Genomic DNA, 142,501 nt, shown 5'->3' on the forward strand with positions numbered 1-142,501 from the left:
GATGCATGTAGGGATGCAGGCAGGGATACAGATATGGATGCAAGCAGAGGCATAGGGATACAGAGAGGGATGCAGGGAGGGATGAAATTGGGACTGCAAGCATGGGCACGGGGATGGAGGTAGGAATGCAGGCAGGGGCACAGGGATGCAGACGGATGCAGACAGGGATGAAATTGGGGCTGCAGGCAGGGGCACAGGGAGGCAGGCAGGCAGGGAGGGAGGCAGGAGCGCAGGGATGCAGAGAGGGGTGCAGGAAGGGATGGCAGGGGCACAGGGATGCAGGCTGGCAGGGGCACAGGCAGCGGGCAGACGCGGGGCGGGCAGGCGCTTCGCTTCGCTTTCTTTGGGGAAAGAGCAGCGCACGGGCGGAGCGGAGCGGCGCGGCACGGTACGATGTGAGGCAGGGCGATGAGATGCTGTGCGGTGCGGGGTGATCCGGAGCGATTTGAGGCGGTCTGGGGCGATCCGGAGCGGGCTGAGGCCACCGGAGCCGAGCGAACCCCGCCGCCTTCCCCGCGCCCCCTGCCGGCGGCGCGCCCGGCCGGGGGGAGGCCGCGGGACTACATCTCCCATGCGCCGTTGCGGCGGCGCCGCGCGTGCGCGGTGCGGCCCCCCCCGCGCGCGCCGGAGGCCGGGGCGGCCGCCCCGGCCCATCATGTAGGTGCAGCCGCGCCGGCCCCGCGCCAGCCGCGCAGGGACCCCCGGCCCGGCCCGGCCCGGCCCGGCGCGGCCCCGCGCGCCCCCAGCCCCGCGCCGCCCAGGCGGGAGCGCGCGCGGGGAGCGCGCCTCGCATCTTTTGTGTGTTGGGCAACTCTCCCCGGAGGAGCCGCACGGGGAAGTCTCTTTGTGCGCGCGCCCTTCCCCCCACCCAGGCGGGGGACAATGTCTCAGCCCCGAGGTGAGACGGGCGTGCGCGCGTGCCGGCCGCGCGTGCACGCGCGTGTGCATGTGCAGGCGCAGCTGCGGGAGGGTGCATGTGCGCGTGCATCTGCGCGTGCATTTGCGCGTGCAACCGCGGGTGCAGCCGCGCGCGCGTGCAACGGCCGCGGGTGCAGCCGCGGGTGCGCGTGCATGTGCACGCGCGCGTGCACTCGCTTGTGCAACTTCGCGGGTGCGTGCGCGTTCGCTTGTGCAACTTGCGGGTGCAGCTTGCGGGTGCGTGTCCGCGTGCGGGTGCACGTGCAGCTGCGGGTGCAACTGCGGGTGCATGTGCGCGGGTGCAACTGCGGGTGCATGTGTGCGCGGGCAGCTGCGTGTGCAATTGCGCGTGCACGCGCGGGTGCATGTGCATGCACGGGCGTGGGTGCACGTGCTGCGCGTGCCCGCGCGTTTGCACGCCCGCGCGTCCTGGGGTCGCCGCTCCCGGTGCCGCTCCCGGTGCCGCTCCCGGTGCAGCTCCCGCCGCATTTCCTGCTCCCTGGCGCTGCAGCAGCCCCGCGCTGGCTCCCGCCGGGAGCCGCTCCCGGGATGACCGAGCCCCTCGCCTGCCTTTGGCACGGCCGGGAAAAGGGGGGTGTTGGAGGAGCAGCTGCAGCCGGGGCTTGGTGCGGGGTTAAAGCAAACTTTTAAACAAGTCCGCGAGGGAGATGAAAGGTGAAACTGGAGTGGAGTTACCAGGAATTAAATATATACCTATGTTTCCATGGGAAAGTATTGTTCTCGTGCCAGCGCTGAGATCATTTTCCACCCATTTCTCTCCCCCCCCCACCCCGTAATATTTGGTAACTTTTGGTCACAGGCAGCAGTGGGGTTTGTCACACCAGCACGCTCCGAGCGTGCAAAAAGGCAGGAACGGAGCGTTTGGGAAGTGCAGGGAGGCAGGAATTGGGTATTTGGAAGCTGCAGAAAGGCAGGAATGGAGCGTTTTGGAACTGCAGGAATGGGAGCATTTAGGAGCTGCAGGAATGGAGCATTTAGGGGCTGCAGAAGTTGAGAATTTAGGAGTTGCAAAAGGGCAGGAATTGGGCATTTTGGAGATGCAGGAATTGAGCATTTAGGAGCTGCAGAAAGGCAGGAATAGAGCGTTCAAGAGCTGCAGGACTTGAGCATTTAGGAGCTGCAGAAACTGAGAATTTGGGAGTTGCAAAAGGGCAAAAATTGAGCATTTAGGAAGGGCAGAAGTTGAGCATTTAGGACTTGCAAAAGGACAGGAATTGGGCATTTTGGAGCTGCAGAAGTTGAGAATTTAGGAGTTGCAAAAGGGCAAAAACTGAGCGTTGAGGAGCTGCGAAAGGGCAGGAGTTGAGCACTGAGGAGCGGCAGGGGGGGTTTGGGAAGGGGACAGCAGTGATTTATTTCTGCCAGCGCGGTGGCACAGAGCGCTCGCTCTTCGCTTTTTAACTCGCTGGTTATTCCGGAGAGGCTCTGCCTTGCGCCCTGCAAGGGCGGGGGGGGTGGGAGGAAGTGGAGAATTTAATATTGCAAAAATGCTGCGGGAATGCAACAGCCCCTGCAAGAGCAGGCGGAGGGAGCTTTAAGGAGGAGTTGCTGCGGCCATTCATTGTGGAAATAGATGGCCATATGTCAGCGAGCCGCCACACAGATGCAGCTTTTGGAGCTTTTGAAGTGCTTGGATTGGATATTGCAGCTTGGCTCTCCCTGCATCCTGCAGCCCTCGCACATACTTGGGATTGGGGGGGGGGGGGGGTGAGAGGTAGCATGTGGCCCGGTGGGAGCAGGTCCCAAACTGGGTTTGGAGCTGCCTCTTGTTGTGTTTATTTATTTATCTATTCAAACTAAGCCGTCTGTGAAGCCTTCCACAGTAATCCTTGCAAGAGAGGATGTTGGGAAGGAGGTGCCTGCACAGCTCTTGCCACACAGTTTTCCTTTGTAGAAGAAAAATGTAAAGTTGTTGTATAATTTATTCCTAATTTGGGTTTGCTGTAGTCATCCTTTCCAGCCGAGCAGGGAATTGTAAAAGTTTCCGATGCAAAGAGCCAAGGAAGTTTGATAATGCAGGATTGAACCCGGTGGGTACCCAGAGCACTCTGCCACTGGCAAGGAGGGTCCCTGGGAGACCCTTGAGGGGGCAGGGGCTGGCCAGGGGGTCCCCAAAAAGCCTGGGGGTGGCAAAGGTGGAGCGTGCAGAGGAGGTGACGGGCAGGGACCTGTGCTGGTGGCCCTGCAGGGGTGCTGAGCGTCCCCCACGCTCCCCAGCACCGGCCCTCTGTGTCCTCCCCGGTACCAGGAAAAAGGGAAGATGGAAGTAGCCAACCCACAAAACATGATCTCAATGAATGGCATCATTCTTGAGTCCCGTTCCCGTCCTCCTCGCGCTCCGCAGCACCAGTGCCTGAGCCCGCATTCCTCGCACGGATAACTTTTCCAAGTTCAGCTGTTCAGGCCGAGCTTTTGCTCGGGAAGGGGTTTCAGCTCCAAGGTTTGCACCAGAGGTGTCGTTCTTTGGGATGAATTAAGGGAGGCATAATCTGCATTTCGGGATCGGCTTTCATGTGTTGCACAGGAGGTTCCTCAGCAGCTCTTGAAAATACAGCCCAGAGCCCCAGCCAGCTGCTGAGCCCTCTCCCTGCTTTGAATCCTTTCCAGAGTTGTTCTGAGAATCTGCCAGAGATGAATTTTTTTGATGCAGCTTGTCAGGGGAATATGTGAGCAGCAGAGTTGTTCTTATTCCCTGCAAGGAATCCCACCTGGTTCAGGGGGATCCTACCTGTGCCACGTGAACAATGGGAGGGGCTTTGCCTCCTGCATAGTCTATAAAGGTTAAAACTCTCCCTGAAATCCAGAAATAACACTTTCCTTCTGGCCCTTTCCATAGCAGGAATGAGCAGATGCCTCCAGCGTTGTGCTCGTGGTTCTCAGCCACATTACCTGTCCTGATGGGCTCCCTGAGGGTCCATCCAAATACAAAATCCACCTGAAGTCAGTGACATCCCTGCATTTCACCCTGTGCTTGTTCCTACCTTCATTCCCTCTTTTAAACTGCAGACTGGTATTTTTTTGTTGGATGGACCAATCCATAGCCAGTGAGCTTTTCCTGGGCACAGCAGGTTCCTGCAGCCTGTTCCGTTCCTCACCTTCGGAGCTGAGCCTGCTCTGGCCCAGAGGGCCTTGATGTTGATGGGAGTTCAGAAGTTGAATTGTTGCCCAAATCCAACCCGTTTGGCTGTCATGACTAATAGGATATTATTTGGGAAGAGGAGGGGGGAGAAAAAGCAGAAGTCCATATTAATTTCAAGCCAAGTGCAGTTTGAGGCTGTAAATCTGAACTCTGGTGACAGCAGATACACAGAAGAGTCTCCCAAATTCCTTGCAATGGGGGAAATATTCTCTGGTAAAACCCACATGGGAGAAAACACCTGCAAATATGCAATTTTCTCCACTGAAATCAGAAAAGGGAAGGGGGAGCAGTACCCATTAGAGCACTGATTCATAAATACATGGAAATGATATTTAAACTAAGTATTGCTGCCTGTTGATCTCCCACCTAAACCTCAGACTTTGTTGTTTCAAATACAGTTCTCAGTGCTCCAGCTGCAAAGGGAGGCTGGGATTATGAGCAGCACGTCCCACGTGATGCTGGCTGAGCATGCACCCTATGGACTTTGACCCAAGGCCCTGCACCTATTCCAAACACAATTTTGTGTGAGACACTCTTGCTTTCCCCAGCTAGAAGTCTCAGTGGAGCAGCTGTAAAGCCAAAATGTGAGTTGTTGGTGTTTTTTTTGAAGCCCTAGGTAGGTGGCAGGTTGTTGCTGGTGTAAGATTAACCTGCAGGCAGCTCCTGTGGCTTGTGCAATGTGCATTTTGCCTTGTCAGCACCACCTCAGCTTCTCCCCACTTGCACACTCCCATGACACGGGAACTTGGCAAGGGCACGGGGAGCAAAGCCATGGCACGGTCAGGTGCAAGTCTAGCAAAGCCTGGACTAGCAGCAAATTTCAGCTCGAGTTGTTGATTTATTTTAAATTAATTTTTTTTTTAAGGGTGCCCTGTTGAATTAGTTTAGGTGCTGCCTGCTGTGCTGCAGTGCTGGAGGTGGCTGTGTGCCTGCTTTGGGTGAAGAGGGGGCAGATGTTTATAAAGAGGTTTAAAAACCTCGTGTAGTGCCAGGCTGGAGGAATTACCCAGCTCGGGAAGAAGGAAAACCTGGTTGGGGCAGAAAGTGTTTGGCTGGAGATGATGTCTGGCATGAACCAAAGCACTGCTGTGCCCAGGTGAGCCAGTGGGAGCTGGAACACCTGGGTGAGCCCCTGCCTTCACCCTGCACTGCTCTGAGGTGTTTGTAGGGTGCCCTGTCCCCGTGTCCCAACCCGTCCCAGCACTGCTCAAGGCAGCAGCTCCTGGGTGCCACCCAGGCTCCTGGCAGGGACAGGACATAAACAATTTAAAAGCTCAAACTAGAAGCAATTCTAGCAGTAAAAGTGCAAAGTTGCAGGAAAAAGGGAGCAGAGAGCTGAGTGCTCCTGCCAGGCTCCTCAGTGCCACGCCGAGCGTGGCTCCTTTTTGTTGTTTTAGTCACCAAAACCTCGGCGCTTCCTGGGGGTGAATTCCCTCCCATGACACATCCACAAGCTGCTAAGGTGAAGCAAATGACGCTCCTCAAAAACCACAGGAGCTGTTTGGAGAGATGAGACACCTCACTGCTCCCAGGGTATGGAGCCGTGCAACGTGGTTACAGCAGGTTTGCACACTCTGGCTCCTGTAGTTGCAAATACACAAGATGACTAAAAAGTTGCCTTTTCCCCCCAAACAGTGCCTGTGTTTGTTGTCACTTGGGCTTTTTTTGTTTCTGAATACAGCTCTGACAACACCTCTAGAAGTCTCTCCAAAAAGGATTGAAAATCAACACACCTGAAAAAAGCTCTGATCCTTTTTTTAAGCTGGAAAAAGAAGAATAGTGTGGGAGTTTTGTTGGCACACGAGTGGGGATGCTTTTCCAGCCCTCTGCAAACACACTTAGAGGCCCAGGGCTTGTTACCCTGGTCATTGTGATGATTCCCAACCCTTCCCCAAGGCATTCACCCCATGAACTTGCATTCCTGATGCTGCTGCAGCTCCAGAGGCAAAGCTGACACCTGACAGGGAGTGCAAGCACAGGGCAGGTCACAGCTGTGATGGCAGAGGGTGGCATAAGAGTTACTCACCAGGTATCCCTTCCTGCTGTCACTCACGTTCTGGGGGACCATTTTGGGGTGCATTTTACAAGTTGGCAGCATGACCACCAGCAGTATCATTAGCTGAAGTGTTGAGTCAGCCTCCAGTGGCCAGAGAAATTGCAGGAGTGTTCTTTCAGTTTGAGACATGGACAGAGCTGTAATTAAAAAAAATAAAAATCTGTTTCATTACCTGTGGAGTTACTTAGCTCCGTTCCTTAGGGCCTGTCTGGGAATAGTTGAAGGGATTAGCATTATCAGCTAGAGCAGTGTTAGCAGGGAAGCAGATCCAGGAGGCTGGAGCGGTGCCACGTCAGATATTATGGTCTGTGGTGGCCAAGTGATGAAGGCCATTCGGTGCAATTTCCATATCTGCTCATTGCGCAAAAAGTCAGGGATTTTTTTTGCTTTTGTCTTCCAAATCCACAATATTCTGCACTTGACAAGTGTGAATGGAAAATGACTCCTGCTCAGTGACCTTGGCACAGTGAAAGCAGTTTGGAGAGGGGAGGTCTGGGGCTGTTGCTTGTAGGGCTTTCTCTTGCCTCAAAGCCAGAATTAAACCCAGCCTTCAAACCTCCCCGTCCTTTTAAACTGGGAATTCCAAACACAGAGTGTTCATCCCACCGTGAAAGCCTCCAGGCATTTTTGAGTCCTCTTTACTTTGGAGATGGTGCTGAGAAATGCTGGACATCCTCAGTGGGATCTCCAAGAAGCTGCTCATGCATCCTGGTCTGCTGGTGCTGTCAGAGCTGTGGCAGTTCCCTTTGGATTTGCATCCCATCCTCAAGCAGGAGCCTGGATTTGTAGGGGCAGGGTCAGAGATGGCATCAGGGAATGCTCTGGGGTAGGAGCTACACTGGCTGCTCCCCCCAGTTGCTGTTGGAGCAGTGGCTGTGGCTTGTTGGGCTGCAAAACCTGAGTGCTGTGAAGCCCAATGCAAACAACCTCTGCAGCTGGGGTAGGGTTTCAGATTTGTAAGAAGAAAAAGCTTTTTTTTTTTCCCTTACTCGAGCAGGAAAACTTCACAGAGCAAAGCTGATCCAGTTTCTTGCTGGTGCTGTTTTGTTAGCCTACTTAGCCTGCAATTTTATAATCAAGGCTGGGTTTTCTTAGCCTGCACCCAGGCAGATCAAAAATCGTGAGAAGAACTGAAGCCCGAGCAGCAGCCACTTCTGCTGCATTCAGATGAAAACAGTGGGGGGACAAAAAAAGAAAGAAAAAACCCAGCAGAAGTTGCAGATGAGATGCCAAAGATAAGGCAGCAATAGAAAATCGGTGCAGGAGTCAACACTTCAGTGTCTGCAAGAAGAGGCCTTTAATGAAGGCTGAATCAGCACGGACTCGGGAGCTGCTTTTGAAGGAGAATCTTTTTCTAAACAAAAATATGTAATTGCACTCAATGAAAAATGCTTATCAGTGCCAAATGGCCTCAGAGCATCGTGTGGCTGCTCTGTGCAAGTCCCAGGCACCGTGCTTGTGTGCCTGTGTTCATCCTGCACTGGGTGCTGATCCCCGAGTTCCTCGCTCCTGCGTTTTCAGCAGGGCTCATTTCACACTCAAGCAACAAGTTATAAAAATTACAGCGTCACTCCATGGTATCATTCCTCTCGTGAATGTTTATTGCTTCTCCAGTAGTTCAAGGTCAGATATAGAAAATGACTCAAAAGTCTTTTGTTGTTCTGACAGCTCTGAAGTGATGGAAGGCCCAATCCAACAAAGACAAACCTTCCCAGAGAGCTGGCACCAAAAGGGAACGGAGGGAGAATATTTTAAAGGCAAACCCAGCATTGATTACTGACATTTAAAGTAGGTTCGGATCAGATATTAAGGAAAAATTTTTTCCTGTGGGGGTGGTGAGGCACAGGGTGCCCAGAGTAGCTGTGGCTGCCCCTGGATCCCTGGCAGTGTCCAAGGCCAGGTTGGGCAGGGTTTAGAGCACCCTGGGATAGTGGAAGGTGTCCCTGCCCGTGGAATGAGATAAGTTTTGAGGTCTTTTCCAACCCAAACCATTCCATGACTGGGTGACTGTTTCCCTGGATCTATTCCACTCTGTCTGCTCTCAGCACCTCCATGTGCAGCAGCCCCGTCAGAGCCCGCTGGAGTGCCAGGCTGCCTCATGTACCTGCACACAGGAGGGAAACAATCCCTGCCAGAGCAGGGCACATGAGCTCAGAAGGTGCCTCTGGCACCGGCTCTGCCTGCAGGGTTTGTGCAGCACCAAGCACAGCCCTGGGCTCAACTCCTTCTTGCAGGGCACCTCTCCAGCACTGGCAGCTGCCCCCAAGTTGGAGCCACACTTCCCAGCTTGGATTTCAACACAGCCTTTCTGCTAGGGCTGCTTTAATTGCCTGCAGTTAGGGTCTCCAGTGCTGCAAAAGGATGGAGAAACAAAACCCGGTCTGGCTTTGTAAGGGCTAGGATTGATTTCTTCTCTCAACCAGCTGATGCTGTGACCTTTCAGAAAGGAACTGCCAGCCTGTGACTATGGGGTTTGTGCATGTGACTGCCCAGGGTTAAAGCACAAATACGGGATATTTCTTGTAGTTTTATCCAAGGAGAGGAGCACCTGTAGGAGCTGAGAATAGCTGAAGGAAGAGACAGGGACTTTACGTGCTGTCATCAAAATGCCAAAACCCCTTTGGGCTAAGCTACATCTTAAGTAGATTTGTTTAAGCACTTGACAAAAACGCCTTGAGCACAAGTCCAAGGCACAGCATGGGGCTCTGGCAGCCCTGAGGGGCTCTGGGAGTGCAGGGGGTCACCCCAGCCCCTGCAGAAGGGGGTCAGGCTCTGGCCAGCTGGGACTCTGCTGGCTCTGAGCTGCAGACACAGCTCTGACCACGATGTCCTTGCAGGTCTGGCAGTAGCAATAGGACAGGGCAGCTGCTGCACCTAAATATGAGCAGCACTGAGGTTTGGGACGTGGAGATGTAGATAAATCCTGCAGTCAGTCCTCTCTTGCAGGTTGAAGAGGAAGATGCTGCTGGTTAATGCAGAAGTTCCCTCCCAAGCAGACCTTGGTGCTTAACCGTGTTAATTAAATGCTTTCAAAAACCACAAGATTGACCTTCACTGCATGCCCACAGATTTTTCTCTCATTTAACAAGCAGAGGGTTGTCAGAGTAGCCTATTAAAGGAGAAGAAAGGCAGTGCTCTAATACTGTTGGGTTTTGACCTGTTCCAAAGTGTTTTTCTGGTTTTTAACTCCTAAGAGATGAAAACCGCAATCCCCTAACAACCTACCAGGAGAAACCAGGCTGGGACAAGGAGTTCTTGCCTGAAACAAGACATAAAATCTGATAAAATAGTGAACATAATACTTACAATTGACGTTTTTTCAGATATCTATGCAATAAGATATCTGATAACCAAGACAACCATTGAATCTACAGGTCCTTGTGTAGCCAGAGAGCTGTTGCTGTGTGACATGGAATTATCCTTTGGGAGAGACCCTCTGGAAAAAAATAAAGGCAAATAACACAGACTCTGACTTCCTTACCTTTCCCAATGACACCAGCAGTTCGCTCATTACTAATAAAACTTTGGAACCTTTCTACAGAGAATTTGGATTCCTGCCAAGGAATCAGTTTTATAAATTAACCACAAGAGCAGATTGTGGATTGCGTGGAAGGACATCCCACGTCCCAAAGCAGCCCCCTGACAGCAGCATCGGAACTGGAGGGAGAGCCCAAAATAACCCCTGGCAGCTGGGGAGGGCGACACCGATGCTGCACTCAGAGATGATGAGAAACAAGTTGCTTTCTGGAGACAAGAAATGAAAAAATTCTTCACTGAAAGAATGATTGGGCACTGGAATTGTCTGCTCAGGGAGGTGTTGGAGTCACCATCCCTGGACATGTTTAAAAAAAGACTGGATGTGGCACTCAGTGCCATGGTTTAGTTGATGAGGAGGTGTTGGGTCATGGCTTGGACTTGATGATCTCAAAGGTCTTTTCCAGCCTGGTTCATTCCGTGATTCTGTGAAGTGAGACAAGGCTGAATTCGCAGGGTTTGGCAGAGAGAAGGACCCCAGGGCTTGCACCTCTGCAGGTCCCTGTGGGGTGCCAGCAAGGGAGTGTGCTCTGGGAATGTCCCTTCCTTGGAGCCACCTGAGCTGGGCAGCACCTTGGGCTTCCTCCTAGCATGACTTCAGCTCCATTCATGTCACCAGGCAGCTTCCTTTAAAGCCAGGCATGCCGTTTTTTCCCTTTCTTTTTTTTCCTTCCCCTCAAAAACATTTGGTACTTCCCCCGCAAGAAATCAGGAGCTTGCTGTCTGATAAGGGGCTGGAACAGCTTCCTGCAGTAGCAGAGAATTCCTCCTCTGGCTCTTCCTGCGCCGAGCCAGAACAATGCCAGTGCTTCCAGCGTCACTTTACCTCGGAGCACCCTCATTTAGGGTCCATCCTGTGCGAGCATCTCCTGCCAAGGGGGGCTGCTTTTCCACCAGTTTGCTTTAAAAAGGGTTTTTAAAAAGGCATCGCCACAGCAGAAAGGCAGGAGCAATCCTGAGGTTCACTCAGAGCTGATGCAGAGCAGGGCCCTGTTTGGAACAGTAGGGGCTGGAGAATTTTTTTTCTTTTCCCTTAAAGGAGAGGCTAAATAGGATTTTTTTCCTGTCCTCATGCTGAAAGTGCACACGCACGTGCTAAACTCAGAGCGTCCGAGTCCTTTTGCAGGACAGTGGGACCGAATGTGCTTGAGTGGGGTTGAGCACACACATAAGAATTTACAAGGTTGGGATATATTTTGTCATGGTTGCTAAGTGGGATGGACACTATGGATCTGTGTTGATGATTTATGTTACCCCGCTTCTCTTGGTTACTTTTTCCCCCCCATTTCTGCTTATCTGCTCATGCACATGGGAAGCAGTATCATTTTGGGGAGTTTGTGTGTATAAGTGAAACTACAGCCTCAAACCTCACATGGGGAGTTCTGTGGGGGCTTTGACAGAAAGGCTTATGAAGGGAGGTTTGTATTTTCAGCTCCTGCTTTAGAAGGCTGGGTGGAGAGGTGTGACCTGATGGGCTTTGATTCACGTGGACATATGTAGAGAGAAAAAAATCTGCCCACTTGTGTCACTTTATTGGGAGGACAAGACTTGCTGCTGCCACAAGTCTGTCACAGTGCTGTGCTGCCGTGGATTTCTTCAGTGTGTTCTCCAAACTGAGATAAAATTGCGTGATAAAAACTGGGGAAAGGCTTTTGATCTTTATATATGGCTCGTGTTTTTTATATTCCAGACAAGCAAATGTGTCCTCTTCAGCCTGGAGGAGGCTGAGGAGAGATCTCGGCAATCTGCAGCTTCCTCCCGAGGGGCAGCTCCAATCTCTGCTCACTGTGACAGGGACAGGAACCTGGGGATGGCTGGAGCTGTGTCAGGACAGGGTTAGGTTGGATTATCAGGGAAAGGTGTGGGCACTGCCCAGGCTCCCCAGGGAATGGGCACGGCCCCGAGGCTGCCAGAGCTCCAGGAGCGTTTGGACAGCGCTGCCAGGGATGCCCAGGGTGGGGTTGTTGGGGTGTCTGTGCTGGGCCAGGAGCTGGACTGGGTGATCCCTGTGGGTCCCTTCCAGCTCAGGATATTCTGGGATTCTTTGGAGGTGTCTGGAAGGTTGTGCTCTCTGACCTCTGGCTAAAATGGGTTTGAACTTGAAAGAGCTTCCCTGGGAGCTGCATCCACCTTGCCCTGCACAGCCTGGAGCTCCTGGAGCCTTCCTGCTGTGCCAGCCTGCTCTGCCGAGGTGTTTGCAGCACCCAGAGCTGGTGCCCGTGGTCGCACTGCTGCTGCCATGGTGGTGCTGGAGCAGCTCCAGTCCTCGCCTCTCTGTGCCCGTGGGCTCCTGGAGCAGCCCCTGTCGCTGCTGGCCGTGCAATAACAGGAGGGCAGTGCCCGGAGCTGCGGCGCTGGAGCCCTGGGTGGTGCCAGGGCTCAGAGGGGACGTGGGTTTGGGTTCCTGTGGCTTCTCCCTGGGAATGGTGTTCCTGGGTGTAGGACCTACCCTTTTGCTGGAGGCATTGCCAGCAGAGGGAGCAGGAGTTAGTTCCTCCCCTCTGCGCTGTCTGGGACTATAAAATGCCATCTTTAATAACTGAGATACAAAAATGAGCAAGCTCTTACATCATTAAAGAATAGTGGGAGAGCTCTGTGATGGTGTGGCACAAAGGCAGGTTGATCAAAGCCTTGACCATGTTGAAACTTAATCACAATATTTGGCTGGACCTTTGCAAAAATTCCCCGTGAGTATATGCAAGGAAGCAGATCCTCTCCTTCCGTGCCAGAGCTGCTGGTGTTGTGGTGTTCCTCTAATGCAGGAAAACTCACTGGGCAAAGTTGCCACCTGATTTGTGACCTGCACATGGATGAACACAGCCCTGCTGTTCATCAGGGCCTTCTGCAGAAGGCGAGGATGCTTGATAAAGAAATGGCTTGTGGCACATTCCTCTGTTTCCACCTGGCTCTAAAAGTCACTGATATTTTATATCTCATGGCATGACCAAATCAATGGGCAGTTTTCTTTCTGTGGAGCATAAATGGCCCATTTTTTCCCAAGGTATCTTTACTCAGGAGCAGAAAATTATAACTCCCAAGTTTTACATGCAGAGCATCAGCAGGAGATCAGCTGAAATGTCCAAATTTACAATATGCTGAACAAACCCAATCTGTGCTTGGTAAAATGAGACTCCTGTGGCTGCCTGGAGCCCCTGGTGACAGCAATAAAACTGTACCTCACATTGCCCTGATTGGATTTTATTGCAGCCTTTTGTGAGGGTGATGGCACCAGGACACGTATCCCACAGGGGAGGTGCTCATTGAGCAAAAACATCCCCGTGGGGGAATGGGGCTGCATTAAGGCGTGGGGAGCAGGAGCTGGAGGATGAAATTTCCATGCATTCTCTTCTGGGGACAGGGACACCCCAGAGGGGCTGTTGGCAGAGCTCCCCAGGTGAGCCCTTCCTGTCCCAATCACACCCTTTTGATATCCAGGCCCTGCTTTTCTCATGTTTAAACCTCCTGACTTCCTTAGGCTGGACAAGCCTCAGCACTTGCCCACAGGGCTTTGCCAGTGGGTGCTACAAGGCAGCATCAGGAAGCTGTCCGTGTGTGGGGTGTCAGGCTGGCCCTTTTGGGGCTGAAGGCTGGGCTGAAAGCTGTAGCCAGCTGCTACAGCTAAGCCAGGAGTCTGGCACAGCCTTTACATCCCTGACCCTGCTCAGCCTGGCGCTTAGGCCAGCCTTGATGGGAACATGAGCTCAGGCTGAGCACGTGCTTAAACCCGAGCAGCAGCAAGGCCCAGGAACGCTCCCAGCTGGAGCCGCGGTCGGGCTGTGCCCGCAGCAGCATCAGCAAGCGGGTGGCAATGTCACCTTCCTGTCCAAAGCCATTTGCCTTTCTCCGTGCTGGCAGCACAGCTGGCAGCTCCAGGAGGCCCTGGCTCGCCAAGTGGGTGCTGGCACTGCCAGGCTGGCAGCCCCTGCAGCCGGGGCAGAGGCAGGAGCTGGTCTGTGTTCTCAGGGGAGATGCAGCTCTGCTGCAGAGCTCCCACTCTGCTGCTTCAAAACTCCTTTGCAAGATCTGCTGAGAGAAAATCCCAGCTGCACTGAGCACATTAGAAACCTGAAAAACAATATTGGAGCTGGAGAGAGACCTTGAACAAAAATGTGTCTGTGGGGAAAGAAAATTGGGGTTGAGGCTCAGCAGAGCAGGGGGGAATAGAGTTGAACTCGATGATCCTTGTGTGTCCCTTCCAACTCAGGATATTCTGTAATTGTATGAGGTGGATGCTTTACTGTTGGGAGCAGTGGGTTTGGGAAGTACAGAAGTGTTTGTAGCTGGGCTGGGGCTCATGGATTTAAGGCAAATCCTGCTCCCCTCATGACTGAGGCAGATGGAGCACCTGCTTTTGTGTTAAATGTGGGACAGTGGCTGCTGCCCGCTTGGGATATGCGTGGGAAGTTGGTCAGAGCCCCGTGGTCACTCATGGTGGCGTTCTGAGGTGAAATCTTGGTGGATAAGGGGAAGTAAAAAAACACGAGTGGAGAACTGGAAGTGATGCCCAGCTCATGGGCAAACCCATAGCATCCCCTCAGCTCACCCACTGGCTGTGGGAGCTTCATCCCCTCATCCATGGGGCTGCATGGGGAGCACCCACTGGCATGGCAGAGTCCCTTGGAAGACTCCATAGGGTGCTGCTGCTGCCCTGAGGAGCAAAGCCCTCCCTGCCTTCTGTTGGAGGGGCAGAGCCAGGCACAAAGACTAGGATAAGACACGATGCAGCAATATTTGGGAAGCTCTTGGCCCTTCTGTGCTGCTTTTCTGCTGCTGGCAGGTGTGGGAGGTGTCTGTGCCCCTGCCCATGCGTCCCCTGTGCCTGGGCAGAGCCCACCCCCTCCTCTGCCCACCTCCTCCCCATCCCACCTCCTGCTCTGCCATGGGCAGGTGCTCTTTGGCATGGAGAAAACAGACACAGAGGTAGTGGCAGTGAAAGCAGCCTCGTCCTCCAAATCCTCCTGCACAAAAGCCCTTTTGTTCCCCGGGTGAATTCCAAGAGCTTTCCTCCAGTTTTGATTCCAGTAAACTCCCACTGCAAGCAGACAGGCGAGGGCTGAAAACAAAGCGGCAGCAAAATGAAAAGTCCCTTGTAAAAAACCCCAGCCAGGGCTGGAGGCTCTTGTCTAACAGCTTTCCTGGCCTGCAACTCCTGTGGATTTCCTGATTGGAGATAAGCAGCAAAGAAAACAAGCTCTAGGATGGGGAAGCAGCGAGGCCAGTGGACCTTGGCAGAGGGAAAATGGGGCTGTGATTTATGGTGTGCGGGGGACTGGGGGAGCGCCTGCCCCATCCGCTGTCTCCCCGGAGCTCCACTGCTGGGATTTCTCATGATATGGGGGAGGGGGAGAGGCCATGAGGCTCCAGTGGCCTGTGTTGCTCCGTGGGGTCTCCATCATCATCACATCTTTCCCAGAGCAGCCAGGAGGATGTGGCCATCTCACTGCTGGAAGCCACAAGGATTGCAACCAGCTCCAGTGACCACAAGGAGCACAAAGCCCAGTCCTTTAGGGCATCTCTTGGACCCCAGCAGGATTTCCCTGAACCTTGGCTGTGTGTTTCTTGCAGCTTCCCTGTCGTGCAGCTGTGAGTGATTTGTAGGATTTGAGGGCATTTGGGACTGTGTGATGGGAGGAGTGGAAGGGTTGCTTGGGCCACCTGTGAAATCAAGTTGCTGGGTGGAAAAACAGTTAAGCAAAAGAAGGTGAGAAGAAGGAAGAGGCTTTGGTCCCGAGGGGATGCCTGTCAGGCTGTTGGAGATGGGAGGGCGCATGGACAAAGCATGGAATTCTGCATTTGTGGGCTGCATCCTTTGGCAGCTGCTGACATCCTCATCCATGGAAGTCCCTTGCTTTGGGGGATGTGGCTCGGAGCCCGCAGCTGCAGAGGTGCTTCTGCCTGAATTCCTCACTGCACACACCGGGCAGAGGGGACACGCAGACAGGGCTTGTGCAACTTGGGGTGTTGGTGAGATCCTTGTGGGTCCCTTCTAGCAGGGGTGTTTGTGATTCTCCATCTCACCCATGGCCATGCATGGGGTTGTTAGGGGTGATATTTGAGTGTGCACATGCTGGTGCTCATCCCTTGCACACCACCGCCTCCTCCCCTCTTCAGCCCATGGATCCGAGGCACTGCCAGTTCCTCACAGAGCCTCTTGCAGCTGGGGTGAATCAGCAGAGAGCTGAACATTCCCACCTTGCACTCACCTGGGAGGAGAGTGATTGGGATCTCCGAGGGCTGGTGCAGGGGTCAGCTTGGGGCAGCCGAGCCCCGGGTGGGTGGAATTCCCTGGGATCAGGTGCCCGGCTCAGGTGTGTGTGGGGTGGTGATGCCACTGTCTGCACGGAGGTGCTGCCGTTTGGGAGGAGCTGTTCCTTTGCCCCAGGCCACCAGAGCAGCTGGATGCACATGCCAGATGAGTTCAGCCAGTGTTGTAACAGGGTTTTTAATATTCCAGTCTCCTGTGGCCTGTGCTGAAAGCTGTAGGCAGGCAGCGAGCTCCTATCTCCCATCTCCCATTAGCACCTAAGGGACCATGGATTTCAGGCTGCTTTGCATTGCAGCTGCTGTCTGACGGGAAGCTGGCTGATCCTGGCAGGGCAGGGTGTCAGGGGAGGGCTCTGTGTGGCCTTGTCACATCTGCAGATGCCAGCGTGGTGCTGGCACCAGCTCAGCAGGAACAGGACGGGTGGCCCCACGCTGTTCCTGTGATGGATTGGAAGTGATGCTGTGTCTGGGCTGGGAAGGGACATTGTCTGGCAAAGCTGTTTGTTGTCACCTCCCCATTAGCATCAGGAGAGAGCATGTGGCTGCTCTTTGCTGATCTGTGAGTGTGGAAATGGGCACTGAAGGCCTCATTCCCTCTCATGTTGGTTTTCCTGCAGGCCAGCACTGGAAGGGGGTGGAGGAAACACATTGGACCAGAGCCCAGTTGGGAAGAGAAATCCATGGTGCTGGAATGTCCAAGCCAGTGTGGCAGCCCATGAAACAGCTCAGTGAGGTGTCCGTGACTTCCACAGGACAAAAAGGATCCTGAACTCCCATACCTTTAGGATCATCTCCATTAGATGACCCTCCTTCATCTCCAGACTGGCCCTGGGTGCTGGTGTCCCACAATACCTGCTAGATGGTTGCTCCAGCATGTGATTATCCCAGTGCTCCCTGCAGGAGCTGCAGGGGGGCTCAGGTTTGTTTGGTGGGGGGCTCCAGGGGGTACAGAATTGCCCCAAAGCTGTATCAGCTCCCCGTCCCCTCCCCAGCATCCCTTCAGCCCCTCCTCAGAGCATGTGTTAGCACAGAATCTCATGTCTGATCTCTATCAAAGTGTCTCTTCCTCTTTGCACTCAGAAGGTCTGAACTCTTCTAGAATTTGGAAATGCACTCTTATCAGAGTGACAGACAGACTCTCGTAACCAAAATGTGCAGATAAACAAGAAGAAATTGCATCCCTCTGGTTTCAGTATTGACATGAGTAATCCAGCAGCCCGCAGCCCTTTTGCAGGGTGTGTTAAGAGGAAAATGGGCAGAGTAAGAGAGATTAGCCCAAAATTACCTTCAAAATTGAATTACTGAAATACAGAGCTTGAAAGGCGGACAAATAGGTCCTGATATTTGCAGAGTTTGGTGACATTTCTGTCTGTGTCTGCGCTGCAGGATCCACAGATTAAGCCTGCTGGAGTCCATGTTGCAGAGCTCTCTGCTCTGCCTTGTTCCAGTGTTTTCTTCTGGTGCTGTTCAGAGCTTCTCCTGCTGGAGGCCGGTCTGAGGCAGGCACGAAGCCCTGACCTTGTGATTTTACCTCGCAGCAAAGCTGAAGATCTTTGTCTCCGCGGTGTTTGTGCCTCAGCAGGGCTGACCTACGTCAGCCGCCGCCGGTCGGGAGCGCGGCTCCCGCGGCAGAGCCAGGCCCTGGGCCGCAAATAACCCTGGCATTGCTCAACCCCGCCACTGGTTCACCGGGTGCACCTCACCCGCTCCCTCACAGCCCTGCTATTTTGGTTTGGAGCCTCTCCTGCCAGGGGTTTATTACAGGTTGCAGGGTTGAGTCAGAGGAGCGAGTTCAGCCCTGTGACGGAGAAACCCCGGGGCAGCTGCTGGCATGGCTGGGTGCTGGGACATGGCTGGGTGCTGGGGCATGGCTGGGTGCTGGGACATGGCTGGGTGCTGGGGCATGGCTGGGTGCTGGGACATGGCTGGGTGATGGGACATGGCTGGGTGCTGGGGCATAGCTGGGTGCTGGGACATGGCTGGGTGCTGGGGCATGGCTGGGTGCTGGGGCATGGCTGGGTGCTGGGGCATGGCTGGGTGCTGGGACATGGCTGGGTGATGGGACATGGCTGGGTGCTGGGGCATAGCTGGGTGCTGGGACATGGCTGGGTGCTGGGGCATGGCTGGGTGCTGGGACATGGCTGGGTGATGGGACATGGCTGGGTGCTGGGGCATAGCTGGGTGCTGGGACGTAGCTGGGTGCTGGGACATGGCTGGGTGATGGGACATGGCTGGGTGCTGGGACATAGCTGGGTGCTGGGACATGGCTGGGTGATGGGACATAGCTGGGTGCTGGGACATGGCTGGGTGATGGGACATGGCTGGGTGCTGGGGCACAGACAGGTGCTGGGCATGGCCATCCTCGGGACAGGACAGTGACTTGCATTCCCACCATTACGATGTGGGAGCTGACGGTGCCAGTGGGTAGTTTGGGGTCAGCTGGGGTGTGGTCACTGGGGCAGCTGTGCCCAGGCCATGCTCTTCTCTTCAGGAGCCTCGGGAATTAAGATGGGATGCGAACACAGCATCGCCTGCTCCGGTGTTGTGCCAGTGTTTCAGGGTTTCCTGCTGTGCTGTCAGTCTGATACACATTGGAAAAATTCACCACAGCCATAAAAGTGCTCTTGCCTTTCCTGCTTCCTGACCCAAAATGTGGCTCCTGGGGGACAGAAAGGAAAATAAGTAATGCTTTAATTCAGACATAAAGGTGTGAGTCACAGTGTGGACACCATGGGGCCGTGGTGTGCTCAGACCTGGATGTGCCAGCGGCCACCAAATGTGCCAGCAGCTCCATGGCATCCAAACGAGAGGAGGAAAGCCTGGAGCTGGGAGCCACCTTGGCCCCACGACTGTGGTGGGCTCTGCTCCATTCCCCAGGCAGCCCAGAAGTGTTGTTAAGGAAACACATTCCAAGTTTGCCGTTTCCAAGGAGTTGTTGCAAACAGCCATGAGGGAAGACACAGATAAAGGACGTGTGGGAAATGTCCCTGTCCTGCACAGAGGACACACCATCATCCCTGGAGCATCTCCATTTGCTTCCAACAGATCCAGTTGCTCCTGGCAGTGATGGAAGAGCAGCCAGTGGCACTTGGCCACTTACTGGCAGGGCTAAGGAGAGAGCAGCTCCATCAGGTTTCAAGGAGAGAAATGAAGCACAAATCTATCTTATCCTGTCCCTTGGCCTTTGGTTGAAACTTCTACAGCTTTTAAACATCTCTTGCATATTAAATTCTTTTTTTGTGGCTTAATGCAGGATTGGAAACCAGATTTTCAGACCCACTTTTCCACATCATTGGTGCTTACGTGAACACCTGGTTTTTGGTTTTCTCCAGAAACAAGGGCTTGGCTGAAGCTCTGCATTTACAAACTGGATGATGGGCACAGCTCAGGTGCTCACCCACCCTGTCCCTGGGGCTCTGCACAGCAGGGATTTAGGCACCTTTACCAAAAGGTTACCAAGGCACACAACCCAGTTATGGGGGAGAAGTGGTGCGAGAACTTCCCTGGTGCCTCCCCACCACAGTCACCAACGTCACCAACACCACTGTCACCTGCGGGTCTGTCCCACGGGCATTTGAATCCAAGAGCCCTAGCCTGGTTCCACACTTGGGCTGCCCAAATAACAAATTTCAGAGGGATTCACCCATTTGGAGCCTGTGGGAGGAAGGGGGTGGTGCAGGAGTTGCTGTGGTCGTGGCTGTGGAGATGCCACATGGGAGGACATGTGCGCCTGCCTCGGGGAAGTGGCCACCAGGGTTTTGTGCTACAAAACCCACCAGGAGTGGCTACTTGAGGAATGTGCCTCCATTTGTGTTCTCTTTGAGGGCTTGATTTCCATTTCGTCTGGAATGGAGCCAGAAGGCGTCTGGGTATGGCTCCAGCAGCACAGCTTCTCCTCAGGCCCACTCACTGAGAATATACTTCGTTATCTCTGTGTGTTTTAATTTTCCAGCACAGCAGCTCGGCAGGGAGCCCCAGGCTCTGCTCGGTGGCCGTTGTTTAGTCTGGAGTGGGCAGTGTGTGGCTGTGGGGACACCAAGAATGCTCCCGGCTTTCCCGCTCCTCTCACACCGGGCTGGGATGTCCCCACGTGTGGGATTCCATGGGGGAGAGACCTGGGTGGGATTAAAGGCTTTTCACCTTGAGAACTGGGCAGTGGTGACGAGCTGGTGCTGGGGCAGGTGATGGGACTGAAGGAGATGGACAAGTCCATCCCCAGCCCTCAGACTGTGCCAAGACGGTTTGTATAACAACCTTAACAATTTGAAGTATAAATAATGAACCTGTGAGATGATCCTTAATGCTTGTTAAAAATGTTTCTTTCACTTCTTTGGTCATTTTTGGTCACTTTGTGAAAATACTTTTAAATACAAGGTTGTTAACACCTGCAGCAGCAGTTGGTGACCCTGCTCTGCCCTGGCTGCCATCAGCAGCTTTGAGGTATCTCAGTGTTTGTGTCCAGGAGGGCTAATGAGTGGATTTCTCAGACATTTGAGTATTTCCAGGTGTCCTGTAAGGCTTAAAGTTCTCTTTGACAGCATCAAGCCCACCATTGTTACTGCAGTGTGGGCTGGAACCACGCTGTGGATAAGGGATGCCCTTTGCACTTGCAGACCAAGGCTTTGCATGAAGAACTCTCCTGCTGGGCATCTCCAGGGTGGCTGGGACACAGAAAAAAATAATCTTAATTCCTTGGTTTTGCAAGAACCGTCTGGGCCTGGAGTTTTGCACCTAAGCCATCGCCAAGGGTCCTTTTGCTCTGCAAAGTGGCACTTCAGGATCAGGCCAGACATTGGTTGTGGAGCTTTGTGAGCTGCCCATGAGCTGCCAAAATTCACTCTCTTCTGTGGAAACCCACCAAACATTCCCATTTTGCCCTCATTTTAGGTGTGGGGGTTTGCTCACACAGAGAGTACAGCTGCTAGGGGAAAACCAGATCATTTAGCTTTCAAAACCTTCCAAGAAATCAGACAAAAAGTCCTTGGGAGAGACAAGAATCGTAAATGAGCCACTTTTATCTCCTAAAAAAATGGGAGAAAGAGGCATTTCCCACCTGTGCAATTTTACCAGCAAGTTATATGCTAAAGAGTGTTGTTTGAAAGGAAATGTTGCTACATGGCTATTGGAACACAGCTTTAATAATAAATTGTGGTGAAGACAGAACTAGTTAATATCCTTTGAAGGAAATAGGAGCTTTTTGTGGCAAGGAACCATTTATTTTGGATTATATCATAAAAAGTGTTTGACTGCAAGTGAAAAGTCTGGAGACTGGGGAATGGGATTTTCCTTCAGAAGTCAGAGTTTATTTTCTGTTACAGCCTATGTGGGCAGCGAATTCCTCTGTCTTCCCTTTCTTTGTTATTCTCTGTTCTTTTCGCTGTGGAACGTTGAAGTTTCCTTTTTCAATATTGATATTTAGCACTGCCCGAATTGAAGGGGGTTTACAACATCCATCCCTGAGCTTTGTCAGTGCTGGTGGGAAGAGGTTAACGAGCCCCTTGGAAATGTGTTTTTCTCCCCTCCCTCAGGAATTTGGTTTAAGACCTTCACAGGGAAGTATTTAATGTGTTTTCATTAAGTCAGGGTTTCTTTTTCCTATTGCAGTTTTGCTTTCAGACCTCGTTTGGTTCTTGGGGTTGGTTGGGCTGGTCCAGGCCCTGCAGGAGCAAATGGGGTCAGTGCCGGGGCACAGGAGGTTCAAGTGATGCTGCAGCCAACTGCTGGCATTAGAACCAGAAAATCAGGGAATCATTAAGGGTGGAAAAGCTCTCCAAGCTCATTGAATCCAAGCATTAACCCAGCACTTCCAAGCCCACCACTAAACCATGTCCCCAAGTGCCACACCCTCCTGTCTTTTCGGGGATGGTGATTCTGCCACTGCCCTGGGCAGCCTCTTTTAATGCCTGACCACCCTTTTGGTGAAGAAATTCCTCCTAATTTCTAATCTAAACCTCCCCTGGCATGACTTGAGGCTGTTTGCTCTCATCCTGAGATGGAACTGCTGCCTTGAGCAGTACACTTTCAAGAAAGGCTTTGTAAAGGTGTCCCCTTCTCCAGCACCAATCGGTTCAATATTTACTGTGGGTAATTTTTTTTTCCTAAAAGAAAGTAGATTTAAGTTTCTCCTTAATGTCACAGATACCCTGGAAGTTTTTCTGAATCAAAACTGGGTTCTGGAGATGTCTCTCAGCATCCACACTTCAGACTCCAAACCAGGCTCGATTTTTTCCCCCTCAATTATTCTTAAAGCTTTGCTTTTGAGTCAAGTGCTTGTGGATGTCTCCATGTGCCAAACTGCAGGGAGAGCTCTCAAATGAGCTTTAGCTTGAAGGCTCAGGGACCAGCAAGGCTCCAGGGCTTGTTTACACAGAAAATCCATGGTTTTTTGGGTACTGGGGAGCAGATGTACGATCCCATCTGCTGAGCCACCAGCAGAACCTTCTGCAGAGGGAGCCACATTTTGAGTTTGTGCTGTGTGTGGTGGTTCACTGGGGCTTTCCTTATTGCAGATTCCAAGGGATTGCAGTGAAAACCCTCTGCACTGGTGGTTTGTGCCTCAGGACTGAGCCCTGTGCTGTTACTTTGGTGTCTGAGGCACCCGTGGCCTGTGTGGACACTGGTCCCTGCCATGGGTGGCTTTTGTGCTTCAGTCCCTGAGCTGGGGACTCCTTTATTTAGTCACCTGCTTTTCTCAGATTTACAATCTCCAAAAGCTCAATTTCTCTGTCAGATGGGGCTGAAATGGGCCCGTGGCTTTTGCACTTGCCACGAGGGACACAGACCGGCAGATAAACACATGTGGTGATTTTTTCCAGGAAACAAAGCTAAAAATAGTAATGATTCATAAAAACACTGTGGAAAATACTGGTTTTCTGGTGGATGGAACAGGTACCATCCAATTTTGTGTGCTATTAAGCTGCCTCCACATTTGGAGCTCCTGTGCAGATGATTTTCTGTGCGGTTTAATACAGCATCATCTCCCCAAGCCGACGTCTGCTCTGGCAAACTGGGGGATTTTATTTTGACAGCGAGACACTTGCTTGGCAGTTCCTATTGAACAGAACTGATCTTGAGACTTCCAATTATTTTTTCCTTAAAAAAAAAAGAAGCCTTTTAACTATGTTTGTGTTTGAGGAGAAAGTCAAGCATGTGTGAGCTGGACTGTTGAATTTTGGAGCTGGGGATTGGGGTAAAGGGGGATCCTGGTTCCTGCATCCCACTGCAGCCTGCTGGGGTGGCTCTGCTTCGTATTTCTAGTTTGAAAGTAGTGCCAGGCTCAGGATTGCTGATGCTTCCTGCAAACCACTCACAGACATTGGCCCCAGAGGCTTGGAGAGATGAGTGCTTTGCATGTTGGAACAAAAGGAGCTCAGAAATTTGGCCTGATCCAGTTAAGCCATGAAATCGCCTGATTTCAGCCAGGATTCGTTAAATAACCATGGAGACAGCACATCCCCCCTCAGCACCTGTGGGTGCTGTGGGTGCAAGTCCTGGCCATGGCAATTCCCATTTCCCATCCCTCCTCCCGCTGCCATCGTTAAACCCGTGTCTTACCTGAGCTACTGTTGCTGCTTTCTCCTTTCTTGAAAAGAAAACCCCAAAGAGTGTTCAACTGTGCTTGTGCCTTGGCAGCTCGAATGCATGGACAGATTGTGCTTCAAAAAAATGGCAAAGTTTCAAAATATTGTGTTCTGTGAAGAAGAGACAAGGAAAATAAACTCCCCAAAGTGCAGATTTTATTTCACCAGGAGGCAGAAAAGCTTTTAATGTTTATTTGGGTTTGGCATTTTGCTCCCTGGTTCTGCTGACACCACTTGTGAACCACGACCAGATTCGAGGCTGCACAACCTGTTCTGAGTCCAGTTCAAATCAGCTTCATTTCCAGTAGGTTCATTTCCACCCTCCCAGAGCTGCCTGAGGAACCTTCCTGAGGCTTGGGGACAGCACAGGGGGTGGTGCAAGCAAAGCCATGAAGGAAAAAACACAAAAAAGGGAATAACAGAGCAAATCTGTGTCTGTTTCTCACTTGATTTTGGTGATGCCAGTGGGACTGCAACAGAGGGAAGGGCTGGTCCTTGGGGTTTGTCAGGGGGCAGCTGCTGCGTGTTCATAGGAACAGTTCAGCCTAAATAGAAGCAGTTCCTCCACGAGAAATTTAGTGGATTTTGAGTCTTGATTTCCACGTGCAAGATCAGTGTGAAGATGCTTTTCCTGTGCCTGTGGCTGTGTTGTTTCTTTGAAGATGCAGACAGCGAGCAGAGAGGTCTCTGGGATGACAGCTTGGAAAATGCCAGAGGAGCAGGGATTTTGTTTGCCTGCACTGCCAGACCTGTATTTTTGGGATTCCTTTTTTTGGCTAACATCCAGAACACCCCTCCCCGTTTAGCATCCCCGTGGATCCGAGGTGCACTTGGCACAGCTTGGGCAGGAAAGGGAATCTGGAGCATCCAGCACAGCAGGGCTTGCTCCTCACTTCTGCCTCCTGAATACAACTGAAAAACTGGAAGGAAAAGGGTCAAAGAGCAGCTCTGCTCACTGTAGGAGTTCCTCCACTGGATTTTAGAATCGTTTTTGCTTCCTTGCAGACCAGCTTTTACTTTTTGGGAACACTGAGAGCTGTTCTTTGTGCTTCTGCATGACCTTGCTGCTTTTATTTTGCTTTTCCTGCGTGAGATTGGGAGCTCTGAAGAGCAGAGATTTGGCTTTTTTTCTGTTTTTTTGTTTCCTATGTACATTCACAGCTCTGTTGATTTCTAATCCCAGTAGTGAGTGTGCACAGGAGCTTCCAATAAATGCTTTTCCCACGAGGTGTCAGCTGGGTTCTTGCAGCCTGCCCCATCCTGAAATGACTTTGTCAAAAGGAGTGAGCAAGATCCCATCTTTTGGAGCCAACAAGGAAAAAAATACTAAAAAAACCACCCAAAAAAGCACCAAAACCTAAAAAAGCCAAAACAACAACCAAAAAACCCCTTAAAAAACAAAACCAAAACCCCCCAACAATAACAACAACAAAAAAAACCAACCCAAAACCCTAAAAAAAAAATTGCTATTCTGAATTGATTAATTGATTCATGAAGGTCATTTTCCATTCTGGGTGCCTGCCCTTTGATCCAGCACCCCTCTGGCACTGGGATGCACAGGCATCTATTGATGTGTTGAAAGGAAAAACAAATTCAGACATGGATAGGTGAAGTTTGAGAGAGAGGTTTGGGAATAGGGAGTAAAACTCACTCTTTAATGGATATAAATTGTTAGGTTAAAAACGCTGTACACCTAAATTAGGTGCTTGTGCCTTTTCTGGGGGGATGGACCAGGGATTTTATTACCCAGCCAAGCAGCCAGATGTTTACCTTGGGGTTTGGTGACATGACTGATGCTTCCAGGTTATTTTCTCCATGAATTCAAGCCCCCGTGCTGAAATGTGGCTGAATCTGTGCAGTCATAAAAAGGTTCTTGTGTTTCTCTGCTCTGCCTGGCTCTCGTGGCTGGACCCCCTTTCCAGGAGAGCTGCAGCTGAGCTGCCTCAAAGCTTGAGCTGCATCCAGCTCAGAAAAGCTTGGCTGGTCAGTGTGAATAGAAACAAATGGCTTTGGAGCCTGCAAACTTGAATTCTGCTTTATTTTTGCTGGGTTTGCACAACTTTAATGACCAGGAGGTGAAACATGCAGTTAAACAGAATCAGAATGGGGACTTTCAGATGCAATTTTAAAAAGATGTTTCATCCTGCCAGGGTTTGAAGTTATGTATCTGGAATGGTTTTAAATCTAAGAAATGTTTGGAGGGATCCTCCGTGGGTAGGAGGAGAAATACCTTTCCCTTTGCATGTTCTTGTGGCCTGCCTTTGCCAGAGCTCTTGCCTGTTTTCTGTACCAAGCTGGCAGCCAGAGCTCGCAGGTTTAAATGAAACCTTGCTGAACAAAGGCACTTTATGTTTGAACTCTGTGCCCTGAGTCTGCCCCACCAGCCTGGCTGGGCATTTATGTGAAATAAGGTCAACAAATATAGACAAGCTGTGTTTTGCAAATTAACCCCAAACGAATCGTAACAACAACAAAAAAATGCCTTTCTTTAACTCTGCCTCTTTCTTGTTTCGCAGGCAAGAAGAGAAACCCTGGGCTGAAAATTCCTAAAGAAGCATTTGAGCAACCACAGACAAGCTCCACGTAAGTCTGCAAACACTGGGGCAGAATGAAAAGCAAACCACGAAGCCCAGCTGCCTTCCAGCCTTGGCTGGCGCCTGGCAGTGCCCAAGGCCAGGCTGGATGGAGCTTGGAGCCCCCTGGGACAAGGGAAGGTGTCCCTGCCCATGGCAGGGGGTGGAATGAGATGAGATTTAAGGTCCTTTCCAACCCAAACCATTCTGGGATTCTGTGATAATTTCACAACCCTTGTATTTTTCAGGGGGTCTCAGCCCATCACCCTCTGCCCATCTGTGAGTCTCATGTGCTTCTTACTGATGCAGAAAAAGAGAAAAACCAGAATGGCCCCCAAGTTTGACTGGTGTGGCACTTTGGCCACCAGTTTGAGTAACGTGCATTGGACCAAGGCATAAAAACTCATCCCCTTCCCTGCCTGCTGAGCCTTGCAGAAGGAATGCCTCTGTTTTTCAGGCACTTTGTGCAACTCCAGCCTGCTTGGCTTTCTTTGCTTCTTTGAGGATTGAGTGTTTTCAGCCTGTCAGCCTGTGCTGTGTGACTGAGGTGATGATTTATAGCAGGTTTAGATGTTCATGCCCATTTAATCCATTTTTCAGCAGGCTGGCTGAGGTTTGGTGCTTGCCACCTGCCTTGCCTGTCCCAGTGAATCCCTCTGGGTTGCTGCAGGGCAAGCTGGCTGTGAGAAATGCCAGTTCCAGTAGCTTTTATCCTGAGCCCTTTTTGGGGTGACTTTGTGGATCTTGGCTGTACCTGTTGATCCTGCAAGGCCAGGAGGCTGCTCAGGGCTGCAAGGGCTGCTGGCCTGAAGGTGTGAGGGGATGGCTTGGGGCTTGGAGTTACTCACTGAGGGAAAATTGATCTTCGTAGGGGATATTTCACATCTTTTCCCTTTTCTTCCGTGCAGGCCACCCAGAGATCTGGACTCCAAAGCCTGCATCTTTATTGGTGAGGAGGTAAGACTGAGAGACCTCTGGGATCGGATCAGATCAGCCATCCTGGGCTGGCTGCTTGTGGGACTGCTTCACTCCAGACCCCCCAAAAAGGGCAGATAATTAAATACCAGCTATTAAAAGCAATGCAGCCCATTTCACTTGAAAGGGAAGGCAGCTGCTGGATGGATAAAAGCTGAGAAGATCCAACCTGGGAGCTCGTGAGCTCTGGGGCTTGTGAGCCACGTCCAACCATAAAATATCTGAGTGGCACCTGGTGTTTGTGTGGGTGGGACCCCAGTGTGGCCCCGTGGCCAGCTGGACCTGCTGGTTGGCACTGCCCTGCTGAACATGCCCCCAGCCCTCACCCTGTGCCTCCCATGACACGTGGGCTCCCTTCATACTTTCCACCATGGAAATTCCTTCCTTGCTGCACTGAGGTGCAGCTAATCCCCTGGAAATAACCATTAGAGAGCAAGGGGTTGCTAACAGGGTGTTTTACTCTCCTCTGCAGTTCCTTTGCTGATTTAAAGCCTTCACCCAAAGGATTTCCCTTTGCTAGTATTGAGAGTCATCTCCTCAGGAGTCTTAACTTAGGGTAGATGTCCCTGCACTGGAAGCAAATCCTTCTGACAGCATGGAAACCAATCTACCTGGTCTAAAAAAATAGCAGGGGAAAAACAAACCCCAGGACAGTTGTTTTGATAGGAGAAAAAGGCAGAGCAGAATTCAAAAAAGCACTTTAAAGCTGGACAATGAATTTATGAGGTGCAAAAGATAGGCCTCAGTGTCAGTGAGGTAATTAGCGAAGTGAAATGCTAATCCAATAGTGGTTTAAAATGCCTATCTTTGGAGCCTTTCCTTTCATTTTGGATTTTGTGTTTTCCCTGGCTTGGAGCAGGGGCTGGGAGGTGGAAACAGTGTGAGATGCAAAATGGTACAGCACGGAGGCAGAGAAAATGCCTGCTCCAAGAAAATCACCTCTCCCTGCATTCCCAGGGATGAGGGAAGGCTCCAGTGCTCCGGAAAGGCTCCGTGCAGGAGGCAGGGAGGCCGTGGTGGCCGATGCAAAGGAGCCACGCTCACTGCCCCCAGAGCTCAGGCTGTTTTCCAGGCATGGCTCTGTGGCTGTCTCAGAGGGACTGGCACACCTTGGCTTCCATTTCCCATGGATCTGTGACCTGTTTATCCAGCCAGGTTCCTTTAGGATGGGCTCCCTCTTCCACCAGCATTCCCACACTCCCCCTGATCCTGAGGGGAAGCCACTTTCCCTCCTCTCCTTTTAAACTCTGCTGCTCGTTCGAGGAGAGCGCTCCAAGCGCGTTTTTGGAGCGGCTCCTGCTGAACAGCAGGAGCGGTGTCAGGCAGTCAGAGATGCCTAAATCTCTGCTGTGACTCCAAAATATCAGTCAGGGCTCCTTGTGCACATTCCCAGAGTGTCTCCCTGCTCTCTGTGGCATCCCCAGCCGGCTCATTGCAGGCTGCAGGGTTTTTTCTGCTGCGCCGGCAGAAAGCCATGTGGGGTTATTCCCTGGGAATCGGTTCCTTCTCACCCGCTGCAGGGTGACTGGCTGATGGGGTTGTGCTTGCAGCAAACAGAAGGGCTGGGTTTAGTGGCAGAGGCAGATTTGAAACATCCAAAATAATAATAATAATAATAATAATAATAATAATAATAATAATATGGAGTGGCTGCACAATATCACAGCAGAAAGGAGAAGGGCATGGGTGCAGGGTCTGAACAAAGTCATCCTTTGTGTCAGGCCAGGAGAAAATGATAATGGACAAAATAAATCCTCCCTGGTTTGAAAATGGGGCACACTCAGCTGGTGTTTGGCCCATCTGCAGGTCCAGAGAAATAAGCTTTAAAATACCTGGAAATGTTTCTGTGATTGTTTGGGGGAAGAAGAGGGTGGAAGGAAGACAAAATGGAGTAAGACTGAGGGTGATTCCTCGGGGAGAAGCTGCTGTGGTGTTTTCTATCCCAGCCCTCAGAGGATGGAGAGGCTGAAAGTGCTGCCAGCTGAAGGTGGCTGGGAGGGACAAGACAAGAGCATGGAGTGACAGGGCAAGGGGAAATAGATTCAAAATAAAAAAGAGTAGGGTTAGGTTGATAATAGGAGGAAATTCTTCCATGTGAGGGTGGGAGGCCCTGGCACAGGTTCCCAGAGCAGCTGTGGCTGCCCCTGGATCCCTGGCAGTGTCCAAGGCCAGGCTGGACAGGGCTTGGAGCAGCCTGGGATAGTGGAAGGTGTCCCTGCCCATGGCAGGAGGATGAAATGAAATGATCTTTAAGGTCCCTCCCACACAAACCATTCCGTGATTCCCCCTCAGAGTACTCTGTGATCCTGTGATCCATGATTCCATGACCCTGGCGTGCAGGTGGCTGTTGGGCAGAGCATCCCACTGAGGGAACGGACCTTCTGTGCCTGCCCTGCTCAGGACACTCCTTGGCACAGCCTGAGCAGGGAGGTTGGAGCAGATGGCCCTGCCATGGTCCATTCCAGCCTTACCCATGCCGTGACTGTGGTTTGGTGACACAAGCCCGTGAGACACGTCCCCTCAGCTCTGGGGTCGCTGTGGTGGTGGCTGATCCTCCCTGCAGCCTCCCAGGGCTGTGAGTTCATTGCAGACCCACTGAGCACAGCTGGGGAGGGGATGCACAGGGCAAGGATGTGCCACGCAGGGCTGCACCGTGGGGGCACTGTGCGGAGCAAACGCCCAGGGGCCACTGATGGCTTTTGTCCCCCAGAACTTTGAGGTGAAGGCCGATGACCTGGAGCCCATCTCCGAGCTGGGACGAGGTGCGTACGGGGTGGTGGAGAAGATGCGGCACATGCCCAGCGGGCAGATCATGGCAGTGAAGGTAGAGTGAGCCTCGGGGGGTTCTGTCCTTGTGGGGTTGCCGGGCACACTTGGAATCCCCCTTGTTCCTTTCCTGAGATTTGCTGCTTTCCTCATGAAATCCTCTTTCCACACAGGGTCCGAGGGAGATTTGGGTTGTTTAACCAAGAAAAGGGGGGTGTTTTAAAGGTGTAATGCTCCAGCACTGTAGTGCATCAATCACATTGTTCACCTTTATCCACAATATTCCTGTTTTCCTGGGATTTAATTTACCCACAATATTCCTGTTTTTCTAGGATTTAATTTACCAGCATTTTTAAAATATACATATAAATTTGCATTATTTTTTTCTACTGTAGCCCCTCAGATGCACTTCATAATTATAAAGAAGAAAAAATCTAATTGCACAAGAGAATCTTCTTCAGCTGGGACTTTTTCACTCTCCTTGGAACAGGAAGTTTTTGTTGGGATTTTCACATTTTGCCTGCCGCAGTGGGATCTTGACTCATGGCAGGCTTGTAGATGCTATCATGAAAAGTTTTCATAACAACGGCTTAGACTCATAAATTTGGAGATTAGGGAAATGGTCATGGGAAAAATTGTAGTTTGGGAAGGACCAGTTTTTGCTTGGCTGAATTTTAGTTTCCTTTCAGAGTAAGAGAAAAAGATCTGGAAGCTCTGAGCAAACTCTTTGCTCCTCAGTAGTGGGTAGACTTTGCTGTGGGTGCTGGCTGGGCCATGTCCTGGGATCTCTGTGCTCTGCATTTGGACTTTTTGTTTGCTTTGGTGTTCACCAAACTGCCAAAGACCTCTCTGAGGGCAATGGAAGATCTCAGCTGAGCATGGCAGGAGCATTCAGGCTCTCTGTGACGCTGAGCAGTTTAATTCTGTCCCGTTACTGACCCCGAGTGGCTCTGGCCGAGGAGCCTGGACCGTGTGTGTGACCTGTGGTGGGCTGTGTGTGCCCTGTCGTGGTGTTTGGCAGCCGAGGGTCTCTGGGTATTTCACATCAAGGACATCTCTTCCCGGGAGACTGGGAAATGCCCATTTTCCAAAGCCATGGGCAGCCCATGGGCTCTGGTGCAGGGCTGGAACCCTCTCTTGTGCTCAGAACCTGCTGATGTAACAGGTGTCCACTGGACTCCAAAAGTCCCAGCTCTCCACCAGCCTGGAATTTGATTTCCTGCTCCTTTCTCCTCTCCTAAGCCACTTCTTTCTTTTGGCTCTTGCAAAAAGTGGTGTTTGCAGGGAAGAGCAAAACCTCACCTGTGGTGAGGAGAGCCCTGGGTGCTCCTGCTGTGGGTGCTGGGCTGGGGATGTGCCTGTGGCAAGGATGGTGATAAAGGGGTGGCATGAGGGGCGGTGGAAGGGTCCAGCTGTGGTGCCAAGGCCCTGGGGCAGCCACCCCTGACAGGCTCTGTCTTGCAGCGGATCCGAGCCACGGTGAACAGCCAGGAGCAGAAGAGGTTGTTGATGGATCTGGATATCTCCATGAGGACAGTGGATTGTCCCTTCACCGTCACCTTTTATGGGGCACTTTTCCGAGAGGTGAGGCTTCTTGGGACTGCCCCTTCTCCCAGGCTCTGAATTCCCACTCCTGCACTTCCTCCAAGTGCCAGGGGTTTAATCTCCACCTGGACACGGAGATCTGCTCAGTCCTGGCCTAAGGATGTGTCACTTACTGTGGCTGTGAGGACAGCCACCTGCTCACAGCCTGGTCCCATAGTGTTAAAATTGCCCTGCCTTGAGTTCCTCGGTGTGGAGGAAAAGTGTGGAAAGCTCTGAAAAGCAGGATTTATTGAAGAGCTTTAAGTACAGCTCTGCAGAGCTGAACTTCTCCTGGCTGCTTGTTGGGAGCCTCAGTTCCTGATAAATTTCTGGGCTCCTAAATCACCGGGGCTCTGCTTTGGGAAGAGTAAACCCTAAATGGTAGGGAATGTGAACAGCACTGAATTCCAGAGCAGGGAAAAGAAAGCTTTGCTGAATGAGTTTGAAAAAACAGGGAAGGACCAAACAGGGCAGCAAAGGGCAAGGGCTGAAGGGCTTTGGGAAGGGAAGGGAAGGGAAGGGAAGGGAAGGGAAGGGAAGGGAAGAGAAGGGAAGGGAAGGGAAGGGAAGGGAAGGGAAGAAAGACAAAGAGAAAAAGAGAAAGAAAGAGAAGAGAAAGAAAAGAAAGAAAGAGAAGAGAAAGAAAGAAAGAAAAAGAAAGAAAAGCATGCTTTGTCCCAATATCTGGGTATCTGCCTGCTTTACCCTCCAGGGAGACGTGTGGATTTGCATGGAGCTGATGGATACCTCACTGGACAAATTCTACAAACATGTCATTGACAAAGGCCTGACGATTCCTGAGGACATCCTGGGGAAAATCGCAGTCTCTGTGAGTAGCACAGGGTGAGGAGGGGAGGGAAAGGGGTTTCTGTTCTCAGCCAAGTTCTTCATCACCCAGGCTCCCTGCTGTATTTGCACCAGAAGGAGCGTGGTCCATGTGCCAGCCCATGTGGGCATTCCCAGCTGGCCTCACTTGTCTGGTCTCAAGTGATGTTATTTATAAGCCATAAATGACCCCAAATGTGCCCATCCATACACATCATGGAGAGATGGCCCAGTGTGAGATGTGGGGAGGCTCCTGCAGTTTCTTTCCCTTCTCATTGGGGTCCTGGAGCCCCCAGGAGATCCCTGGGTAGCCATGAACACCTCAGGCTGCTGGCAGGCTGCAGGACTTGTGGGGGATGTGGTTTTCGTGCCCTCCAGGCAGGTCTGGGGGTGAAGCCAGATATCATTTCCTCCTCCTCCTGGTGCTGCAGCTGCGATTGACTGTGGATTTGTCGTTTCAGATTGTCAAAGCACTAGAACATCTCCACAGTAAGCTCTCCGTGATCCACCGAGGTGAGTGCCAGGCATGCACTGCCCTGCTCTCAGCCTAGCAAGGGCTCCCAAAATACCCGAGATTAGTGAGCCTTTGACAGCAGAAATACTCCCCAGCATCTCATGACTTGCAGCAAAACCCAGGCAGAGGAGATGGCTGCTGTTTGCTCCTTAAAATCTGCCTGCTGGTCCCAGTGCTTCCCTGAGGTGGAAGAGAAAGAGCTGGCTGTGAGGCTCTTTCCTCAGGGTAGAGGAAGGGCTGTTTCCCCTGGCTGCCTTTCCCTAAATCCATGCTCTGCTTCGTCACCTGCGTGAAATTCAGCCAGGCTTTCCCCTCTGACCTTGGGGAGCTTTGGGCCAGGCTTTGCCCAGGTTTGTCCCCCAGCTCCATGGCTCTGTGCTGGTGTGCAGTGAGAGGGATCTCTGCAGCCTCACCCTCCTGCAGGGATCCAGCCATCCTCACTCCCCTCCAGGAGCTCCCCTGAGCACCAGTGGAGCAGAACAAGTTTGACACCTAAACCAGCCTCAAATGAAATCATAAATTCCCTCCCTTAACTTTTCTGACATTTTCCCCTGTGGAGCATCTCAGAGCTGCAGTGAACACACTCAGAAACAAATTTGCAGTTGCTGCTTGACACCTTTATTTTTAAAGGGTCATTTTCAATTTGCCATGAGGAGGAAAGAGCCCTCCCTGGAGTGTGTGAGTGCCTGGGAAGCAGCAGAGTTCAGCTGGAGCAGGCAGTGGCACTGGGTATATTCTTCCTGTGGCTGGGGGTTGAGTTTCTGCCTTCTGTGTCACTTACAGGAGGTGGAAGCCCTGCTTGGCTGCTGGGTTTCTGTGAACTTGTTTCATTTCCACTGGAAATTGTCTTATTTCAGTGTAGAAACAGATGGGTGAAGATTTTGGATACGAGGCTTTTGATTGCAGAATGCTGATTAGAGAGCAGATATTAATGAGCTATAAACCCACAGTTCTGCTAAGGAGGACTCAAACACAGCTTGGGGCCTCCTTCAGAGGGTGTTTCAGCTCTTCTGTTTAATTCTTTATGTGGAGACAGAGGGTCTTTAGGAAGTGACCTGTTATTTCTGGGTGGCAGCAGGGAAAGGATTGCTCCCTTTGGAGCAGTGTCACCTGTGCTGTGCTGAGACTCCATTTGCGATTAGCCTCACAGAGCAATTGCCTGCTGTGCAGGGAAGCACCTCCATGCTCTCCTGGATATTGCTTCTTGGCATTTCTGGGTGCCTTAATTTCCCTTTCTGCTGGGGATTGTAGCTGCTCTCAGGGGCCTGACGCGAGTGTGAGCACACCAGGGTTTGTAAAGCCATGCTGGGAAGCAGATAAATCTGGCAGTAATGGATAGGTGAGACTCTGGCCTGATTTCCATGGGGTGTGGAGCTCCCACTCTCCTGCTGCTGCTCACGCTGCAAGTTTGGTACCCCTAAAATCAGAGGCCTTTTCTGAACCTTTGATCCTTGCCTTAGTTTATTGCTCCTCTTCACCCTTTCCTGCCCCACATCCCTCCCCCATGGGTTTTTCCTTTTGCTGGCATGATCCCAGACCCACGGGGCCTTGCCAGAGCTCCCTCCCTTTGCAGACACCCCCTGGAATTGCCCCCAGCCCTGTGGAGCTGCTCCTATGTCCATGACCATTCCTTGAGCAGTGGGATGTGGTGGTGATGTCCAGAGTGACCTCCTGCTTCCCTAAATCAGAGAGGGGAGTGTGTGAGTGAAGGGCCACGGGCAGGACACATGACAGGCCCATGAGGCTGTCACCTGAATGTGCCACAGCCGCAGCTGGCGGGTTTTTGGCACGCCCGGGGTGCTGGGCTCTGCTGGACTCCTGGGGTGCCGTCTGCTGGTAGGGGCCTCTGTGGCTGTTTGTGGCTTGGCCCAGCCACCACCACGTGACAGTGACTGTGGTCTGTGTTCCTTCTTGCAGATGTAAAGCCCTCTAACGTGTTGATCAATACGCAGGGGCAGGTGAAAATGTGCGATTTTGGGATTAGCGGTTACCTCGTTGACTCTGTTGCTAAAACCATGGATGCAGGATGCAAACCCTACATGGCTGTAAGTGGAGAAGCTGCGTGGGGAGCAGCCAAAGGAACCTGAGCCCGGGGGGAAGGATCAGCCTCCGGCATCTGTCCTGGGGATTTGTTTGGGAAGACGTAGCCCTGAAGTTAAGGGATACAATCTCCTTGGGAGGGGAGACAGATCTCATGGCTCAGATCACATCTCCTGGGCACGGCTTCCTGCTGCCTCCTCGCCTCCCTGTGACCTTGGGGAAGGCTCTGGGATTGCTCCCTCTTGCCTGTTTGCCATTTGCCCCGTGGGAACAACAGTACTTAGCGTGGGGAAGAAAAACAGTCCCCAGGGGCTGGGTCCCCCGGGCTCCTCTGGGGAGCTGCTGTGCAAGATTCACCCTTTGCGGAGCGCTTGAACAGGGTGAAAACAGCCCTGGAAAACTGAGGTTTGTCACCCCCTTTGTGCCAGCTGTGCCAGGTCAGCTCCACCACCCCAGCCCCTGGTGCAGGTGCCACCTGCTTCTGGTGACCCATTTCAGTGCCTGCCCTTACTGGTGAGGACGGGGAACCAGCTGGGCCCAGCACAACCAGGAGAGCGAGGTGGTGGTGTGGGCTCAGGGGTGCTGGGCTGCCACCCTGAGAGACCCACCCTGGGGGTGGGCAGGGCACTGGGGCCGTCCCTGCTCCTCAGCCACCTTTGTCTCTGTTCACAGCCTGAGAGAATTAACCCGGAGCTGAACCAGAAGGGATACAGCGTCAAATCCGACATCTGGAGCCTTGGGATCACCATGGTAGGGTCACCTGGGGGCAGGCAGGGCAGCCAGCAGGGCTCGGTGTTGCTCGTGGGTTCATTTTCCTGCCCATAGCGGTACTGGGGGCGCTGGTTCCCAGGGAAGGTGGCGGGCTGGGAACGGGAATAACTAGGGAGGGCACGGGGGACGTGCCGCAGGGTTGAGGGGAAGGAGGAGGAGCTGCTTTGTCAGCCGCTCGCTGCTGAGGGGTGCGGAGGCCGCAGCTGCCGGGAGATGGCGGCATGGGCTAAGGCACGGCAGCTGCCGCGCGCTGCGTTCCCCGCAATGAGCGGCCTCGCCGCCCTCAGCAGTTCCCGGCGGGAGAGCAGCGGCGGGGGCGTTCGGGGGAATCCATCTGCTCCCAGAGTCGCTTCCCAGCGCAGTTACCCTGTGCAGCCTGGGGTTGGTTTTAACTCCCAGCCTTTCCCAGGAGGTGTCTGACACACGGGTGACACGGAATTGAATGTGGAGCTGTCTGGGTCTCCTCCAGCCTCTCGTGTTTGTTGGGGGAGGATGAGCAATATGTTGTGGCCAGGTGGGGTGAGGAAATCATAGAATCCCAGCATGGTTTGGGTTGGAAGGGGCCTTAAATTTCATCTCATCCCACCCCCTGCCATGGGCAGGGACCTTCCACTGTCTCAGGTTGCTCCAAGCCCCGTCCAGCCTGGCCTTGGGCACTTCCAGGGATCCAGGGGCAGCCACAGCTGCTCTGGGCACCCTGTGCCAGGGCCTCCCCACCCTCACAGGAAAGTCCCCATAACATCTAATCTGTATCTCTCCTCTTTTAGTACAAACCAATCCCCCTTTTTCTGTCACCGTTTGCCCGTGTAAAAAGTCACCCTCCCTCCTCTCTGTAAGCCCCCTTTAGGCACTGCAAGGGGCTCTGAGATCTCATTGGAATGTTCCTATTTCCAGGCCAAACAACCCCATTTGTGTGGAGCCTACAAAAAACACCCCTGGGTGGGCACATGGGGATCCCAAATCTGTGGGGTGGCTGTGAGGTGTCCACCCCCAGTCCTGAGGTGTGCTCTGTGTCCCCAGATCGAGCTGGCCATCCTGCGCTTTCCCTACGACTCCTGGGGGACGCCCTTCCAGCAGCTCAAGCAGGTGGTGGAGGAGCCGTCGCCGCAGCTCCCAGCAGAGAAGTTCTCAGCGGAGTTCGTCGATTTTACCTCGCAATGGTAAAATTCCCTCTTGGCCTCACTCTCCCCAGCCCCGCTCACCTTCACCATGCTGGTGCCCGTCTCCACAGGCAGCTCTCAACCCTAATTTTGGGCAGAACATTCCCTGGGCAAAGGCTGGGCCTCTGTGCCCTCGCTGAGCCTTGTGCAGGCGCCTGGCACTGTGCAGGCACAGCAATGCTGGTGGCAGCTGTGGGGGAACAGGCTTGGCTGCTTGGTGGGGGCACACAGGATTGAGGAGGCTCCTCGCTCCCATCGCCCCCACACCAGCAGCACAGGGTGCTGTGAGCAGGTGCAGCCAGGCAGCTCAGGTCCCTCAGTCTGGGAGGGCAGCAGGATAGGGAATGGCTGCATCCTCTCTCAGGGGACATGGTTCTGAGGGCAGCAACCCTGCAGAATTTGGCCCCTGCCAGTGTCTGTCCCTCTCCTGGGGCCCTGAGGCTGCTGTGTTGCTTTCCCCAGGCCTGGGAGCTGGGAGCAGCAGGAGCGTCTGGCTGCACTGTGGGCAAAGGGCTGGAGCAGCCAGGCTGCTGTCTGCAGGCTGCAGAGAGCTCAGGCAGCCCCGAGCAGAGCCTGCCCTCGCCGTGGCTCAGAGCGCTGCCGGCCGCTCCCTCCAGCTTCCCTGGAACCCGCCCGCCAGCAGGATTTGATTTTCCAGGCGCTGCAGTGCCACCCGCCTGCCTGCCAAGTTGGCAGGTGGCTGCTGGGTCTGCGTGGTGGCCAAGAAAGGACGGCAGATCGACAAATAGAGAAATGTGAGACTGTTCCCGAGCTGCCAGTGCCGGGGCCGGAGCCCGGCCGCTCTGCCATGACCTAGGAAGGGATTATCAGCTGCTCCTGCCTGGGGACTCTCAGTACCCGTGTTTAGATTCTTCAGAGTCTTGCTCAAACACGTTTTCATGTTCCTGTGGTCCAGCTGCTCATCTCCTGACCCACGCTGGGGAACACCTGCCATGCCCACCATGCCCTGGGCCTGGGAGAGGTGGGAGCTGCCTTGCAAAAACCCTCTCACAAGATGCCCCCTGTTCTTGCAAGGCCCACGCTGAGGTTTTGGAGCAGCTGCTGTTCCTCCTAACAGTGCTGCTGGCTCTGCTGTTTCCAAGCTGCCTGCTTGTGCCAGGCAGGCTGTTCCTTCCCAAGGGATTTGCTCTTCCAAGCCCCCTGTCTTGCAGCTCAGGCCGTGGCTGCTTTAGGAGTTACATCCACAGCCACTTTGGGGAGCACGTGGCGATTCCTTTGCAAAGGAATTTGCAAAAGTTTTGCAAATCCTGTCCTCCAGGGTCACTAAAGATCCCTCACATCCCTCAAGTGGGTAGCAGGGACTTGGAATGGTGAACTTTGCACCAGTTTTGTCTTGTTGGGATCTGGGAATTGACACCGAACCGGGTCACATCCACTCTATATCAAGCCTGGCTTAGGTCTGTGTTTATTCATCTCCTGCCTGGGGCAGTGCAGTCTGATCACCTGTAGGCACTGCAGGAAGGTTCCTGGGATGTCTGAGTCAGGATCAGATCCCAATATGACTCTTCATTCCTGAAAATTTACATTTATTTCAGTAACTTACCACCAGATTTCCTGGTATTAGTAACCTGGGAATCAATTTATTTTTTTGTAGGGGGTCTAAATTAAGAGCGTTACGCCAAATCTGGACACAGCTAACCTTCAAATTCACCTTGTCATCTTGGCTGGGGCTGCTCCTGAGCTGGGAGGATGTGACACATCCCGAACCTTCGGGCCGGCGATATTGGCACGTATCGGCCCCGGGTTCCTCTGTTCATTCACAACATGACACTAAACACGAGCCCTCTACACACAGCAAGCAGGAAATATCTGTTCAGTGTGTGTCCTCTGCTTCCTCTGGGCTCCAGCAAATCCCAGCAGAGGTTCTCACTTTTGTTTTGCTCAGTGTGACACCTTTTCCCTGCCACCGCCGTGTACGTGTGTGAAGATCTTTTCAAGTTGCTCCAAGTGTCTTTCCCCTAAATACACTGCCAGGAAGTGAGTAGAGATTACGTCCTGTCTTTTAAAAGCTATTTTCTGCTGGAGGGAAACCAAAATAACTTCCAGCTACAACCCTCCAGGGCCATCTGTTGTAGGAGAGGAGAAAAAAAGGATGTCCCATGGAACCGTCCCCGCTGATAACAGCACGGTGATAAACAAACAGTTGTACACGTGCTCTGGAGCCACTCAGTCACTGCTCCCAGGCAGAGCTTGGAGGCTGAATCCATTCCCTGAGTCACTGGCCTGTTGGAGAGCACCCAGACTCCCAGTTGTACCTGGCCCCCGGCAACAGGCAATGTTTGCAGTGGTGTTTTTGGTGTCTCCAGATCTCTTGGCGGGTCTCAAGCTCTTGTACCCAGCACTGTTCCATGTTGGCTGTCACTGTCCTCAAGGCCTAAAGTGTTTGCTCAGCTTGGATGAGTAGCTGAACTTATTCTACAGAGTCTTTAAACCTTGCTGTTGTCACAGTATGATTTTATGGCCTTGCTTAGATTGCAGGCTGAACGAAAATTCTAATTTTTTTCTTTTTTTTTTCCCAATTAAAGCTTGAAGAAGAATTCCAAAGAACGGCCAACATACCCAGAGCTTATGGTGAGTGTGCCTGCATCGAGCAGTGTGTTCAGAGCTGAAATGGGTTACAGTGAGGTGCTGAAGGCAGAGATTCCAATAGTGATGGTGATTTGGGATGCCTTGCATCCCTGTTTTCATAGCAGATGGGAGAATTGTGACACTTCAGAGTCCTGGGAGGGTGACTGCAGATCAGAGATGCTCTTTGAAATCTCAGCCAGGTGCTTTCCAGTCAGATAAAGGGAGAAAATACATGTTGAAGCAGGTAATGGGTAAGAATGACGCTGTGAAGAATCAGCTAATGAGGCTGAAATCCTCCTCTGGGGTTTGTGTGATGAATTCAGACACCTCAGTGCGCCACAAGAGCTGCAGGAGCCCAGTGGCCAACTGGGCTTTGCTGCCCTGGTGCCTTGGAGAGGAGGCTTTTTGGACAGAGTAATTCCTGGATGTTGGGGACAGAGACGAGTCTGTGACTAATTCCAGTTATTGAATTTCATCTGCTGCCTAGAGACTGTTTACTGTGAGGGGTAACTGAGGAATAACTAAGGAGGAAAATGCCAATAAAGGCTGGTGATGGCGGAATGCAGGGCACTGCTCTGTGCCCAGCCAGAGCTCTGGGCTGCAGCTGGCAAGAGCGGATTTTTCTGCTTGAGCTCCACAGTTTCGTGGCCTCTCTCTCTCTCCTGAGTTTCTGGTATTGATCCTGGTGCTCCTAGAAGCTGGCAAAAAGCAGGAGAGCTCAGGAAGTTGGTGTTTCACTCCTGCAGGCATTTCATCCTTTTTTACTCTCACACTATCTACAGCTTTCTAAAGGCAGGAAGGTGCCTAAATTTGTTATTTCTGAAGATCCTGACCCAAATGCTTGCTTGTCCCTGCATTCCCATCCCTGTCTGGTCTCAGTGGCAAGATCACCTGGATTAAGGGTGGAAACTGCTGCAGGATTTCCTCAGGCACTGGTATGCCCTACCCCACAATTTTTGGGACATGCATTATGCCTCCAGAGGGTCAGACCCATCACCACCTCATCTCACCTCACCATCTCTGAGGTGAGAAGGTGCCAGGGTTTAAGGTGCTTTTTACCTGCAGGTCGTGCTGGAATTCCATGCCCCTGAGTTGTAAGCAGTGAATAATTCCTGTGGCATTTGGTGCTGGGCCCTGTAATGCAATTAAATGATAGATAGGTCTGATTGACACACAGCTTGCCCCCAGACTGGCTTCAAACAAAGGGAGGCCTGAGATTTATGGCCCTTTTTTAAACTTTTTTTTGGGTACATTATTGAATAAATGCATCTCTATATTTTAAGCAAATTTCTGGACTTTGCCAAATGGCCTTTTATCAAAAAGGGTTCACTGAAGCAGCTCCATCTGCTGCAGCATTAATACCCATTGGCAAGGGAGTGCATTTCTATTGAATTAGGTTCTTGGATCACCTCTGGAGTATCTCAATGCTGTGGTATTTTATGGCTGACATGGATGTTGTGAGGTCCTGTGGTTGAGGGTTGCTGTTTTGTTGGGGTTTTTTCCTCTCTCTTATGGCATTAAGTTGTGGTCCTGGATTGGACTTGTCATTTAGGCCAAGGCTGCTCCCTTGCTTTCCTGTGGAATTGAGGTTTCTCATGGAAAGTATGACTCTGTGCTATCTTGAGCATCAGGAAAACTGATAGGGGTGCTTAATTCCATTTAAAAACCCACTTCCCGAGGTGAAGCGGAGTGTGAAACTACTGCAGGGCCGGTGGTCTGCACATCCCGCCTGGCACGGGGGCTCTGGGCCATGGCCAGGCTCAGGCCTTGCAGAGGGCTTGGCTTCACGGGGACACAGGGCTGGAGGGCACTGCTGCCACCCCTGGCACACTGGGGGTGCTCCCGGGCTGTGGTAGCTCTGCTTTGGGAGTCACTGCACGGGGATGTGAGAGCAGGGACAGCGCACTCGGGTGATAACAGGCCAGGCCACGGGGGTCTCCTCTCGGAGTTATCCAGGACGCTTCGATTCCTGTGACTGTCTGACCTAGGGAGACCTCAGGTTTTGCCTGGATCTTTGCCTCAACCCATTCCAGCCCTGTTTCCCACATAATTGTGCTTCCTCTTCCTTACTGGTGTCTTTGGATCGCTTCCCAGCCACTCAGAGCTGCCTCGTCTTATTCCCTGGATGACTTGCCACTCAAACCCACCTTGAAAAACATCTTTCCTTTGCTCTTCTTCTCCCTCCACTTGGCCACTGCCATTAAACATCATTGAAACAGCCAATGCTCAGGGACTGAGGTGAGGGGCAGCTTGGAAAAACTCTGGAAACACAAAATTATTTTTAAAAACCTGACTTGCAATGAGTGGGTTGGAAATCAAAGCACCAACCTTGTTTAGAGCAGAGATCAGTGTGAGCCCTGCAGGGCCCTGGCTACCTTTTGGTTCTCTCTGACACCGTCCACACAAATAAATCTGATTATCTGCCAGGACAGTGGGTGTCAAACAAGCTTTTGGGGGTTTTCAGGTGGGATCTCAGCTTGGTGTGTTGCTGAACCAAGCAAACTGAACTGCTGGTGCTGATGGAGAGGGGCTTTTGTTGCTGTCGGGGGGATTTGGTTGTGGTTTTTCTCCTTACACGTATTTTTCCGTTCGTGCTGAAACGCAGGCAGGATTTTCTGGCAGGCTGTCTCCCCATGTCGGTCAGGATGAAGTAGTTAAACACACAAGTGTGGATGGTTTGCAGTCGGGATGGCTTTCCTGTGTGGTGGTTGGGGTGAAGGAGCCACTCCTGCTGCGAGGAGGGGCAGTTCAGGGAAGAAATGAGACTCAGGAGTCACCAGAGGGTAAATAAATACACAGATAAAGCAGGAAGCTGAGGGAAAACCACTGCAGTCAGCAAGGTTTGCACTGCTCCAGTTGGAGCTGGAGCGTGTGGGATGGGTAACCATGGTCTGGGGGGTGTTATGGGGCAGATGGAGAGGGTTTTCTAAGGCTTTCCCTTGCCTCCAGAGCTGCCCAGCTCAGCCCTCTCAGCCAGGGCAGGGTTTAGGGGGAATTCAGGAGGCCATCACAACTTCGTGGAGCAGCCCTTGGGCTCCCCAACTTGCCTCGGCTGTAAAAGCCCAATATTATGATGCTAAGGACAAAACCTTCTTCACTGTCTAGAGGATTGTCTGAAAAGCTTTTTGCTCCAGCCCTCAGCATGGTGAATAATAAACTCTGCTGGTTTTTCTCTCTTTCCCAGCAACATCCTTTCTTCACCCTGCACGAATCCAAAGAGACAGACGTCGCCTCTTTTGTCAAGCTCATCCTGGGAGACTGAGAACTGGACTTGTAAAAGAATTGCCCTTCTGTGGACTGGTGGGTGCAGGGGAGGGGCGCGTGGCAGGACTTGTCATGGAAGCACCAACAGAAAGTCGCCGTGTTTTGTTTTGTTTTGTTTTTATTCTGAGAAACCCCGCCTCGCCCGAGCTTTTTTAAAGGGTTCTTTGGTATCCATAGTGACATAGAACGAGCTGGTTAGTGGAATGAATTTTAATAAGGTTGGTAACCTTAAAACAAAAACAAAACAACAAAGAAAACCCATTTTGAAAGAGTGATTTACATATTTAATGACAGTCGAAGTTCCTCTTCCTAACTCGCTCCTCATCCTCCTTCCCTTCCCCTTGAACCAGAATTTGCTTTGTCATGGTAATAGGTGCTATGGTAGTCATGAAGTTGTATGTAGATTTATATTTTGTCCCTTACATTATTTTAATATTTATGTTAAGTGCTTGATGGAATAGATTTCTGTTTTATATGAGGATGAGTGCGTGGTGACGATGATGATGATGCAAAATGAGGCCACAGCAAGCAGCACTCGTAGAGCTTGGCTGGGGAAAAGGTGTCCGAGGAGAGGAGAGAGGAGAGGAGAGGAGAGCAGAGGAAAAGTGTCTCTGTTGCGGAATATATTTAATGTGCATCATAAAAGGAATTGGTAAGCAAGCCTTGCAGCTCAGCTGCTCGAGCTGTGTCAGGGAGGGAGGCCACGGTGTCCCCTGTGGTCACCTCTTTCCGGACACCACGCTCCGAGTCTGGCCGGCGCTGCCCGGCCTCCAGCTGGGCCAGCTCTGTCCCACCGCCCTGCTCTGCTGGAGAGGGCGGGCTGGGAGCTCTGGGAATTGCTGGGACAGTGTCTGGGACAAGAGGCCCGGAGGGAAGGAGGCTGTCAGAGAAGTTGCACAAAGACAGGAGGAGGCTGCCCTGGTCAGTGCCCACTGCCCAGCAGCGTTGCAGTGCCCGAGGCTCCCTTGGGCTGGGGATGAGCTGCTTTGGGCCTCAAAGGGAGTTCCTCTCTCCTTCTCGGGGTGAGGCAGGATCACAGGATGCACAGCATGACACCCATGAAAAACGGGATGTTTTAGTGGTGGTTTCCAGAGCTCGTGGCACTGCACTGGCAGCAATGCCTCCATGCTTGCTCACAGAGTCTGGGAGTGCCAGCGCTCCCAGGAGCCCGTGCTGGCACGTGGATTGGGCTGTGTCCAGCTCCAGCTGGGATGCTGCAGGCAGCCAGGAGCACTGGGCTCTTCCCTGGGCTGCAGGTGGGAGCTGCAGCCTGGGAAACCACACAGGGACCCCACAGCCCATCCCAGCCTGGAGCTCCTTGCTGCTGGCCGGGTCCCTGGGGACAAGCTGCAGGCCAGGGGCAGGAGAAGGGGGCAGGTGAGGTGGGAGAGGAGCTGGAGATCACCCTGCCCTCAGGTCATGGAGCACTGTCTGGAGCCAGGGGCACTGTGCCCTGCGAGTGTTGCCAAGCCTGGCGAGGCCGCTGGCTCCATGTTAATGCAGGTCTGAGCCATGCCTGCCCAGCTGCCTGGCCTGGCCATGAGCTCCTCTGCCTTTGCCTTTGCCTTCTTCCCCCAGCCCTGGAACAGGGGCCTGCCTATCTGTTCCGGCTGTCCCAGAGGCTGCACAAGTGCCTCGTGCCCTGCACGCGCTTCCATCCCCACCCCTCGCTTGGGCACAGCCTCTGGGAGCCAGGTCTGAGCAGAAACTCACCTTGCTCTGCAGTACTGAGCTGTGCAGGACATTGTTCCACCCTGCTCTGCCAGGTTAGCAGCTCCAGACTCTGCTGGCGTAGGTTGGAACAGTGTGAGTAGATTTTGGGGAGCAATCCCATGGAAGGGCTGATGGGGAGGGCAGTGTTCGGAGCAGGAGCTGTGGCAGGGGTGCTGGGACATGCCAACACTTTGAAGAGGCGCACAAAGACGCCGCCAGTGCCTGGGCTGCCACTGTCACTGCACCACAGGGGTGGCTGTGAGCCTGGAATGGTGCAGCTCTGCCCTGGGGCTGGCAGTGACAGAGATAGGAGAGCATTTGTCGGGATTTATTGATCCTTGTGCCCTCAGCTGCAGAGCAGGGGGCTCAGAGAGGGCTTGCAGGAATCAGGGTGTGATTCACAGGCCGTGCAGGCTTTGGGGAGGAGGTTCCCCTTGCTCAGCCCTGTCCCAGGAGCCTCCCCAGCCCTCGGTAGAGGATAAGCTCCATATCCCGCTCTGTGCCGAGGGGAACCTTTCAGGTTACATTTTGTGGCGGATGAAACACGAGGATGTTTTACTTCACAGTGTAATTTTAAGAGGCCTCGCATGGCTCATGATCTGCCCTCTCATATTCCATGGTGTGTGTGTGTGTTTTCTCTCTCTCACTTTCTCAGAGTCACAGAGCTGTTTTGATTGATTGTCCTCAGCTGCAGCTGAAAGTCCAGCCAGCCAGTTTATAGACTTGGTTCCAGCATCAATTCTCGCTTTGAAAAACATGACATTTAAAACCACCCTTTGGTTTTCCTACATATGGATCTGATGCTTTTGTTAAAGATTGTTTTTGCTGCTTTTCCCCTGCAATATAAGTCTCGTTTGGACACCGCATCTCCTTGACCTCAGAGCACCTTCATTTCAGTGCCATTGCAATTGACAGGTTGAATTTATGAGATACTGTCAAAGTTCAGTATTAATAGCAGATATTAATGTCACCAGCGTTTTCCAATAGAAAATTAATGGCAGTGTTGTCTGCAGCTGGTAACCCCCTAAAAGGATTCCTCCATGCCTCCACAAAGGGCTTGCTTTTATGCTCTCTGCTCTTGCACTGCTTGGGCTGCCAAATCCCTTTGTTTTAATGACATGACAATAGGGCACTCAACAAATCACTTCCCTTCCCTGCTCCTTCTCCATGACTTTGTTCCTTTTAAAGTTGTTTGCGTCAGCCCAGAGTAAGTGTGGAGCTGTCTGAGCATGAGGATGGGAAGTGCTGTGAGAGATCCCCAGCGCTGAGGGGAGCTGTGGCAGGGGAGGGCCCATGCAGGGCTGTGGGGTTGTCCCTGCATCCTGCATGGTGGACACAAAGCTGGGCCTGACCCAGGAATTTCTTAGACAGAAGCCTGAGCTTGGTGGCCTCAGCTCAGGGAGGAGAGCCAGGGACTCCTGTGTGCTTCAAAGCCCTGCAGACCTGCTGGGCTGCAGGATGAAAGTCAGGCTCTTGTCTCTGCCATTTGATTGTAACCTCTGTGAAGATAAAAAAAGCCTTTGGTCGCTGCTCAGATCTTTGCTTGGCCAGAACACGAGCACAGCCTCGCCTGGGACAGACACAGGCTCTGGGATATGAAAGCTTTCCTGGCAGCCTTGCCCCCTGAACAGCAAAGCTTTTGAGGCTTAAGGATGTTCTTCACAAAGGTTTTCTGTGTTCACGCAGCACAGGGCTGTGGGGTTGCCCCAAACTGGGATTTTTAGAGAAGTGGGTCTCAAATGCCATAAACTTGAAAGAACCCCTAAACCAGGGATCAGAGAGAGATCAAAGCTGCCGGGAGCTCAGCACTGAGCTGTGACCTGGACCAGCTGTGGATGGATTTGCAGGGCAGGGAGGGCCTCTCCAACCTGCCACAGGTTATCAGGATGCAGGGAAGAGGCACAGCCCATCCCCAGGGGTTCCCAGGTGTGATGTCCATCCTCTTCTTCCCCCCACCATACAGCTCCTGATGCTCCTGCAATCTGCAGGATGCTGGAGGTCTTGCCCTTGCTGGAGCTGTCACTGGCAGGAAAGGTGTTTTCTGGGTCCCCAAGAGCCCTTTGGTCCCTTAAATCTGAAAGGGCAGTTGGAGGGCATTTTCTGGTTGCTGTTTTTAACCACCAGGTTCATGCTGCTGCACTGGGTGTAATGCCCACCTTTCCTGGAGTTGTTCCAGGTGTACAAACCTTGACACAGATATCTCTGTACTGTATTTCTGTGTTTCCCTGACTTTTGCTGAGTTTACTGGTGACAAAGAGGCAACTCTGACTTGTTAAAGAGGTGGAACGTCATTTCTGGAGGCAGGTGTGTGACAGAGGAGGCAGTTGGTGGGTCCCTACTTGGAAAAATCCCTAAAAAAAGATCTGCAGTTGATCTCCCTGTTGTTCAGCAGGTGCTGCTGGGCCAGTGCTGCTGCACCTTGTCCTGGTGGGACGGGGCTGCCAGGGGCCAAGGGCATTCACAGCCCCAGCTGGGATTTCTCCATACTTGCTGCCAGCCAAGGGTGTACCTGCACGTTTCCCTTCTTCCCTACAAGTTCTGGAAGAGGAAGTCCTGCTTGGTCAAACATTGCTTTAGTGGCTGGTCTGATGTAGTTCAGACAAGGTTCCCACCACCTCCCTCATTTAATAGACCTCTTTTTTATTCAAAACAACCCTCAAACTCCTCTCTCAGAAAATCCAGCCAAGATGCTCTTTTCCCCCCTCCCCCCCTTTTCCATCTTGTTCCTCTTAGAGGAACTCTGGGAACCTCTTGGTGCTTTCACTCTTTCACATGCCAAAGATTGCTGCATCCCCCTTAGTTATGCTCCTGCCAAACCAGATCTTCTAGTCTTGCCTCAAAAATCATCCACTTCCCCGCTCCTTGGGGTTCCTTTTGTTGCAGTTGCTTTTTCATTGAATTTCCTCGTGTTTATTGACATGTCTATTGTTGAGCTTCCTGGACACATGCAGCTCTCTTTTTGGGATACAGGGAAAGACAAACAGTTGCCTTCACTTCTCTGCCCCTGCTGTTGGGGAAACACTGTCAGTGATGTGATTCCTACAGATGGGATGGGTCTCATGTAGAGCTGGGGTCATGGAGGGTGTAAACTGGCACTGCTCCACTGGCTTGGCTGGAATGAGGCCAGTTTTGTCCAGCTGAGAATCTGTCCTTGATGTCCAAACAGTTATTACACACTAATAAAGATTAATGATTGTAAATCCCCACGGATTAGACATAAAATGGCAAGTTTTGCTCATTAATCTTTATTGCCATGTTATGGTTGTTGATGTTAGAGGTCCTCTCTCTGCTCTGGACATGCCCAGAGGTGGGGGCTGAGCCTGGGGAGATGAAGGGTGGACAAAACACACCAGATGTCCACAGGTTTTACACTCTTGTGTCCTCCCCCCAGGTTCCTGGTTTCCTTGAAAGCCCTTAACCAGCAGCAGAGGATGAATCCCAGAGCTTTATCTGCTCCTCTGGCCTCTGCCTGGGCTATAAAACCCAGATTGTTTCTGGTGAGAAGGGATCAGATCTCCTCATTAATATTTCAGCTCAGCCTCTGCTGGAGCAGATGGAGAATGTGAAATTTGCCATGTGCTCTGCAGAGCTGGGAGATTCCCCCCTGGACCATGGCTGGAGGAGTGGCAGCTCTGCTGAAGGCTGAAAGGACTCTTCCTTCACGTAACCCCACTCCATAAAAACAGTGGGTTTTGTCAATAAATAGGGCCAGAAAAAGCTGCATCTCAGTTCCGGGGTGTTTGCAGATGCATGAACACAGCCAGGAGCTGCTGGTGCTGGTGCTGCAGGCACAAAGGTCCGTTGCTGGATAGATGAAAAGGACTCTGAGAGTGCAGTGAACTTCATGGCATAGGGACAAAACGAGTCCTCTGCTGGGCAGCTGGTGGTCAGTCCACCCTGCCAGGGAGGGTCTGAAGCATCAAGAGAGGCAGGACGCAGCCACAGGTCCATCGAGGGCACAGCCTGAGAGCAGCCTGGTTGCCCTTTCCCTCCCCACATCTTCCTTCAGGCCCGGATCTGTGGGCAGTGGGTCCCAGGTTGCCACTGCATCCCCAGTTCCAGCAAGGGGAGAAAAATCTAAATCCCAAAGAAACCCACAGGGAAAAACCTGCAAGTGAACAAAGACGTGTTGCTGCTGTGTGGCCTTAAACGATGGGAAAAGCCTGGGAGAGGCCTCTGCAGCTGAGAGAGAAGAGGGGAAGCATTTAAGGTGGTCTCTGACCGGCTTAATGCTGGAAATACCCAATTTACAGCCCACCAGGAGGAAGGAATTTGCCAGGGGCCCACACAGCCGGCAGTGCCGTTCCCCTGGGAGTAGTTGGGGCAGGATGTTTGTGAGGTGGCTCCTTCAGAGCAGCCCTGGGATGCTGGAGAGCTCTTGGCCTCCGTGGACACCTCATCCCACACACCTTCGTGGTTGTATTTGCATACCTGGGATTTTATTGGCAGCCAGCGGGAAGGGGCCTCCATGCAGCTGTCCATGGAGTGCTTTGGGAGAGGAAGGAGCTGCCTGTCCTCCCCAGTCCCTGCTCCCTAATCCCACAGCTGGGAATTAGCTAAACCAGCCACCCTGCAGGTCTCCAGCCCAAGCAAGACTTTGTCCCTTCATTCACTGCCGTTCCATTAAAAATCCCTCTGGGAAAGCCAAGCAACTCTGGAGCTGCAGCAGCCCTGCTCCAAGGTGGCTCAGCCCAGCCAGCAGCCAGGATGGGCCACAGTCCCTTCCTCGGGAGGCTCTTGGTTTTTAAAGGATGGGGCGAGAGTCCAGCGGCCGCAAGGTTCCGTGGGGACAAGCCGGGAAAAGCTTGGAAGCGCCTGAAGTGCGCTGGAAGTGGAGATGGAAATCTCAAAAGATCAGACGGCTTTCGGCGATTTCCAAAGCTGTCTGGTTTTAGCCAGACCTGAAAACCCTTCCTAGAAGTTTTATTGCAGGGTATTTTGATCTGTTACTTTCACTTTTGGGCTTAGCTAAATCCAGGAAACTCGGAATAGTGTAATTTTTGAATAAAGACTAAACACACCCCAAGTATTCCTGAAGCGATCAGGAAAGCTGCTGCTTGGTTTATCTTCCAGGAATAATTCAGACCAGCTCAGGGTTTAATTCAGTCTGGTTTTGCCCCTAGATAATGATTCTTTTTGAGGAAATAAAGAGAGCAGACCATGGTTTTTCCAAAAGGCTGTGACCCGTCACCATCACCTCCTCCCATCCAGGAGGTGGATGGATATAAATGCTCCAGTGAGAGGGACCAGTGGCTGGTGGCTGGAAGAGCAGCCTGGAGTATCCAGGACCTCCAAAAACTCACATGGACATGGTTTCCCCAGGAACTGTGTGACAGAGGTATTGGGATCTGCCACATCTGGGATTTTTCCCTCTAGGAGAGAACTTCCAGTCATCTCAGAGTGTCCCAGAACACTCAAAACCCTTCACCATTTGTGTGGGGTGTTTTTCAGGGTGGATACTCTGAAAAGTCAGGAAGGACCAGGTGTCCTTGATTTGCACAGCCAGAGTGAAGAAATGTGGATAAAGTGCCTCATGAGAGCCAAAAAAGGGTGTGTTTAAAGATAAATCCCAGCCTCTGTCACAGCTGTTGAGCCAGGATCAAATTTTCCCAAATCCAGGCCCAGCTGCAGAGCTCTCCATCCATATTTAGCCCAAATTTAGAATTTAGTCCCAAGTCCTGCATAAACACCTGCAGCATGGACTCTGCCTTCTGAGGGGCTTCTGGCAGGTTGGGGCTCAAAATACATCCCCCAAACCCAGGATTTGGCTCCGAATATTCCCTTTAAAGTCCCTGTGTAAAGTGAATTTCCAGGGCTCGGCCGCTGTTTTTATTTTGGTGAATCGAGTGGTTTGTGCTTGGTGAGAGCTGTCCCTGTGCCAGAGGCTGCTGGAAATAGTCACAACATACAAAATAGCTGGAATTCTGCATTTTTTAGTAGCAACACAACGAGGGGAAGCTGCTAAATGGAGCTTCTTGTAAGCTGGAAATGTGTTGGAGGAAAATTTGTCATTTCTTGTAGGAAAAAAACCAAACCAAACCAACTGTCTAAAATTGTCCAAAATCTTCAGTTTAAGGAATTACAGTTTTATTGGCAAAGCTCCATGTTTAGCATCAATAGATGGGATTTCTAGACTTTCTGTCTTAAGGTGTGAAATCTGCTTTTTCTCGAGATGGTGGGAAATCTGTAACAAGGATATTTCTATATCATTTTGGCTAGGAAAAAAACCCACCAAAATATGAGCAAAAAATGGAAAAGCACCCAGTTCCCAGTGGTCTCTGGTGTTGAAGAGGGTGCAGGCAAAGCACCTGAAGATGTTAGGAAGGAGAAGACTTCCCACCCTTCTGTGATGCAAGTCCTTACTTTACTTTATTTTTAGGATTTTTTTTTTTACAGTAACATCATTTGGTTTCTAACTGTGAAAGTCTCTGCTTTTCCACACATGTGGAAGGCTGATTATTCTTTCTCATGGTCTTCTTATTTATTATTTATCCTTTTCTGGTACTATCCAAGAGGTGCTGCAGGTATCTCCCAGCCTGCCCTCGAGCCATGTGGAACCCCTGTGGTATTGATACTCCTGACAGCTGGGATGGCAGTAGACAGCTAATTATGATTTTAAATTATATTTATAGCAATTTAGATTAATTTTTTTTAGTGTCCTGGTTTGCTCTAGAATTAGGGATGGGGATAAGGAATCTTGCTTTAAAAAATTGTCATTTTTTGATTTTTCTTTTAACATCTTGGAGGCTTCTGAAGAAACCTGCTCACCTTTAATGTTTTTAGTAGGAGAAGCACTAGGTGGGTTTCAGTTGTTCCTTCGAGAGGGGATTGAGTAGCACCAGGGTTCAGTTTAGCTGATAAAATGCTCTGTGTCACACCATTAAAATCACCCTGAATTCTGACAAAGCAACCACTTCCCTCCTGAAAATTAAAATCTGGTTGGTGACAAACTTGGTTTGTCCAAGGCTCATGCCGGGCTTCTCTCTGTCAAATTTCCATGGAGTTTGCTGGAGCCACTGGGGTGGTCAGGATTGCCCAAGGCAGGGCTGGGGGACAGCCGAGTGTCACCTCTGGGGATGCAGGACACGTGTCCTGCAGAAAGGATGGAGCAACTCATGAGCAGCTTCTTGCTCTGTAGGGCATGTTGAGGGGAATCCCGTAAGTGTGGGAGAGAGTCAGGACTGGAGGCTCAAAACCCATCGGGTTTTGTTCTTTTTATTCCCTTTCTCCCCTTGGAAAGGTGCTTCCAAAGCCTCCCCAGCCTTTCTGATAAAGAGTAATAGAATCACTGAACTGCAGAGACATTCAGGGTGGAATAGGCCTTTAAAACCATCGAGTTAACCAAAACCCCAGCACTGCCAAGGCCACCACTAACCCATGTCCCCAAGTGCCACATCCACACATTTTAAACCCCTCCAGGACGGTAACTCAAGCCCTTCCCTGGGCAGCCTGGGCGCTGTGGTGCAGCTGTTTCCAGACAGCTCGCGCTGCTTCTCTGGTTTGTTTTCTCTCCCCTATGTATAAGAAACATTGGGTAGCAGAATGTGGAATTGATTAGAAGTTCATAAAGCAGGGACCTCAGAAGGATGTGGGTATAAATGCTTTTCAGGCATCCGAGGTGAACTTTAAATGGAGCTTTGGCCCTCATTCTCGTTCTGCTTTTCAAAAATCATTTATGAGAAAGTGGAGCTGTCAAAGCCATGCATGAACTTTGCCTTCTTGCAAATAACTTGTCTCAAAGTAAATTGTCCAAATGCACAAGAAACTTGTCTCAAAGTAAATCCAGTAGCTCTACAAAGCTGGAATTATGTGCATTAGACGGTGTGTGTGGTGTGTGTGTGTGTGTGAGCACATGTTGTGCTTGGGGGGGTGCAGGACCATTTTGGAGATTTAAAGAAACACAATGCAAGTGCTTTTTCAAAAAAGAAAAAAAGGCAACGTAAAATATTTATTTCTTGGCAGAAGTACATCAGACCACATCTCCCATCCTTCTTTTAATTGCTTGGAGTTTGTTTGTGTTGTCTCAGGCTTTGCTGGTTTCCTCCGCAGGGCTCTGTGCTGCTCGCAGCCTGTCACCTCACACAACCCCGCTCGCAGCCAGGGCACGGGGCAGCTCCAGCTCCTCGGGAAAGCCCCTGGGGTGCCATCAGTGCAGCAAAGGCAGAGGTGGTGTTGGATTAAAGGCAGGGCACTGCAGTGTGGGTGATTTTCAATTTTTAGCCTTGTCGAGGGAACTCTTTCCTTGTGAGAATCAAAACTGCCACATCCTAAGGCAGGACCCCGAATCACAGCCTTGGGGAGGGTGTGTTGGCCGGACAGAGCAGGCTTGGAGAGTGTTACTGAAAAGGAAAGAGGTGCTGACATTGGTGTGAGGTGGCACTGGGGTGGTTGTCAGTCTCCCCGTGGGCTTTGCCCACGGTTTGGAGCTGCCCCGTGCAGGATGGACGCTCTGAGCTCCTGTTCCAGCCAGGTGCAGACACTGCCAGGTTCCATCAGTCAGATACTGCCAAGGTCACAGGGTTCTCCCTGTGCTCCAGAGTCCTTCAGTGGTCACCTGGCTGCCCACCTGTCCAGCTGCACATCCCCTCCCTCTGGCTCCATCTGCAGCACTTCCCTGTGTTGTCTCCTGGTGCTCTGGAGGTGAGCAGGAGTAGGAGAGTGACAGCAGGACCACGTGTGTAACGTTTGAGAGGCTTTTAGTTGATGTTGTTTTAATGAGATGCTTTTAGGTCCATGCTGCACTGGTATTCTTTAACCTTCACTGCCACAGATTCTTTCTCCCCACCCTCTTCACTTAAATCAGATTGGCAAAATACGTTTGACTTGGAAAAAAACCCCAAAACAACCCCAAACCCTGCTGATGGGATAAGTTAATTCTCTTCACTGCGCTTTGATTTGATTTCTCAGGATACCCAGAGGTTTTTCACTGCTGCTGAGAGGGGACAGGACACCTTTTTGGAAACTTCAACCACTGTAACAGTTTTCCAGATGTGCGTGTGCGTGTGTGTGTGTGTGTAGCCCGGCACTGTGCGTGCGTGTGTTCTGCTGAATATTATGTGCATCTCTGAAACGCTTCAAACAACTGCCTGGAAGTCAAAAACCAACCACCTCTTTCCAGTCATATGTTTGCCGTGACTTTTCATAACCACACTTGAAACTAGTGGTCTTGGATGGAAATATTCAAAGAGCAGGGCATCTTTATAGCAATGGTATGTCAGTCGAATTACGGAAAATGTACACAAAAATAAATAAATGAAATTTAAAAGGAACATTCTCTCAGCCTACCTGTGTTTCCCTCAGTGGAAGTGCCACCAGTTGTGTCGGGACACGCTTTGGGCAGCTTCTGCCAGTCCTATGGGAGGTTTTTAGGGATCATCTTACTGCCAACAGCTTATCGTACATTACTGAAAACTCAGGAATGCTCAAGCTGCTCGACAGGGATAATCGTCAGCCCTGCTGCCGCTGGTTTTCCTTTCCCTGCTCGGGCTGGCGGGAGCAGGCGCAGCCACATCCCGTCCAGCCCACATCAAAGGCACGGCCCGGCTCCGCCGCCGCGCTGGAGGGACGGGAGCAGCGGCTTCCTGCCCCCACCTTCCCCAAACCAGCTTTAACAGGGGTTCCGGGGGACACGGCCCCGTGCCCAGCATCATTTTGGGGTGCAGCTCTCGGGGCTGGGCTCTGCTGGAGTCGGAGGCTCGGCTCCTCCCGGCGATGTGGCCGAGGGGGTTTGGTGCAGCTGCCGGGCTGCAGAGCAGATGTGCTGCTTCGCTCTGTGATTCCCCAGCTCCCGCACCCAGCCCCGGATCCCCTGGCAGCCCCGTCGCTGTTATCTGCAGCGAAGCTTTTCTCAAAGGGTGACTCTCAGGCCGTGCTTTTGTCCTGATGCAAGGCCAGTGTTCACCCTGGATTTGTTGTCTGAGCCAAAGCGCTTTGCTGGAGTGAAGTGCGCTGGGCTGGCCGTGCTGAAACATGAATCGCTGCTTCCCTCCTCCTCGTGTAAATAAAATTACCCTTCCATTTATGTTAGAACTGCTGAAAACAATATCCCGGCTCCCTCTGCTGATCCTGTAGTCCCAGCAAGGCGAGAGCACTGCCTGCAGAGCTGAGGTGCGCACAGTGAACTCCAGAGAAGCAGCCTGGTTAGCAAAAGAACTTTGAGGGGCACAGCTTTTAAACCGTGCTGAGCTTTGTAATGCAATTATTTGGGTTGAAAATGGCAGATCCTGTTCCCTCTGCCTCCCCTGCCTGTTTCATGTATGAAATTGTGAAGTGATTCCTGCGTTGTCCCACCTAATGTCACATGGAAGTGATGAAGAGAACAGGGGAAGTTGAGGTGTGAGGAAAATCAATGTTTATCACCTGGAAGGAGCACAGAAGCCTGGGCTGAACGCTTTAGGATTGCAGCAGGAACGTTACCCAGCAGCGGGAATGCTGGTGATGCTGAGATTGCCATAAAAATGTTGGAAGGGAAGAGTTGCAAGAGGCACAGACCCATTTCTGAGAATCCTAAACTGAACAGCTGCTGAAGTTCTCCCTGCGGTGCGTGTGCGTGTGTGTTCTGTTTAAAAGGAAGAAATTAAGAGCCATACTTTTATTTTATCAAATCAAATTACCCCTGTATGCTCAGAATATTTATGCACCAGTGCTTTTTTTTTTATTAGGGCTTTATCTCACTGTAATCAATTCCAAATACAAACCTATTTTTATCGCCGTAATGCAGCAGTAATTTATAAGATGTAGACGGAACGCACACGAGATGCCAAAAGCAATTTTATGGAGCCTCTTTTGTTGTCATCTACAATGCATCAGCTCTTGCCTTCAGCCTCCCATCAATTTTAAAAGCCCCAAGACGAAAAGAAAAAAAAAAAAAAAAAAGAAGGAGCAAGTACAGCAAAGCAGCTGCCAAGGCCTGGAACAGCCTGAGATCCGTGTGCACCTTTGGGATGGAGGTTGATTGAACGCAGCACAATAATGAAAACCGTGCTGAGCTTTGTAATTCCAATTATTTGGGTTGAAAATGGCAGATCCTGTTTCCTCTGCCTCCTCTGCTTCTTTCATGTATGAAGCTGGGAAGTGATTCCTGCGTTATCCCAACGAACATCATGTGGAAGTGAGGAAGAGAACAGGGGAAGTTGAGGTGTGAGGAAAAGAAGAGGGAAAGTTGGGGTCCTCGGGGCTGAACAGAACTGCTGTTCTTCATAAGTGTCCTTTCTCCTCTCATTTGGGAGCCCTCCTGGACAGGCAGTAATATTGGCTTCAAAATGCAAATATGCTGGATGAAACATTCCAAAATCCCAATTTTCACACCAACCAGCTGCCTTTGAGCACTCACTCCTTCCACCAGGCTCTCGTGGCCCTGAGGGGCACCTGCAACAGGAGCACCCATTGGTGTCCATGGTTGGGCTTCTTCGAGCCTTTCCAGTCAAGATCTTGCCCGTCAGACATGGCTGCTGCTCTCCCAAATTTTCCCAGTGTTATCACTCCAACACACTTCTGTTCTAGTTCTGGCTCTCTGGTGCTGGAAGTGCTTGGAGTGATGCTGAAATCAATAAAATTGTGATTAGACAAGTGGGAGTGCTTTCTGACTGCCAGAGGGCAGGGTTAGATGGGATATTGGGAAGAAATCCTTCCCTAGGAGGGTGGGCAGGCCCTGGCACAGGGTTCCCAGAGCAGCTGTGGCTGCCCCTGGATCCCTGGAAGTGTCCAAGGCCAGGTTGGATGGGGCTTGGAGCAGCCTGGGACAGTGGAAGGTCCCTGGACTGGATGATCTTTAAGATCCCTTCCAACCCAAGCCATTCTGTGAGGCCATAAATCCATGAAGATCTTGCAAAGGTTTTGAAGGACACACTGCACCTAGAGGTGATGCAGTTCATTGATGTTAAGGACACAGATGTTTCATTTTGTTTCATTTGCTTGCTGAATCCTACTAAGAGACAATTGGAAGTACCTTCAGACTAAAAGCACATCCCATTTAACACCCAGTGATTGCTTTTAAGGCATGCACAGAAACAGGTCTCTTTCAATAGGCTTCTATTAACCACAGGTACTGAAAATAAATGCAGGAACATTACAGAACGCTGACAAATTATTAATGGCAAACATTACCGAGCCACCTTTGTTGTTCGCCTCCCCCTTTCATATCGGAGGGCTTTTGGGAAATAACAATCAAAGCAGTCCCTCCTGGAGGAATCATTACTAAAGCATTTTGCATGCAGATTACTTCAGGCCTCAGCACCGCGACTCTCGGCTGGGTCAGGAGAGGAAGGCCAAGATTTGCTGATTGAGATCAGATGGTTGGTGGCGAGAAGGAATCTAGATGACTTAACTGGAGGGATTAAACTCAAGTCTTTTGGCTTCCACTTGGCTGTTTTATAAACTGCACAGTTGGGCCGCGTTCCCCTCGGCGTGTGTGCGATGCGAGTGGGGCGGCTCGGGGCACCAGCCAGTCCCTCGGTGCTGGCAGGGCAGCCCTGCTGGGTGAGAAAGGCAAAGACAGTGCAAGCGGAAGCTAAAATTAGCCCCTGGAGCTCCAGCCCTCGCACCTCCGGCCGGGCTGAGCCGGCAGCGCTCTCCAGCCCCACCAGCACCGCCGCGGTTTGGTGGGTGATGCTGAGGGGCAGAGCCAGCATTCCCAGAGCTCCAGCCCTGTGTCCCTGCCCTCCCCAGGGTTCTCTGAGGTGCCCAAACACTACCAATGTCCCCATGGCTGGCACTTGGCTGCAGGGTGACGAGCCTTCAGAGGGTTTTGTTACCGGCCGTTCCCGTTTGAAGCCTCACCCAGTGGATGTGTCCACACAGGAGCAGATGGAGCTTTCTCCTTCCTCAGAGCCCAACCTTTAATTTTACAAGGCTGATTGAAACCAAGAGTGGAAATAAAAAGTCAGAGCTGCTCTGTTTTCCTTCCCCTCCCTTCCATTATCTTCTTTCTTTTCCATCTATCCCCGTCTCACATGCCTCTCGGATTGCGTCCCCCTGGTTTCCCAGTTATTTATTGACCCAGACCTAATTCCTTATTTCCAGAAATGTGTCATGAATCCTGCCTTTGAGTCATTTGCTTTTTGCTTTCCAGGCTCACCTCTTTGACCATGTTTTCCTGTGAAAGATAAGGATACAGGGTTTGTGGAGTAATCTCAGCAGGATGCCTGGGTTCCATTCATGGATCTGTTGCCACTGGCTCATTACAGAAAATTAGGGGAGTTATTTCACCTTTCAGTGCCTCACCTCGGTGTCACCATCTGTAGAACAAGGCTAATAATTGTTATCTCTTCCTCGCAGGAGAACTGGGGAGCTTCGCTAATGACCATCTGCTAAATGTTCTCAGAGCCTCACATGAACATTTCTACTGAAGTGCAAATTATTATTAGAAACCAGGGATTGTTACTGGATTGATATCAAGTCATTGTCGACAGCTTCTCTGCAGGGAAAACTTAGGCACAGCCAACAAGAACAAGCTGCATGTTTTGAAGTTGTGCAGTTGATTATGTTGGCTTTCATCTTCTGGTAAGAGGATCCTCTGCCATCTGAACTCTCTGATCTCTGGGAACACAATTCATCCAATCAGTCTGGAGGAAAATAAACCTCCGCAGACAAAAACATTAACTATCCACCTGAGATCAGATGAAGATGGAAGATGTTAATTAATTCCCAGCCCCCAGCCCTTAACTCTTGCAAAGCCAGCGTTTCCCTGGCCCACCAGGCAGAGCTGAAGGGGAGCACAGGACACATCCATGGCCCATCCTGGGGTTGCAGAGTCTCCTGGGCTCGTTTATAAATGGAAACATGCAAATATTCAACAATGAGATTGGTGCCACTGAAGGCTCCTATGGACAGTCTGGGGGTCACGTGTTGATCTCGTGGTTGCACTCGGAGATTCCAGGTGCCAGCACAGATTCCAGCTGTGGCTCCTTCCCAGCTGTTGTGGTTTAACACTAGCTCCAGCAGCTTGGCCCCACGGAGAACCAGTGGGAGAACCAGAAGGGTAAAACTGAGAAAACTGAGCTGAGATAAAGGAGTTTAATAATTACAGCAAAAGCCACACATGCAAGCAGAGCAGAACAAGGAATTCATTCCCCACTTCCCATGGCAGGCAGGGGCTCAGCCATCCCCAGGACAGCAGGGCTGCATCACACACAGCAAGGAGGCCAAAGGCCATCACTCCAAACGTCCTCCCCTTCCTCTTTATCCACTGAGCCTGACACTGCGTGGCCTGGGATGTCCCTGGGGTCAGCTGTCCTGGCTGTGTCCCTTCCCAGCTCCTTGTGCCCCCCCAGCCTCCTCACTGGAGGGGTCAGGGGCAGAAAAGGCTTTGACTCTGTGTAAGCACAGCTCAGCAGTAACAAAAACATCCCTGTGTTATCAACCCTGTGCTCAGCACAAACCCCAAACACGGCCCCAGAGTGGCTACTGGGGAGAAAATCAACTCCATCCCGGTCAGAACCAGTCCACCAAGGAGCCATTCCAGGCTGAAGGACATCCCTGCACCTCTCCTGAGCCTGACCCAGTGAGTTTCCTCCTAGCTCAGCCTCAGTGCTGGCAGCTGATGCGTTTAGTTGAGCTTGGAGCCCACATTTAGGACATACGGACACGAACCCCCCTGGGACCCCACTGGGATGTGCCCCGCGTGCCCAAGGCCCTGGAAGCGCCACTGGAAATATTACAGGAACCTCTGTCTTAAGAGAGAGTGGCCTCCCACCCTTTTAGTGCCTGGCCTCATCTGCGGTGTTCTCCCGGCGCTGGGAATGGGGAGGGAGGGTGGCTGGAGGCTACAACGCATTAGGGGCATTCAGGAGGAACGGCGTCAGTAGGGACGGGCAGAGATGGGGCTGGGGGCCATTACCGGGGCCAGGCTGCGAGGAGCAGAGAGCTCAGCTCTGCTGCGACACCGAAACTGACAATTCACAACTGGAGAGGTTTGGGAACAGCCCCGATTCTTCCCTCACTGATCCCATTAAGTGCTTATTTTGCAGGGTTTAAGTAAAATAAATTTGGTTTAATGATGCTGCAACAATCCAAAATCATCATGGGTGCTACGCTCACACCACCAAAGCAACACTGAGGGGGAAATGGGGGACTTTTTGGGAGCTGCCAGGGGAAAATCAGTGTGGAAAATGGGTGACTGAATTTTGGGAGCTGCCAGGGGAAAATCAGCATGGAAAATGGGTGACTCTGAATTTTGGGAGCTGCCAGGGGAATATCAGTGTGGAAAATGGGTGACTGAATTTTGGGAGCTGCCAGGGATATATAAACATGGAAAATGGGTAACTGAATTTTGGGAGCTGCCAAGGATATATAAACATGGAAAATGGGTGACTCTGGATTTTGGGAGCTGCCAGGGGAATATCAACATCCCTGCACTGCACTGGGGCTCTGGAGACAGGGCTTGGTTATCCCGTGCAGTGCAGAGCATGTTGAAAATGGAAAAAAAAAAAAAAAAACAACCAGTAATTTTTAAATTAAAAAAGGATAATAACCTCTTGTGTTAAAATTGTAAAAATCAGTCCTCTGCGTTTAAAAATGGACTTGTAAAAGCATTTGTGCCTTTTGGCTATTTCCTATAATGTATAGCTTTGGTCACATGGCTCTCATTAAGACACCAGAAAATGTTGTAAACTGGCATTTATAAGCTCGACATCGGAAATTTCTGTATTTTTATTTTGAATTTATAATCCCACTCCAAGATTTGCTGAAAGATATGAAACTTTACTTGAGGTTTTGGAAAGGGAATGATGTCTGAGCAGAACAGTCTCCTTTTGGTAAAAACTCCCATCTGTTCAAGTTTTGACGCGTTCTTCAGGCAAATGTGATTTTTTTCCCCTACATGTATTAAAAAAAAGCCAAAACAACAAAGCAGATCTGGCTAAGAGCACAGTCACTAATACTTCAACTGTTAATATTTCATAACATTGCATTTTTTAAAGATAAAATTACTTAAAATCCGTATAAACACACTTGCTCCCATCTCTGCAGAGCTGAGGAGGCTGCTGGGGATCCCTGGGTGAATTTAACACCGAAAACAGGGAAGTTTTGGTCTCAAAATAAAAAGGAACATTAAAATCAGGGAAAATTTTAACCCCATGTGTTTTACACCGAGGTTTGAATAACACCACCCCAGGCTGTGAATAACATCACCAACTGGAAACTTCCCTGTTTCCCCCGAGCTCACATCTCTGGACATGGCTCAAGCATTAAAATTTGACATAAAATAAACTAATTAACTTCTCCAACAATGAAACAAGGGTTGTTGCCCATCACTCCTGAATAATCGAGGGATTTGGGAGCAGCAGGTGGAGGAGCAGCCCGCAGGGCTGATTCCAGCAGCTCTTTTCCAAGCAGGCTGCAGGTGGCAATGCTCTTATTCCTGTTGGTGTCTCTCCCTGAAACCCCCGGGATCCGGGAGGAGGAGGTTGCTCTCGAAGAAGGAACCCATCAGGAGGGAAATCTGACGAGTGTAACTGCAGGGAAGGGGTCAGAAGGAGATCAGATCGGTTTCCTTTCAGTGGGAAGGGCTCCTTTCTCCAAGCAGCTGCTGTGGGTTTTCCGTGTCACCCTCCCAGCCTGTCCCCAGCCTCTGGAATTCATGTGGAGAAATCATCTGGGAGATGGGCAAAGCTCTGGGGCACATCAGGGAATATCCTGAAGGAGGAAAAAAATGAAATGAGGCATCCTTAATTCCCATTCCCCGAACCCATTGTTATGTTGTTCCTCCAGAAGCGAGAATCCAGACTCGCAGCTTTCCCTCCTTCCCTGAGGAAGATTAGGCAGAGTAAGACTCAGATTAATTAGGTGATGATTTATAACATCCCTGAGTGCATTAGAGAGCCCTTGCAGTGGCCATGCAGCAATCCCACTCCTCTGGCTGCTCCAGCAGGGCTTTCTGATGACCAAAGGAATCTCCGAGGGGTTTTTCCATTGGGGTTTTGCTGATCAGCCCTAGGGCAGAGATTTAATCCTGGGAGATGGAGGGGGGTGGCCTGGCAGAACAGCCTGGAAACACAGGATAGGAGAAAAATCCCTTTCCATGTGGAGAAATGCTCCTGAAAATGGGGCAGCTTTGCCAGGAGCACAGGAGAAGGCTCCGATGACACCCAGGAGTTCGGGCGGAGCAGGGATTTCACCTGGCTGAGCCATGGGGTCTGTCTGGAGGTGCAAAACAAGAGGTTGGGAAAGGCTCAGGCTCTGTGGGTTCTTCGCATCAACCCAGAGGGGGGAGTGGAGCTTTCTGCCTTTTTGTGTGGGCTCCGAACCTTTAATCTCCATGAAGTGCCTCCTCTGGAAAACGGCCCTTATTTGCTGTGCTGTGGGAACAGGATTATTGTTAAATGGTGACAGGGAGCAAGTGCTTTAAAATAATATTGCAGAGCACTCGCTGTGCTCTCGCTCAAAACTCCCAACAGCGGCTGAAGCAGCCCTGAGTGATGCCACTGCTAATTCACCACGTGGAGCACGCACAGGAGCCAGCCCGAAGAGCCCTTTCTGACAGGGAAGAATGGCCTGTTTCGCTGAAAAAGCAATGGTGCTTTAACCAAATCATGCCTGGGGAAGCAGCCCGGTGACACAACTCCGGCTGCTCCATCAGGGATGCGTCACTGCAGCTGGAAATATTCATGAGAGCGTTCCCTGCATGCTGAGGCCTCTCTGTGCTTTCTCCACCTCATGCTGAGCATTTTTTTTGGGTTTCCCTCTCCCCTGAGCCATGATCTGCCCTCATTGGCTCACCTGGGTTGGAAGGGACCTCAAAGCTCACCCAGGTCCGCCCACACCTTCCACTGTCTCACGCTGCTCCAAGCCCTGTCCAGCCTGGCTTTGGACACTGCCAGGGATCCAGGGGCAGCCACAGCTGCTCTGGGAATTCCATCCCAGCCCCTCACCACCTTCACAGGGAGGAATTCCTTCCCAATATCCCATCTAACCCTACTCTCTGTGAGTCTGGAGCCATTCCCTTTGTCCTGTCACTCCACACTCTTGCCCTGCACCCTTCTGAGCATGAAACCTGCTCATTAACACCACGATTTTCATCAGGGTCTGGGTGGTGGATGGGCAGGACACCTCAAGAGCCTCCAACCTTCCTCTGGGAGCTTCCAAAGCAAAGAACAATCGGTGGGGTGAAGGCTGGGGAAAGCAGCTGGGGATGGGGATTTCCTTGGAAGGGATTTCTGTGCTGACCCAGGGGTGCAGCAGGGCCCACTCAAAATGTGGGTGCTGCCTCTCTTCCCTGATCCCATCCCAGGGAGCAAAAGGGCAAATCCAGCAATACCTCTGGCTTATCAGTGACAGGACAAATTGATACCAGACTTTTAAGAGGGTGGGGAAACGTCTCTCCATAAAAAGAATCTAAATTTACCATCGTGTTAACAATTCTCTAAGAGTTTTTGGCAACTCCTAATGGAAATTTCAGGAGCAGATGGAAATATTTGGAAACGTATAGAACACATGAGCCTGCAACATCCATTTTTATTTTCTCATTGGGAGTGTGGAGTGGTTTCAGGTTGCCTTTAAATTTTTTTTTTCCTTTCTTTCTTCTGGATACTAAGAAAAGCAAGAGGGGAAGCAGGAGATGATGGATATAGGCAGGAGGGGGTTTTTTTTGGTGTTGCTCACTTGATTCCCCTGTGTGGTCTGTGATAGATTTGAGGGCATGGCACCAGCATGAATAACCTGGTCCCAGGTTATCTGGGAGCTGGGCAGGAATGGGAAGGCACCTGTGAGGTCCAAGGAGCCAATTAACCTTTTCCAGCTTAATTTGAGGTGGATTGCCTGTATCCACCTCCCAGGCAGCACGTGGGGTTTAATTAATGAGTGTAAAACCAGCCTCAGGGTTCTCTGCTGGAAGAGAATGTCAAACTGTGCAGCATGGGCTGGACTACCCCTGATGCCCAAGGTCACAGCTTCCCTCAGAGAGGAGGATCCATGGAGAACAGTGAAAAGGTGGAGCAAATATTTCCAATCCCTGGTGCCCACAGGGCAAGAAAAGCTTTTGCTTTTTAGGTGTTATAACCCATCCTGGAGCATGGAATTTGGTGCCGTAGGAGAGGAATCAGTAACAGTAATAGACACACACAAAAGCTGAGGGAAAAAACCTCCCAGCTGCCAAATTTCTGGACCTCTGCTGATCAGGAACGATCAGGAATGAAGGAGTTTTTCCACCTCTCTGCTGTCTGAGCAGCACAAGGGCCAGTGCACGGCATTCACTGCTGGTCTGCCCTGGTGGATCAGGGTTTATGTGGGGAGCTCATGTGGAAACTGAGGCGTTTTCTGAGGTGTTTACATTGTCCCGCTTCCACCGGATCGTGGCGGCTCTTGGAATATCCATCCCCAAAGCTTTTAATTAGGAGAGACTTCTGGGGCTGGTGGTCGAGGCTTTTATTGTGCTTGGAAGGGGCCTGAGCAGAGGCCCCTGGGCCAGCAGCAGTTCCGACAGCGATCCCGGCTCCGGGATGGGGCAGGAAAGCGAGCAGCCCGAGGAAATGGAGCTGGGTGATGACAGAGAGGCTTCTCTCACAGCCACCCGAGCAGCTCTCGGGGAGAACGAGCCTCCAGCCCCTCACTGTCGCTGTGCACCGACAGCAGCATGAGCAGAGCTTCCCCTGCTCCACACTGAGTGTGGGACACTTCGGGAACCGCTGCCTGTCCTGGGGCTGTTGTCACCCCCTGAGCCCTGCGGTGACAGGGAGCAGCTGTGTGGCATTGCCCAGCTCATCCCTGCTGGCTCTTGCCTCCCCTCTGCACCAGTGAAACCCTCAGCCCGTTCTCTCTCTGCTTTCCCTGCACAAACCCTTTTTCCATGGCGGGATTAACGTGAGGGATTGGGGTTCAATTTCCCTGTGTGTTGGCTGTGATACAGGAGCACGTCTGCCCAGACCTGCAGAAGCCGTTCAGGTCTGAAATCCTCTCTGCTGTGTCCCTTCCCAGTGGTTTCTGTGACAAAGGAACACTGGCTGGAGAGCGTGGCAGGCTCGTGTCCCTCCCAGCACTGCAGGAAAGTGACACTGCTTTGATCCTGTCACCTTTCCCTTGGCCCAGAGGCAGCGGGTGCTGAGCCACAGCACCTTCAGGATGTCATTTCTCCCTGGAAAAGCTCCCTTTGGTACCTTGTAAAGCACCCAGGAAGCATTTGGAGTGATTAACTGAGGGCTCTTCCTTCCTAATTTTGGTGTGATCCCATGTGTGGCAGGGAAGCTGTTGGGATAATTCCTTTTTTGTCGACTAGTGGTGAATAATTGTGTCATAATACCTGATAAATATGCAGAACACACTTGCAACTGCTCTGAGGCAGGTTGGAACCACATGCTCACACAGCTTTACCAGATGCTGTGTGCTGGTATTTGTCCCAAATCATCACAAAACCCAAACAAAGTCCAAATTTTTTTATTCAAAACAGGCATCAGATATTAAAACTGAAATTAATAAGATTCTATGGGTTGAGAATAACATGTCCATGAAACCAACTGATGGCAAACATTAAAAAAACTTCTGTTCTCTTCGCAGGCCACTTTTTTTCTCTGTAACACTTGATGTGAAACCACTTGAAGATAAAAGTGAATCCAACCCAAATTAATTTTATTTGCAAGCATCAGGCACCCAGGTAGTACATTAATAATAAAAACCATCTGGGTTTTTAAAAATTAATCCTTTTTTAGTCAGCCAGGGAAGGGGTGTCCTTCATAACGCAGGCAAATGTCTTGCCTGGACCTGTGACTCAGGAGCTGGCAGTGACTCTTCTCTTCCTGCTGTCCTTCCTCTGAGCTACTTCACCTTTCTCTCCAGACCTTCCTGGATGAGATTTTATCAGCCAAGATGTGTGAACATGGAGTGAGGGCTGTGTATGGCCAGAGCAGGGCTGGGGGAGCTTCCCTGGGCAGAGCGGGGCTGGGGGAGCTTCCCTGGGCAGAACGGGGCTGGGAGAGCTTCCCTGGGCAGAGTGGGGCTGGGGGAGCTTCCATGGGCAGAGCGGGGCTGGGAGAGCTTCCATGGGCAGAGCGGGGCTGGGAGAGCTTCCCTGGGCAGAGCGGGGCTGGGGGAGCTTCCCTGGGCAGAGCGGGGCTGGGGGAGCTTCCATGGGCAGAGCAGGGCTGGGGGAGCTTCCCTGGGCAGAGCGGGGCTGGGGGAGCTTCCCTGGGCAGAGCGGGGCTGGGGGAGCTTCCATGGGCAGAGCGGGGCTGGGGGAGCTTCCATGGGCAGAGCGGGGCTGGGGGAGCTTCCCTGGGCAGAGCGGGGCTGGGGGAGCTTCCATGGGCAGAGCGGGGCTGGGGGAGCTTCCATGGGCAGAGCGGGGCTGGGGGAGCTTCCCTGGGCAGAGCGGGGCTGGGGGAGCTTCCATGGGCAGAGCGGGGCTGGGGGAGCTTCCATGGGCAGAGCGGGGCTGGGGGAGCTTCCCTGGGCAGAGCGGGGCTGGGGGAGCTTCCCTGGGCAGAGCGGGGCTGGGGGAGCTTCCATGGGCAGAGTGGGGCTGGGGGAGCTTCCATGGGCAGAGCGGGGCTGGGGGAGCTTCCATGGGCAGAGCGGGGCTGGGAGAGCTTCCCTGCCCTTGGCCACCGTCATTGAGAAGATGCTGGGAAAATAAAACACCTCTGAGTTAAAGGGGAGCCCCAGGAGCTGGAGGGGCCACAGATGCCAAAATTGTGGTTCAGGCCCCCTCAGACACTAAAGGGAGTTTTCCTGCCCTGTGGCCTGTGTGGGCTGGACCAGCTCCTGATCTCTGATCCCTCTGTCCTGTCTTCTATTAAATCCATTCCTAGAGCTGCATCCAGTCCCTCCAGTGCAGCTGTAGCTCTCCAGCCTTTTCCTCTCTCCACTTTGGTCTTCTCCAGTCAGCACAAATGCTCAGGCCTATGTTCCCTCTTTTGTGCCCTGCTGAAGGTAATTCAGCACAAAAGCCAAAATGGCAATTTTTAGGGCTCTCCATGTGTTGGGATTCTTTTCCTTGCTAAGAGGTGCTGCTGCTTGGGGCCAGAGTGGCACCAGGGTGGGGCCAGCTCAGGAGCTGCTCCCCAGCCTGCCCCAAGGGAGGGGGGACAAGTGGTGTTGGAAGACAGGCAAATGAAAAAAAAACCCAAAGCACAAATTCCCCCCTTCCTTGGAAGTCTGGAAAACTCTGACCTGCTGGGGAGATGGAGGGAGGTTAAACACCCTCCAGGTAGTGGGGTAAGATGAGCCTCCCCAGGCTGGGGAAAATGATGCTGGGTGCTGAGTGTTTGACAAAAAACTGGCTTAAGTTTCACCAAATCGTTTCCTCATCATCAGTCAAAATTACCCTGCCCTTCCTCCTCCTCCTCTCCCTCCTGAAATGCAAGAAGATGAAAAGAAGAAGGGAGGGGGACAAGAGGAGGGAACCATGACAGCTCAGAAAGTGCAGTGGTGGAGCTCTGACCACTCCGATGCCTGCCCCGCTCATCCTGCGTGAGGGGATTTGGGAAGGGCTGGGAGCTGAAGCCTTGCCGAGGATTCACACCTGGCCTTTGCAGCACTGAGCTCTGGAAACACTCTGGGGAAGGAAAGACTCGCTGGCACCGTGGGGGATGAAGCGTCTGGTGTGAACTGGGGCAAACTGGGACCAGTTGGTGCCATGGTGGGTCCGGCTGAGGGTGGCACGGGGCAGGGAGGGACCAATCCATGTGTGATGGTGCTCCAGGGATGCTGTACACTGGGATAGACAGACAGAGCCTTCCAGGAGCCCTTTTTGCAGCTCTGCTGGACGCCCCAGAACAATTAAAATAAAACTTTTGATCAGGCATAATTCCATCCCATCAGAACAGCCCACTGGCATTCTGGCCAAAATCCAGTGGGTTCGGTTTCTCCATGTTTTCAACATTTTTTATAGAAAGCACCAAAGAACACCAAGAGCAGGAAGGTGTCACATTTAGGGCACCTGCAGGGGGTTTGGGAGATGTTCCTTCAGACACCCCATCCCTTATTTGGGGTCCATTCCAGTCCTGGCTCTCCACACCAACCATTTCCCACCCCGGTGTTCAGTGCCGACTCCCAGAGCACCACCACGGCTTTCCTTTTAAAACTTTCCTTTGATTTCCTTTTTTTATTTCCCTGGGGCCTGGAGAGTTTATGAACACACGTTGTAGGGGCAGTTTCCAGGCTCTCATCTCCCTGGGGCATGTTGGGCTGTCAGGAGGAGCACTCGAGAGCACACCTGCTGGATTTTCTATTGCCCAGGATAATTCAAATGGGCACGAAGGAGTTCTTTAAGACACCAGAGGGAATCAGGCATGTGAGCACTTAGAACAGTGATGGTGTGGAGGTTCAGTCAGCAAAACAAACCTGATTTAGTCAGAGTTTTGGCCGTGATTTATTAAAGATGACATTGGTTAAAATCTTGCTTGGCCAGGGCATAACTGAGACCGACCAGCTCGACTGGGAAGGATCCTCCAGCAGCCCAGAAAAATCAACGTGCTCTGGGTTCTGCAGTGCAGCATCCCTGGCAGAGGGATGGAAGTCTGGCCCAAGGAGAAGGGGATTGCAGCAGGGGGTGCTCGCTTCCATTTCTTGCTCTAGGAGAACGTGCACAGCTGTTCAAGGAAACCCTCGAGCGTGCGCTGGGCAGTGAAATCTTTGCCACTTCGCACTGAGTGACAGAACCCTGGCTTTCCTCACCCCAGAACAATTCCAGCGCTCCCAGGTGCTGCCCTTTTGCTCTGGGGCTGATTCTGCCATGCAGAGGTGGCCAAAATGGGAGAATCTCCCTGGAATCTCAGAGCTGCCCAGACGACAGCACAAAAATGAGTGGCTGTGCTCTCCATCCCTGTGGCAACAGGGTCGTGGTTGGGAGCAGAAATCGCTGTCCTGGCTGGCAGCAATGCTCCTTTCCCAGCTGCTGGGCAGAAAAGGCTTTTGGAGGATTTTTCCAGGATGCCCCCGGGCTCTGGGTTGGCCACCTGTGCCTGCAGACAGGCATGTGCTGGTGGCTCAGGGCTGTGGGCAGAGCAGGGCTCACCCCTGGCTCACCAGCACCTCCAGCCAGCTCTGCTCAGCTGTTCCCCATTAGCACTCTGACTCCAAGGCAGCTCTGCCCCTCACCCCCGTGCCTGACCTGGCCCCATAAACCCTTTCTGGGTTTTTTGTTGGTTGTGGCTAATCTGTGAGCAGATAAAAAATTTCCCCTAATTTCTTGGCTTGCTTCACAAACCTTTATTGATTGATTTATTTGTGTTTACTCTGGTGATAGACAGGATCCCTTCCTGTTGCAGGCAGGCTGCCTGTGACCCATCCCAGGCAAGCCGGGGATTTTTCTTTTCCCTGCTCCAGTGGATGCCTGAGCGCTTCCCTCACAAACCCCAGCTGGGGTGAAATGCAAAATTCAGCTTTGCCTCCTCTCGCTCTGCACAGGGATCACTGTGGCTGCTGCTAATTCACGTCAAGATCTACAGGAATAACCATGGAAAATACTTGGCGTGGCTCAGCTCCACACAGAACACAATTAAATATATCTCACAATTATGTTTTGTCCAAAATTATAGCCCCTTAAATACCTCACATGCCTCTCCCAGCTGGTGGGTCTAAATTTAGGGATTCCCTGTGAGTGGCATGGTGGGATCACGCACTATTGTGGGAGGGGACATGGTGGGGATGCTCAGGTCAGCCTGTGGCCACAACATTTTGCTTTCCCAAATCTCTCTGTGAGCTTCCACAGCTGTTTGAAGGCCCCACCACTGTGCAGGTGTTGCACAGCCACTGGCACAACTGGGAATGGGATTGTGGTTCCCACTCATCCCAACACTCACCCACCCATCCCAGCACCCCTGGGCACAGCTCTGCCCCTGCCCAGCAGCCCCAGGGAAGGAAAGGACTCTTTCAACTCCTTCTTTCCCAGTGGGACTTTATTTTTCTTTCCACCACCTCTTGACCCTGGATGTGGAAATAATGTCCAGGGAGCTGAGAAAGTTCTCAGCATCTTCTTTCCTTCCTGCAGACATCAAAAGGGGATTGTGGACTCCATCACGAATTACATCACGGCTGGTTTTGATCCTCTCAGCAGAGGAGACATAAATCTTCTTCCTCTTTCTTTCTCTGTTTGGGTGTCGATTCTTTCCTGTGTTCTGAAGTTTCTCAGGAGAAAATGTAAACGGGTTTCATAAGCTGATTTTCTGCCTGCAGGCTTTTACCTTGGTGGTTCTTATCCCTGCTGCTGGGTGGAAAAAGGACTGGCAGGGTTTGGAAAGGACCAGGGCAGGGAGCAGAAGGGGCAGCAGGAATTTTAACAGCCCTGATTCAGTAAACTCATGGCTGTGCTGCTGTGGTGGGGAGAAGCCTCCAGCAGTTTGGTGATGCTGGTGTCAACTTCTCAGCCTGGCCAGGCAGGGATGGAAGCAGAACCAGGCTCCCCAGATAATCCCCTTCATGGACATCCCTGGCATTAATTGGGGAAGCCTCATTAAGACTGGAAGTGCAGGCTGAAAAATCAGTATTTCTAATTTTACTGCAAGGACTGAGCCTAGGCCCCCCATTCCCACGGAGCCTCCCAGTTTGGCTGTGGGGCTTCTTCCAACATCCACTGAGTCAGGGAGCAGAAAAGGGGCCCTGGGATCTTCTCAGGTGAGGAGCAGCTGGGCCGAGGGCTGTTTAATCCATGTTTAAGGTGCCTGAAATCTTAAGACTCTACCTGGGAACTCCTTTCCCAGAGGGGTCTGCTCCTACCCATGCCTGCCCCAGGTGCCTTGCTCAGAGCTTCCTTTGCCTCTCTGATGGAAGCTGGAGGACCCAGAGGGAAGGAGGAAAGCGAAAAAGGTGAATTACACAGAGCAGGAGTGAACAGGGCCAGATTTGCAGCTGCTGGAGCATTTCTTGAGCTGCTCCTGGAGCAAGCGAGCATCGCCTGTGTCACCAGCAGCATCACCTCCGTGCCTCGTCCTCTGTGTGCAGGGACTCCTGTCTGGACAGGCTGCTATGGGACAACACTGGTGGATTTGCGATGTCTTTTTAATCTGCTGGAGAAGGCACCAAATATATTCCACGGAGGAATTTCTCTTTTCCCCTGTGCGTGTTGGTGAACTCGCTCTGCAGGCAGCACAGGGGCATGAGCCTGATCCCCGTCATCATCATCATCACCATCATCATCATCATCATCATCAAATCACAGAATCTTCGGGGTGGGAAAAGATACTTCAGATTATTGCATCCAACCACTCACCCAGCACTGCCAAGGCCACCACTAAACCACGTCCCCAAGCGCCACATCCACACGTTTTTTAAATCCCTCTAGGGATGGTGACCCCAGCACTGCCCTCCATCTGTGCCCAGAGCTGTCGTGCAGGCTCAGCTCGGCCTCCAGCCCAGGTGTTTGGGCAGGGAACACGCAAACTGCATGCAGCAATTCCCCTGGGGACACCTGGGAGCACGTCCCCTGCCACAGCTCCCTGCAACACCCCCAGCCCCGTGCAGGACACCACGGAGGTGACACTCACAGCCTGGCATCACCCAGCCCCGTGCAGGACACCATGGAGGTGACACTCACAGCCTGGCATCACCCACACAGGACCTTCCCTGCTGCTTTTAACGAAACCCAACCACTGTAACGCAGAAATTTCAGTGATTTACAGCCAGGAGCTGTGGAAAAAAAACCCCATGAGAATGGGGTGGGGGGAGGGAAGGTCATTCCAGTTTCTTCCTGCTTGCAGCCCTCGCAGCTTTCGGATACAGGATATGGCTGAATGGCAGCCTCCACGCTGCATTTATTTTTAAGCCACTGATAGCTTGCAGCGTGACCTCGCCGTGCAGTGGCAACAGCAGCCAAGGAGCTGTTTTTTTCCGGTCCTTCGACGTCAGATTGCTTCCTTTGACACCTCTAAAAGCCAAAAAATGGGAAGCATTCTCTTCCCAAGGTGTCCTGGGTTGCAGTGTGTTCTATTCCCATCCTCAGGAGCTGTTGAAATCAGGTGGGGCAGTGTTTCCTTGCCTCCTCCCCCCAGACTGTCTTTCTGTTCATGGCCCATCATTGTCCTGCCGCATGACTCAGAGATAACTCCCTCCGGACTATCTTCTGTTAATGAGCCCAATCAACACTTGGCCTCATGACTCATTACCCCATTGTGAGATGCTCCACCCAGAGGGAGGAACCAAGCATCCCAGCGTGGATATAATCTGGGATTCTGAACACCAGAGACAACCCTTCCACTGGATTTCCAGAGGACAGGAGCCACACAGCCACCACTGGACCTTCTGAGGAAGAGCCTTTTTCTACAGGATCACCACTTCAGGAGCACTGCAGCCACCATTCTACCTGACTGCTACCACCACCCTGACTAACAGGGTGTCAGGTTGCATCTTGACTCTGTCAGTTTGAACCAGTGTTTTCTTGTAGTTTTTCCTTTTCTTTAATTTCCCCATTAAATTGTTATTCTGACTTGGTGCCTCCCACTGGTTTGCTTCCAAACTAGTACACAAGGTGACTTTATTTTTTTCCCCTGTGATACGGCTGCTGGGGCTCACTTGCAGGCTCTGGGCCATCGAGGCGGGGATGGCACTGCCCTGGGGACATGGCCCCTGGGGACAGATGGAGGTCGCTGCTTTAGGGCAGAGGTGCCCAAATTATCTGATCCTTGGGAAAAAAATTGCCTTGGCTGGAGCCAGAGTTGGGGCAACCTCACCTCCATCTAGAAGACTCTGGAATGCACTTGTGACTTTTTTACCTTTTTTTTTGTCTTTTCAGGGCAGCTGGGGTTTTCCAGGATATCCCAGCTCCCATCTCCATAACCTGTTTACTGAAACTTAGATTTAATTTCCCAAGCTCATTCACAACCAAGTGCAAATGACTGAGCACTGCTCGAGGCTCTGGACAGCAGAGAAATGCTTCTCCCCCACTTTTTGAAAGCACAGGAGATTTTAAGCACCCTCACACAGAAATAAGGCTAAAATCTCCCAGGGTTTATTTGTGACTCCAGCAAATTTCTTGCCTCAGTTTGCCTGTTCCTAAACCACAGCTTTTCACTGAGCTCCTGATTACACCCCACGTTATCGGTGTGCGGGAGATGTCTCTGTCCACTGCTCCACTGCAAACTGCAAGAGAGGTTTTTATTTTAAAACAAAGATAGAACAGGTTTAGTTCAAGGTGCAGGTGCAGGTCCCAGCTCATCTGATTTTCTCAGAACCTCTCCGAGCAACCTGGTCTAGTGGGAGGTGCCCCTGCCCTGGAACAAGATGAGCTTTTAAATCTCTTCCAACTCAAACCATTCCATGATTTCCATGATGATTCCACTAGAAAATCCCTTGTAATTTAACAGGAAGAGCTTGGCTGGAGGACACCTTCATGTTGGTAAGTGAAGCTGCCCAGTGCTGCTCTGCACAGACCTCCAGGGTTGTTACGGGGCTGGGAAAAGGGGACAGCCCCAGGCTGGGATGTGGTGGGTTCCCATCCCCGGCCCCGCTTTGTCTCTGTCCTGCCTCCAGCGCCTCAAAGCCACCAGGCACAAAAATCTGCCGGAGAGGGATCCTTCAAAGGCACTTCTTCCTGCGTCACTCGTCAAGGAGAGGGCACCAGGGCTCAGATAGGGATTTCTGAGCTCAGAAATGTCAGGAGGAAGCGATGGACTCGGAGGAAATTCTTGCGACGGTCTCGGAGGAAACGGAGATGTGAAAATACACGATGTATTTTCCTCCCACAAGCTGGGCGCTCTGTTTTTATTATCATAAACCTGGGCCCGGAGGATGTCAGCTTGTTTATTTATTTGTTTAAATGAGGTTTCGCTCCTTGTTCAAACATTCCCATGTTGGCAGCTGCTGCGCTCCCGAGCCCTGTCCTGGTTCTCAGCTCCCCTCCTGTAACCAGGGACATGCCAGCTCAGGCAGTGTCCCTGGCAAGGGGGAGATGCCAAAGGCAGGGGGAGAATGTGGCTGTCCTCCCTAGGGTGTCACTGAGAGCCCCTTGGGATGGTGACACCACCATGGCCTCATGCGTGTCACCTCAGCCTCCCTGAGCTCATGGCTCCTCTTCAAACTCTTGGAGTAAAATTAGGAATATTCCTTTTTTTGGCCTGTCCCTCTGAATCAGTGTCTTCCTTCTTCTTCCTTGCCACCACCAGCATGCAGAGCAGCTCCTGCAGGTGTGTGCTGGAGATGGGTGCCACCAGTGTCCACTTTTCTGTCATTTTGAGGCATTGTCTGCAGTAACTGCTTTGGAAAATCCCACTGCACACCTGGATCCCGAGGGCTTTCCAAGGGCTGCCCAGGCAGTGTTGGATTTGGTAGCGGTGGTGGCCCCTTCCACCCTGAGCTCCCCCAACACTTGGAGCTGTTCCCAGGGAGTCTGAAGGATTCCAGGAGCCCCACATGGACCCAAATAACACCGTGCTCAACTCAGGTCCTGCTCTTCCCACCACAGAGGTGAGGGGGACTTTATTTATCACCTCATGTCGGACGGGCCAAGTGTCTTGGCTGGGGGGCTTCTCCCCTGGACAAGGGGCTTGGTCCCCCTGGCTGATCCCGGCCTCTCCCGCGGGGTCACTCTGGCAGGAAGCTGCTCTCGCCCCGGGGAGCCGCGGGAGATGCACCTGGGAGGAGAAGCACTTTGCTGGAGGAAGAAAACAGGATCTAACATATAAACAACATCCTCAATGGCTCAGCAAGTGAGTCGCTCTTTCCAGAGCCTGTTTTTGAGCCATTGTTGTGTCCCCCATGGCCCCCCCCCCCAGCTACAAAGTGCAATTAAACCAAGTAGGAGCCACCAGAGCCCCCGGGATGGTGCTGTCCCACTGCTTCTCCCAGTGATCCATCCCTGGATGGACCCAGTGAGGGCAAGTGCTGCAGAGTTGGAGGGTAAGAATAACTCCTGCCTCCTTTCCAGGGGATATTTGGGGCTGAAATGTACCTGTGGGATGGGAATTCCACCTTCCAAGCTGTTCATGATTAATCCAAAGCTTATTGGGGGCTGAAAGGTTGCCAGTGAGCAAATGGGACAGAGCATCTCTTCGGACAAAGCCAGGGCTTTCCCACAGACTCACTTGTGCTCCTTCCAGAGAATTCCTCACCATGAAGAGAGTTTTTCTAGATTTTGCACCCAGGTGGTAGAATCCCCACGATTCTGGAATGCATCCTCCTGTATTCTGGACTCCTTGGTCATGGCACTAAGCAGAGCACCCCACATAGATCTGAATTTTGACTATTTTTCGGCAGGAAAAAATTTTAATTTGAAAAACAAAAGCAAACAACTTTTATTTTTCATCCTTTATGCCTTCATTCTCTCCACAAAGCACGGATAACTGAGGACAGCATTCCTGGCAGCCAGTGAGTCCAAATCAATGTTGTTCCCCAATGGGATCCCACTGGACCAACACGGGACATCCCAAAGGGTTAAGCTGCTGCCCAGCACAGGAAACCTGCAGGCAGAGCCAGATTCCCAGGGAGGAAGCCTTCCGTTTGTGGTGGGAGAAAAGGTAAGCGAAGTGTTAACGCAATCCGCGAGCGGAGCAGAGGTCAGCGGCGTATCCTGCTGCAAACTTCCTGAGCAACCTCCGAGGAGAAAACAACAACCCCGGCATGGCATGGGGTGGGATGGGACTTGGTGGGTTTGTTTTTCACTCTGGTTACCTTGAACCTACTTTCTCACCCTGGCTGGTGGCTGCACACTCTGTCCTGCCCCAGCTCCATCTCCTCCTGCTGCTCCAGCACTGGAGCCTGAATTTTTTAAATGTTTCTCTGGTGTGACTGGTTGTGTTTTTATGCCCTGGATTGGACTGGAAGGGCAGGAGAGGAGGGAAAACAAATGAACATTTCAGGCTCTTTGAGATGCTCAGGTGGGAGCAGGAAGAGCAGAGCAGCCCCACAACAGAGCTCAACAGAAGGAAAATCCACCAAAATTTCCTGTATTGACTCTTTTTGCTTCTGAATCTCAGGACACGGAGCAGAGGGCTGGGGGATAACGGTGAGAATGCTTGGGGAAAACACCAGTGGGACTAAAAGTGCCTCCTTGCCTTCCCCAGCCTGCAAAAGGGAGCAAAAGTTGGGACAAAAGTCCCATAAAAGGGAGCAAAAATGTCTCTGCTGCTTCATCCATCCCTGATTTGCATTAAAATTAAGGTTTTTATAGTAGCTGGTGCTCCTGCAAAGAAGAAAAAAAAAAGCCAAGGTAGAAAATGCCCAATATTTTAGGCCAAAAATGGTGTTCAGACAGAAATAGCTCCAAAGTCTCAAAGTTGAAGGGTGATGTAAATAGTTTTATTTACATACATGCATAAGAGCAGGGGCAGGTCATGATCAGTGTGAGAAATTGGTTCATTCAGTTCAGCTTTTCTGTGTGCTTCCCTAGTAAATATTTGGAAGAAAGAGGAGACTTCTGGAGTTTGAAATTTTCTTTTTTGAGGACATGGATCCAACACTCAAACAGGGCCTGCTCAGATGTCACTTTGGGCATCTGCTCATTGCTGTGGGAGGAACATCCCAGGTGGGATTTCAGTGGTGGTTGGGATGCTGGGACGTGCAGCCCATGGACACAGTGGTGGGACACTGCTAGGGTGTGTCCTGCTGTCCCCCACAGCCAGGTCCTCCTCTTCCCTTTCTTTCTTCACCTTCCCAGGGAGGGTGGGCAGGCCCTGGCACAGGGTGCCCAGAGCAGCTGTGGCTGCTCCTGGACCCCTGGCAGTGTCTAAGGCCAGGTTGGATGGGGCTTGGAGCAGCCTGGGACAGTGGAAGGTGTCCCTGCCATGGCAGGGGTGGAACAAGATCTTTAAGATCTCTTCCAACCCAAACCGTTCCATGATTCCTTGATTCCGTAGCTCATCCTATGGATGATCTAAGATGGAAAGTCCGGGGATCCCAGGCCTAGCTCCTCTTCAAGAGGCTCAAAGAGCTTCCCTACACCCACTGACATGCCAGCGATGGCCAACTCCAGTGGACTGAACTGAACTGTAATTCCTTCTTTTCCCTTCCCTGGGGATCCAGCCACAAGACCTGTGCCTCAGCCACCAGCATGGGGCTTCCTGTGCCTGAGGGTTGGGCAAGAGGAGAAGAAAGCTCCAGAGATGAGCTCTGGAGCCCAGGGCAGCGGAGCAGCCCCGGAGCGATGCTGGGGAGTGCCAGCAATGCCGTGATTGGTTTTGCTAAATTGGAATCTTATGATCCCGGGGGTGGTTACATAAAATGCCAATTAGGATGTGGTCGGCATTGTTGCATGGAAATGTTTTCCATTATATTTTGCTGTCAGCAGATGCTGGTGTGAAACCAGTTTGCAGCCCTCATATGGCCACCACGAGGAGGTTGGGGAAAGCACTGGAGTCTCACTCCAGCAGGATTAGTTACCCTGGTCACCTGGTGTGGGAGCAGCATCTTTCCTTTGGCCAGTGGGATGGACAATTTTGTGTTGGAAAGGACAATCCCAGAGGTCTGGGGGCTCCACAGGACCCAGCACGGCTTTCCTGATGAGTGCCCCCAGCTGTTCTCATCTGCAAATGCTGCCTGTTGCCTCTTCCGGTTGTATTTTTCACACCATTTCTGTGAGGATGAAGTGCTGAGTCACAGGATCCAAGGAATCCTGAGCAGAAGAGCCGCAAGGGACTCCTACTTGTTAAGATGTCTGGGATGCTTCCTATTAAATAATAACAAAATGCTGCAATAATAACTTGGCAGCTCTCCGGCCCCGCCAGGCTGATGCTCAGTGTGAGTTTGCCTTCCTAAAATTCCTTTAAGTGTCTTGACAAGTTGCAGGGTAGGAAGGAAAGACACTTCACTCTCGACTTTTCCCTGATTAAGTTCTCGTAGTGAGCCTTGAGAAGATGGGGAGGAGGAGAAATTCCTCTTTGAGTCGTGTTCCTGGCAAGCGCCGGGGCTGTTGCATGGTGGGTTGGTGGATAAAGCAGGGACAGGTCGTGGGTCCTGCAGAGCTGTGGCCTTGGCAGGGGTCACCAGATGGGCAGGTGTGGGGTAGTGGCTTGTTTTACCTCCTGGGGAAGGATTAAAACCCCCTCTGTGTTTAAATTTCAAAGATCAAAAGCAGAACTGCTGTCAGCATCTACTTTGCATCTCAATTTCCAGATCTCACTTAACAGTCTTCAGCAATTTTAATTTATGCGTAATTATAAATCAGTTTTAATTTATGTGTAGTTTAAAAGCCTTAGATAAATTTGCATCTATATCTTGTGGATATTGTCTTTTCATCAATAATTAAAGACATTTATCTCCTCGGTTGATCAGAGCAGCTCTCCTGGCCTGGGTGGCACCAGCTGTCCCTGCACACAGGGCAGGCTCTTCACAACTCTCCAGGGCTGGGAAATCTTCCCGAAATCCTACAATTTTATCCCCTGAATTCAGGATGGCGGAAGTCGAATCAAATAAAAGATCAGATACATTGTGCTGACCCCAGTATGAGTTTTGGTTTGGTATTTTTTAACGAGACATGCCATACAGAGGGTTTGTTAAAATATTTTGCACGAGTTATTGCTTCACTTTGGAAACCCTCTGAACAATCTGACCTGAAATTCCAGAATTTCAGTCCGCATTTGCCACATACTCTGCATTTCTGCTTTCCCTCCATTTGTCCCTTAAATGTCAGGGATTTTCATGCTCCCCTTGAGGTCAGGGAGCATGTTAGTGGGACATGGATCTCCCCTCTAACAGGAAAACAGGAGAGGTTGGTTCAGCTCATCCCTGTGCAGTGAAGGCTCAAAAAGGCATAAAAGAACATCAGGATGAACCTATAAATAGTGAGAGGATCTGTGAACTATGGGAGAGGGCAAAACTGGCCCGGGGTGCAGTGGGGAAGTTTTTTAACCATCAGAGCAAAAGGGACTGGAGGAACCTTCACCCACAGAAGAGGAAAATCAACCAAGTGTGAAAGGTGGAGCTGAATCCCTTTGGAAATGTGTGTGGGCAGTGGGATGGGGTGTAGGGATGCAATGCCCCTGTGCATGCCTGGCCTCACAGCTGGCCCAGAAATGGTGCTAAAACCAAAAAAAAACCCCAAACCAATAATTTACTCTGTCCTAAACTGAGCTGCAATAGAGTGAAGGGCAATTTACCACTGATTTAATATGATTAGGATTTTTTTTTTTCCCATGAGCTTGTGCCTGTCTTTTTATATTATCTGGAGGATCATTGTAGAGTCCTGAGTCAGGAAAAGAGCTCCCCTCAATCCATCCCCTTGGTCTGACTTCAGAGTGATCCATGCATGTGCTTAACATTAAGGTTCTGCTTCCAGGCTGTCCTGAGTAATAGGCTCGAGTGTATTTTGAGAACTCGTTTTTACTTTTATTACAATAATAACTTCTGCAGTGACATGAATTCCAACAGGGAGCCCTGAGGAATAACATCCCCTTCCAAATGATTTTCCTCTTCACACTGGAATTAGAGCTCATATGAGCAGAGCAGCCCATTACAAGACAAAGCACTTTCCAGAAGGTGAATTTTTCTCAGCCTCACAGCAGTTCCTCTATAGTCAAAGATTAATTCTATTACCAAGTCTGCTCCTGCAAATTGTGGTCAAATGGATTGTTAATGAAGAGAACCAGGGTCTCTGCTAAGGGATTCCTTCTGAAGGGTGCAGCTCTTGGGGGTGCCGAGCTCCTGCAGCTTAGGTTGGCCTTTCTTTCCTTTTTTCCTTTTCAGATTTCACGCTGGAATTCCATAAAATGATGTGTGTGCAAAGCTGTCCTGCTGCCATTCTGACAGGATGTTGCACTGCTCCCAGAGCAGAGCCACCACAGGTACTAAACCTGGGATTATACCTCTGTGTTTAATGGGAATTGCCATCCCAGCCCTAAAAAGCACTGTCAGACACTACGAACCGTGCCCACGGGCCTTGGTGGGGGGAGAGGAACAGTCCCAGGCAGTGCAGAAAAACCAAGGAAGGTGGAAAACAGCTTGAACTCCAAGGGAAATGCTGGGACAATGTCTCAGGCGGGATTGTTGGGTGTCTGTGCACGGCCAGGAGCTGGACTTGTGGGTCTCTTCCAGCTCAGGATACTCTGGGATCTTATGGAATCTAGGTCCATCCTCTGCTACTCCTGGAGTTGGTGGTGGGATGGAACGAGTGGTGGCTCCTGTGGGTGTGTGAGGAGGAGAAGGGAAGGACCACATCCAACCAGGATTGCTCCTCTTCCATGCCTTCAGCCCTGTACATTCACATTCCTGCCAAATCCTGTTTGTCCATGGGAGCTTTTAGACAAAATTTGTCTTATTTTTTTAAAAAATAAAGATTTCTTTAAGTGTAAACTAAGAGGAAAAATCAAACATTTACTTTCAGGCTGATGTTTTATGTCCCAATTCCCAGTGCTCTGACAACCTGAGCCATGTCTCCTCTGCAGGAAGGAGGTGATAAACTCAGCTTACTCACACTCCCCTCTCAGTGTCTTCAGGGGAGAGCAGTGATGACAAGATTTCCACTTAAAACCAAGCTGCAGAAAGCAAAATGAAACTCAGACTCAGCTCGTTTTATCTGTGGTTTAAAAAAGAAACAACAACCCCCAAAAAAGCCAGTTAAAAAAAAACAACAATGGGACAAATGAGTAATATCTGCCAAATAAAATCAGTCACTTGCTGCTCGCATTAGTCAGAAGAAGAATAAACTTTTAGATGGGCACACAGTAAAACAGCTCCTCAAGAGGAGTTGGAAAACCAGGAGTCAAGATTCCTGCTGGAGCTTGAACTGTGCTGAGATTTCCTGGGAAACAGTGCCTTGCTGCAGAATGGTACCTGAACCCCCAGGATCCGGAAATAGGGAGTTATTGAAACCAGATTTTTACTGCGAACTCCACAAGAGATTGAGCAATTGAGCTGGTTTGGGTGGGACTGCAGAGATTTGTCTCACTTCTGGTTTTGGGATGCCACCTGGGCAAGTGGTGGCCGAGGCCAAGCAGGAGGTGCTGGGACTCCCCTGAGGAGCCGGTGGTGGTGCTGGACTGCCCTTCCTGCCAAACCTTTCTTCTTTCCCCAAGATCAGGGAGATTCCTGGGTTGGAGAGAGCAGAGCAGTGACCCCTGGAGCATCTCTGAGCCCCCAGCAGTGCTGGGTGCTGGGGAGGAGGAGCAGTTTGTGTGTGGAGGGTGGTGAGAAGTTCTGGAATTCCCAAGGATTGCTCGTGCAAATTGTGCTTTGCAACACAAACTTCTGGGGAATTTTTCACAGTGATGGTTTCACAGCGAGGCAGAATCCTCCAGTGCATCTCCCTGGCTCCTGCAGCATTCCCAATGCTCGTTGGAGACCCCAAAACCACCAGGCCCCCATAATCACTGTTCCCATTCTTCATGTGGGATCTCATCCCACCCCCACAGCGTTTTCCAGATATCCACTTCCCATGGGAGCTGGAGGCTCCAAAGAGCTCCCACATTGCTCTTCCCAGTGAAAATTCCACTCATTTCTACCTCAAAGACCCCTTTTTGAGAGCCCAGGGATCTTCCCCACCTCCTGCGTGTTGCTTTGTGTGTTTTGGCAGGTGCCTGCTGGTTCCACAATGGAGAAGCTTTTGTGCCTCTCCAGACAAATTCTTTGTAGGTGCAACTCCAGCAAAACCTTTGATGTGTTGGGCTGAGAGGTCACCCAAGGAATGTCCATGTTTGTCATCAGTAATTGGGGCCAAGTCCTGCTCACCTACCAAAATAACGCCTTTGAAGTCGGGAGAAACACTCACAGGCACAAGGGGAATTTTTGGGCACTGGAACATAAAGGTAAATTTCACACTGTGACCTTTTATTCTTTTTTCTTCTTAATTTATTGTCCCATGGAAGTTTTTCCTCCCTCCTTTCCCCCCCACTCCTTTTCCCTGAATTTGACACCACTGTTGGTCAGGCAAAAAGTCAAACACCCAATAATCCTTGGAAGACTGGTCCAGGAGAGTTCAAAGGGCTGGGAAATGTAATTTCGTTGCTAAATGTTGAATATAAACCTGAGTTTATGCAACTGCATCCTTCGGGGGAGTTGGGAAGGTGCTGAAAACACGGCAACAAATGGCTTTGTTTTCTGGGATAAAATCCCAAGGATACTAAGAAATCCCAAAGATACTGAGAAATACAACAAATAGAGAAAAAGTCCTGGGGAAAATTTGGCAGAACCTTCTCAAAGACGGCACCAGATGCCCCCAAAGAGGAAATTACAACATGTGGCAGCTGTGTTTTTTTGGTTAAGCAACTTTTTCTCAAAGTTCAAAGCATCTGGGGAAAGTAACTGCTAACAGGGTGAGACAGATTTATGGAGCCCACACATGGCAATATTTTGGTATAAAATTAGTAAAAAATGATTAAATCCCTGAGATGAAGAGATTAATCCCTACAAGTTTGCATTCTTTGAAGAGCAATCATATTTTGACTTTGTCAACTGGAAGAACTGAGTAATTTCTTGGATTAACTGATCACAAGAGTTGTAATCCATAATAAAAGTCCAGGCAAAGCTGCCAGGCTTTGTTTCTCAAAGGATTTGGGTAATGAGTTGATTTGACATTAACAGAATGCATCCCAGACTGCAACCCCATGCCCTGGATCTAAAGGGGGGATTCAGGAAGATGAGGCAGCTAATCAAAGCCTTCAACATCTTTTTCTAATAAGAGGGAAATGAGTGTTTATAGGAGTTGCTGGATTGATCAGTTTAGGAGAAAGGTTTTGCATGAACCTCTTGTGCAATGCATGAGCACTGCCTGGACTTAGGAAGCCATCCCCCCATGTGATATAAATACATAAAAATATATATAAACCCCTAGAAATGTCCCTTCTAGCCATGAAAAGGACAATTTGCAGCAGTTCCCACTGCAGGTTTGTTTATTCTCTCTTTTCACAGCACTTCTGTGGTATTATGCTTTGTGTTTCGGTGAGAGCCAGAGGAGACCCTGACCATCTGCTGCTGGATTCAGGGTTTTAAATACTTTCTGTAGAGCTAATAAAGCCCTAAATTAAATTCCTAAACTAAATTAATGTTCCCGGAGCTCGGGGAGGCACTGGGTGCCTGCAGGGATGGCAGCACGAGGTGTTTCCCTACTTGGTTCCCTCCTTTTGCAGCGGCTCCTGCTCCTCCAGTGCTGGCACGTGCTGCGAGCCAGATCAGGGAAATGATGCTCCTTGAAACTGAACCAAATGTTATTTTGCTGCTGGGTCCTTCCAGAGCCAGCTCAATCCCCACGCTGCTCGGTGGTGCAATCTCCGGCTGTGCTGGCACGGGAGGAGCCTGGCTCGGGGTGCTGGGACCTGAGCAGAGGGCTCAGGATCAGCCCTGAGCACTCCAGAGTGTGAAATCATGGTCAGGAGAAGCTCCAGAGGTTTGGGGTTTACTGTCTTTCACCTCCCTCCAAGTCTGCACCGAGTGCAGGGGGTGACACTGTAACAGGAATTATTAAATCAATTAAACCACTCCTGCATCCTTCCCCAATCCTTGTGACACAGCAGGGACCTCTCTGCACTCAACAGCCAGCTCGTCACATGGATTTTCTTTCAGATCGCCTGGGAGGCTTTGGATTTTCATCCCAAAACCTCTGGTGGACCCGACCCACGCGCCCAGACTGAATTAACCCTGCTGATGATGAGGCAGGGCAAAACCCTGCAAGCACCCTGGAATGGGGAGGGATAGGGAGATGCTGAATGTCCTTTTTAACCCTTTCCTCCTTCTGACCTGCCTGTCCCTGCTGTGCAGTGACCATCTCTGGTGTGCACTGAGCATCCCTGGTGTGCAGTGACCATCTCTGGTGTGCAGTGACCATCTCTGGTGTGCAGTGGCCATCCTTGGTGTGCACTGACCATCCCTGGTGTGCACTGAGCATCTCTGGTGTGCAGTTGCCATCCCTGGTGTGCACTGACCATCTCTGGTGTGAACTGACCATCCCTGGTGAGCACTGACCATCCCTGGTGAGCACTGACCATCCCTGGTGTGCACTGAGCATCTCTGGTGTGCACTGACCATCTCTGGTGAGCACTGACCATCTCTGGTGAGCACTGAGCATCCCTGGTGTGCACTGAGCATCTCTGGTGTGCACTGACCATCTCTGGTGAGCACTGACCATCTCTGGTGTGCAGTGACCATCTCTGGTGTGCACTGACCATCCCTGGTGTGCACTGAGCATCCCTGGTGTGCACTGAGCATCTCTGGTGTGCAGTGACCATCTCTGGTGTGCAGTGACCATCTCTGGTGAGCACTGAGCATCCCTGGTGTGCACTGAGCATCTCTGGTGTGCAGTGACCATCTCTGGTGTGCACTGAGCATCTCTGGTGTGCAGTGACCATCTCTGGTGTGCACTGACCATCCCTGGTGTGCACTGACCATCCCTGGTGTGCACTGAGCATCCCTGGTGTGCACTGAGCATCTCTGGTGTGCAGTGACCATCCCTGGTGTGCACTGAGCATCTCTGGTGAGCACTGACCATCTCTGGTGTGCAGTGACCATCTCTGGTGTGCACTGAGCATCCCTGGTGTGCACTGACCATCTCTGGTGTGTACTGACCATCCCTGGTGTGCAGTGACCATCTCTGGTATGCACTGAGCATCCCTGGTGTGCACTGAGCATCTCTGGTGTGCAGTGACCATCCCTGGTGTGCACTGAGCATCTCTGGTGTGCAGTGACCATCTCTGGTGTGCACTGAGCATCTCTGGTGTGCAGTGACCATCTCTGGTATGCACTGAGCATCCCTGGTGTGCACTGACCATCTCTGGTGTGCACTGACCATCTCTGGTGTGTACTGACCATCCCTGCTGTGCAGTGGCCACCCCTGGTGTGTAGTGGCCATCCCTGGTGTGCAGTGACCATTCCTTGTGTGCAGTGACCATCCCTGGTGTGCAGTGGCCACCTGGGGTCACCACACTGCAGTGCCCCACCCATGCCTGTCGCCAAGGACACTCTGCTCCCCCATCCCAGGGACATACAGGTGTTCCCACATGGAAATGGCACTTCCAGCAGGCAGGAGAGGCCAGAGGAAGCCGCAGTCACGTGAGCTGCCTGTGGTTTGAAGAGCAAGTGCCAACATCTCTCACTCTCACTGTCCCAATGTTGCTCCGAGGGCAACCTGATCTGCCTTTAATCTGCTCTGACCACAGGACAAATGGTTTGAATAAAATCCTGCCCGACTGAGTCACTCCACTCTGGCTTTTGGGGGATGCGCTGAGGAGTGATGGTTTGCTCTGCCCGAGTGACAAAATTAATGTAAGAGAAACGTTTTTGTTGTGTGGTAACTAAGAAAAAAAATGAAAAAGAGACGAAGAGAAATTTGGGTGGGATGTTTGTGTGTGTTGGAAGGAAAATTAAGGGAAAGATAGAAGTCACTTTTCTTGGAACAGCAGGTAAAAGTAGGAACAGATAAACAGCTAAACAGGGAGGGGGAGGGCTCTGCTTCAGCAGCTGAGCTGTTTTCTGAGAGCAGGGAAATATCCGTGGGTTCACTGGGGTCCTTCCTCTGCCTGGGCAAGGAGAGGCAGGGCCTGAGCAAGGACAACATGCAGGAAAGAGGAGAACTAAGGAAATGTCCTGTGCTCTTGGTGGCAGAGCTGGCCGCAGCTTCCATTGGCATTTGGATCACAGGGGACATGGAGCACCTTGTCTGTGGAGATCATGGATTGGGATTCCAGGACCAGAGCTAGTCCCTGCCCCTGCCTGGGCTGTGGTTTGCAGTAAAACCTCCTGGGAGCCCCTCCTCTGACTCTTCCCCATCGTCACATCTTGTCCAGGCCTTGTTGTCACCAAAAAACCCCCTCAGAGCTGTGCAATTAATCTTGGCTGGAGAGTCCAAGCACTTCCATCTCATTGCCCTGAGCCTCATGGGAATCTGGGAATCTGAGCTCCAGTGGAGGCTCTGAAGGGGTGAAATCCTGGCAGATTTCACACAGCCCAAGCCACAGGACAAGCTCTGCCTTTTTCCCTCTTTCCTTTTTAATGAGAACACCCCTAATGAGTTTTGGGGAGCTTTAGGCCCTGTAAGGTAATATCCAGCTCTCAGTGGGAATAATAAGAAATTCCCACTGATTTTTGGGGGTGTAGGAGAGTTTTCATATCCAGCAATAGTTCTGCAAGGAAGGATTTGCCATGTGGAGCATCCCTGTCCATGTCTACACCTTGTAGAAGTGATCTTCCAGCCTCTCCTGGTCTGGCAGCTCTGGTCATCCTCCCTGATTCCCTGCAAAAGCCATCAGGGTGTGGAGCTTGAGATCCCATCACCTTTTTCTTAGGACATGTGGTTGCACTGTATTTTTAGGGTTATTTCTCTGTTGAGTTTCATCAAAATGCTGTCCAGAACACATTCCTAATACCCAGAGATCCACTGAAAAGTGGGAATATTAGTGCATTCACAGGAAGCAGTGCAAGGAGAAGAATGTTCCCTTCGATGCTGATCGGTTGTGAGCATTGCTGGCCCCTTTTGGAGTTGATTCCATGCATGGTCCCCTTTAAAAATTGGAAATGTGTTTTCCCAACGTTTCAAATGTTACGAGATGCAGCATTTTGGTGGGAAAGAAAAAGACAAATGGGAAAAATACGGGGCTTTTTCACTCTCTGAAAGAAGTTATAGCCAGAAAAAAATGGGCTGTGTGTGCAAACTTGAAATGCTGAGCTCTGACTCCACAACTTTTGCAGCTCCCTCTGTTGGGAAGGAGTCTCTCCCTGATTTTTCAGCTCTCTTCTATTTGTAGCCCATACTCTGCATTCATGGGACACACTTATGGATATGTCTTTTGCGGTGTTTTGGGGTCATAAACAAAACAAAGTCAGCAAAGACCATGAGATCCCCAGGTACTTCCCTTGATTGTCTCTGGATTACGTTGTTGAAGGTGAGTCAGTGTTTATCGATATAAAAATATAAGAAACAATGCAGCATCAGAGCACTGTGTTTTCCCATGTGTTCACTGTCCCGTCACTCGCCCTAAAATCCCTGGGATGAGGAATTAATGAGGGGACACCTGTTTTCTTGGCAGAACCTGGCGTTTATTTTTGAATTTTAAGTATTTTTAAAGCATTCTCTGAAAGTGATTGCAAAGGCAGGAAAACAAACTCTGCCCTCGCAGCTGGGGAAGGGGTGATGTCTGCTGGGCAAAGGCGGTGCTGGTGTTGCAGATCCAGAAACTCCAGGCTGGCTGCAAGGAAGGACTCTCAGCTCTCAACTGAGACTTCTTCTGTGTTTTATTTGCAACCTAGGAGTGTGAATTTGGGATACCCCTCCCCACGGAGCTGCTACAAGGGGAGTACCAAAGTTTCCCTCCCCTATAAAACAGGACATGTCCCACCACGGTGCTCTGAGCAGTACTGAAGCATTTCATAAAACACTTGTGTATTTGCAGGGCTTATTTTTCCCATCTCCTCTTTATTTCCTCACTCATTGATGGCTCCAGTAGCCCGAGACACTGAAATCTTGCAGCCAGATTTCTAACTTGAGAAACTCTTTGCTGTTGCTACAAGACCAGATGGGCTCTGAGCAACTCCCCCTGTCCTGTGCTGCTCATCAGACCTCCTGGAAGCACAAGCTCTGTTTTGCAAGACAGTGTTTACACTCAGCAAACACACAGGGAAGTGGTCATCTGCAAAGCAGCCTCAGCCAGCAGAGCAACAGCCACACCAGTGAGTCCAAAAATAGCTGGAGGAGCAAGCAGAGGGGAAAGAGAAGTGGTGAAGTCTCGAAATTTGTCACCCAGTGGGAAAAACAAACTCTCTGCCCACGTCTTGTTTACTGCCTGGCAGACAGACAGATAATCCCAGCTTACAGGAGGTGAATTGCAGGAGAGTTGCAGAGTTAAAGGTGACATTAACACTGTTTTGGAGCAATTTGGCCACACATGTAACCTGGGAATGCCATCAGCTTGTGGGGAGTGAACGATCCATCAGGAGAGAAAAGGCAGAGGGCTCTAAGCAGGACCTGCCAGCCTTTGGTAAATGTGAGCTTCTTCATTTAATTCTGAGTTACCTCCCAGCCCGAGGACTCTGGAGTGATCCCACAACTTCTTTGGGGGTGGTTTGTTTGGTTTTTCGTTGTGGCAGGCAGAGCAGAAGGCACAAATTGCCCCTGCTCCTCAGAGATGGATTTACCAGCCCTCCTCTCATTCCTGTGGAAGTGTTTCTATGGAGGGCATCCAAATTTATGACAAATTCCGCTTGTTTCCAGCCAAACAGGGATCCTCTCCAAGGACATGGGATCTGGGGGTGCACAGCTTCCATCAGATCTGCACTGCAGGCCTGGAGCTGGGGGCATAAATAAATAATAATCGTGTCAGAAAGGCTCCTCTGGAGACTGCTGAGGGTCTCCCACCCCAATTCCCACTGGATCTAATGCAGAAGGGTCCGATGATGATGATGATGATGATGACCATGGATATGAGGTGAGGAGCAGGCTGGTCCCACCTCACTGGAAACCCATGAGATATCTGGTTCTTGACATCATGCAGGATTGGGGTGTCTGCTGGCACCTCCAGGCTTGGAAAATGAGAGGCACGTGCATGGTGGAAACACTTTTGTGTCAGATTAGTCCCCACAGATGAGGGAATACCAAAAAGTACCCATTTCTGGCTATTATTTTAGCCAGCCTGCCAGGTGTGGGGCGTCCTCAGAGCCGTATTTTCCACTCCTGGTTAATCTATTATACCTTTGCATGCACAAAGATGTCCTGAGTGCAGTAATTCTGGTGCAGCTGTGACATCAGATGGCTGTAGGTGACATTATGGTGTCACACAGAACGTGACAATACCAGAATTCATAAGCACCACGTCCCATCTGACACAATAACAAGCTGATTTTTGTAGAACTACTCTCAGTATTAATAAAAAGCAGAAAATATGGGCCACAGCAGCAGAATAATCTCAAAACAGGATGTTCCTAAAGTTTCCGTCGAGGATCAGCTGCTTTTTAATTAGTCACCAGAGGGACAGCAAAGAAAGTTGCTAATTATGAGAACATCATAAAAATGTAAACACCAGTTTTATGATGGCAACACCTTTGTGTGGATGCAAGAGTGAGCCTGGATTGGCTAATGAATGGAAAAATCTTGGGATTTTTCTTGAACAGCTCATGAAGAGGCATCTGCAGTTATAAAATCAACCATTTCCTTTGGAAAAAGAATGGAAATGTTTGACAAAAATACCTTCAAGATTGGTTGGTTGGGCTTGTTTTGTTTTGCTTCTTTTTTTTTTAATATATCCCAGGAATAATCAGGATGTGCAGTTTTCTGAAAGAGAGATCCTAAATCAAGATGGCTTTCTTGAAAACCATTGGTACTTTCAGCATTTTATGATGCCTGAAATCTTCTTCTTTCCAGCTGCTTTTGTTTGCTGGTTCTGCCTTTTAAAAGGATTCAGTGATTCTATGGGTGATTAAGGCAGATAATGAGCTCCACTCAAGTTTGTGCTCTGGGAAATAAGAAGAGAAGCAGGGAAGGTGCCTGAGGCATTTCAGACCAACTATTTAAGCTGATTTCTGATTTAGATTTGTTCAGTTTGGGAAATCCAGGCTGACCTCTCTCAGGCCTGACTTTCAGAAATGCTCTTGGAAAATGAAGGTGCTCAGGACTCCTTTAAACAAATTAAAATTATGTCTTCTTGGGCACAAAACTCAAATTGTAATTCCCTATTTTACCAACCTGAAGGAACTGATAATTTAATGTCTTTTCCATGAAGTGTATAATACTATTGTGCTTTTTTTGGTTAGTGGGTTTTTTTTTGTTTGTTTTGTATTTTTGAGGGAAAATATATTAAAATAATCGATAAAGAAGAAAAAGACGTTGTTGAAACAGGTTTTTCCTTTCTTATTAAAGCTATGAGGGGCTTGACACCTACTTATGGAATGATTCAAAGAAATATAGACTGTGGTAAACCCTCCCCAGATCCTGATGCAACTACACAGAGGTGGCAACTCTATGGCAGCTCTTGAGGCCACAGCTGAATAATCAGACCAAAATAACAATTCCCAAATATTTCCCTCTCAGGATTCAGTCCCATCACAGCAACAAGGCTGCAAGAGAGGAGTTCATGGGAGGGTGCTGCAAACGCAACCCCAAACTCCGAGGTGAATGAGGCAATCCTGAATCAAAGGGATTCCCCAGAGGTGGGGGATGGATTTGAACAGATTGAGGGATTCAGGGATGTGGGGTTGAGGGACAAACCCACAGGATTGGGTCAGGGATGTGGGGTTGGGGGATGAAACCCCAGCAGGGGGACGAGCTGCGGGTGTGGGGTGCAGGGGCTCAGCCATCTCCCATAAACAAGAAGGAAGTTCATCAATTACCCTGGAGTTATGGAAACTCTCTGCAGAGGGACCTGGGGAGCAGCAGTGTCCCTGGGGAGCCCATCTGTGTCCCATAAAGAGATGGATCCCTGGAATTAGTGCTGTGAGCTATCAGCATCCGCACGGCTCCATCTGAGGGGACAGCGCTTTGCACTGGGAGGATTCCACAGGGAAAGAACCAACACAGCTGAAAGTTTCACTGGAAGGTTTCCAGTCTGAGGCTAAAGCTCACTCCTGCCAGGATGGGAGAAATCTAAGATTCGGAGCTGATTGCATTTCCAAGAAATAAAACAGGGAAACTTGGACAGGGCTGCAGAGAAGGTGCACTGGAGTTCATCCCATGCAGCCCCACAGCTGGCCCTGCTTCCAGCTCCAAGGTGCTCCAGCCAGGTGCCAAAGTGCCCCTTGGAAATTGGATGTATCGGGAAGATCGGGTTTTTGTTTGTGTTCTTCAAAGCCGCGCGGCCAAATGGGGGAATCTGGGATCCGTTTTCCCTCCGTGTTCCTGCCTGGCTCTTTGCTGAGACTTAAACAAAAGGCCAAGGAGGCCACTGCAGAGTAAAGGAGGCCCTTAATTTGCCATCAGGGAGGAGGAGAGGTTGTTAAGGTTTTATCGGATTACAATAAAGGCTGTGGTTTGATTCCCGGCACTGCCGGCAGGGCTGGGAATCACAACCACAGATTGCAGCAAAAAGCTTCCAAATTCCCATATTCCAGCAGGCTCCAGGTCTCTGTTGGCATCACCGGACAAGGTGAGGATCCAGCCTGGAGCTGCTGAGACCTTTTCAGCTGGGAGATGGCAGCAGGAGTGAGGTCACGCTCCATTATCAATTTAATTATTCAACAAGAGTTTAAAAATAAGCTGCCTCCAACATTATGCCTTCAGACTATAACTTTTCAGCTCAGGAGCTTCTTTTCTTCCTCCCAGACTCCTCCCAGCAGCCACCACAACAGGGAGAAACAAAGTGGATTATGGCAAACAAATTTTCCCCTCCATGGACAAACCTTGTTGGGGTTGGGGTTTTCTTCAGGCTTAAATTTCATTTGGAAAATAATTTTATTGATATAACACATCTCCTTTCAGCCCAGGGAGTGCTAGCATTTTGTTTGCCAGAGGGAGCAGGTCCAAAGTACACATTTAACCCTTTAAATAAGGAGCAATGAGAAGGCAAAGGGAACAAGATTAAAGTTTTTTCTTCCCTGTGAGGGTGGGGAGGCCCTGGCACAGCGTTCCCAGAGCAGCTGTGGCTGCCCCTGGATCCCTGGCAGTGCCCAAGGCCAGGTTGGATGGGGCTTGGAGCAGCCTGGGACAGTGGAAGGTGTCCCTGCCATGGCAGGGGATGGGATGAATTTTGAGGTCTCTTCCACCCAAAGCATAATGATTCTATTAATGCCCTTGAAAAGTTGTTCTAATTGTAATGGGTCTCCTTGGGAGGGAATTCCCTTCTCCTTGACCTGTGTCACAAATGTCTGACAGGGTGGTGAAGGATCCCATCATAATGGGATGGGGACAAGTCCACAAACTTTGTTTATTTCTTCATCATTTGTCATCGCTGCCTGTAAGTCTGGAGGAATCTGGTGGGAAAAGGGCTGGAAGCAAATGTGCCACTCTCCATCAATTTACCTTTCATAAAACAGCACCTGGAGCTTTGAATCCAAGCTGGAAGTCTGATAAAAATGGATCTGATGGGTCCTTCAGCAGGACTATGAAAATGGAGCCAGGTTCTCTCTGTTGCCTCCTTCAAGGCCAACACAGCCTCCAGCCCTTTGTTACAAACCAGAGTCTGTGCAAAGCTCCAAAGTCACATTTTCCACAGGAAGAATCCAGAAAATGTTTTCTGTAGATAAAATCTTTTTTTTTTTACATTATGGCTCTCGAACTTTTCTTTCTATAATACAATATAATGTATTTATCATAAAAAAAATATAACAAAACCAAAAAATCCAAAACAAAATCCATCTCGAAAAGGAAACTCTAAACATTTTGTTCTGAAATAGTCAAAACAGAATATTTTGACATTGTCAGAATTTTTTCCCTCAGGTTCTCTTCCAAAACAAAATTCCAGAGGAGAAAACCCCCCCAACATTAAATTATATTTAACTTCCACCTCAGCCTTGCAGATTCCAACAGAATACGGGATTTTTTTGTAGGAACTTTTGCAGTCAGCACTTCCACACAACCATGCAGGACAAATGACCAGGTATTTTGGTTTGATAGGTGCTTTTATGGCTTTGTATGTAAATAAGTTGGATAGTAATTAATCAGATTAGAAACCTTGCTAAAATCAGTTTGCATTTTAATTCAGCTCCTGCTGAACCAGGAAAATAGATGCAGTGGGTGATCAGATTAATAGTAATGAGCATAATTACCTCCCTGTTCCAAGGATGGCATCTTGGTAATGGTAATATCCTTGTTAACCAAGGAAGCTCGTGGAACTGATTTACGCCTGTGTGGGGATGCAACGGAATTTATGGGGCATTAATTAAATGCTGGTGCTGAATTCCAACATGAAAATGTCCATTTATATTTTTATTTTTTCCTCAGTGTGGAGTGATCCTTGGGGTGTTGGTCAGCACCCGAAGGTGGCCCTGAAAGGACCTGCAAGATCTGCAAAGATTGTCCAGGAATGGCTCCATGAGCTGTCTCCTGCTATTGCACACATTTGGGTTGAAAACGGAGCTTTGCCAGAGGCAGGATCACGATATTGCACAAAATTCCACCCAACGAGTGGCAGGCTATAAGAAAAACAATATTGATGTATTTTTCCCCCGATTTGTGGTTTCTTTTGTCCACAGAGTGTTTTTTGTCTCGCAATGACGTCAAAGCAAAAATTCTCTTGCAAAATGACAACTGGAAAATAACCCTGAGAAGATATTGGATTTCCTACCTAGTAATTAACTAACTCAGGCTTAATGGAAGCTATTATATGTTTTACCAAATCTACAGAAGATTAGTGAAACAAAAGTATTACTTTCCTTTGTTTTGATTGCAGTGCTGGAGGCAGAGGCAGCTTAAGACCTCACAAGGAAGTGTTTTGTGTTCCGAAAGTATCTGTAAGCTCCAACATCATCCTCATGGGAGGTGACAAGGACCACACCGTGTGTCACACACAGGGGATGCCCCAGAGCAGGGACAATGATGGCGTCACAGTTTGGTGGCAGGGATTTTATCCTTCACAACAGAATTCACCTTTTTCTAGGAAAAAAGGAAAAAATGGTCCTGTATTTCCTAGCTCTCTCCATTGCCTGTGGACAGACCTTTGGCTCTTTTTCCCATTTTGTGCTTCCCAAAACAGGCAAAGGAAAAAACACTCCCAGAAATTGTCAGCAGAAGTTAGGACCTTTGGCAAGCCCTTTCCTCATGTGTGAGAATGAAGCTGTGGCCACCAGAGCTCAGTAAATGATTCCGGTCACTCTGCTTCTTCATTTCTATGAAGTGGGCACATTCTTGAGGACAGAGTTTTATTTCACATTCCTGTTGGTGGCTTTCTAGAGGAGAAAACTCATCACAGAATTCCCTGTCTTTAGGGCTGCCTCGTGGAATGGGAATACAAATTCCAGCTGCACTGTGGAACATCAGAAGGAGCAGGTTTTACTGAGGCTCTTCAGGACAAACTCAAACAACAAAGGATGCTTTCCCTTCCTCTATAGAGCAGCTTTTCCGTGCCTTTACACTCTTAGGTGCTGAGCAGGAATGGATAAGAACTAAGACCCAAACCTGAGTTTAAAAACCGCCAAAACTCTTTTTGGTGTTTCTGTTGCTGTTGCTGAGGATGTTCTGCCCTCACATAACATGGACCAGCCTGAGAGTCTGACCACATTCAAAAGACCTTGGCATGGCCCCATCCCAGGCCCATGAGGAAAGAGTAAGTGAAGAAGCCCATCAGCCTTCTCAAATTTATTAGTACATTTTAATTAATTGATAAAGTTTTATATTAAAAATAGTATTAACTTTTATACACTTAATAAACATTAATTTATTAATTTCATACTTTTAAGTAGGTAACTTAAATGCCAGTCATCCATTGCTTCAGTGGAGCCCAAACTGCACTGAAACTCCAGATCCCTTCATAGAGAATACCCCCCTGGAGCCACAGACCACAGCACCCACATGGGTTTGGTGGCCTAAAATGCCTTTCTAGTCTTATTTTGGATATAACCTATTGTGGACCCACAGTCACCATGGGAAAAATTCACTTTTGATTTTTTGTGCATCTTCTCACATTTAGTGAAAATATTCTTTCACTTACATCCCATGAAACAAGGCTTTGCCATCATTTGTTCCGGGCTGCTCAAAACAGAATTTTTTGGCTTCCTGAAAAAGATTGAGTTTCCCAGGGAGAGGCTTTTTCAGTGCTTCAGTGGAGAACCAATGTGTTTTAATAAAATGCAATAAAGTGGATCTCTGTCAGGGAAGATTTAACGCTGATAATGGAGATGGGCTTTGGAGATTCAATTTTCCTTGGGTGGAAAAGATGGGAACGTACCTGAGTGCACCAATGAACAGGGGAAATGAAGGAAAAATATCCTCTTTATCCAGCCAAAGTGGGAGTCAGGTGAATGAATAAGGATCTGTTTTAGCCACAGGAGAGGATGAACATGTGTTCTGCACCACGAGGGACCTTCCTGTCTGACCGACAGCGGGGTTTGGAGATCCGGGAAACAAGTGAGCAGCAAAATTCACCCTGTCAGGAACTGAAGCTGACATTCTCTCCTAGAGCTGGAAAACTTCCCAGCTTTGAAACCATGGACCCAACACTCAACCAGGGCCAGCTCAGATCTCACTTTGGGTGTCTCATTGCTGTGGGAGGAACATCCCAGGAGGGCTTTTAGTGGTGATCAGGATGTGCAACCCATGGACTCACAGTGTCCTCCTGTCTGTGTCCTTCTGTCCCCCACAGCCAGGTCCTCCTGTCCCCTTTCTTTCTTCCACCTTCCCTGGGAGGGTGGGGAGGCCCTGGCACAGATTCCCAGAGCAGCTGTGGCTGCCTCTGGATCCCTGGCAGTGCCCAAGGCCAGGTTGGACGGGGCTTGGAGCAGCCTGGGACAGTGGAAGGTGTCCCTGCCCATGGCAGGATGGAACGGGATGATTTGTAGGGTTCCTTCCAACCCATTCCATGACTCTGTGATGTAAGACAGTATCAGTGAGCATTCCATGTTGCTCTGGATCTGGAAAAGGGAGGGCTCCTCTCCACGAGTGTTGAGTGACAACTTTGAACCTGTTCTTTCCAGCTGACCTGGGAAAAGTGCACCCAGATTTCAAGGGAGGGGAAATATAAAGTGTTTCCCCACAAAACCTGGCACTAGCTCTTTAGCAGGCAGGGCTCTCTCTCTCTCTACAATAAGTCTCCATTGTGTAGAATCAAACTTTATCTTCAATTCTTCTTCCCCATTCTAATAATAACAAGTATGGCTTCCCAAGTGATTAATTGGCTCAATGCTGTTGATTGGGATTTTACACCATTTCAAAGGCAGACAGCAATTTGGCTTTTTAACACATTAAGATAACATTTCTTTTGCATTGGGATGAACTCATTGTGGGCTGTAGGACTGGGACACGATTATTTGCAGGCACTTTTCTGCTGATAGCAATGAAGAGATGAGGCAAAGTAATGGGTTGGGGGAGAACTCATTAAATGTCGAGTCAGAACAATGGGTTCTCCTGGCCTTTAACTCCCTAGATTCATCTGGATCTTTCCATCTCAGCATCCTCCAGCCACTGGAGACTAAAACAACAATGGGCTGAAGGCGGCAAGAAAAGCCAGGCAATTACTGCACTTCAGTAGGAATTTAATGAAATTCTTCTGGTCGGAGACAGATAACGGCACGAGGAGCAAATTGGGTCGCTGAGGCTCTGACGTGGGAGACCAAAAAGGGAGAAGATCGGTGAGTAACTGCTCCCCTTTGGGGGCTGGCAGTGGTTTCAGGAGGAGCCCTGAATTCAAACACTGACACAGCTTGAAGGGTTTGTCTGTCAACATCTACGTACAGATAATTGGGGTGCCTCCCAATTCAGCACCTAAACATAGACAATTGTCTGGGCCTTATATTCAGCTGGTGCAGGTTCTTTTAATGTCTCCTGGATTGCTTCACAAGCCTGACAGGCCCTGGTTTTTCTATTGGCCCTACAAATGCAAAAAGGCTGCTGCAATAGCCAACTCTTCCTCCTCTGAGGTTTACTTTATCATCTTTGTCTCATTACTCCTGGAGGGCTGGCCATCATTTCTGATAGGGTCTTTATTCAGAAGACAAAAGGAGAAAGGTGTGGGAAGGGAGGGGAAAAAAAGGGAAAAAATCTTTTCTATAAAAAAAGAGAAAATAATCCATGGAACGGCACAGGTTTTATTATTTATGCACCATACTTGGGAATACTAACTGAGATGAGAGCAGAGAGAAGTTAAAATAGAGATGTCTCTGCTGTCAAGGGGAAAAATCCCTCAGCACCTCATTTCTTTCCCACCTGTGCCATGGCTTAGGGAGGATGATGCCCAGAAGAGCAGAGCCAGGTTAACAAATCCAGGCTGAGGGGATGGTGGCATTGGCTGTGCCATTGCTGTCACTGCTGCTGCAGAGCAGGGGCGATGTGGCACAGGTGGCAGTGGCAGATGTGGTCACAGCTCCACACAGCTCGTCCTTGCACAGTGGGAGCTTCTGCCCAGCAGAAATACCGATGCTGTCTTTCAAGAGCTTTTTCCTGGTGTAACTCTCCAGTTCTCTCTTGCCAAACTTTACAAGAGCCATTAACAATTAACATTTATGTCGGTGCAGAGTTTCAGGTGCCCTTTCATGGGACATATTCCCTGAGTTCCCACATTCTCACATTTCCAGGTGCCAGAGCTCCATTTGCCCAGGCTGCCTTGCACCTCAGATTTTGCCATATCTGAAGCTACCCTGGACAAAGCAGCCAGTCCAGCCCTGAGAGCCAGGGAAACACCTCCAACTTTTATAAATTCAATCACAATGTTGACCACAGCAGGTTTCCGAGGGTTTTTACACTCCTGTCTGAGCCTGACCTTTTTTTTCCCCTTTTTTAAAATCCTATTCTCTCTACAGTTACTAAGAATCTTCTTTTTTTCCTTAATAACTTAGCTGAGGTCCCATGGGCAGAAGAATTTTGTCCCCCTTGCAACTGCAGCCTGTATTTACCTGCACTTAGAGGTTACCTGAGGGGTCTCCACCGAGGGAAGGGAAGATGATGAAGACCTGCAAACCTTGAATGTTCAATGAACAACTGTGTCCTTTGTAGAGAATGAAATTCCCAATTTCACTGCCTTTAGGATCCTCTCAATTTTCCATCTTTACTTGTTGAAATTCACACCTGAATCCCAGTATTGGGAACACTCCCACCCAGGCAGAGATCTTGAAGAGAACACACTCTGGAGGTGTTGGAGAGATGGCTTTGCTCTGGGAGTAGCACCAACCCTTCTGCTGGGGTCAAGGACAAGCAGAGGTGATGATGCCCCAAAACCCCACAGCTGCAGGTTGCACTCACAGCCCAGCAAAAAGGGGGATATTTTTCCTCTCTGTTGTTTCTTGCAGGTGAATTCCTCAGCCATCTGCAGAAAATTTTCCCCTTCATGGCCAGGAACACATGGCCCAAGGCTTGGTGGGGGTATGGGTTTAACTCCCCCCTTCCTCCCCCAGGCTGAACAAAGCCTTTGAGAGATCAACTCTGGGCTTTGCAAGAAAAGTGAGCTTGGGGCGTGTGAGTGTGTGTGTGTGTGTGTGTGTGTGTGTGTGTGTATTTTCCTTTTCTTTCCATCCTACTAATGAAATTTGCAGACACAGAGAGGAAACTGAGAGTTATTTATAGGAGTGAGAGGAATGTGAGGCCTAATTGTGCTTAGTCTATTGCTAAGTGTGTAATCTGTTTGCTATTACCCTTCCCAGTCCTGCACATGGGTCCTGGGGGGGTTAAGTGGAACACAGATATTTGATGAAGAAAAAGTATCAGGTGGAGGTGTTTGCAAGCTTTAAGAACAAGTAAGACAAGGAGGCAGAGGCACTTTTAGGGTTGATTAGGTTGGGAAATTAAGATTTTTTTAAATTTTTTTTTTCTTAATTACCTTTTCCCAGTTTCAAGGTTTCTGTGTCCTTGTCCACGATGTGCTGGGGTTACCTGGAGCAGGTGCATGCACAGGATGAGGGTTTAGGAGCTGTGGCTTTGCCCTCCCCTCCTTTGCCTCCCTTACCAACCCACTCTGAAGGGCTGATGATAAAGGGCTGAAATGCTCTGTAGAAACACTGAATTGGTGAATCCTTGCACTTTTCCACGTTGTTTTACACAGAGCCCTCTCCAGCTCACCCCTAACCCCAGCGCAGCCCTGCTGCATCCTTCCCGCTGGATCAGGAGCAACTCTGTTGCCCACAGGCACCCTCCATGTGTCCTTTGCTGTCTCAGACGTGGGGGACAAATGGGACCAGGCCAGGGACACAGGAACCCCTCCGTGGGGCAGCCCCAGGGTAAAGCTGAGCCTGGAGTAGGGGCTGAGCGTGGGGACCTGAGCTGCTGAGCTAAGGCTCATTCCTCATGGAAAAAGGAAAAGTCAGGCATGCAACTCGATACGGCTGCTAATATCTGCCAGGCCAGAGTGGAGCACTCCACAGCTCGGGAGCGAGCTGCTTTCTGCTGCTTATCACTGTCCACTCGTGCTGGAATATTCCATTCCTACAAGTTTTGAGAAGCTCTGAAGGATCCTGTCACCTCTCCTGGGTCAAGGTTCCTCAGCTTTTCAGACAAACACTTTTCCCGGGATGTTTTGCCAAATGCCGTGGTGAATCACCCTTGTCACTCCTCCTGGCTGGGATAACAACACTTAGAGGGAAAAACAAATGGTATTTACTGCCATGCCCAAAATTGGCTTTAACACTGAGAGCAGAATTTAGAAAGGCAGAAATAGAGGAGTGATTATGGAGTGCATTGCAATTAAGAGACAGCCCTCAGGATCCTCCTCCAGAGGTGCACCAGCTCCACGCAGGCTGGCTGCCCTGCATGGGATGTAAAACTGCTGGAAATTTGGGAGGGATGCAGGATTCTGCTCGCAGCTGGGCTCACCAGCCAGCCTGCTCCTTCCCAAAAGGATTCAGAGACAATCAATGGCAGCAAATCCAAGGCAGGGATGAAGAACTTCAGGAATTTTTCTCTTTGGCTGGTGAACCCCCAGCCTGCCCAGCACACACCCGTGGCTGGGACCATCCCCTGCTGTGTTCCCTGCAAGCAAATATAAAAGAAGAAGGAAAAAGACTCAAGATAAACAGCGGCAGGTGACATTTTGGGCTGAGTCACTGAGAGATGTCCCCTGTGCATCCCCATGGGAATGATCCAACCCTTCTCCATCTTGCTGGCATTCCCCTTTCAGGCCCCGATCCTAACTCTCAAATAAATTGACTTTATTCAGTGGGAGAATGAAGAACTGCCCTGGTTACCACATGTCTGCCAGGCCACCAAGGAAACACTGATTTAGGGTGTGACATTTGGGGTTTTTGTAGGATAAACAGGAGGAAATGCCAGGCAGGTGATCTGCAGCCAGGCCCGTGAGCCTTCCTCCACTGAGAGTAAAACATGGGATGCCAATTGGCCACTGGCCAGTTATTTGGCCACTGACCAGCTGGCTGACATTCCTGCCTTCCATGCTTTCCTCCTGGACCAGGTGGGAGGGGGGTTTTACAGCAGCAATGAGTTTATTCCTGGGGTAAAGAGCAGAAATTGGAGGGTAATTGCAGCAGGGAGTTTGCTTCCTGTTCCAGTGCAAGGAACCCTCTGGATGCCAACTGGATGTCAGCCCTCCAAAAGTGAGGCCAGTTGGCAGCTGCTCTGCATTTGTCCCTCTCAGGGCTTGCAGAGGGATGTTGGGAAGTGTGGGAATGGGGATCCCATCAGTCCATCCCTCACCGGGGCCAGGTGCAGGGCCGGCAGAGAGGGGATGCTGCAGGCAGGACACGGCGGGGCCAGGGTGAGGACTGTGCTGGGAGGCAGAACCAGCAGGTTCAAAAGGGAATAACTGCAGCAACATCTTTGCCTTGTAGAAACAACATCTTCAACTGGATTTCAGCTGCACGTGGCAGAAAAAAGACAAGTCTGAAATGAGAAATTCAGCCTAGGCAATCTGCTCTGTATCGTGCACTGAATTGGCTCAGGGAGAGGACACAGCTGGCAAGAAGCTTTTGGTTTATTTTGTTGTTGTTGTTGTTGTTTTTTGGTAATCAATTATAAATCAAATTCTTTCAGTTGCCTTCTGCTGCTAACAAAGGCTCTGCAGTGCCAGGTTGGTGTGTTTGTGTCATTATTTGAGCATTGTTTGGATGTGGGTGTGACGTCAAAGGGTGTCATTGGCTGCCTGAAATCCCAGGCCAGGTTCACAAACATGCAGGCTTTGAACTTCTGCTTGCTGACTTTCCCAGTATCCTTCCTATTAATTAGCCCTCAGGAATTAATAATTCAAAAGTCTTTCCTCCCGCTGCAGCGTTCTGACAACAGCGAGTGTGGCTGTGCTGCTGTTGATAACAATAGTGAAATATCCATAATTTAATATCCTTGTTCTCTCCCAGCTGTGAGGCAGAGGCATCCCAGGCTCCCAGCGTCTGCTTTAAAGCTCAGCTCAGCTCAGCTTAGACAACATCCGCCTGCTTTGGGTGCCTGAGCTCAGAGGTGGCTCACGAGATGTGTCCCCACTGTGGCAGGGCCACCATGCAAGGACAAACCAGTTCCCTCCCATTTCCATCTGCTGTTGGCAGAGGGACAGCTGAAATGTGAATTAGGATAAAAGCAAATTAGGATAAATTCAGGATTGGGTTTGCATTTGCTTTCTGTTCACTTTGTATCCTGGTTTGGTCACGTTCGCACCAAAATGCACAAGTCCCACCAATGCCGGGAGGGAACTGTGCTGAAGGAATTCCCTGTAATGACCAAACAAGAAAAAATCTCTTGGAAATCTTTCAAGTGATGGGCATCTGGGAGTAGGAATGCAAACACAGCACTGGGATTGCGGAATGAGTGACCAGCCACACACTCAGCTCCCCACACAGACCAACCCAGTGCGTGAATAAATCCCAGGGAGGACCAGGAAGAACCTCCCCTGGGACAGAAAAGCATCTCTGTCCCTCCATGGACACTGGGAATGCTGTGTTATGGCCCTGTCCCTCCATGGACACTGGGAACGCTGTGTTATGGCCCAGTCCCTCCATGGACACTGGGAATGCTGTGTTATGGCACGTGCAGGAGCCTTGCCCTGAGAAATGCACAGGCTGTTCCAAGAACTCCCATGAAAACAGCAGCAACGGCAAAAAATGATGTAGCCAACACAAAGCAGAGGTCAAAGGGTGCAGCTGAGAGGAGGCTTTGCTGTCCCTAAATCCATGCAGGAAGAGCTTCATGGCAGACTCCCTGCAGTGCTTTGGGTACTGCCTTGTCTCCTTTGGCTGCTCAGTGAGAAATGTTAATTTTCCACATGTTATTCTGTCCACAGTTAAGAAGATTCATAATATATTGACAACATGAAAAGAAAAAAGAGTTTGTTTAGTTAGAAAGTTTCAAAATAAAAAGTGTCTCTGTATAAAATGAGACACCTAAACCGTAATCAACAACTTCTCTTGAGTCAGAAACCATGAATCATGCTCTGAAATCAGATCACATTCAAGATTAGTTTCTCATGGTGCTGCTGAGGAATTTCAGATATTTCCATTGGGAATAGAGTTATGTCTTTAACTACGCCAAGGTTAGTTTGTTCAGTCCTAATTTTTTCTTGTATAATGAAGGTTGCCCAAAGGTAAGGAATGTCGAGATCTAAAAGGGGAGTGGAAAAAAAAAAAATAGGGAGATCAGGACAAGATTTAGAGACCAAAGTGAAGTGGAGACAAAAATTGGACTATTTTATCCTGGCAGAAAGCTCATAAAGGCTTATGACCATCTTGTTTAATACTAGACAAAAATAGATCAAATCACTGATAGAAGCTTTCTCCAGCCAGCTGTGGATAAAGCAATGGAGCTATGGATTAGAACATGGGTTTCACGAGCTTTCCCTGTTACCAGGGAGAAAAATAAGTGTCGGGGGGTTGGGATGGATCTCAGGGAAAGGTTCTTCCCCCAGAGGGTGCTGGGCACTGCCCAGGCTCCCCAGGGAATGGGCACGGCCCGAGGCTGCCAGAGCTCCAGGAGCGTTTGGACAGCGCTGCCAGGGATGCCCAGGGTGGGGCTGTTGGGGTGTCTGGGCAGGGCCAGGAGTTGGATCAATGATCCTTATGGGTCCTCCCGGCTCAGGATATTCCATGATTCTCTGTTATTTCTGCGAATCTCTTTGCTCTATGACACATCAGATAGGATGAGCACCCACAGCTCCTCCTGTGCTCACACCAGGGAGTGTGGGGAGAGGAGCCTGTGCCAGCTCCATTCTGGAGTCCCCTGGATCATGCACACTCTGCCTGTGGCAGCAGGGAATGGCAGGAGCATCCAGAGGGTGATTCATGCCTGGATGGGGTGAATCACCCTCTGACACAGCCAGCTCCCATGACCAGTGACTCCAGAGGCTTTGCAATGGGCTTTAAATAGATGTTTAACTTTATATTGATAAACTTGGGTGAAATCAGTCCCATCCAGTGGGATCTTCTATCCCAGATCATAAAGCATGTCCCATCCCTACTTTCACTGGGAATATCCTTCGAGCCATGACGTATATTTAGGTAAAATCTTCCCTGCTGCTTGGACAATGGTGGGAATTTTCTCAAGTGTAGTTTTTTGGGTTAGATCAAGGCTTTGGCCAATCTCACTGAATCAGCAGCTCTGAGCAACAGCAGAAAGTGGAGCTGCAAGTGCAGGGGTAGAAATTTTGATGCAGAGGGTGAATAATACATGGAAGTGAAAAGTATCCTGCTATTTTCACCTCCTGCTTTTCAAAGGGAGAGAAGGGGAGGGAGAGAAGGTGCTCGCTGAAAATCCTGGGTTCGATTTTTAATAGCGCAGATTTCTCCCCCACTTTTCTCCCCTCCTTCCCCTTCACATAGTGAGAAACTTCCCGAGGTTGCCAATGGCACTAAAACAGCCCGTCCACTTTCAGAATTTCAGTCACCTCTTAAACACTTAGAGGCTGAATTGAGTGAAAACCCGTTTTCAGAAGAGTTTCCAAGGAAGTAGAAAGTTTCCACACCCTGAGTCTTGCACTCAAAGAAGTGGAAACTGGCTGGCGGCTGCCAACGGTCTGAATTGTTGTATCATGGGCTGCTGAACGCTTTATTCTGTCATAAAAGACACGAACATGCTTGGTGCTCCACTAAAACACACAAGTACCCTTTGAGAAGTGTAGCTGCACAATATATGACTTGTGAATTCTTCTCTCCTTTCATTTTCTTGGCATAAAGTCGCTTTTCGGCTGCCTCATACGAAATAAATTTTGATGAAATTGCACAGCTTGTGTTTTGCAAAATTCAAGCGTTGCAATCACAGTGAAAAAAGAGAGGGGAATGTGCCTCGTACTAAAGACACCTGGATGAGAAAATCTGTAGCCCCAACTGTTTGGGAACAACTAATCAGGGACCACATGCTATGTGAACTTTTACTGATCCTACCTATTTGTGGCTTAAAATATAAAGCCTAGACTCCACAGAGTGCTACAAAGCAAAATAAATGATCAACAAGGCATTGAGTTGAGACTGCACTGGAGATCAGAGATTTGGAGGCTCCTACTTTGAAGTAAATTTAGGGTATTTTTGGGGTGCTGAAACTTCCCTCTCTGCAGTGAGGAGGGTGAAATCTGTGCCCAGCTTGTCCTCATTCCTTCATGTGGGAGGATCCAACAGGGGAAGCAGGAGTGACCATTTGGAGGATTAATTCCCCAGCTGGCCAAGATGTTCATCTCAGAGTGAGTTTTATTATTGATTGGGTCTCTTCCTCACTTGCACCTCATGGGGCTGAGCAGTAAACACTGGCAAAAGGTATTTTTCTGCTGGAGATCCATGGTGAAAGGACGCTGGAGAGCTCAGGTAGAAAAGTCCTCTCAGAGATGGATTGAGCTTTCTGCCAATTCCATAAGACCTGACCATACCAAGGAACTGTACAATAAGCAAAATTTAGAGTTTAAAAAGCCTTTCCTTGCTGTTCACCCTTTCTGCTTTGTGCAGCAATATTTATTGCTTACAACATTCCAGTTAAAGGCTGTTTTAACACAAGGGTAAGTGTAATAGAGCAAGAGACAATATCAAATTTTAAATTTCATCCTTATTCAGTGCTGAAAGTCTTTGGAAAAGCTCTGACTGGGCTTAGAGGTTCTGGGTGGGACATTATGTGGTTCCCACTGCATGACCCTGCTTGATGATTCTGCACTTATATTGTGCCATTAAACCCCATTTGTCAACTCATTCAACCACCTTCTGCCAATGGTATTATTTAATTTCCAGTTTAATGTCGAGTGTGAATGATGACATAGCTGTCCAAGGTTTGAGAAAACAGTTCCCTAGGGCTGCTGGTTAAAACACTGGAGAGTGTTCCATGAGGTCTCAGGATTCCTCTGTGCTCAACACTGATATTTGCTGCCAGTGTCAGGCTTAGTCTTGTTATCATTTTGGTACAGCCCGGTAAAGTTGAATTGAATTATTGTAATTAAATGGTTGTTATGTAAAAGCTCTTTGCTTTGCATTGCCTTTCATATTATACAATAGAAAGCAGTTATTATATAAAGCAAGCAAAGGAAACAAAACCCCTTTCCAGAAAATCCTTCTCCTTCTAAAGTGTGATCAAATCCTAAAAGCTTTTGTAATGAGCAAATAAAATTTGTGAACGAGATTTATTTTTCTACAAACTAACTTATTTTCCATTTCAGTCCAGAAAAAGAAATCATCACCTTTTCCTGTTGATAAATTTCAGGATCAAAATGCCAAGTCATGGGCGGGTTAGGAAAATCTTGTTTGTAATCAAAGGCTTGGCCAACTTCCTACATTTTTTACATTTTAATTATACACCGCATTGGCATCCTGCTATAAAGACATTACTTTCTGGAAACTCCCAGCTATTTACATGACTAAGAACTTAATTGAATCAAGAATTTTTACTCTTTCTTCTCTCTCTCTTTTGTTTTTTTTTTGTTTTATTTTTTTAAATAAAGAGCCATCATGCCCATTCCTTGCTGCAGAAAACATTCCTTCGCTCCCGTTGGATGTTGGTAGCAAACACAAACAAGACTTTTGTCCTCAAGCAGCATTTCAGACACGTGGTCTGATGTCTCAGGATCTCTGTCTTTCAAGGAAATGTTAATTAGTGCTGCCAAGTGAGGTTAACAATTCCGACAAACCCCATGTAGGTGTCCCAGGTTTTGAGGTTTTCCACTGGCTGGAAGCATTCAGATACGGTTTGGTACCTCCTTAGGAGAGTTAATCCCCTCTAATCCTGCACATCTGAGCTGGGGATTAGTGCAGTTTAACGAATTCATTGGGGAAAAGTGATCTCAGATCACCTTTCCCAAGTGGCCATGGGGAAGGAAAAGAAAAAATTGATCCAATTTTGGTCCAGGGGGAGTATCAGGAAAAGCCAGAGCCGTTCTGAGCAAGGCCATGAAGGCAAACATGGTCCCTGAGGGCATCCAAAGGGCAACAAAGCAGGGAGAAGATGTTGGATTTTCATTTTGGTGTCTCAACACCATCTCTCCGAAGGATGGACGGATGGATGGATGGATGGATGGAGGGATGGATGGATGGATGAGAATGGATGGATGGATGGATGAGAATGGATGGATGGATGGATGGATGGATGGATGGATGGATGGAGGGAGGGATGGATGGAGGGATGGATGGATGGATGGATGGATGGATGGATGGATGGATGGATGGATGAGAATGGATGGATGGATGGATGAGAATGGATGGATGGATGGATGGATGGATGGATGGATGGATGGATGGATGGAGGGATGGATGGATGGATGGATGGACGGACGGATGGATGGATGGATGGATGGATGGATGGATGGAGGGAGGGATGGATGGAGGGATGGATGGATGGATGGAAGGATGGATGGATGGATGGATGGATGGATGGATGGATGGATGGATAAATGGACGGGTGGATGGGTGGATGGATGGATGGATGGATGGATGGAGGGATGGATGGATGGATGGATGGATGGATGGAGGGAGGGATGGATGGAGGGATGGATGGATGGATGGATGGATGGATGGATGGATGGATGGATGGATGAGAATGGATGGATGGATGGATGAGAATGGATGGATGGATGGATGGATGGATGGATGGATGGATGGAGGGATGGATGGATGGATGGATGGACGGACGGACGGATGGATGGATGGATGGATGGATGGATGGAGGGAGGGATGGATGGAGGGATGGATGGATGGATGGAAGGATGGATGGATGGATGGATGGATGGATGGATGGATAAATGGACGGGTGGATGGGTGGATGGATGGATGGATGGATGGATGGATGGATGGATGGATGGATGGGTGGAGGCATGGATAGGTGGAGGGATGGATGGATAAATGGATGGATGGATAAATGGATGGATGGATGGATGGATGGATGGATGGATGGATGGATGGATGGATGGATGGATGGAGAACTTCTGCCCCACCTTCATCACACAGGGCCAGCAGTGGCTTGAATAAGTGTGACCTGCTCAGAGTGCACGATCCACATAATTTAAATCTTAAGTAACAAAAGATCAAATTATAAGATGCTCCAAGTCTTATGTTTCCAAGCATTCCAAAGGGAGCTGACAACACCGGCTCCTTTGAGCAGGATGCAGTGAAAATTATATGTCTGCCTAAGAAAAAGGGCTGTAAGTGCTCTTCTCTTCTCTTCTCCCCATTAGGAGACAAATTCAATTTCTGGTAATTACAGCTGTGCCTCCCTTTTTCGAGCTGTTTCAATGGGTTCAGCACACTTCTCATTAGTGCTGAGAAACTCAGAATGAAAGGTGCTGCTGAATTGGAAAATATTATCATTACAGTAAAAGTCACAAGGAATTGGATTTGTACAAAACTATAAAGCAAAACACACCGAGATGATTCATTATGCATCACATGGAGAAAGACGTAATGTTGCTAATATGGGAGAACAGATGTGTCTATGTATTTTAAGTATCTCTTTGCTCTGATGAAAAGTTGTTTTTTATCCAAAAAAAAAAAAAAAAAAAAAAAAAAGAAACAAAAGCCAACCTGATCTTGATTACTGGTACTATTGAGACAGTTCACTGGGAAATGAAAGCAGTCACTGCTGTTGCCATTAATCTCATTTTATGTTAGTTTGGCTTTTACTGCAGAAAGTAAAAACTCTTGGGTTTTCTTTCCTCCCCGGTCCCATATGTGAGTTAAAGCAAAGCTGACAAGCAAGTCCTTGACATAACCTCACGCAGGCTGTGGTTAGGAGCTCTCGAGCAGCCACGGCCCAGATGTGATTTCCTCACTTTATTCAAATTAATTGGGCTCAAATTAAAAAGGCAGCGCTTTGTTTTGGTTTGGTTTAAAGAGACAAGGCTGGGGGGCAGTCGTTGCCTCGTTAGTTATCTCTATTTGTTCATGGTACAGTTGTTTGGATGCGTGTGTGAAGGAAAGTTCATCCTTTTTCCATTCTGTCAGACCTCAAGCACTTGGTGCAGGGACCCAAAAGCTGCTGCTGAGTTGAAGTGCTCCGTAGAACAATCCCCTGGGATTTCACAGTGGCTGCACTCCCACCTTGCCTTTGGGACTGAGGCCACTTTGTCACTGTCCAGCGGATAAATCCTCTGTCCTGAGGGACTGAACTCCCTCCTGCAGACACGACATATTTTAACATCCTTTATTGCACAGACCTGAGGAAGGTGGAGCTATAGAATTTATGAGATGATCCTTCTGGATTTTAAAATTATACATTTATACAGTGGGGGTGCTCCTTAGGAATCCCAAAGCACTTGTTTGAAATGCACAGGAGTTTTTCTGTCTGTGTCACACAAGGAACTTCCTCCTCTCCTCACTAAGGAGCAGTGTAACCTCTTTATTATATGCTTTTTAGTATCCAAGTTAAAGACAAAAATCCAATATGTTAAAGAGAATGCTGAGCAGCAAATGGGTGAAGAAGCCATTTGGGATGAAGGGATCTGGTTCTAGAAATGGTTTAGGGGAGCAAAAGCAATCGCAGAGTCTGACCTTCCAAAGGAAAAACATTGGAAAACATAAAACATCCTCTTGGCATGAGAAACCTCACATGGCACTGCTTGGTGATCCTCACGATTACTGTCATTAATTAGGGAGTATTTTATAAGCACCCAAAGACTTGCTAGGTCTGAGCCACTGTTGGAAGTGATGAGTTTTTAATGGCAACCAGCGTGAAAAATTCCCATATTGTGGAGACAGACGCATCCCTGGGGAGCCAGGTGCCTGCCCTCTCCTGGCTCAGATATTGGGGTTAATTGGGGCAGCAGAGAGCTCTGAGTCCCCACTGCAGTGTGCCGACATCTCCATGCTTGGTTTGATGCTTGGTTTCAGAACCCTGCAAACAGAGCAGGACAAGGTTTAGCTCTTACAAATCACATTAAACCAGGGGACACATTTCATTGTTTGGCAGCAAGTTTATCTTCTGTGCTGAAACTGAGTCCAAAACAAGTTTCCCACTCGGGTTTGTTTGCTCACTGTGAAGTGCAGATAGAAAAGGGAGGATGCTGCAAATGAAAAGTCTGTTTAGGCCACATAATCTCCTTCATTAAAGTATCAGTGATGCTGGATAAGGCTCACTCGGGGACCTATTAATGGAAACACATCTGCTGCGTTCATCATAATAAAAGACTGGCTCTAAAGTGATTAATTGCTGTTAACAGAAACAGGTCCAGCTTTGGGAAGGCAAGTATGCGGCACATTTGGGTGTGCACAGAAGGCTTTGCACAGATGAGCACAGCTCTTGCTAAGCTCAGCTTGCGGCACTGCAAGGACAGCTCAAAGGCTTGGGATGGGTCAAGTGGGGCCACCTCACCTCTGGTTGACAATCGCACCTCCCAGGCTTGCCCAAGTTAGGAGATAACTGGAAAAGTAGTATCACTGCCCTTTTATTCTGATTCAAATGCATTTTATTAGCACTGCTTGTATTACAGTAGTCACAAGAGACCCTAATCAAAGTGGGGCCCTCCTGGGTTAGACACTGTCCAGGCCCATAATACAAACCAGCTCTTCCTTTTAGGAGCTGAAAGGCTTGCAGATAACCAGAGCTTGGGAAGGGAAAACCAGACACATAGTGGGGAAATGCCACGACCTGCCTGAATTTTAAGAAGACAGCTGAGAGCTCGTAGGCCACGGGTTTGGATTTCGGGCCCTTCTTTAGGACTGGGAAATGATGGATGAGATCCTTGGCAGTGAGACAGGAGCACAGAGCCCTTAGCAGAGCCACAATTCCTGGTGCCTGCAGAGGGCTGGGGGAGGCTTGGCTCCGGCACAGAGGGGCCAAGAAACTCGGCAGAAAAGCAAACACTCCTGTTGGAAAGATGCTGGGGGTGCCTGAACAGGGAGCTCAGGCACATTCCCAGCTCACAGGCACTCTGGAAGCAGGCATGTCATACCCTTTCAGAGGGAGACAGAGCCTGAGCCAGACTGGCAGGAAAATAGGGCTCATTGCCAGCACATTGATTAGAGCCCAGATGAAGATAAAAAGGCTGGAGATCCAGTGCACAGTCTGGAATTGTGTGTTTCTGGGGAAGATCTAATGTATTCATGCTGTCAGGTCACATACATTAGGCCCAGAAACCTGAGGTTTGCTTTCTTCTTTTTTCCCCCTTTTTTTTGGAAGCACTTGGAGCAAATATATTGAATGAGACATTTGCAAGCATGGAGCCCATTAATAACACAAGGCCAGTGCAAGGCTGCAGCCTCATTCATGCTGCTTTGGGGAGCCAAGGAAATTAAAATCCTCTCCGTTTCTTCTCTGCACTGGGGAAATCAAAGCCAAGCCCTGAGAAGGGGCTGATTGGAGACAGGTGAAATGTCTGTTTGTTTTTAAAGCCTTGCAGCTCTCATTCTTGATAGTCCCTGGGTTTTCCAAGTGCATTGTGCAGATACCAGAGGAGACATGTCTGGAAGAGAAGAAAACGAGTCTGAGGAGCATCAGAGAACCAGGAACTTTTCAGATACCAAAGAACAAAAGACTTTACAGCAAAGGCTCCTTGCTGACAACTGGTGGAAGTGCCCAACTTGTGCTTTATCCCTCTACAGTGTTCCTAGGCTCAAGTCTGTGAGCCTGCAGTCTGATTTGTGCTAAAAGAACAATAAAACCTTCCAGGAGTCTCAGAGAATGAGGAAACAATAAACCAGACAACAATTATTCAGTTCTGCACATGATATATTGTGCAGATAAGATGAACTTAGGGATATATGGATGTTTTATTGCTGGATATAAGACACATCTTATTTAAGGTGCACAAAGAGCCCTGTCTGTGCATCCACAACCCTCAGCACTGCTCCTGGGCCAGGCAGCCCCTGTAAATCTCCATGCAGATGTCCATTAGCTGAGTATTAAGTGGGCAGACAGGCATCAGAATGGCCTTGTCACGAATCTGATGTTCTCATCTAAACAGATCTAAACGGTCTTGTTTTATAACTGCTTCCTGCAGGCAACCTCCCATGATAGCCCCGACTTGCTAACGCTCCTTTTATTGCTGCCATCTGATTGTATAACTCTGCACTGATAGCAGCTCTTCATATTGCATCGATTAGGCAGAGAACAGGAAAATGAACAAAATGTACTCATTCTGTTTATAGTTCGAGCTATGATTTTGTGGCCCTCCTTGGACGCCTCAGCAGGAGAATCAGATGCACTTTTCTCCCTGTTTGGCAACAGGCTCCTGCACTGCCTGGGAGCTGTGGCCAAGCTCACTCAGCTCCTGCTCTCACAAATGGCTTCTTTTAGGACATGGGAGATGGAGAGGGCTCCCAGGGCAGCTGCTGGGACACAGGAGCTTGTGTTAAATGAGAATTTCCAGAGGAAACAGGCTGCTCATCAAGTGCTGCTAAGCACCTGCTGTGGGGTGGTTGGGAGTGAAGGTTCAGAGCGGTGCATGAGGGAGGAGGATGATGATGATGATGATGATGATGAACTTGCACAGGTTCTCTTTGCTCTCCCAGTTAGGAGCACGGGGTTATTGCTCTCCATCGTGGGGACACAGGCTGCTTTTATGGACAAAACCTGGCTGCCTCCCTGCTCTCAGTGCCAGCCTTGCCTGCCCTTGATTTGAGGGGCTGAGATGGACTCGTGACTCATTTTCAGCTGGGAAAAAGCTCTTTTCTTGCTTTGCTGCTCTTTGGTCAGTTCGGTGGTGAATGACTAAAGGTATGCTGATTAAATTAGAAATTTCAGGTAGTGTGAATCTGGTCTTTGGAACAAGCAGAAACAGAGAACAAAAAGGAAATGATGCATCTATGGCTCCTCTAGAATTCCTATTTAAACTGAAGTATTTTTAATAAAATCACTTATTTGTTTCAGGGCCACAGGGTAGAATCTCTGCTATATGGCAAGAAAAATTCTTTTCCCGGTGTATTAACTACTTAAGGAGCGAGTGTCACTCTCACACCTTTTCCCTCAGATAAAAGGATTTTAAAAGAAATCAGTTTGGTACAACTGTGTAACATTGAGAATGCAACTCTCTGCAAAGCGGGCTAGAGTAGGATTTTTTACTGGGTTCAGAGCCAAGCCAAACTCCCACATGAGGCTAATCCCAAAATGAGAGACCACCCTGGTTAATCCTCACCCACTGCTACTGGAACGTGTGCACCAAAGGTTTTGTGGGAACGTAGCTTTTTCCTGTGTCACTATCAAATTCCTCTGTTTGCGGCTGTGTGAAATTGATAATTAAAGGACAGGAAAATTGAACCCAGTTTCCTCAGTTTCCCTGTTTGCTGAACTTCCATATTCAAACCAGTTGCTGACTGAATATGAAGGGTCTCCCAAGGAGATTTTATGGCATTTATTTCCCAGGCTAAAAAAATCCCACCATTTTTGCCAGTGCCCATTAGCCATTATCAGCCTAATAATCTACTTAAAGGGATGAGGTTAGATAGCAAAAAAACCCCCAAACCAATTAACAGAATTAGGCAGTAATGAGGTAATAAGGAGGCCTAGAAAGCTGTAGGGTGTCACTGGTGGATGTCCCAGCTGATGCCAGTCCAATTCCCATCTGTAGGAATGGACCTGCCCTAGGACAAGCTCTCAACCACAGCCTCTCAAGTTTTTGTCCACTCCTATTTCCCAAGTCAGGGCAAAAATTTGTCATTGGCAAAATAAGGATTAAATCAAGCCTGAGTAATGTGAATGGAGATCTGGCAGTTATCTTGGCACAGAGACCAATTTCCTGCTCCGACGGATTTAGAAGTGCTCAGGTTCCTGCTGTGACTGGAAAGTTGTTTCAGAACATCTTTCCTGTGATGCTCAGAAACCTCCTGCATGTTTCCCCCTTCTGTTTACTCACAACCAGTCTGATTTGGGGCCAACATTGTCCTTTAGTTTAAATGACTCTCTCCCTTCCCTGGGGGTTTACCTGGGCTATTTATAGAAAGCAATCCTTTTCCTAGCCTTTTCCTGCTTTTCCTGGCCTAAACAGAGCTATTTTAGCTTCTTCTGCCCCTCCCTGATTGCCCCACACCTTCCTCTGCACCTGCTCCATCAACCAGATCCAGGTCCTGGTGCCCCACTCAAGGCAGGGACCATTCCTCTCCCACCTGCATTTCCAGCTCTCCTGACACTCGTTTATCCCACAACCTTTAATGCAGCCACATTTTCCTTTTCCATTCATGATTTCCTGAGCCCTGTTCCTTGCAGCAGCCTCTGCCATTTGTCCCTTGTGTCATTTCCATGCCATCCTCTGGTGCTGTTCCTTGTGTCCTCTCCAGGCCCCTGCCAGCAGGAGATGTGTGATGGGCAGTAGGACATTATTTGGAGTTTTTTATTGCCACAACAATATAATTTCCCTGATTTATTCCTGAAATCCTATAAACAGACCACTGACACAGTCTGGGATTGCTGTCTCTGATCCCTTTACAGCCCAGGGTTTTTGTCTCATCCTCAGACTCCTGCACACAGGGAAATTTGGGTGATGTCTGGTTTTCTTCAGTGGATATAAAAGGAGGCCAGGGCACAAGCCCAGGATTACTCATCTAACTTTGAGACACCCTGAAGTCAGATAAGATTAATTTCACTTTTAAGTATCCCCATCAACAAGGTAGTGGTGACTTTTAGGTACATCAGCTCCAGCTGCTGAGCTGCAGGTCAGAAACTGCCTGACAGTAAAAAAATGGCTTTTTTCTGAAGCTGAGATTCTCTCCCATTCAATTTGGGCACCTGCACATGAAAAGAGAATGAGGATTTTTAATTTCCCCACCATTACTCAAAATCTGCTGGGTTTAGGCTGTTATCGAGTCGAGGAAGTGATGTAACATTGCTGAAAATGCCTTTAATTGTCTAAAAAAAATCTGGTGGGGTTGATGTTGGGCACTGTTAGCCCTGAGTGAGACAGGACCTTGCTCTGCTCTTACACCAGACCAGGGCTGAGGCCAAATCAGCCACACCTGGCCATCCCTGCTCTCGGGATGATGGACCAGTCCTCAATTCCCTCAATTTCTTCAATTTCCTCAATTTCCCTGTACCCCTTCACTCTTGTCTTCACAAAACCTGTACCTCAGGCAGTCAGATCACCCCCCAAGGTAAGTGACAGGCACGTAAATCCTGGGGCTCTTTGTTCTGATGGAATCTGGGCAAGAAACCGGACTTGGAGTTCACGATGGAAAATATTTCTGAGAGCAGCTACTCCGGGGCAGCAGTTCTGCTCAGCAAGCACAGGAATTATTTTGGTGCACAATAAATCTTTGTAGTTCTGCAGTCTCACTTGTCAGCTGGAGCATCCTCCCCAGCCCAGAGCCTGACAACTTTAGCTCTGGATGCTGTTCCTGGTAGGAATTCACTCAGTTTTCCTCTTTCCCCCCGTTACATTCACCTTCCATGCCATGGAAGCTGAAAATACCCAAACTGAAAGCACTTATTTTTGTTTCTTGCAAGAGGAAGATTTTTCTGCATGTGAATGGAACAGCTTCATCTCTCACATCAACTTTCCAAGTGCCTCAAGTTGGGGAATCAACCTTGAAACCTCCTGCTGTGGGTTTGGAGCCTTTCTCTTGAATAGCCCCCAAACAGATGCCTGAAAAAAAAACCCTCCTGGAGGTGTTATCACGGAATCCTAGAATTAACTGGGTTGGAAAAGAATCTTTGAGATCATCGAGTCCAGCCTATGGCATGGGCAAAATGATGACTTCACGGAAAGAAAAACCAGGATTTCAATGTTAAAGTTTGTTAACAAACCTGACCCCACTGGCAAAGGACTGGTTCCATTTGGCTTTGGAGACAGCGTCCAGCTTGAGGCCAGTGGTGAGTTAAGAACTCAGATGTCTTTGGGCAAATGCAGGGAGAATCTGCTGGCACAGGGAAAACAACAGCGAGATATTCCAGGGTAGATTATGAGAGAGTGGGAGAAAAGACTACAGATGCTTTGTAATCAGTCATGTCCCCTGAAATTTGCTTATGTTGTTTCTTTTCTTCTTTAACCTTGGTTTAAAACCTTCAGCAGGAGTGGGAAGTGAGAAGGATGTAAACATTTCAGTCGTCAATACAGTTCTGAAACAAAAGAAAATAAACCCAAATTGTTTTCAGCCTGGCTGTTCAGGTGTCACCTTGTTTTCAGATCAGCACTTAAATACAAGCCCAAATATTAATTACTGTGTGACTAAATATCCCTTTTCTTTAATTTACTACGCCCCCAGTTTATACTTTAATTTCGCACTCCGACTATTTAGAAATCAATATTTCCATTGGATACATGGGATTCAATTTCAAGTGTGGGAGCAGCGGATATATTAATTTCAAAAGCAATTATTGGGAGCAAGATGGCAGATGTTCTCCTGCAGAAACTTCTCTTTATCCTTCACGGAAAACACTAAAACCTGCTCGGAAAAAGCGCAGCCTATTTTAATTGCAGCCATTTTTTCCCACTCGGCTTCGTCAGGATTGTCTTTAAATAGGAAGAATTTCTTTCTATAGCTGGCTGGAGTTCATCATTTCCCCTTGGAAACGCACCGGGTGACACGTTCGGTCGGATGTTGGGAAGAGCAGCGATGGGAATGGGAAGGGCCTGGGCTGGGAATGGGAGCAGAGCCTGCAGTCCCAACCCACGGGGCTGAGCATGACCTAGGAAGGAAGCGCAAGGATGTTTCCGAAACCCATAGCACACAATAATTCACTTTAATCTTCCGTTGATGTCTTGCCTTTATGGAAGTGAAATAAAAATAAAAAGGGCTCCGGGTGAGATTTGCTGGAGCCTCCTGGATTTCTGGCTTTCAGCTGGAGGAGTAGCCTTGTCTGAGAGTCAGTGAAGAGCTACCCCAAGACTGACATGAAATGAGCTGTGCTGGGCCACACAAACCCTTGTTTTCCCCTTGGGAATGGATTGGATCACGTAGTTCCAAGAGGCTAGATCAGCACTAGGGAGGTGCCTGCTCCCAGAGCTGCGGAACCTTCACCCTTCAGTACCTTGAAATGGAAAAAAAAGCCCCACTAAAATAACTTTTGAGCAGATAAACCCCATGTTCCATGCAGCAGAGCCCATTCCTAGCAGGAATTTTGGACTATTAGACAATTATTCAGGCTGTAAAAGCAGCACATCACTAAACTTCTGAAATGTCCCCCCTTATTTTTTTGTGCATCTCAAATCCCACCGAGCTGTAGATGTCTGCTGGAAACCTGAGAGCAAAACAAACAACAGGAGAACATTCCCTGGTTCCCTTTCGCACAGCCTGGGAATGCAGCTCGGGTTACCAGCCCGGCGAGTGCCGCTTGCCAGGAGGAGAAAAGCAAATCGTTATTTAAGACATCATGCAGCTCCCACCGGGCCTCATCACCTCCGACAGATTTGTGAGTCACTCGGAGGAAATATTTTACTGCTATCCTGTTTGCTCAGCAGGTGGAAGGGAAATCGCTCTCACAAACCCTGGAAAATAAACTCGAGCAGGATTTCAATTTCAGCAGAGCCTCAGCGCTTTCGGCCTCGGCCTCACGGCGAGTTTCATGTAGTGCCAGCAGTTTTCTGGAGATTTTGCAGAGGAAGACAACAAGACAAGAAAGATCCTTGGCATGAAGATGTTGTTTTCACTCTGCAATTTTTGTGCTGCTTCCCCACTTTTCATCCATACAAAGCTCTTTTATTTTTTTTTCATTTTTCCTCTTGTGTTTGAGAATTTTTGATTCCTCTCTCCAAGAAATTTTGCTTCAAGATGAAATCCATTAAATTTTTTAAAAACTATGGGGTAGGAATTAAACCAGACTTGGGTAGATTATAAGCTTTGCAAAAGAGATGAAATTCACCCCTAAAGAAACCAGAAATTGCAGGCATCTCTCTTTTTCATAATCCAGTGAAAATAGGATAATGAACACTGCTGAGGAAATCTGAGAAAATTATTTCCCAATAGGACTTTAAGAAATAAAATAAAATAAAATAAAATAATATATAATTTGTTGCATTTCTACCAAGAACATTTCCTAGCTGGAAACCCAGCTAAAGGGGTAGTGGGAATATTAGAACATCCTTCACTCCCAGAAAATTCACTCTTCTGCTGGAGTTTTTGCCAAAAACTCTTCCAGGGTGTTGTGCTCCTTTGCCAAGGATTTCACCAGGATTCAGCAAAGGGAGAAGTGCCTGCCAAAATGGGAAATTGTGGTGCTGACACACCTTGCTGGGAGCTCTGGGTGCCCTCAGCTTCCTCACATTGAGGGAACACCACAGGCAGGAGAATTGAGGGGTTTGATGTTGCTCTCTCTGCTTTCCCCTGGGACAGAGGATCCATGAGGTCAGTGGGTGAGGTTTCCCTCCTTGGTGATGGGGAAAACCTCAAGTGTGCACAGAAACCAGCCAGGAGGGGGAGGCTGTGACTTTTTGAGACAATCCCATAAGAGAGAGCGAGCCCTAAAATCAGAGAACCCTTTAGGAAAAGAGCTTTCAGATCATCAAGTGCAACTGTTAACTTATATTCACCAAACATTCAGAAGACACCAATAACACTTAGTCTTGACTTAAATTTCCCTCTTGTATTGCTGTTGTTGGCCTTTGACCTTCATTATTGTGGTCCTCTAAAAGGTAATGATAGGACAATCCAACTCCTTAACCAAGCCTTGAATAGAAATTAACTTTAAAGACCTTTTTGAGCCAGTTTTTCTCGCTGTTTATACATTTCTGGTTCAGCAGAAACCCATTTCACAGCAACAATGAAGAAGTGAATCCATTGTTCAGGAAAGTGTATAAAAGCTCTAAAGTTTCCTTAAAGATGTTCCAAAGCGACACCTGATCCGAGGCCTATAGGAAATGTTTGAAAATATTCTTAAATAAATGAAGTCACTGGGCCAGTTCCAGCCAAGCTGATGAGAGAACAATGCATCATTTAGAGAGGGACCCTGTGTCCCTGGTCATGTGCTTGTTTCTCCATCCAAAGGGAGGGTTTTGGAAAGCCCTGCAGGGTTTGGACACTCTCACACACACATTTCATCTTCAGCTTCCACCTGGGGCTCGCAGTAGCCGTGCAGCAAAGACAGCAGTTGTTTTTGTGGTTTCCTTCTGGCTCGGCCCACAGGGCTGATGCACCAGAAGTCTTACGAGAAATTCTGCTTTGTTGGGATTTCCTGCATGATTTTGCACACAAAAGCACCTCAAACGATTCAGCTGACACGGTTATTGGAACATGGAGATGCTTTTCCCAAAACACATCGATTTGGGAGCCTCTGCTTTTCACCCACTCCTCTTTGTTCCATCCTACGTACTTCCTGCATGATATAATTTGGACCTACTTTTTAATGAACCCTAACTAAGTGCTCTGAAGTGCCATTGTGTTCTGCTAAAGCCCTGCCAGCCCGTGGAAAGCTGGAGTTCATTTGCCAGGAAGAGATTTCGAGTTCCTGGGATTTAACAAGTGGCTGTGCATCAGCTGAGCTGAAGGAAATCTCCACGTGTTTTTCTCCCCCTGGTTTTCTGCATCTGTGGCAAATGCAAACCAAGGCATCCTGTTTGAAGCTTCTGTTTTCTGAATGTCACCTTGCAGGAAGCACAGACCAGGCTTAGATACGTGGGAATAACTCATTAATCATGGAATGCTTTGGGTTGGAAGCACCACCTCGTTCCAACCCCTGCCACAGGGAGGGGTGACCTGACTCGATCAGGCTGCTCAGGACCCCATCCAGCCTAGCCTTGAACACTCCCAGGGATGGGGATCTGTGGGGAAAGGGGGCTGCATCTCCTGCCTGGAGTGTGAAACACACCCTGAAGTCTCAAGCAGAACCAGCACATTCCTTCACGTTTAGCACTGATGAGCAGAGGCAGCGACTTTTTATCTCCGACAGCGGTGTCCTAAAGCTCCAGCTCGAGCCTCATGACCAGACCTGACCCCCTGTCTCCACCCAGGTGTGGCAGCACCACTCTGACCCTCACTCTGATTGAATATTCCCTTCTTACACAGTGATCAGCAAATCTCCGTAATCCTAAACTGCTCTTCTTCCAAAGTACAGGAAAAAACCCCAGCCTATCCCAACCCACCTGAAATTTGGACTGCGAGATTCACCAAATAAAACTTTTTCACCCACTAATGGATGTGTGGGGCATTTTCATGCTGCTGGTCAGACCCAATCTGCTCCTTTTGCTGTTTCCTTTCCTCAGTGACACCTGCACCCTTCTCTTCCATGGTCACAATAAATCCCTGCCCCAGCTGGGGACAGAGGGCAACAAAACAAAGGGAAAAATGCATTTGAAAAGCAAAGTTAGGACAAGGTTGCCAGTGGAAAAATATTTAGCTTGCATGAAGAGAAAAAAACCTCTTGATTAGAAAAAATACCCACAAAAAAAACCCCCAAACCAGTCCAAATCCACACAAACAGAAAAACTTAAGTCCTGTGACAGAACTCACTGTGATTTCAGTGAATAAATGAGAACAATTTTGGGATCAAGAACACATTGATGTACTTAAAAAATGAAAAGGAAAGAGGTTTCTTCCTCTGATCAGCCCCATTTTCTATGAACATTGAAGAGATCAAAGCTGCCTGGCCAGTGTGGTGGAGCTGCACTGGAAGTACCTCATGTTTTTCTTGATAAATGGACCTTTTTTAGAGTGAAGCTGATCCAGCTTTTTATAAATCCTAATGGGAGAAATGCTGCAGGGAGCTGGTGCCTGACAGGGCACCTGGGACTGCTCAGGTCCTGGGGATTGGAGAGTGGAGATGTCACCTTAGGGGAGAGGGAACCAACAGATGCCTCCTCAAAAATCTCCTTCAGGCTTTATTTCCAGACTTCTCTAGAGCTGTGATTGGCACTGGCAGCTCTCCCCCCACCAAATAAAGAGCTGGAATTGACAAAAGCCAGCTGGCCACAATAGCCCAGTTTAATTGCAGCAATATATGGAGCTGAACAAGTTAAATCTGAATTACTGCACTATTACTCCAAAGGGTTTACTGGACACTCTGAGTCACAGCGTGGTTCAGTCTTTTGTCTATGCAGACTTTGCAATATTATGATTTTTTTTAGCAGAAGAATCAGCAAAGGAAGTCAGACCAATGTTTTTTTCAAGCCCATCAATCCCAAAGAAGGCGAGAAAGCCCCGTGAAAGCCCCTGTCCATTTGAGCAGCAATATCCTTCTGAGGAAAATTCTTTCCTGATCCTTGCTAAAAGAAGTTATTTGAGATTAATGTAAAGACCATTTGTCATTTTGGTTATAAGAAATGCTAATGGCTTTAGCAGCATTTTGCATTTTCTGCAAGTGGGGCCTGTATTGCAAACTTCCCTGTTAGGCACAAAATAGGAAACAAAAATCTCCTCTAAATGGCAAAGCCCAAACTGAGTCACTCATCAATTCCCTGCTAATTGTCAGATGTGTTTATTGCACAGGAGAATTGATAACCTGTAATGAGATGTGATGGATTTAGCCAGCTGTGTTTTTGCAATTCCAGGCTGGTGTGTGTCCAACAGAAACCAAGGGAGTTACACAAGTACAAAAAAAAAAGGAGGAAGAAAAATGGGCAAAAAAAGCCCAGTAGTGTTGATTCAGCACCAGTGTATTTTCTTCTCCTGATTATTTCTGTAATAACAAGTGTCTGATAAGTGGGTTAAAGACTGGCTGAAGGAGATGGAATTGGAAAGGAACTGCCATTGTGTTTGTTGATATTCCTCCAGTTCATTTGAAATGTAGGCAAGTCATGGAATGATTTAGACTGGCAACACATTTCATGAGCCTTTCCTTCTGGAGCTAAAAAAAGAGAACACCCTGTCTGGATTCGTCAGCACGCAACATGTTTAGATAAGGAAGTGGAGTCAGAAGGAGTAGTCCCAACATGAGAAATGAATGGAGACAGGATCTGCAGCAGGAAAAATGTCTGCATGGCCCATGGCACTGGAGCAGCTCCCTGCAAGAGTCAAAACTCTGGACACAACTCCCTGCACTTGCCCATCTCTCACATGATGCCCTTTCCTTTCCAGCTTAAAGAACCTCTGGCTCATGCACCAAACCTGCCCATGGCACACGAGCACAGCAGGGAATGGCTGCACGGAGCCAACTCAGAAGTTCAGATCCCAAAACTGAAGTTCCCATGGGGGAGACACTCAGCTCCTGATGTATCGGGGCTTGGGGACAGTGTGGTGACACCTTGAAGGTGTGGTGACACCCTCACTTGGAGATCTTCTCCTCAGTTTTCCTCTTTCATCAGCAAATATTCTCCTGCCTAAATCCTGCCAGAATCTACCCACCCCCAAACACTGGGAGCAGCTCACATGACACTTGCAGCTGACCACAACCTCCTCATCGTTTCTTCATCTTGGCACGCTCAGCTCATGAGCGTGAAGGGAACAATTCACCCCTTTCCCAGTGGGACTTGAACTCCACCACCATTCCCAAGCACTCGGGGAAGAACTGGGCAGGATTTGTGCAAACCTCCCGCAGTCCTTAAAACCAGAACTGGCCTGATGATGCCTGACTAATGAATGAGTGGTGGCCAAGGGGAGCTAATGAGACATGACCACGTTAGTCCTGCAGAAACCACAGTGATTAATCACACAACCAGAGGATAGAAGCAGGGGACATCTTCACAGCAGACTCAGATGTTTTCCTGGAGGATAAATTCTACAGGATGCAAGTTTATCCAGCTTCATCACTGAACTTCATGAAGGATTTTCATCTGGACCACATTGGGTTAGATTAAAAATGGCATGAAATCTATCCAACCTCCTCAAATTGCAGGAAAACTTCTCCTTGATCACAGAAGAAGATAGGAATCAAAAAGATTTCCTTAAGGGAAATCTCAGAGTTCAGGGGTTTGACAGTGCCCCCAAATACAATTAGGATGTGGTGAACCTTAGTTTGCTCTTCAATTCACCTGTGTGAACTGAAGTTGGAAATAGAAACATTACAGCAGCTTCCTGCACATATTTCCAGCCTGGATTTCATTAATATCTTCCCTGAGCTGGGATTATTTTGCTCATGTACAGTGTTCAAATCTGTTCAGGCTTTGTTTGGAAGCAGAAAACCGCTCCTGATGGAGGCATCCCGTATAACCTAATAGAAAATGATACTGTTCAACAGCTTCTTTTTTTAAACAACTGTTAAAATTTAATACATAACCATATCCCACCATGGAATTCTACCAGAGTGTTAAAAATAACCCAACAGGAAGCATAAAAGCACTTATTAAATTCTACAGCTATTTACAGTAATTTCTGCATATGACTCTATTAAATTTCCATGGCAGCTCAGTCCCATTTCTACCAGACTCCACAGAATTTTTCCAGAGTGGTCAGCTCTTTCTTTCCAGTTCCAATGAACAAAGACTCGGAGCAGCCACTTCTTATCAGAGATCTGATCCTATCAACACTGGTGGCTGTAAAAAACCCACAGCTCCAGACTTTCAGCTGCTGAAATTCAGCCTTCAAATCTGGGCTGCAGGACTGCAGCTCAACCTCTGGCTGTTGCTCACCTCAGCCCCAGTCCATGTGTCTCCTACTTTGGCTCCCATTCCACACTCAGTCAGCTCACCCAGCTGTTGTTTGGAGCTTTGCTGTATTTTAGTAGCTGTAAAATCAGCTGTGTTAGTTCATAAATTATGGGAGGGGCTCTGAGATGCTCTTCCTTCTAACATTTGCTGCTGGAGATGGATGGAACGGCCAAGGACTGAGGTCATTGATGCTTTGTGTTTAGCAGAGGGGGAATTTGAGGCACTTTCCAGCACAGACTGTCGGGGTTATGCAACTGAAGGCTCCACGGAGCCCTGGAAAGCTACAGGGATCTCTGCTCGGGATGCGCCTTCCCAAAAAACCTCTGTGTCCCAAAGAGTGACACTTTCTGCCTTCCCAGACACAAAGGCACAGCGGTTTCCATTACAGAGCTCATCTTATTTCATCTCATCTCCTCTCCCCAGGTTGTGCTGGCCCCGAGGGCTGATGCAAAGACCCAGCAACCCGGATGGGCCATGCTGCCAAAAATTCTTCTGGGAACAAAGGCGCTGCTTGATTTTTTTTCCTGCGACTGAAGTAAATCTTAGACAAAAAACCCAGAGGGAGCTGTTGGCACACATCAAGCAGCCATCAGACAGGAATCCTGCTCGCGGCTCAGCCAGCTCCTTGACAAGCAGGAGTTTAGAAAGCATTTAGCACAGGAGAGCTGGTAAATATGTGTGTGTGTGTATAGATGTATATGAGACACTCATGCACAGCGAATCTGGGCTGAACATCTCGTTTTCCCAAGCTGGAAATGTGTCCCTCAGCCGGAATTGCTGAACTGAGAGATGGATTGCTTTAAAGCCTGGGACAGGGAGTCCATGAGGGCTCTTAGAGACACTGAGACCCCCAGCTGTGGGTTTAGTGGGGTGGTTTGGCTGGTGGCTGAATAGATGCGCTGAGGAGCTGCTGAATGACGGGATACTCCTTGGAAACCTTCTCACTGAGCCATATTCCCTGTGCAAACTGCAAACTTCCCGAGAGACGAGGCTGTCTGTTGGATACTGAAATATAAACCGAGTCTGGAGGAGTTACCCACTGATTCTGCACTTGCTGGTAGAGTTCCTCCAAATGACTCCCAGGCAGTCACTTTGCCAGTCTGAGAGCTCCTGGCTGAGGCTGGAAATGTTTTCAGCACAGTCACTTGTTGTTTAGTGCGTGTCCTTGGGACAGGCTCTGCGCCCACAGCTCCTCTGTCGGCACCAGCAGCAGCAGCAGAGAGGCCTCCCGAATGCCACTGAGCCGAGGAATAAACTCCCTAAGCTAAACACAGAGTGGAGATCAAAGGCATCGTGGGCATCTGCTGTCATCGTTTGTGTACCTCCAGCAAGCGCTCAGCTCTTCCTGGTGACTGATCGGTGCCCGTGTGACGCCAGCGGCTGCCAGAGGGATGGGCACCCAGGGAATTACGGCAGAGATGAGGAGGAAGCTTTGACTTCCAGGGCTGTATCGACTTGCCCGTTAAGTGCTTGATGGACCTTGGTGTTCTCAGAAGAGGTTTTGCTTGGCACTTCCTCTTACCCTGTGTTATACAAGCCCTCCTGGCTTGCACCTCTGGATCCACCTCGGGAAAAGCTCCGTGTCAATACGGGATAAGGTGTGCTGGCCTGGGGTTGGTTATGAGCTAGGAACACATCCCTTGGCAAGGCAGCAGCGCCTCATCTCAGACACCATTCCCTGAAGAAAACCCAGCTTCCCTATTTTCCAGATGTGACCTGTTCTTTGAAAAATCGGATTTCTGCTCCCAAGCGCTCGATCCAGAGACCGCAGAGGATGGAGGTGAGCAAGGGACAGCACCCCCTCAGCACCCAGTGGGACTGCGAAGGGAGGGCATGTCCAGACCCCTCCCAAACCCCACCCACTGCATCCGTCACTGCTGCTGCTGCCTCTGAAGGAGATGTGGATCGCTGTTGATAAGCTCGTTAACATAAATTAGCGCACAACGCGTTCCGTGAGATGGTTTCAGCGCTCCCAGGCTCAGAGCAGGCACCACACTCTGCCTGCACACCTTCCTCCTCCTCCTCCTCCTCCTCCCGCAGGAGACATGTCCTTGTCACCCAGGGTGTCTCGACAGGGCCATCTGCCACCTTAGGAGGTGGTGTCACTGCAGGGAGTGAGGTGGGGCAGCGTTCACAAGAACCACCACGCTCTGCTGGGCTTTGTCCCTTGGTTGTCAGGGCACTTGGATCAGCTCTGTCACCTCCTCACAGCTCTCCATGTCCAAATCCTTCTTTTACCATGGTTTTACCATCCCAAAACCAGCACCACGGGCTCCAAACCCCTCAGGGAGCACTTCCACCAACGCACAGGAAGGATTGTGCAGCAAAATGCAATGGACAGAGCTGGTGTTTGGATTTTTATACCCCATAAAAGTCCACTCTGTCTTGGAAGCAGAAACAAAGAAGTGGGAGATCCAACTGTTATCCCCTGGAAATTGCTCAGCTGACTCCAGAGGAGGATCAAATCTCCATTATGCAATACATCAGAGAATGCAAAGAGATTCTGTAATCGAGGTGAAATCCAAATTTCCCCCGTGTCATTGGGAAAAGGCACTGGCCTCTGGCCAAAAGTATGTTCTGTGCTGACCAGCAAGTGATGCACAGGATCAGGAGCTGAGCAGTTTGGGAAAGATTGTACAGTGGCAGAATAAAGGGCTAAACTGATAATCCTATCAGGAAAATAGAACTTAATCAGGAGTTATGGATGAAAGATTGAACCCAAATCACAGCAAATTCACCAAATGTGCCTCTATCTGCTTCTCATCCCAGCAGTGGAATTGGCTGCCCGGCGTTTTAGAACTAATTACCCGCATTACAAGCCAAGTGTACAGCTTTTCTTAGAAGAGAAGTATCTTTTTTTCCCTGAAAGTTTAATCCTCATAAGAGGATTCCCATCCTGTCTTTGGCAGAGTCCAAAATCAAGCTTTTCACATGGCCCTTAGCAGGAAAAAATTCTACACTGTTCCCATCTGCATGGTGGTGCTGGGCAGGAGCTCCTGGCACAAAGCTCCTGAGACCAAAGCCAGGCTTTGCTCCAGTTTAGTGCCCTTTCTTCCCACTTTTTCCCATTCCTTTGTTGTTTTTATTTTTTTCCCTGTTCTGGAGATTCCCCATGGCCTTTTAATGTCACATGCCTGGGAATTCAGCTTTTTGGGTGCTGCCTCGCTGACTGTGAGCTGCAAACATCTCACCAGAGGCTGTGGTCCATCTCCAGAGGGGCATCTTGACCTGGCTCAGGATGGACAGATGTCCAAATATGATGGTTTTACTTTAGGGGATTAAAAAACCAAACCTCAGACATTCCTGTCCAGGAAGGAGCAGTTCCACCAAGCCTGGCTTAAAGTTTTACTGTGTGGATGAGGAATATAACTGAAAACATGGATGTTATCTAAGCAAGCCCACAGGCACACAGAGCAAATAAAAAAGCCACTCATTCATTCATTCATTCATTCATTCACTCACTCACTCACTGGCCTTTGCTGTCACTGAAGGAAGCTCCCAACAATCTGCAGCACCTGGAGCTGTTTCACAGGAGCAGGGATGTCAGTGCTGGATTAACTCTTCCTTTCACCAGGGAAAACTGCTGATCCCGTGTGGATTCTCCTCCAAACAGCTCCACTGCCTCTGTGACCCCAAGCCCAACTGCTGGAACATCCCAGGGCAGAGCTGTCCTCTGTCTGTACCAGTGAAACCAACACCTCCCATTCCCCCACGGCTCTGAGGTCTGGCCCAGCTCTCCCTGACCCCAGACAAACATGGATGGATGGGATAAATCCCTGGAAAACAGCACAATGACGAGATCATGGGCAGCTGTACTCACCAGTGGTGTTCATTAAGCCACCAGCCCTGCTGGTGCAAATAAAGTGCCTTGGAATGACAAATAGAACCCATCAGGGCCTCCACTGTGAAGTCATCAGGCACAAAATAATTGGGGAGGGACGAGAGAGGAGAAGGAGAGGAAAGCAGCGACTCACAATTGGATGGATTTTGTTTTCCCTTGGATTAAAGGACTCCTTTCCTTCAAGGGACTCTGTACCACCTTTCCACCCCAAATGAGCCCCTTTTCCATGAGGGTGCTGGGTTGCCAGAGGGGAACACCCACGGTACAGCCGGGGACAGTGCTGTGACAACCTGGACACTTCCCAAAGGGCGATGGAACAAGCTGGCCCTGAGCTCTGCCCTCCCACTGCCCCGGCCTCTGCCATTCACAACTCAAGTTCTGAGCAACTTGAATTGGGGGAAACAATGGCTTTAGAGATGAAGCCCGGGAAAAGATAAAGGGCATACAACGGTACACGATGTTCTGTGAGCCCTGCCTGCCCTCTGCAGCTTTCAAACTCTTCCGTGGCACCGGATCTGTATTTAAAGCAGTTTGCAAAGTATCTGCTGCCCTGACGGTGCTGTGAAGCATCGACGAAGGACAAACGCAGAACAGGCTAGAGCCACTCCAGGGCTTGGAGCCACTCAGTAAAAATAAGCTGAAGCACCACTCAACCGTCCATTGAACAGAAACAGTTCTTGGAAATGAATGGAGAAAACAAAGCGCGTGTTCCTTTGCGAAGGACAGAGCAGGGAGGCTTTTCGAGAGGGCAGCTTTTAGAGCCCGGGCTTTGTGGTGGCCCCCATGAAGTCACCTCATTGCCCCGAGGCTCTGGACATCTGTAAGGTATTTTTGGATAGGATAGTGGGGGCATGTCCCACCCTGTGACACTGGAAGGGTCACCAGGGTCTACAGGGACAGGCTGCTTGTCCCCCTGTGCAGGCAGGGCACAGCATGGCCTTGGAGCAGCTCTGCTGCCAGAGATCAGCCAGGCCTCTGAGTGCTGGGGCAGAGCTTCATTCCAAACACACCCTAAAATGGGGTTCTGGGGCACGCAGCAGAGGCTGGTGGCTTTCTGCATGGATGGGACGATGCTTTCAGCCCCTGGAGCGGAGCAAAGCCAGCCTGTCTTCACCCCCAAAGTTCCCTGCCTTGCCTTCCTCACCTGCACAGCACCCAGCCAGCCCTCCAGTGACCTGCCACCCTCCCAGAAAATAATTTTATATAAGATTCGGCATAAAAAATTTTTTTAATGCCTGCATTTATTCCAACTTCTCTTATCCCTCTGTCGCGGCGCTGCTGAACCTCGCCCACCTCCGGAGCTCATCCAGGCACCTTCACACTGCTCTGAGCCCGAGTGACAAGTGCAACAACACAGAATGAACCTTTCCCACTGCAGAAATCCTCGCTCCTGCGTGCTCTGCTCAGACAAGCGCCTGCGGTAGGTGCAGGAGCTGCGAGGAGCTCCCCCAGCACCCGAACCACCCCGGGGTATCTCGCTGAGCACGAGTCATTTGTTAATTGGGCAATGTAAATATGATCAGCTGCAGATGTGTGGCAAACCTGAGCGCTGGGGCTGCCTCGGAATTCCTTTAAGGTTGCTAGTAGAGCAAAGAGATTGATTAATTAGCTCGCAAACCATCGTGACTTCCCGCATTTGTGGTGGTATCTGTTGGAATATCAAGGCAGAGGGTAAATATGCGAGATGCCACACATACCACGGGCAGCCGATCCTGGTTTTGGCCAGCAAAACAAACACTTCAGGTCTGATCAAAAAAATGTCCTGTTTGGAGATTTGGCTGCTCTCTAATTAAATGCAGGAAAAGCAAAAAAAAAAAAAAAAAAACCAACAGCCCAGAGCTGCCACCGCCTCCCTCTCTCCCTCCACTGCTCACAACAGTCTGGGGCTGGGCAAGCCGGGGATGCCAGGTTTGGGGGAGATTCGGGAGGTCTGAGGTCGAGTGTGCAGTACCAGGAGCTGGAGCCAGGTTCTCAGTCATGCTCAGCCTCCTTCTCTTGTAGAAAGAGATCAAATCCCCAAATTCTTGTTCTGCACAGCAGCTTTGCCCTGGTGCAGCAGGAGAAGACCCCAGCCTGTGGTGGTGATGCCAGTAAAGGTCTTTGCCTGCATCCTGCCCTCTGTAAAATGATATTTATTGGTGGGTTCGTGCCTGCAGGGCACAGCAGCCACTCATTTAAATAAAGGGATTTGCTCAGAGGAAGCTTTTTAATCCCTCCTCAGTGTCGGCAGCAGCGGAGGAACGGCGCGAGGAAGAAGTTCAAACGCTGGGGAAACACAGTCAACCTATAAACAGGAACTTCAGAAAAAAGAGAGAAATCCTCAATCCCAAGGCATGTCCTGCCCTTAATCACCACACGCTCAGCTGCCACCACGCTGCTGCCTTTCCTGGCTGGAGGCGCTGGAGCTTGGAGTGGCTGGGCCTCAGCAGAGCCGCAGCTCCCTGAGGACTCTCAGGTGGACTCTCAGGGAGCTCTTGGCATCATCAGCACCTCGAGCACCTCTGCAGGCAAAACGTCTTTAACCTCCAGCTCAGCGCCATGGAAAACATCCCCTTTTTTGCCATCACACTTCAGAGTTGTTCTGTTCATTTGTGGTTGTTCCATGCCAGGCTGTGCAGGGGCCTGCAGGAACGCTGGGATGAGGCGGTGTCTGCTCCTGGTGCCATCACAGGGGGATGAATCCCCTCCTGCATGTATTTTTTTGCCCTAAAACCCCTTTCTTTGGCCTTGGGTGTTGCAGCGCATGGTAGTGGCTGCCCATGCCCTCTGCTGGTTGGAATCCTGGGAGTTGGAGGGACTTTGTGCAATGAACCTTTTTAGGAACAAACAGCATTTGGTTGCTCCTGAAAAAGGGATTTAGAGGAGCTGGGTGCACTCCTGATGGGAAGATGCAAGTCAACAAACCCCACAGACACTTTTTGGAGCAATTTTGCAGGCTTGCAGCTCCACACAAACCCCATGGACACCTTTTTGGAGCAATTTAGGAGGTGAGCAGCTCCACACAAACCCTACAGACACTTTTTGGAGCAGTTTAGGAATTGGAGTAGTTGGAGCAGTTGTGGAGTTGAGTAGCTCCACACAAACCCTGTAGAAAACTTTTTGAGGAATTTAGGAGCTGGGCAGCTCCATACAAAACCTGTGGACATTTTTTGGAGCAGTTTAGGGGTTGGGCAGCTCCCAGAGTGGCTGTGGGAGGACGTGGGGTGGCGGTGGCAGGATGAGGCTGGCACAGGAGCCAAGGGACTGACTCATGGGCACGGAGCTGTGCCAGCGCCGCCAGCTCCCTCTGACTTCAGTGCCTGAGAGAGTTCTCGCTGTTTCTCCCTCTTCCCTTTCAGCACAGGAATTGTTACTCATTCCCTACACAATGCCATGTAGGCTTTATTGTGGAACGAGCAATGACACGGAGCTCCTGGGCATGGGAATGCAATTGATTGAAACCCTGGGTTTCCGACATGACTTCAAAATGTAACAATCACAGATATTAAGATGTTGGCACCAGGAGCAGCTTGGAGGATAATTATGTATTATGATCTAATTTTTGGGATCTGCGCTCATTGCGAAATCCTGCTGCTTTCCTGTCTCCCTCGAGAGCATCTCAAGCTGCAGGTCCCTTAACTCCCTCATCCCCTGGCTCATTCTCACTTTTTTCCTCTTTTTTCTCCATCTTTCTCTAAAGTTTTACTGCAGAGCCTCTGTCTTGAGCTGGAAGAAGTCAGGCTGTTCTTTAAGGTCCTTATCACTGTAGTGCATGGGAAAAAAATTGAATTAAACTGGGACAGACCTGGCATCTTTCAAATCTCCTGCACCTTTTAACTCCAGAATCTGATGCTGCTGCAGATTTAGTAACTGATGCCAGGCCAGGGGGCTGTGGGTGTACACCAAAAATCCCCTACAACTTCATCACTGGATGAAGAGGGATAAATGATTGAAGAGCCATTTTTCTGAGTTGTTATTGGAAAAGAACAAATGTTCAGGTCAAGAACTGCAGCATTTCAGTGTTCCCTGTGAGTGGAATGTCTTCAGGCATGTGGAGAACTGGATAGAGGACAATGAAGCCACACTGCTTTTGGACTCCTGATGCCACCACACCTCCCCTCTGTCTGAGACCCCTCAAGCTGAGGCAATTTCAGCTCCAATCCTGTCCCCACAGTGGCTGCTGCCTTTTCCCTTGGTTTATTGTGCAAATAACTCAGCAAGCACAGAGCCGGAGCTGAGGGGAGGTGTTTCTGTCTGTCCCTGCAAACGCTCCTGCCCAGGCTGTGCTCACAGCCAGTACTTCCTGCCCTTCCAGATGAAATTGCTTTGGATATTATCTCTGCTGTGATTCACTCCTGAGCACTAAATAGAGTTCTTCTGAAAGTTTTACTCTCTGTGACTAAGCTGGTGCTGAGTTTAGCCAGGTTAGTGAGCTCTGGCAGTGCGGGGCTCGCTGTTGTCACTCTCTGTGACATCACTGGGGACAGGCAGTGATGCCCAGGAACACTGAGCCTGCACACCTGAGCCCAAAGGAAAATAAAACTGGATAAAGCTGGAATTTGCAGCTTTCCTCCTGATATTCAATAAGGGCTGGCGTTGCTGTCATTCAGTTTTCAGTTTAAAATCTGTAAGGTGACCACATTTGGGGGTCTCTCACCCCTGGAATTGTCCAAGGCCAGGTTGGACAGGGCTTGGAACAACCTGGGACAGTGGAAGGTGTCCCTGCCCATGGCAGAGGTGGGACTGGATGAGATTTAAGATCTCTTCCAACTCAAACCATTCCATTATTCCATGATTGGGGGGATCACTTTTGGTGCTAATGACTGCTAATGTCTACATGAATCAGAAATGTTTTGTAAATCCAGAAGCACCCATGAACAAGGAAGAGTCCTGAAGGCATGGGGATCTCTAGGGTCTGTGAGACAGTCACTGAAATCTCAGCCACACAGACAGCTCAGCCTCATCCCTCCGAAAAAAGGCAGGGCAAGAGAGGGTGAAGGAACTTTTAAAAAGTGCAATTTGATTTTGGTTATTTCAATTTGGGACACTTTTTTGTCTAACAATACTCATTTTCTATCAACAGCAGCCCCCTCACAAGTCCTTCTGTCCCTGCAGAGTTGAGCAGAATCTTTCCCAGAGCAGCAGCTTTGTCCCAGCTCCATCAGCCCTCGCTCTGGGGCACTGTGGAGTGAAAATGAACCAACGTTGAGACAGCACCTGAGTAAATTCATTCTCATTTCCTGATGAAACAAACCATCCCCTCAGGCTTTCTCCTAGAAAAAAAAAGGAATCAATCAAACACTAAAAACACGATAAAATAAAGAGCATGCAGAGAGAAATCTGCTTTCCCTTGTTTTCCTGAGTAGGAAGGCAGCAGGGCTTTGATGTGGGGACACACATTTGAGAGCAGTGCTGACAGACAGCCCCCCAGAGGCTCAGGAGCAGAGTCTGGGCTCACACAAACACCCCCACACCCACGTCAGGACACCCAGTGCTCCCAGTCACAACTCTGGATCCCACTGGGATGGGCTCCCCCAGGCACTGGCTTCAGCTGCTCCCACAAAAACCACGTGCAAAGATCATCTTTATTTTTTTTTATTCCCTTTGCTTCCTGTTCTGGCTGGAGATTAAAAGATAAAGTGTTAGTGAGCAGCCCCCTCCCCTCCAAGGCCCAGTGGATGCTCGAGGAAAGGTTTGATTTGGAGAGGTTTGATCTGAAGTTCTGAGGAGACTCAGGTGAGTGTTGCAGCCCAGGAGCCCCTAAAAAGGGGCTTTTTAAAACTTGTGATCCCACAGTCAGTCCCAGAAAATGTCCCACACTGCTCTCCAGAGACATTCAAAGCACTGAGAAAAGAGCTCTGGGTTTTGTCTTTTCTGGATCCTGGAGACTGAGCAGACTCAGGGCTGTGACAGGCGGTGCCACCCTCCTGCCAGCCCTGCTGATAATCCCCTTCTAAAAGCCATCACCGAGCCCCAGATCCTCCAACTGGGAGGATTTTTTTTCCTCCTGGAGCTTCAGGAGTTCCTCCTCACAGCCCTGTCTCCTGGTCACCCACACCACACAAACTACACCTGGGCAAGGCCTCAAAACTCTGGGAAAACACAAGAATGGGGTAAAGACACCTGAAGAGACTCCTCATGTGGGTGCCACTATTCTCATTAAAAATGGGGTTAATACCTGAGCTGGAACCCCCCATGCTTCCACTTTCAAACAACATCCCCCTGCCCCAAGCTGGTGCTTGACCAGTGATGGTCTCTGTTGACACCAGATGGTTTTCATCGGACTCAGTATTTTTACTCTGCAATAATAACATCAGCGATTGTGAATGAATTAAGTTGTCTCAGCTATCACTTTCCCACCAATTATATTGAATTATGAACAACCCTTCAATAAGAGAATCTCCCTTCTCAGTTATTGCTGCTCGAAGATATATTTGCCTGGTGGCCAGCTCTGTATTATTTGACTGATTTATAGGCCCATAACTTACGGAATTAGAGGTGATCTTTTTTTCAGAGCTTTAACTCTAAGTGGTTTCTTTTCTTTTTCTTTCTTTGAAATCATGTGGAAAATGAATATGATAGATTTGCCCTCCATATATTTTCAGCCCTTTAATAGCAAGCTAAACTTCACATGCAGCTTTCCAGCCTGCACCCTCACCCCACATTAACTCTGGAACTCGTCATTCCAAACACACTCAAGCTGAAATGGGCTTTAGGTTGTCTAAAATATTGATCAACCTTTAACCCCTGTAAAAGGCCAGTAAGAAACTCAGGAATCTCTTAATAAATTCAGGAATATGGTGGCTTTTTTTTTCATTAAAAGCCAAACCTTCAGAAGATTTTATGTAGGGAATATTTTAGAGTGTTATCAGCAGAAATCATCTTGCAGCGAGTGCAGCATTGCTGTTGCCAAAGCATAGATTTGGTCAAACTTCTTTAGGACACAAAAAAATAAAACCCCTAAAAAGTTTATTCCTGTTTGAATAGAGCTGACATCACCCTTAAATGATGGAAAATTTTAGGACTATTCTTGACACTGCTCTGTCTGACCTGGAGGCAAAATGTTGGAGTCAGAATTCCTCCTCCTATGAAATATCCTCTGATTCTCATCAGCCCCATCAAAATTTATGGGGTCTCCATGGCTGAGTTGAGTTTGGAGGATGAATTTAGCAGGACCAAGATGCCAACTCTCCATCACTTATCTGAACCTCAGGCAGCCTCTCAGATTTCCCCAGAAGGAATCTGTGCTTGGAATTGTTGATGAGATTAAGTAAGAGAAGCATCCCTGTACTTCAGGCATTATTCTGGGATAGAAAAATTCCAAGAGATTTAGAGATTTTAAAAATGTTCACTAAAGAAAACAGGGCCTTTGGTTTCTTCTTCTAAATCTAGTGGAGAACCTGGATATGTGGAATTTTGCTGCTGTTGGGCTGGGTTTCAGTCGAATTATAATGTCTCCTAAATTCTAATAAAGTGAAAAGCTGACAGTAAAGAACCTGTGCCTGGCCCACCTGAAAACAATGTCATGGGATTTCTCCATTCCCTGTGTGCTGCCTTGCCAAATGTCTCATTGTCATAGGAGACAGGGAAGGATTGTTGTGAAATAACAATAAACAAACAAATAAACAAGAATTAATAGGTCAGGCTTGCAGAAACGCCTCCAGACAAGCTGGGCCAGTGCGGATCAGCTCGGTCTCCCGGGATAGGAGGCATTAGCAGTACTTTCCATGGGATAAGTACAAGAGAAATTGGCTCTGCCTGTTCCTCCAGTACCTGAACTTCCTGTGATGATTTTTTGAAACCCTGCTGTGAAACAGAAAATGGTGCTGGAGCCCTTCAAAGGGGTTATGAAAAATCAGTGGCACTTTGCCTCTGCCCTTGCATTTCTCCTGTTCTCTGGACTGCATTTTCCTTGACCCCAAAGTTACCTCTTTGCTCACAGCTTGCCTTGCTCTGATGGATGCTCCATCACAAAATCATGGAATATCCTGACCTGGAAGGGACCTACAAGGATCATTGAAGTCATCAGCAGGTGTTTGTGTTTCTACCTTCTGAAGGCATCAAGCCCAGCCTGTGTGAAGATCAGAAGGTGCTGGAGAGCTCGTAGGACCCAGATCCCACAGGTGTCCCACATCCCACAGGGCCAGGACAGGCTCTGCTCCTCAGGGAGCTCCCGTGCTTGTCCATGGGCTGGATCCTGTGCCTGGGGGTCGAGTCCATGATATACATGGAGAGCAAAGAGATGGACTTGCAGAGGAGCCATCCGACCTCAAACAGCTACATCAGGATGGGTGGGAGTGACTTCTGCAGGTGCCCACCCCTCTGCATGGACCAGGGTGACAGAGGAATGCGACTGCACTGCCCAGCCGCACGCGAGGCTCTGCGGTCTCCTGCTGAGCTCTCCCCACCCTTTCCCACCAGGAACACCAACACCCTGCTCCCACACAGGAGGGAAAGGTGGCCCATGAGCTGTCCCAAGCACTGCCACCCCCAGCACGCGGCCTCGCGCTGGCTCCTGGGCGGATGCCAGGGAGCCACTCTGCCTCTCTCACACTCACATTCTACTGCCATCTGCAGATGATTATGGCAAAGCTCAAAGTCCACTGGCTCCTGAACAACCCCATCCAGCCATCCCAGTGGGATAATTGAGGTGGAGGTGCTGGGAGGGAGGAGGGAGGGCTGTGATTATTCATCTCCTGAGCGAAAGGTGCTCCACTCCGCTTGTTAAATGGCCCAGGAACCACAGGCTGATGTTATTAACTCGTGCTCAGGAGCCAAAAAACCCAGCCCTGTTGTGAGAGGAAAAAGGGAATGAAGCACTCGAGAGTCCAATCTCTTTGGTGCTAATTTTAGGCCTTTTGCTGGCATTGGGAGCTGTTTCATCCCCTCAGCTCTGGTGCTGCGCCACAGAGGCAGCTTTACAGACTGTTAGTGGCTCAAATAGCACTTCATGTGCAAGGAGTGAGGGGAAAAGCGCTGGGTCCCTCAGCTTTGTGGGGTTTGAGCTGAGTTATGCAAACAAAGCTGCTTCAGCTGTGGAGTTATTTACAGGCTGGCTCATGAAAGCCTTAGTGACAGATTTAAATGAATTAATTTCTCTGACTTTCATTCGCTCTCTTCCCCCCTCTTTCCCCTCCAGCTATTACAAGTAATTACAGGAAATCTTCGTATATCACATCTTCAAAAAGGCACAATGGAAAGCTATAGCAAAGATATCCACTTCTTCTTGCTTTCATGTTTGTTTTGGAGGGGATGAAAGGGTGTGGTGGAGCTTTTCCTCGCAGCACCTCCGAGCTCTGCTCAGATCACCCAGCACAGGCACCCCGAGCACTCCTCTGCTCTCCCTCAGCACAGACAAGACCTGGCAACCCTGCAGCAATTATTTAGAGCTTTCTTGGCTTTCAAACTGCTTTTAATGATTATGGGAGACATCCACAGTAATCAATCTAAACATGGCTTTTTTTTAATTTTGGAAGCATTAAAGAAGAAATGCAAGTGGTTGTTCTTTTAAACCTGGCTGTTTGCTTGCTCAGGGAGCAAAGCAGTTGTTGGGAGTTGTGGTGACATCTAAGAGGCAAAATCCAAAAGCACAAACTTTATTTTGAACTCAGCATTGATTTAGGGGAAGGAAAGACCTGGCCATACCTGCAAACAACTCCTAAACCAACGTGCTTGAGTCCAGAGCTTTGGTGAGCAAAGAAAGGGAAGAAAACCATCTGGAACTGGCTGTGATCAACCTAAAATATCACCAAGAGCATCTTTGTTCCCACCAAAAGGTATAAAACTACATTAGGAGAGACAGAGAATTAAGTAAAAACCATGGTGCCCATAGTTGGATAAAGCAGGGAGAGAGAAAGAAAAGCTCTGCTGCTTTGGTTGCCTCCAGGGAAAGAAGTGTTGGGTTTTTTTTTTAATGGAGAAAAAAAAGAATTTTCCACTGGAACCTGGGCAGAAAGTCAGAATGAAATAGATGTAATTGAGGCACAGGCCCAAATGAGGGATTACATTACTGATATGTTTTTTCCTAAATGATTCTCCTTTTAATTTTATGTACTGTCAGGGAAACCTCTTAGATACATAAATACTGTTGGGAATTAAATTGGTCTCAGAAATGTGGGGTTTATCTTTTTTGACAGAGGCAAATCAAAGGATAAAGGCTGGATCTTTGATAGAAACATAACAGAGTTTGTGCCAGGGAGGTTTCACCACTCTGATCCAGTGTGAACAACTTGCAAACTCCACTGAATTTCGAGGCGCTGCTGTGGATATTCATAAAGGGAGCTTGATTTAAATCAAAGAGTGTCCAATTCCTCATCCCTGATAGTGGGATCACTTCTGGACAGGATTCAGACAGACCCAACACCCCCACCCATCCCAACCATCACCTCCCAGTTTCATGTCTTTTTACCACCACATAAATTGCATTGAAGCCCAGTGATGTCACTGCTCCAAAATCCCCCTAATCCTCAAAGCAGATACAACCACAGGGGTTTAAACACCTCTGTTAATCCCTTAGAGAGAATAATAAATCATTTGTTCGAGGAAACTTTATCTCGCAGACACCGACACGGCCACGGCTGTGACACGAAACGCCAGGAGTGATCCAAGGGTTAAGCACAGGAAGACAGAACTAAAAACTTGACTCAATTAAATCACAGTTCTAGGCAATTTTCTGATCTGCAGAGGAAGGCTGAGTTCCTGGCAGGTGATGTCAGTTGTGCCTTGCTGATGGACACGACTGCACACGACAGTTCAGGTAGCCCAGAACAAGTTCCTGAACCATTCGGCTGATCCCCAGCAGAGGTTATTTTGCAAGAATCTGCTTTTCCAAGAGGGTCATGAATATCAGCAGCTCTCACATGAGGTCCAGAAAATGGTCCCTCTCTCCTGAGAAAATCCCTAAACTCTGGATAAAAAAAATTAACCTTTGCCTTACATCACCAGAAAAGAGAGGAATATAAAAGACCCCAAAAACTGCAGCAAGCAGAAGGTGTTGATGTCTTTATACCTTATGGCAGAGGCACAGGCCTTCTTTAAGAGCTTGGCTGAAGCTTTTTCTAGCCAGGAAAATTCTTCAGGGATGTAAAAGTCCCACACATCCACATGTCCATGGATAACTGACCACACCTATGGCAGAGCTCCTCCTCACCTGCCCGAGGGATATGACCCAAGAGCAGATGGAGAAGGACTGGAATGAGGGGCACATTCCCTGCACCTCCTATTTCCTTCTTCTCAGCTGCTCCCTGCTGACCACCAAATAGAAACAGATTTCCATGAATTATTGGGCCATTATTGTTGGGATCCCAAGCCTATTTAGTCTCATATTCTGAGAATTTACAAACTGTAGCAGCAACACAAACAACGGGGTCAATAACAACTCAACCCATCCCTGAAACTGGCCAATGTGGGAGTCAGCTGGGACAGCAATTTGGGGCAGGAAATTTGCCTTTTTCCATGGGAAATTGCTGGGGGAATTTAGGAAGACAAACTGAAATCACACACAGAGGACTCTGCCCAGCTGATAAGGATGGAAAAGTCTTTTGCACAACTTGAGTTTGATTTTCAGACACATTTTATTAGAAAATCAGACTCAAGGGCAGCCAAAGCGTAGCCCCAGGTACCCAAGCTTCCCACAGGATACATCGCTGGAGTTTGATGAGTCATGTTGTCTTTAAAACAATCCTGGAAACGCCCAAATGCTGGTCCAAATCGAAATGGAAACCTTAAGTGAGGCAGAGAATAGCAGCAGTGGAGGTGTTTGGGCAGTGAGGACACGCAGCACTGAAATGAGATCCCACCACGGATGCTGCCCTTGCTGGGGCTTGTTTGTTTTGCAACACCTTCCTAGCCCTGGATGGTTATAATTTCCTTGGAGGTTTTTTTGTTGGTTTTTTTTCTTGTTTTTTTTTTTTTTTTTTTTTTTTTTTGTTGTTGTTTTTTGTTTTTTGTTTTTTTTTTAAAGAATAAAGTGAGAAAACAGAAGGGAAAAAATGAAAAAAAAAAAAAAGGTGATTTTTAAATCAACTGTCATTCCTGGCAAGGCTGAGGATCCCAGCAAGGTATTTGTTTATTATCAGGTATTTCCTCAGGATCAAATCCAGGGGAGAGAAGTCTGGTCCTGGTTAAAGCCTGCTTAAAGCCCTCCTTGAAAAGAGATTTATGCAAGGAAATTACCTAACCTGGGGCAGGGCCTGAGTCAGCGGCAGCGGCTTCTCCGCGCTCATTGTTGGTGCCTGAGGGGTTTTTTTTAGCCCCCGCCGAGGGCGCCCAGTGAGAACAGCGGCGGGTCCTGGCTCACAGAACGGGATCAAAGCTCCAATTGTTTCGAAGGAAATGACCCAGCAGGAGCAGAGCGCTGGACACCGGCTTTGCTCCCAGCCTCACTAGCAGCGGTTGGCACCGGGCACCTCATTTGGGGTGAGGGACACGCGGGCACCTCGCTGCCACAGCATCCCTTTGGTGCTGGGACTGCGCTTCCTAAATCCCACCTCTTCCCGTGACTGGGAGTGGTGCTGTGCAAAGATTCCCACCTCAGCTGGAGCTTTTCCCAGTTTTTGGCTGATTCTGTGAGTGGTGGCGGTGCAAAATTCCCAACTCAGCAGAAGCTTTTCCCAGGTTTTGGCCACTTTTGGGAATGGTGGCTGCACTAAGATTCCCACCTCAATTGGAGCTTTTCCCAGTTTTTGGCCACTTTTGGGAGAAGGGGACACCAATCTCCTGTCACCCGTGGCGTGGTGGGACCGCAGGAGGGCAGCCCTGGCTGCTGCCCCATCCCTGCTGCTCCCAGCTGGAGCATTCCCCGAGGAAGTGGCACTGCCCCATCCAGGCAGCACATTTAAAGCCCAAAGGATGGAAAAGACCTTTGAGTTCATCCCTGCCACTTCCCTGCCAGCAGCCAGTCGGATGCATTTAATTGTCTCCTCATGGGACTTCCACCCTTCCTTTGGGGAAAAAAAACTTCCCATACACAGCTGAGCTCAGGGACACTTCAGCCACGGGCAGGGCAGCAGCTCCAGAGCACATGACTAGGGTTGAAACAAGGTTTTGGAGGCAAAACACGGCCTGAGCAGGTTGTTGTATTATTTTTCCAAGGTCACCGCTGGAATATCTGGCAGCCTTTATCTCACGGCTGGGAAATTTTACTGTACTTGCAGAAAACAACCAATATTTCTCATTCTGCTGCCCGACTCCTTGCTGTTTGTGTTGGTTTAACTTCCCTGACCCTAAAACACGAAACTGGAGTAACGTGGGCTTGAAGTGGAGCCCGAGGTGGATGTGAGTGATGTGTGTAATATGGTAAAGGACTGGGAAACAAACATCCAGCAAGCATCCTGGATGGAAACTCTTTCATCTGCATTGATCATTGATGTCCCTGCTGACAGAGCGTGGCTCTGCCAGCAGCCTCTGATCACTTTGAAATGCCTCACAAATATGTCTCCCTGCACTTAAGGTTTTCCGCTGCTAAGAAATATCTTAATGCTAAAGATTTGTTTACAAGGGGTGGCTGTTTCCACTTGCTGGAGCGTTTAAAAAGTTGTTTTTTCCAACCGCAAAGTAGATCTAAACATTAAGTGTTTCTTAAGTTGGGTTTCCAGCTCCTACACTGCTATAAACATTGTTTCATTGGTTTAAAGCAAAACACGGCAAAAAAATTTGCTGCTTTCACTTAGCCTCTCGTAATGTAAAAGAAAAAAAAAAAAAGAGTGTTTTTAAAGAAGTTTTATTTTTAAAAGGCTCATTGTGCAATGCCTGTGGTTGAAAACAGGGTCATGGGGACAAAGCACTTCCCTGTTTGCACTGACGGTGCCAGGGGTGGGTTCAGCTCCTGTGCCCTCTCCCTGCTGCTCTGCTGCTCCCTTGGGAGGGGGAGCTGATAAATGTCAGCTCTGCTGCCACCAACTCCAGCTGGAGGAATTGGGATCCTGGTGCCTCCCAAGGCTGGGAGTTACCTGCAGGGAGGCTGGTGGTGGGTGCTTTTGGGGCTGCAAAGCCAGGGGGTTTGAGCTCTGCTCTGAGGGGACACTGAGCCCTCTGCTCTCAGTTGTCTCCAGGGTTTGTAACAATTGTCCTTGCAGCAAAACCCCTTTCCTAAGCCTGGGCTCATTCAGGGGTAAAGCTTGGGGATAAGGGGTCTTCCATCTGCAGAACTGTCCTGAAAAATCAAACGTTCCTGGGACTGTTCAAAGCCAGCTTGGAGCAACCTGGGATAGTGGGAGGCGTCCCTGTCCATGGCAAGGGGTGGAATGAGATGGTCTTTAAGGTCCTTTCCAGCCCAAACCATTTTGGGATTCAGTGATGGCGGTGATTTCCATGATCACCCACTTTCCAGGGTCAGCTCTTCTTCAGGATTTCGTGATGGTTGTCTGAAAATGGACAGCCCAAATGAGTGATTTCTGTTTGAAAACGCAGGCTGCTCTATCACTGCACATTCCCAGTTGGATCACTGGAAGTGAATGATCAATAGGAAAACAATTGCTGGTTTGGAGTGGAAAACAGTGTCCGGAAAATATTCCTGTGATATAGAAACATCACTTGGATCAGCTGAAATGCCACCAACTGCCCCAGCAGCTCTACAAAAAGGGCTCTAATCCATGCCCAGGTTTTATTTGCTATGATATTTTTGCAATCTCTTTAAAATTAAGGAAGTTCTAGCGTTTGTGGGAATTAATTCACAACCTGAGCATCCTGAACCTCCAATAAACTCTGCCTAGGCTGCAACTCCTTGTGCCTTCAATACCTGAATGATACAACCAGAGTCAGGCCAGGATTGGCTGCTGAGTGCTGGGAGAAGCTTTTCCTCAGGCAGGAAGGGAGAGCCACTCACTGCTGGCCCCAACTGGGGTTCAGGTTACGATAAATCTGCTGTCAGATCTCACAGCAGTCCATCAAAACTCCTGCCAGGCCACTCTGGTGCTCACCCCCCTGTGCTGGATCTGTCCCCACGCTGCTGGGGATGTCACCTGGGCTCTGCTCCTGCCCTCCAGCTGAGAGGAAACTTCCCGTGGGATCTGGAAGATGCCACAGCAAAGAGCCCTGAGCTCAGAGCTAGCACAGCTCCCATCAGTTCTGCTGTGACACTTGGATGCCACGTTAGCAATTCTGGAAGCAGATTGTGAAAACTCCAGGTTTTTTGCCTGTCTGGTGTATCCTCGCTTTCCTTATGGGAAATTCAGGAGCTGGAAGCTCTCAGTGAATTGATTTGAAGTTAAAAGCTTCTTTAAACACAGCTTGGGCAGTTCATATGTTCAAACTCAAATGATGCTTTAGTAGTTCTGCTCTAAATTTATTATTCTTATCAAGAAAGGCACATCTTGGACTGTCAGAAAGCTCCTGGGTATTTTGGGATGACTCTGAAGTGGAATCCCCTTGCTGCTATTCTGATGTCCTCTGCACAAAGGAAGGAGTTGCCCATCCCACAGTCTGGTTGAAAAGTCAAAATTAAGCCATTTTTAACATTCTGAAAGCACAAACATATTTTGCTTCCCGGTTGTTGTTATTTTATGAGGCGCTCTGAATCAAAAAGTTGCACGAGTCTTTTCTTGATGAAAAGGAAAGCCACTTGTATTTCCAAAACATTTCAAGTGGAAATTGTTGATACACTCTCACTTTAGCCAAAAATATAAAAGCACTTCAGGACGACTAAACAATAAATGTCTGTCATTCTTCTCCTCAGTCACTTCTCCGTTTCCCTCGTGAAGTTGTTCATTTAAATGTGACAACATCCAGGTTTCCTACAATCAGAGTTTATCCTGCTCTTTCTCATTTCCCCCTCTCCCCATCTGAAGATCTTCATTCTCTCTGCAGCTCAGGAACGGCACAGGAAGATCCACACATCAAAGCATCCACGTGGGAAAGGGACAGGGAAGAGTTCAACAGCACCAAAAAAAGCCTCTTCCTCTCTTTACCCTGATCCAAGTCACCCAAAAGAAGGAGCCCAATGCTGTGGTTGGCACAGCTGTGGATCCCTGTTGGAGCAGGACAAGGACACCTGTGCTGGGCTGTGCTCGGAAATCAGGGAAAGTTCATCTCCAGGCAGAGATGGCTGCAAGGAGACAACACACAGAACACACAGAGCCTCAGGAATGGCACAGCTTAGAGATGGGAACAGGATATGTTTTTCCCATGGTTTGGGAACAACGTGAATGCTTTCTCACATACTGTTGGTGAAGCACTTTGGCACACCTGCGCACTTGGACAGCTCTGTTATACTCCAAGGTCTCCTACTCGGCTGTTAAGGGCTCTTTTCCTCTCTAAGAACATGGATTGATTACATGGAAACATGATTTGGTTTTGTATTTGTGCTGGATCGTGGATCAGGAGGAAGCTGCAGCATGTTCTGGCTCCCGAGCAGAGCTTTCAGTTCCACAGCTCAGAGTGAGAGAGGAGCAGGGACAGCCCGGAGATGTTTACACAGCTCCCTTTTTATTTTGACCATCCTGAATAGGGAAAAATTGTTTACATGCTCCAGAGGATGTTTTGCCACTGTCACTTCCTACAGAAACGTCCTCAAGTTTTGAGTGCTGGCAGAGACAAATCACTCCTTGTGCCTTTGGCTGGAGTGCCCCAGGAGAGACGACAGATCTCACTCCTCCCTGGGCCCATCAATCCTGTAATCAGCTCTGCCAGATCCAAACAAATCACAGTTGCCTCAGGGCATCTGCCTCTTGTTATTCCAGATGATTTTGGGTGGGATGCACAGCAACAGGAGTTCTCAGATCCCTGGGTGAGTGGGATGAGCTTTGTCCCCAGATATCCCCATCCCACTGCTGGTGGGAACCACACAACCATTCAATGCCGCTGGCTTCTTAAACATCCATTGCAATGAATTTAGAGCTCCATTTTACACTTAAGTAACAGTTTGGCATTGTCAGGGGGTGGGGACAGCACAGAGCTGCTGCTCTGAGAAGTGGATCCTGTGTCACCTCCTGTTTTGAGCATCAGCAGAGGGCTCAGCTGGTTTTTCCTTCTCTCCAGGTGGTTCCTCAGCCCCCTCAGTCCCAGGCTCAGCACTGGTAGAAATAAAGATCCCCTCAGAGTGTAAATTTAGAGTCCATCATATTTGAGCACCACCACCAGAGCCAAATTCTCAGATTCCTGAGCTCCTGCAGCTCCAGTTCTGTTGGTGCAGTTGTGTCCCATAGGTGGGACAGCACGAGGTGTTTTCCTAAGCTGTAAAACAGGGTGGCTGCAGTCAATTCAAAGTTCACCATTTTCCACCCCCACACAAAATCAAAGAGGGCACAAAAAGCCAGGGAATTGCAACTTTTTCCCCATAAATGTCCTTTAAAAA

General features: G+C 49.5%; 1 protein-coding gene across 1 annotated transcript; it reads left to right on the top strand.

Moving 5' to 3' along the window:
- Positions 1–697: 697 nt before the first annotated feature.
- On the top strand, positions 698–53,555 carry MAP2K6 (mitogen-activated protein kinase kinase 6). The gene is made up of 12 exons (XM_082293866.1): positions 698–898; positions 26,029–26,095; positions 26,994–27,042; positions 29,771–29,884; positions 31,291–31,410; positions 32,123–32,239; positions 32,697–32,748; positions 34,667–34,794; positions 35,462–35,539; positions 36,581–36,720; positions 39,267–39,312; positions 42,494–53,555. The coding sequence occupies exons 1-12, from the start codon at positions 883–885 to the stop codon at positions 42,569–42,571; spliced, it is 1,005 nt and encodes a 334-aa protein (XP_082149992.1). The 5' UTR covers positions 698–882; the 3' UTR covers positions 42,572–53,555.
- Positions 53,556–142,501: the final 88,946 nt, after the last annotated feature.

The sequence above is a fragment of the Coloeus monedula genome (genome assembly GCF_965178545.1).
Source record: "Coloeus monedula genome assembly, chromosome: 19".
Taxonomy (NCBI): domain Eukaryota; kingdom Metazoa; phylum Chordata; class Aves; order Passeriformes; family Corvidae; genus Coloeus; species Coloeus monedula.

What these genes read in the sequence shown, in the direction of transcription:
- MAP2K6 (XM_082293866.1), top strand. An exon ending in GCTCTCCGTGATCCACCGAG is followed by an intron (nt 32,749 to 34,666) that starts GTGAGTGCCAGG and finishes TCCTTCTTGCAG; the next exon opens with ATGTAAAGCCCTCTAACGTG. An exon ending in GTCGATTTTACCTCGCAATG is followed by an intron (nt 36,721 to 39,266) that starts GTAAAATTCCCT and finishes TCCCAATTAAAG; the next exon opens with CTTGAAGAAGAATTCCAAAG.